At 40.1% G+C, this 121,896-nt stretch overlaps 1 protein-coding gene and 2 long non-coding RNA genes across 4 annotated transcripts; 1 reads left to right on the top strand and 2 right to left on the bottom strand.

Moving 5' to 3' along the window:
- Positions 1-8,969: 8,969 nt before the first annotated feature.
- On the bottom strand, positions 8,970-77,029 carry LOC118557226. Its single transcript, XR_004927721.1, has 2 exons — positions 76,781-77,029; positions 8,970-9,476 (listed from the first exon to the last, which is right to left on the bottom strand). It is a non-coding gene; the product is annotated as an uncharacterized LOC118557226 (long non-coding RNA).
- Positions 77,030-113,856: 36,827 nt separating this feature from the next.
- On the bottom strand, positions 113,857-116,729 carry znf503 (zinc finger protein 503). The gene is made up of 2 exons (XM_012851592.3): positions 116,009-116,729; positions 113,857-115,825 (listed from the first exon to the last, which is right to left on the bottom strand). The coding sequence occupies exons 1-2, from the start codon at positions 116,279-116,281 to the stop codon at positions 114,392-114,394; spliced, it is 1,707 nt and encodes a 568-aa protein (XP_012707046.2). The 5' UTR covers positions 116,282-116,729; the 3' UTR covers positions 113,857-114,391.
- A 3,314-nt stretch (positions 116,730-120,043) lies between these two features.
- On the top strand, positions 120,044-121,465 carry LOC118557143. Of its 2 annotated transcripts, none has more exons than XR_004927641.1 (3): positions 120,044-120,290; positions 121,103-121,319; positions 121,423-121,465. It is a non-coding gene; the product is annotated as an uncharacterized LOC118557143 (long non-coding RNA). The 2 variants fall into 2 exon arrangements; XR_004927640.1 differs by having other exon boundaries at positions 120,044-120,457.
- The last annotated feature ends 431 nt before the right edge of the window (positions 121,466-121,896 follow it).

Genomic DNA, 121,896 nt, shown 5'->3' with positions numbered 1-121,896 from the left:
TTTTTTTCCCATCGTGCAAGGCCATATAAACAGACACTATGAAACAACACCTTTAAATAATAACAGAATTAGGAAATGTAATGCTGCACTTATATTTAAATAAAATGAGCAAACGATCGGCCTTCACTTGTGTGCTAAAGGATATGTAGTAATGTGGTGCTTCGGCATTATTTACGAAAGGATGCATGTCGACCACTGCCATCAATGCAATGCACAAACGTGATGGGGGTGTAAGCAAGAAATGCACACATCAAGGCAATCTGAGTCACTTTTTCTGTTGATTTACCCCTGATCAAGTCTTTCTTGATGCGTTACCAGGTCTCCTGTTTGAAGACCGGGCGAAGCGATGAGATTCATCCCAATTCACAGATTTGGAGTTTTTGTGCCAGGTGTAAATGGGAGAATGTGCAGATCTCCTTGTGTTTCCATCCCAATGTCTGTCTGCTGTGAGTGAGGCTTTGATAGCTGCTGCACCGCGAGACAGACAGGCCTGTGCCAAGACGATGGCATCAAAAAGCCAACGATTGACAGCTACTGACAGCCATCTTCCTTCTAAACACTCTTCAGGTCCCCTGTGTTTCCTCCTTCCCTCTTTCCTCCCCCTCCTCTCTATCTGTTTTTTTCCCCCCCATTTCTGTCAGGGGAAATTGAGGAGAGTCAGACATAAAGAGAGGGATGTCGTAAACTGGCACCTGTCATCATGTTTTGTTTTGGTCAGGGCATAGCGAACATTCGTAAAGTTTTAAAAGAAATTTGGAAGGATTGAGTACTTTTACAGATCCAATTTAAATCTCCTGGTGGCTTGTCTTCCATGTTGATCTTTTTTAAATAGAATTTTGAGCAAAAGCCTTAAAGATTGATGGTGATTTTAAAAAAAGAGCAAAGCAGCAGAGAGCTTACAAACGGAGGCAATTAGTCGCAAATTAATATTTGACCTTAATTTGGCTAAATATGCTAAGACAAAGTATTCACAGGGGATACTCAGGCTTCTCAGTTTTATTCTCAAGACCTGTCACATCAATGTGTAACGCTGTCACCCAGACCGAAACGTCTGACATGAAACACAAAGAACCTGTGATCTTTGCCAGGCAAACATGCACACGCGTGCGCACGAAAGCCAGCACCCAAGCAGACGCTTGCATCCTTGCAGACACTCGGATAAACATATGTGCACCTGAATTTCTCAGGTCGCGGCTGTGTTTCATCAGACTGCGTTTCCTCGCTGTGTTCAACCTGTGGAGCCATTATCTCCTGACACACTTATTCCGCTCTAAATGATTTCTCTTCATCTTGTGCGAGACACCTAATCAAAATTGAAAGAAGGGAGCCTAATGCCATTCAGGGATCCCACTGCTTTCAACCGCATTTACTGTCATTATGAAAATGAATGGCGGCAGCTGAGAGCTCACATGTTCCTTCGCATCGTGACGGAGTGTCTCTTAATGTGTCTTGTGATCTCTGCTGCTGCCGCCTTTGACTGAAGGCCTTGGTCGGGGACTTGACTAATCACATTATACATCTGACTCATTACCTATGGCTTCCCCGCCGCCTCTGCCGCGGGTGTTGCACGTCGAGATCATTAGCGCGTACTGAAAAGAGCACGGAGTAAGGAAAAGTAAAAGTTTCACCTACAACTCAAAGCTGGTGTCTTCCTTGTGACAGAACATTAGCTCAGGGGAGTTTTAAAAGACAGGGTTTGTCAAGTTGGTCTGTGGACCGACAGAAAGGAGGGGGGAGGGCAGACTCTGGAAACATGGCAGATGTTTCCAAATGTTGCCTACTTTTTTATTGTATTTTAGTAAAAACCACGACGCAACAAACAGCTCAGAGTAGCCGGTGTTAGCGCAAGTGATTTTACTTGTTTTGAGCTGTTTATGATCATTATCTTCTGGATGCTTCCTCCTGCGTTAACTAAGAAAACACCACGGGCTTCAGTATAAGCTCCATGTGACACATAATTAGATTTTGGAGTAAAGGTGTTGATGTTCCTCTGCACAAACCTGTCTTTGGGCTGTCGCTGCTGAAGTCACTCCTGCATTGTGGAAATGTATTTACTGAAAGCACCCATCACCAGCGGTATTCTTCAGACTTGTTCTTCACATTGTGTGCCACGGTGAGGATCGGATGACATCTCCATCTCGTTCCTAATCCACAGCCCTCTGCTGGGTGCGTTTGTTTAAGTTTTATGCGTGTGTACAGAGGCTGTAATTACCTTTTTCTGACACGTGGCTGCAAAAAGAAACAGATTTTTTTTCCCCAAGAATTCATTGCCAAAAACGTAAAGTTCCCCAGGCTTAATTTGTCAATTATTAAATAATAATTATATTTTCTTTAAAGCCATTAGTTACGGAGGCTTAAACAATCATTTTATGTAAGGCTGATAACTTCTCTGTTCTTTGCACAAAGGCAGGGGGGGAAAAAATCATTAAAATCTCAATTATGTGTCCAAATTCTTTTTCCCCAATTTAGCTAACACGGAGTGGAGATGATTCATGGCAGATGAAGGCGGGATTTATAATTAGATTAAGGCTTAATGGGGTAGGATTTATTAATGATGAAGACACATACACACAGTCTTTTCCTCCACACTTGTTCCAACTTCAATTGGCACATTGCTCACTCATCTGTAGTCGGCTGCTGGGTCCACTCACCAAGTTGCAGTAACAAATTCTTACAAGGAATTATGCACAGACACGGACGGGCCAGCCTTTAAGTGATGGCCACAATATGCATTTGCCTTTAAAACTTATAGGGGGAGTTTAATTTATTGGGTATGTCACATGGCAGGAATGAGTAATTATTCCCCACACCCCTGTGGACCCGAGTGGTTAATGCATTCAGGGCCTTGCAGGGTTGGGGTGGGAGGCTGAGAGAGTGGGGGGACACCCTCACTGCCGCTCTGAACACTGACCATGTCGGATGGCTCATGATTCATGATTCAATAATGCACATCTAAAAATCATCCTCTAAGGTTTTTTTTTTTTTAAATTTAACTTTTTTTTTCTTTTAGCCTTCTTCCTGGTTCTTAATTTTTAGATCCCTTTACCAATACTGAGGTGAAGAGATCATGTTCTGTGTCACATCTTTGCAAAGATTTCTTATAGGATCAGGTTTCACATTCCAAGTGGAAAAGGTAGAAGTTGTGAAAGTAAATGTTTTTTATGGGAATAATAAAAGAAGAGGCTATTATATGTTGTTTTTTACTCTTTTTGAAGTCTGTGCCATAAAACATTACTTTTATTTCTTTAGATGCCCACCGCTTTGTTGGTTTCCTGCCTTGCAGGTCAGTGTGAAATTCCTTTTGTTAACGTCTGAGCAGCTACTGACAATAGCTTATCAAGTATAACATGACCAACTCTCTTTTTGATCTTAGCAATGTTTGGTGGACAGCTACTCATCAAAATTTTGTGACAGAATTGCTTTTTTGTTCCCCATTTATTGTTTGTAACAGGATAAAGATATTGCTTAGTGTCTTCTCTTTTTGTCTCTTTGCATTTGTCAATTGTTGATCTATTCACATTTAAATAACTATTGTCTTGTCACAAGTTGATTTAATTATACTGTGGCAATGTATTGACATTCTTTACTTTTTTCAATCACCTTAAAACGTTTTAGTAATAAAGTATGTATAAATATTTAAATTCTCTGATTACAATAGGCCTCAATGAATGGAACACAGTGTAGAACTGGGTGGTGGAAAAATTAGAAATCTTATTATTGTCCATACTTACACTTTTTTATGGTATTATTCATTTTCAAGTACTTTTAAGTCATTTTCTTCCTCACAAAAAGGCAAAATGAATGAATGTGCGAACCATTTGTGAAACTGACACTGGACAAAGAGAGCATTATTCAGAGAGGCAGCCAAAAAGCCCATTGTAACTGTGGAGGAGCTGCAGAGATCCACAACTCAGGTGGAGAAATCTGACAGCTGTTATTTGTGCACTCTGGTTTTGAACAGAATAGTTGGCAGAAGAAGGTTGTTTGTGAAAAACAACAAGAAGACGTGTCATTTGTTGCTCTACCACAAGCCACTCAATCGAAACAGCAAATGTGGAAAACCGTGTGATCTGGTCAGATGAGAATAAAACTGAACTATGTGTTGTGAACACACCACCCTTCACTTATGGAAGATGGATGGATGTGAATACGACATTCTCCATCCAATCTGGCTAAAGTCGAGTAATTTTGGAAACAATTGGTGGATATTTCAGTCTCTAGATTTGCAAAGTTGGTAGAAAATTACCCTAAAAGCCTTCCAGCTGTAACTGCAGAGAAGGTATTGTCTCAGGGGGAAAATTATCAAGTTCATGTTCACAGATCACAGATTTTTGGAAACTATTTTTCTTCCACCTCAAAATTATGTGCTACTATGTGTTGGTTCATGTAAATCCCTATAAAATACAAATAAGGTTATTTGTTGTCACATAACAAAATGTGTGAGGAATCCAGAAGTATGAATACTTTTGCAAGGTACAGTATGGACATCCATCGCCCTGATTGCTGCTGACTGGGTCTGAAAATCTGTCTTTTACATTTTCCTACCAGCTCATCACTGCCAGAGCTCAGAGTACTATTATTCTGATCCTCCATCTATCTCCACCCAGAGGTGGAAATTAAGCTATTAAAGTCTCACAGTTTCATTTTATGGAGGGGGATACTATCAAATGATCAGATCTGGTTTGTAATAGGTCTCCTCAATTCATGGCTCAACAAAGCTTCTTCCACAGTCGTTCTGGTTGTCAGCTTCACAAAACAGCACACTTAACGCAAGTAAAGACAACATCTAAGGTACACATCTGCTGCAAGGAAAGTTAGTATTTTAGCATTAAAGATGAAATTGTATGTTCTGTTATCAGACCAGTCTTTGATTGTATGAGGGTGCACTTTATTAGAGTGGGTATTGTTGTTTTTTATGATGTGCACATGTTTTGTTTAGTTATATTGTTTTCAGCACCAATGGCTGATATTGTATATCAAGTTTGCTTGTATGTTTACTGACTGTAACTTAGAGCTTTTTGTTTGCATGACTGATTGGGCAACCGTTTAACAATAACTTCAATGGTATATCCCAGAAAATAGGGATTGGACTAAGCTACTAACGAAAATGAAGTCATCAAACTCTGAGCCAAGGGTTAGAGAAAAGAGCTCACGGGTACATAGACTGTAGTCTATCTGTAGACAACCTGTACATGCAGTTTAAAACAAATATTGAAGTACCCCATATGGGAACATACACTTTTTTTTTTTTGGGGGGGGGGTGGGGTGTTGCCACGGGGCTGGGGGTTGCAGATATATATATATATATATATATATATATATATATATATATATATATATACTGGTAATTTATGTTTATATATCTTACTCCACCTATTTACATTATGTTGTATTGTACCAAATTTCGTGGATATAAAACATTGATAATAAATAATAAATAATTGATCCCAAAAAAATATCAAAGCGTTTTCATAACTTATAAATACATAGGTGTCGGTGCACCCACTGGTAGGTGCCATGTTATGTCGCTATTTCTGGTTTCAGAAGCCGGAAGGGGACAAACTGTCAGCCATTCGCGTTTTCCCTTTCTGTCATTGTGGAGGAGTATAAAATAAGCAAAGACAACCGTAGATCATTCTATTAGCCTTTTTCTGTTGAAATGGAAGACCACCCAAACTCTTTGCCCAGAGAGAGGAAAGAAAGAAAAAGTAATCACCGGGAAAAACAAGAGTCTATATTGGCACAGCTATTATTACCAGGTGGAGTGGCGGTAATTCTGAGGGAGTTAAGACTCAGCACTGATGCGGAGGTTGCAGATAGGTAAGTTAATTTAATATAACAGTGAAGTATATGTTTGGTGTTATGTTAGAAACAGGGCAGTGTGGTCCAGCAGCTACTCTGTCCTCCCAGCAGAAATGGGTCTTTTTGTCCGCCTTTCTCTCCCTGAGAGAGAGATGAAGGGTATGCATGTACAGTCCCCATATTATGCATCCTGGCCACACTGGATTTATAAAAAATGGGTATTCTATAAAAAATACAAGACTTATTGGTCTAATGGACAACATTCAAAATGAAAACTGTTTAACCTTTTCATTAGCTGCAGAAAAGGCTTTTGACAAGATTACTTGGAAATTTGTAATTGCTATCTTACATAAATTTGGATTTAGACATACTTTTTGTTATTTATCAGATTACTATGCAACAGCTCACCGAATGTTGTGTGAAAACAAATGATGACAAATGGATTTCTCTGAGCTGCAATCTTGAAAGATTGTTCACTCTCACAATCACTTTTCACCATAATCAACAAACCGCCAACAGCTGCAATTTCTTTTATATGTACATAAAGTAAAAACATATTCTTGGAATTCAAACAACTAATAGAATCCATACAATTTTGTGTATGTTGATGATGTGTTGCTCTTTCCTTAAAAGGCGAACTCCTCTTTTACAAAAACAGTAAACTGAATAGGCTTTCAACAATTTCAGACAATCATTTGGAACAAATCTAAGGCCCTTCCGATCTGCTCTAATATTCATTACTTTCCAACCATTTCTTTACAGATTGGAAACATCAGGTACCTGGGCATCAATATTTCTAACAGGCTGAAAGAGGAGACACAATCAGATTACATCCCATTTCTCAAAATAATAGAAGACAACCTCAACTGGTGGAGAACTCTCCCATTCTCACTCTTGGGAATAGTCTATAATTAAAACAATAGTCCTCCCTAAAATAAACATATTCTCTCTGATCCCCGACCTCCCCTAGACCTGATTCAAAAGCCTATACTCTATCACATCACAATCTTTATGGACATCTAAACTTACATTCATAAGTTTGAATGTTACAAAAGGCAAAATGTTTAGGAGGATTGGAATTCAAAACTTTTTATAAATATTACCTGGCACAGTGATTAAAATGTATTTTAAGATTAATTTGGAAAGAGTCATCAGACAGTCTACTGACAGAAATTGATAAATACGCTATGTAAGGAAATAATGTATCTCAGATATTCCATTCATCAGACCTTTAATTAAGCAACATAGCTGTCATTAATGCTACATCTCTGACAGCCTGGTGGGAATATATCAGAATGAAAAGGTCTTCAATTCTCCCAAGCAGATGAACACCCATTTGGAACAGCTCAGACATGTTGGAAAGTAAAAGAGCTTGTCATTTTTCAACATGGAACAGTAAAGAATTAAATCAATTAGAGGTCATATTTTATGGAAAATATTTCATACTCTATAATGTTTTAAAATAGTCATATGGCTTTGATAAAACTACATTATTTGAACTTTACCAACTAAAATCCTCTTTAAATGTAAAGACCCAGTGTGCACGATTTACACACTGGTCCATCATGTAGTGGTGCACTAAATGAATTACAAATGACCTCGTTATTAACGCCGAATGGCCACAAGTAAACTTGAGTGGCCTACGCTGTAGTCCACTTCCTGCTTTTGGAGTGGCCTCCGATCTGCTTGGCATTTACATATGCACTCAAAATGCTCCAGAGTTCACTTCAACCAAGGTGACACCCAGGTTTTGAGGAGGACCTAAGTTTGCTTTTTTTGGTCTGTATCAGTAAATGTGTTCAGGTTGGTCAATAAGTTTTTTTTCAACACTTTCCAATCTGAAATCAAAGCAGGCCAACATCTACTTTAACTCATCAGTCCGCTTCCTGTCTGAACCATTAACTTTGATGCTTATAATCTCTGTCTGTAGGTTTGAATGAGAAGAAGCAGATATTGATCAGAAAGTCCCGAAGCAGACCTGGTGACAGCATGATATATATATTTTAAACCTACCTTACATTGTGTGTTTTCATCACTGGTGTGAGACTTAATATGCTGCCTGTATTTTGGTAGTTCATTGGAGAGGTTTGCACTGTTAAAATCCCCCAAGAGCAATGATGAAAGTACCTGGGTCTTTTTTCTCCACATCTGTTATCAGCTCAGCAAGGTGTTTTACTATATATAAAACATCGCTGGTGAGGTGAGGACTACGTGTCTTCTGTAACACATTGATGTCATTCAACCAAATTTTGTTTAGGTAAAACCTAAACAAAATTTGGTTGGTTAGACGTCACCACCAAACAGAGGGATGCCGTCTCCTCAGACCCCATCCACCAAGCTAGGTTTCGGTGAAACTAAGGGTAGTAGATCTGTGGAGGTTCAGGTAGAGATAAGTAGCAATTTGTTTATTTTATCAACCATGAAATGGACATAACCCAGGTGCATTGAAGGCAAGGATGCCCAGTGTCTCTGTTACTGAGGCTTCATGAGAGAACCTGACCATTTACATTGTCTGTGTCTCCAGTAAATTCCATCGAGACCAACTAATCTACCAACCAAATTTTCAGTAAAGTTGGGGTCAAGAAGAGAAAAAATCTCTAGAGCGGACTGTCTATTTAAGAGCTACTTTCTATTGAAAGCAATCACAGAATGGTGGCAGAGCAGAAGGACACAAGTACAAGTGAAGTACTGATGCTTTCATTTGGGGTACCATCTTATAAAGTTTATCCCTTGGTATAATTTCCAGAGAGCTGGAGGTGTCATAGTCATATGTTCAAACAATTTTATGTAAACATAGACCCCGATGGATTGTCAAGGCATTGCTCTGTGCAGGAAGGAGGTGGGTTTTATGTCTCAGAGATTAACATGTTTTGGTGCAAAATGTGTTTATTATTGCTGCAGATGCCCTTTTTGGCTTCCAGTTGTTGGTTGAGTTACACACAGCAATCACAGATGCCATTCTGCCATTAAATGTTGCAAATGCCTTTTGCAAATTCACACAGGGATAGAGACATGTTCTGTGATCAGATTGAATAAAAATTGAAATGTATGACTATGACAACCATTGAAGCATTTTGATTAAAAAGGGGGAAACTTTAAACTCTATGAACTTTGTCATAGCATTTGTTAAGGAGACCCTGGTGCAGGCAACAATCATTAAAAACTGATAAGGTTTAAATGATTTATTGAAGTGATAATCAAAGTGAGTGCTTCCTTCAGGATGGCACTGGGGAGGAGAGGTAAGTTATTTTTTCACCAATAAATATAAGAATCTGTGTTAAGTTATATGAGTACAAATAGAGGTTTCCTTGTGGACAGAAAGGATGAGGATCCTTGGGCAGAGGTGATCATATCCACACACGTTAAGCTCGGCAGGCTGGATGCATGTGGGACTGATTCAGATGTCATTTTCCTAATTCCAGGAGGTACTGAGGAAGCGGCAGTGGAGTCGTGGTCCACTGGTACCACGACTCAACAAGGCTGGTAAAGCAGGTAAGGGGTGTTGGTTTCATGGTGGGACCTGGTCTGCAGACCCAGGAGGGAGTTACCAGAGGAGAAGTAAGCAGACTTTGCAGCACGATTCCAGAGGAAAACCCACAAGAGAGTTCAAGGGAGCGAGGAGTCCACAGACTGGAAACCTGAGAGCGTTCTTCAGACTGGAACTGCATTTCGTCCTGGAAGGTGAAAAAAGTGAAGGTAAGCAATGGATCATGAGATTACAGAGAAAGAGATTAATAAGCCTGATTTTCAATATGAGAGTGAGAACTAGCTGGTGTCTGTTTTAGGGAATCCATTCATCTTTACGCTCCTCCTAATTGGCCAAAATGAGCTTCAGCTGAGTGGACACACCTGAAAGTTGCATCCTGCTAGGAAGAGAAGCTCCCCCACACACACATCCCTTGACAAACTTTGAATTAAGGGGGCAGAAGTATTATGTTGTGGAGTAGGAGGAAGGGGTGTACCTCACAAAATCTATGGCATTTGAGGAAAGAACTATATGTGGAAAATGCTTAAGCAATATCTCAAAATATCAGCCAGGAAATGAAAGCTTGGGTGTAAATGATTATTCCAGTTAAGTTTGGTACAAAATGAAAACAAAAGGGGATCATAAAGCCCTGCTCTTAATCACACTGAAAATATGTGGAATAAAAAGGTGTGTGTGTGCAAGTTGGCCAACAAACCTGATTCAGTCACACCAGTTCTGCTAGCAGAGGTGGACCAATATTCTAGCCAGATATTGTGAAAAGCTTGTATAAGGATACACAAATGTTTGAAAAGGCCAGTCTTGATTTAATATCAGACAGTTGGAAAAATAGGATGTGTGATTTTATACAGCAGATGTAAATATCTAGTTTCTGCAGTATGTAACTTTTTCTTCTCTGTCCAATGGGGTTGTACACAACATTTTCTAAAGATGTTTTACCTTCATTGAAAATTGAAACAATGTCTTCATATGATTACAATTTTTCATGTCCAAGTGGGGTCATTTTTGGACAGTTTTAAACCATCCCGCACCTCTCCGCACCTCTCCAAGACAGTTCTGCTTGGAGAACCTTTTTAAGTTTTGCTTTAAAATTCAAGCTACTTTATAGGTAAGCGTTGACAGTGGTGGTGTTAAAGTGCTACACTGTTATGAACTGAATTTGGAAGCCTGGCTGTGAAAAACTGCATAAGATATTTTTCATTCTTTACTTATTTAGCAATTGAGCCTTCACCCGTGATATGGTGACAAAGTTCACCACATGTTGTCCTGGGGCATGTGCCTAGATACACTCAAAACAGCATTGAAAGAGTTCAAGTAGAGTGTAACTCTTATATCTGGGCTTCCCACTACCCATGAGTGCAACTCGCAGACAAAAAAAAGTCCTTGGTCTTTTACACGGCTCTGATAATATCCGTGCCTTTTGCATCTAAGAGAAATCTCCTATTATCTATTGATTCACTCTCGCCCTGTGTCTCGGTGACTTACGCCTCCCTCTAATTCCCATTACCGGGAACACTGTACCCTTATCAAAGGAAACAATAGGCCACTTGTCAGGGCTGCAAGAAAATATGAGGAAGCATCTGCCGCAACCATAGGAACTCATGACTCTGTTGTAAAAAAAAAAAATAGAAAAAAAGAAGAGAAGCTCCCTCCTTCTGTCTGCCCTGGTCGCCTTAGCGCTCCCCTTTTGTCAGTCCTCCTTGTGACCTCTAGGAAGGCATGGTGGTAGCAGAGGCAACTGCATTGCAAAGTTAATCTGATCATCAGGGGATAAGCCATTAATTGAATTTTGCTACCTCCACTGGGGGCAGCATTTTAGGGAAATGATGTGTGCTCGCAATGCATGGGGGGCTATTAGAAAAGACGAGTACTTAGATACAGGGAGTGGGCCACCAATGCTTTATTGTTTCGCACCCCCAAATAGTAGCCGAGGTCCTGAGCTGTAAAGCTGTCACAAAGATATGTCTCTGTCGATGATGGCATCTGACTTCTTTTTTTCCAGCTGCCCCTGTGCAGGGCTGTTATCTCTTTCCTCCCTGCTATGTCTCCCTGCTCTTTAAGACAAAGGGTAATAAAGCTATAAATTGTGTGGTCTGTGGAAGGTATGGACATTCTGTCTAGGAGACGCTGTAAGAACTGCCATAAAGCACCCTCAAAGTCATAGCTAAAGATTTACAGTTATTTAACATCCTCCTCTTCCCCTAAATCACAGTGATAAGAGAATTAAGTGATGGCTATAGGTTCTTTGTCCTTAGTCTATTGATTTTCTTCGCCCCTCAGAAGGATCCTGAACATTATAATTATTGAATCCTACAGTTTAATGCAGGTTTACAGAGTAGAGGAGGTGCCCCCAGTTCAATTCTAACACAGTTAAAACAAAAGGAACCCGTTTTTCAATTTTGTAATGGGTTTCCAATTATGCTTCATTTACCTTGTTTGGGTAGAAAATGGTTTATCCGAAGCCTCTGTGCTATAAACAGCTTCTTTGTGCAGTGACAAAACCTCGGTAACAGCTCTATTTATCTTGCATTCAGGCCTGCTTCTTCAGCAATTATTCAGCCATGTGGAGAGAAGGATTTTTTTGTAACCCAGGTTTTTCTTCAGGAACGAGGCTCACATTCTTGGTCATTTGCTCAATGCAGTGATTTGTGGCATCATAAAATAATCTTTGTTAGACGCAATTCAAGGTGGAATGACGTCACAGTTTATCCCTATCTCGTGAAAGCTTTAGCACATTGATAAAATTTGCCATGAAATCTTGTTTTTCTTTAAATGTGTCTTTTTAGAAAATGTAAATCTAATAAGCACTGTCAGAGATAATCTTTATGGATTGTCAATGCATATGTAGATATCAATCCACAGTATTCTAATAACAGTGCTGTTTTTTTTTTTATAACAGTGCTTTCAATTTGAATTAATTGTTTTTAAGTCTAACAATTGCTCTAATTTGCAGTGTTGAAGAAAGCCCAAAATGACAATTAGTCCATAACAAAGAAATCATGAGACCTCTGGCAAAGGATTATGTAATTTCTCTAATATACTTTAACAAATCCTTTTGGTATAATGAAGGTCAACAAATTATTATTTCTAAAGGTACACAAATATCATAAACACGGCAATATAAACCAACTGGACAACACTGTATGACAACAAGAACAAGCCTGTACTAACCTTTGATTGAAATTGCCCGAATCGTATATTTAAAAAGAAAGTGTAATTTAGCATCTTTTGGGTCAATTTATATCTATTATATGTATCATGTCAAATTTTTTTCCCAATGCATGCGTTAGTCAATCTGGCAATCTGTTGCCACTGTTACCTTGCAGCAAATCATGACATGTTCTCTCTAGGTACTCTTGTTGCATTCCACTTGCATTGGAAATCAAAAATAGGAGCTGGGAATGGGTTAAACCCAAATGGGGTTAATCCAAGAAAATACTGTTCAAGTTAACACAGTTGGAGTCAGGATTTAAAAATAAAAACAAAAAACAAAAGGTTAGGATTCCAATATGGTGACAGCCAGGGAAGATGTTGTTTTGTTTGTCGTACCTCTTAAAAACGTCCTTTAAATCTCTTCTTTCCACATGCAAACACTTTTAATTTGTTCGGTTCAGAGTTGCAGCCACTACATGTAACATTGATATTAGACGCACTCTTAAAACTGTGTTTTGTAAAATAAACATGTTTTCATCTTTTCTGTTTTTGATACGAGGAGCTGCCATATTGAATCCGACAATCGGCCTTAAAAAATGTATCTGACTAAAGCCCAACTTTTGCGACTGTTACGCCTGATTTTTCCGATCGGAAGCCAGGATTTCCGACTTCAGACCGCAAATGAAATGCAACGTTTCCCTTACTCCCATAGTCCAAAATTATGACTATTAACATGTTACTCTAAAGTCATAGTCCTGCAAATGGTTGTGGAAACAGTGCTGCATACTTCCAGTGGTGGGCATTGCACATGCTGAACAAATTGCAAATGCACACCTCATATTTTTTTTGAAGACGCTCTTGCACTGGACAGTGCTTTGCCATAGAAATACGGTTTTATTTTCTCAATCATTTATTGTACTTATGATTTAAAGCCTGTTACCAAACATAGATTTTGACCTTACTTAATATTTTACAACACGTTACAGGCTTTGTGGATCATGATTCATTTGTAAAGCGGACACCAAGCGTGGTTGATCTTGTCTTTGCTCTGACTGCAGCAGGCAGGTTTCAATACGAGGGAAGGCAGAGAGGGAAGTTCACAGCACGGTCTGGGTTGGACAGCGGACATTCATGCTCGGCGTCTTCAGCGCCGTCTGCCTCCTCTTCGAGCCAACACAGGGAAGCTGATCTGGGACTCCTACTCTCTGTCTGCCGGCTGGCTGTTTAAGCCACGGTGCGTGAATATCCAACATCCAACCAAATACTAACTTCACCGTGGTCTCACACCTGCCGCTTCCCAGCTGCGTCAAGACACTAACGGCACAACAATTGGTTGCTGTAATGTAAATTTGCCAATAACCAACTTTAATTTACATAAAAAGTTGATAGATTTGTTTCTTTTAGATTTGTCACTTTTATGAAGAAAAATAAGTCTCTAGAGGGCTTGAAAAGTGCAACAGTGCTCGCTATGTAGACACAAGATGGAGGGAGCTGTGTTTTTTTAAGACGGAGCTGCTTTTATACCCCACAGTGGCAGAGCTACCGATGTCACTCTCTCAGAATTGCGTCACATCAACCGAAAGCAATGTTAACTCAAAATTCAATGCAAGACCATCATTTAACCCTATAAGGGTGCCACACTGACAATGTTAGACACAAAAGCAGAATTACAACAAATATGCTCTATTTTTTTTTCAAAATAATGACCAGGAAATGTAGGTAGTACTATAAAACAACCATGCTAACAGTTTATTGGCAAAAAAAGTTGATTTGCGGTTGAGTTTCCCTTTGAACCTACCGTAGTAGTTGGACAGCCCTTAAGAAAAAAGTTCGGCCCCAACATTATGTCGACAACATGCAGGGAGACCCTCAAAGACAGAGCTGGGAGAACGAAATGACTTTCTCTGAGAGCGAGATAAATTGGCTCGGTTCTCCTGGAATATGTAGAGGCTTTTGGGCTGCTGGAGGAAATCAATATCTCTTTCACTCTGTTGTCGGTTGTGGCAGATGACCGTTCACACTGAGCCTGGTTCTGTTGGAGGTTTTTCCTTCCTGTTAAAGAGGAGTTTTCCTCTCCACTGTCACTTCATGGATGCTCAGTATGGATTGCTGCAAAGTCATTGACAATGCACACAACTGTCCACTATGGCTCTACGCTCTTTCAGGAGGAGTACATGCTGCTTGTCAGGACTTCATGCAATCTGCCAGGTTTCCTTACACAGCAAACCTTTTGAGTTTTTGATCTGTTTGAATGATTTGATTGAATTTGACTTTGTAAAGGGGCTTGAGATGACATGTGTTGTGAATTAGTGCTATATAAATAACACTGAATAGGACTGAATTAATCATATTGATATTTAGTTCAAGTTCACAGTTTTACCTGTGATATAGAGAGTATTTTGAGAAGTATTTGTGAAAAGTCTTTCATAAAGGTTTTTTTCCCCGTATGAAATTTATTTGACCAATTACTAAAAGCACTATCCAACTATTACTGTGTTCCATTTGTCCTCGGAAGTCTAACTTTTCCACCTCCAAGTTGGAAATTTCAACTAGAACAACGTCTGTGTTTACTTTCTTTTTTACCATGCCTAAGTGGACTGAGATTGCTTTGAATTATGCTCTGAATTTGTGTAGCATTATTTTTTTGTCAACAGTCACAAAATTAGTACATAAAGAGGAGTGATGTTGTAGCTTTTCCGTTGAGAACACGGTCAAACTTTCACACATATTAGTCCTCAGGAGCAAAATCTGATGCCCATGTTCCATTTCCTGCTTACCTTTTTATGCAAAAGAGCCCACACACAGAAACAAACATACAGTCTCACATCTACCCACACACACATACATACCCCCAGGCATAAAAAAGGGCCGCGGCCCTGCTTACAACTGCCTGACAGTTGGCTTCTTAACAAAGACGCTGGGAATGTAATTAAATCATTTACCTTTGATACCCAGCCAGCTCTGTAATTAATTAATTCCCCAAGGGTGTGCAGGAATTATGTTCGCCGAGAGACAAGAGAAGAAGAAAAAAGCTGCGTAGTTTGGGAGCAAAATCCAACACTGTCCCATCATTTTTTTCCCTCCTACCTGAGCACAGTTCTCGCCTCGGATACGACGTCTGAAGAATCTCTTCTGGTTGTAATAATGACTCTATGCTGATGTTGAGGCCTCATCAGGCAGCACGCCTGAGGCCACATCAGGCTCTAGGAGAGGGAACAGGCCATGCTCACACATCCCTCTCATTTGCACTGACCTTTGCAGTTGCTGTGATGTGGGAAGGTGATTGCTGTCAACATGATCAGTGTCATTGGGCACCAGAAATAGCCTCTGAGGGGATCAGTATTAGCTTCAGTCAAGCCTTGCATAATGGCCCCTTAGATAGGTATACAGTATGTTGATCTAAGAACCAAATATTCCATAAAGTATATACTTGTGAAATTAATAGAATAAACTTCTAGTATCCAAGTATCACCAGCCTTACTTTTATGGCATGGCATTATGAAAATAGAGACTTTTCGGAATAAGTCAGAACATTATAAGGATCACTTTTTTGCTGCCTCTTAGCTATTTGCCTCAGGTGTGTTTTTGCTGAAATAATTATCACATTTTTTTTGTAATGGATCTGAGTCAGACTTTTTTAGCTTTCTGTACGATGCTCTGAAGGCAGCCAGTAGCAAATTCTTCAGTGTCATCCCCTTGTCTTTCCAAGAACATCAAGCACTTGATTCAGTGAGCTTTTTGTTAGCTTTTTTTTTTTTTTTTTTTTTTTACACCTTCGTGTCACTTAGCTACTGCACTGCAAGTAAAGTAGAAGACATATTGGGTTCGGTTTCCTTTTTTATTATTGTGGTTGGGAAATTACTGCCAGAAAGCATTGTAAAGCCACTTGTGTAAATTACTGTCAATAAATTGCAATTAATCATTTGGATCTGCAAAAGGTTTAATTTACAATTCTGGGCTCAATGTTTGAAAATATATCGCGCTGAAAGCTGCAAGGAGGAATTGCTGTGCTCCGTGAGCCCATTCATCATTTTCTTCCGAAAACATTTTTAATTTGTACTGCTATTAGAGTTTGTATTCTGACAGAACCATATTCTGGTATCCAACTATCAGCTTTTCCCCCTTCTAGTTCATGGCACATAGTTCTGGCACTTTGTTTCTCACGTGCCAAAACATTTTACCATATTGTACCTGCAGATCTTTACAAAAAAAAAATAATAATAATAATCGTCCCCCCCCCACCACCCTGACTGTCTTCAAATAAAAAAATAAATAAAATAAAAATAAAATTAAAAAATTAAAAAAAACCATCCAGTGACAAAGGCAATTGGATGTTGCAGAAAATTGACAGGTCCGATGAAATTTACACCATACAAAAATATGTCCTTTAAAGAAACATGTAATTTTATCATTCATTAGTTTTTATTGCATTCCATTTATATAACACAGTTATAAGCATATACTAGTTTAATACAACATTATTCCACTAATTGTCATATTCTATAAGAAAAGCTATGTTTTATGAAAATGAAGAATAAAGAAAAATGAAATGGCCCTCTTACAGTATACTTCATTGAAAGCCCAGGAATTTATAGATCTACAGTTTTAATGATGCAAAGCACCTTGTAAATGTAACTATTTATTTTATTATATTGGAATAATGTATATTTGTGATGTGGCTTTTACTTTTGCAATTAAAGGTGCAGAGTGAATGTTTTGAATTTAAATAATATTTTTTTTCATTCCCATACATGCCCTTACAATTGCCCAAAAGATGAGTTATCTTCTATTACCGCAGTTGCTTCTATAGGCTGGATTGGTAAATTCATGAGAAAGTGATTTCGGCCGAATACTCAGTGCGTGCGTGTGATGCGCTGCACGCTCTTGTTCACCTGGCTACTTGGTTGAGTCTCTGCCATAGTCTATGCATTAGTGAGAGAACATGGGCCAACTTTCATATTTACAGCCTTCTTACCCGAAAAGTCATTACGCCTCCAAACAAAAGACCTGTGCAGTCACAGCAAGAGATGCTTTTCCTCTTCTCCCATTTAAATTTATGTCAGTAGGGCACTCTGGTTGCATACAAAGTTTTTTCTGAAAGATTATCACATCCTGCTGACGTATTAGTTTTTATTTTTATACTTTGTTTTTGCTCAGTTAGTTTGTAAACAAAGGCTGTGTCTCATTCCGCCTACTTCCGTCAGTGCACTGCTGATGTGCACTGACCACTTACTGCCGTAGTGCCCACTTTCGACCGTTAGTAATATTCCAAAAGGAACACTTATGTTTAAAACACTTACCGGAAATGACGGGATGACGTGACGAACGCCACACACGTGACCGCAAATTTTTCAGACCGCCAAAAAATATATGCAGGCGTTTTTTTTTTTTTTTTTATAAAAACAACAATCGTTTACATACACAGCATGTTGAAATTACATCGCCTCCGACGTCAAATACGCCCTCCAAAATATTGGCTGAACATGAAGTATGTTTGTGTATTTTACAAACACCTATCAAGTACAATGCCTCGTATTACCACCATTACTTACATTTATATGATTGCGGTGTCGCAGCTCCGGCTGTATCGGCTGAATTGTCCGCCATTATTTTCAAAATAGGAACATCTTCCCGACGTCCTTAGCCCCTCCCTTTCCGCTTTGTAGTCAATATGGCGTCCGTTTAGTGCGAGTAGTGTCCATCGTTACACACTGCATTTTGTGCCCGTTTTTAGGGGGTCATCCGGGTACTTTCAGTGCACTGAACGGGGGTTAAAACAAGGAAGAGGCTAACGGATATTAGCATCTCCCAGCAAAACAATGAAGAATAGTCCAATATCCAGTAAAAAAAGCGAAAAAAAATATGATTCTAAGGGGGAAAAGACTGGAATGACACTGGGAAAACAGTATGACTGTTGGTTTTCACAGAAACAGACGCTAAATCTGTTGATTGCTTAGATGTAACCGCAGAGTGAATACATGTTCTGATATGAGGCTCTTGAAGTTGATGTAGATTTGTTTATTTAATTAATAATGGTTGGTTTTTGATCACACTGAGCTGCCGCTTAATTGTAAGGCATTGCAGAGAGTCAGGCTCGATCCGGCATTACTTACGAGTGATTTATAAATTAAGCAAACCGGCATTATGATAGTTCTGCAATACTGTCGCTAGATGTCGCCATGTCTGTTTATTTTTGTTAGTCTTGCCCGGTGCCCGGGCTACATTTATCCACAAAAAGGACCATCAAAACATTAACAAGACGGAGGATATAACCTTATTTTATCATGATGAAACGGTTCTTGGTCTTTTTATAAGCATATTATGTGGCTATATACCTTTAAGCATTTTAAAAGTGTGGTAAGCATATATGTATTTAGTCCCTGAGTTAATACTTACTAGAAACATATTTTTCTGCATTTATAGCTACGAGTATTTTAAACTATCTCTACAAGCGTTTGCACACCTAGAGGCTTTTGTTTTTCAATTCTTCTTTGCAAAATAGCTAATTTAGATTGGATGTAGAGGGTAAAGTATCAATGTCAATTTTTAAGTCTTGCTACAGTTTCCAAATCTGATAATCTGATTTAGGGCCTGGATTTTGACTGGGCATTTCTAACACGTGTCGGGAGCCAGACAGAAGATGTGAAAGTTCAGCCTGGCACTGAGTTGAATTTAAAAAGGTCTGTCTTCAAATAAACCTGGTTAAAGGCAGGGAAATGCTGTAGCAGCAAGCAGGAACAACCTGGCAATGACGAGAGCTCGCTTTCCTCCCTACAGAGGTGTCAGGCCGAATAGCAGAAACTTGGTCAGAGTCCAGGGAACAGATGAGGGTCATGCATGGGTCAGAGATGGGAAGACAGATCCAAAGATTAGGCAAGGCTCAGAGGTCGTGGCACAGAAACAAGTTCGATGTCCAGAGATCAGAAGCTTGGCCAAAGTCCAACAAGGGAAATGGAAGGCAGGGAAATCCAGGAGATATGACCAAGGTTTTAACATGGTAATCAAAGGCATGGAAGACCTCAAAGACATCTACAGACAAAGCTTTCAACGATTACACCTGTTTCCTGAAATTATATTGCAGGAAACAGGTGTAATGCATGACACTGATGGCAGCAGAGCAGTGGTACAGGTCACAGGTGAGATATGAGGCCTAACCCTGGCCATAAGTACAAATCATGGCATGGTAATATTTTGATTTACAACTTTCCATTAAGGTTCTGGCTTTGTTTAAAGTCATTATCCTGGAAGGTGAACCGCTGCCCACAAGTCATCAGTGTTTTGCAGCCTCAAATAGGATTTCTAACTGATTGCCATGTACTTAGCTCCATTGTTTTCCCACCAACTGTGACCAACCTCCTGTCCCTGCAGAAGAAAAGAATCGCCACAGTATTATGCTGCCACTACAGCCAAAAGATGGTTTTCATAGTGATGTACAGTGTTATTTTCCTGCCACAGTGTTTTTGGTGTAGGACAAATAGGTGATTTCTAAAGCCAAATGGTCTCAGGAGATCATAGTTTAGAGTGTTAGAGTAAAGGTGACAAAAGACAAATGCACCCCACACTTTTTTGTAAAAAAAAATATATTCTATTTTCTTCAAATTCACAATAATTCTCTAGCTGTTTTTGTCTATTACTTTGAATCTAAATTCACTGAAGATTGTGGTAATGATGTGAAAAAATTTAAGGAACATTTACACTTTCTATGGCAGTGTACCTGCTTTCAAAGTTTGATGATTCTTTCTCAAAAAAAGATCGATTTACCATCAGGAAATGTTTTAATATTTTTTTATCCATTTCAAGCATATGCATTACATGTGGGTATTCATTTGCCCTAAAACAACATGATGATCTTGCTTTGTAACTGATGATCACTCCAATAACAGGAATAAGCTGAAATATTCAAGGATACTCAGTAATCTAGCAGAAAGATCAGGGATAGCTGTAGAGTATTCTAACTCTTAGATGGAGGCTGCCCACATAGAGGCTGGAAGTATGGGAGTTTGCTTTCACAATATCAGTATTTGAAATAGAAAATTATTGACACCATTGAGCCAAAATTGCTGCTAGATTTTTGGCTGCGAAATATCAAATTTAACATGAGACAATAAAGATGTTGTCAAGTGCATGGAGGGGAGTTTTTGTGTTAACCAGTGCAAGTTCCTAGGCAAACGAAGACATGCTTTGATTACCTGTGCAAAGTGGCACAAGTCCTTCTTTTCCCACTTTTTGAGCCTTATTTTGCTATATGACTGCATTTTGAAGGATTCAAGAATTCTGACATTTTGAAGTTCATAAATCTAAGCAAACGTTTGGACATACTCACAGTAAAACCTTCTTAAAATAGTGACTTTTTGTGCAGTTATTATTGAATATTTTCAATAGGCAAGACTTGTATTTATACTTTCTTTTGATTAATAAGTTCATATCTTTAGCCCTCCATGTACAGTTACATAAAAAATTCAGACATGGAAAACTGCCTAATTTTTTGTTCCAACTACAATATTCAATTAAATGCAATAACATTTTATTTATATAGCGCCAATTTATAAAGCATGCCATCTCAAGGCACTTAACAAAGTCAAATTCAATCAGATTATACAGGTTGGTCAAAAAATTCCTATATAAGGCAACCCAGTTGATTGCATCAAAGTCTTGACAAGCAGCATTCACTCCTGGAAAAGCGTAGAGCCACAGGGAGAGTTGTCTGCATTGTCCATGGCTTTGCAGCAATCCCTGCTACTGAGCAAGCATGAAGCGACAGCGCATAGAAAAACTCCACATTAACGGGAAGGAAAAACCTCCAGCAGAACCGGGCTCAGTATGAACGGTCATCTGCCTCGACTGACTGGGGCGAGGCAGATGACCACCAATATATTCACTTATTATTTGATTGCTTTGATTGCTTAGAGAAGACATTGAGAGTGTTGCGTTTGCAAAGACCAAGCTCCTGCATGTGCTCCAAATGGATAAAGAATTGCATCTAATTTAATTTTGGTATGCTTTTTATAACTGTAGATATGTATGGGCAGAATGTGAAGAAGGTAAATGATCAGGTTAGACAACAAAAATTATCTTAAGCCTTGAATGTCTCACAGAGCATTGTTCAATCCATTATCTGAAAATGGAAAGAGTATTTTAATACTGCAAAACCTACTAACCACGCTAAAAAAATTATAAAAAAAAAAAAAAGAACACCCAAATAGCCCATGGCAACTCTAGAGGAGCTGCAGAGATTGCCTGTTGAGTCACTCTGTGTCTCTATTTACTCCACCATTGGCCTAATTGGGACAGGCTCTAGACTGCTGCAAGCCTGAAAACAAACTGTATAGGAATTTATTAATTTTAACCCAATATGTCGGAAATGGCTAAACAATTCTTTGGACATGAGCCCAACACTTAAAGTATTGCATTTTGTCAATTCTTCTGGTGACATACAGTTAGTTTATAATAGTGATGACACAAATAAAAATCTACAATTTTCCCTTTTTTGCACTGTTTGCTGTTCTAACGATATTCACTTCTCTGTACCCCACCTCTCGCCCAGTGAACGCTGGAGATAGGCACCAGCAACCCTGCGACCCCATGAGGGATTAAGCGGTTTGGAAAATGGATGGATGGATGACTAACAAAAAAACAACGTCTTTCATCTTAGCCCATCGGTCATTCAGGGCAAAGCTCTGATATCCTGCAGCAAAGGGTAGACATGTCTCCATGTCATGTGGGGACATTGTTTAGTCCCCCTGAGATCTAAAATGCATTTAGCCAAAGCATATGCTTACTAATGGCTAGTGATATTTGTATGAATGTACCCAATGGTTAACAAGGGATAAATTTGGCTTGCATTAACCTCTGGGTATTTGGTTGATGTTAACACCCTCTCCTTGAACTTTGCCTCTTTTTCTGGCCAATCCTTACTCTGCTTCCTTCTGTTCTCAGTACTCTGCTCATTCTCTGACCTCCATCCCTCTAATTCCTTGTGCTCGGGGTCCAGTGGAAGTGATTTATCTTAGCGTGAAAAGACTTGTGATGACACCGAGACAGGAGGCCCTAAGCCCTTGGCATTGAATGCTTCAATGGCGTTTGCATGAAGTTCATGGCCCCGGAGCCAAGATAAATGTCAAATGCAACAAACGTCCTGTAAATAAGACAGAGCACTGCCAAAGCCACAGTCTGCTTATTGACTTCCCGAGCAGAAGGTAGTGTCTTTGTGTGCATGCACAAGCGCGTGTCAGTGTATAAACTCAACTTTATCCTCTCTCAGAATAAAGGCAACACATCTTGGATTTCATAGACGCAGGCTGTACACTGAAAGCAGTTATGAGCATCACTCTGAGGGGTTTGATATCACAGCTACGTAAAAAGAGAAAAAGTTGGAGGAGATCGACTGCTATAAATGTGTTGTTAAAGGAGAATTTATGTTATTTTTCTTTTGGAAAAGGACTGCATTGCTTCTGTGTTGTAAACATCAGGTTATGTCGCATTATACGTAAAAAATGTGTATTCATTGTCACCGCCTGCTTGTTACTTTAAACTTTAGGGTTTACTTTCAGAATTTATTTTAAATAACTATTTTCTTATTTTTGTGTATGTAGGTTAGAGTAATTAGTGCCCAATTTAGGTTCTGCTCAGTGCTGCCACCTGGACACTGGTTAAGTCAATGCATCTTAGATGAAGGAGGAGAAGGCAAACTAATCTGATCTAAATGTACAAAATATAGGAATATATACAGTTCTATATAAAAAAGGTTTTCCCAACCCATAGATTATTTCTCCTTACATGTTTCAGATTATGAAACAAATTGTATTGTCTGGCAAAGATAAAACAAGTAAGTACAAAAATCAGTTTTCAAATAATGATCTAATTAATTAATTCAAATTTTCAATTTGACTAAATTGTATTTATATAGTGCCTATTCACAACACGTCATCTCAAGACACTTTACAAAGTCAAATTCAATCAAATCATATAGACTGGTCAAAATGTTTCCTATCTAAGGAAACCCAGCAGATTGCACGGAGTCTTGACAAGCAGCATTCACTCCTCATGAAAGAGCGTAGACTAGAGCCACAGTGGACAGTCGTCTGCATTGTCCATGGCTTTGCAGCAATCCTTTATACTGAGCAGGCATAAAGTGACAGTGGAGAGGAAAACTCCCCATTAACAAGGAGGAAAACCTCCAGCAGAACCAGGCTCAGTGTGAATGGTTATCTGCTTCGACCAATTGGGGGATAGAGAAGACAGAGATGAGACACAACAAATACAGAAGCAAGCATTGATCCAGGAGTACTTTCTATGTTATATGGTAATACCGGATGATCTGCCTCCCCTGGGTGATATCACAGCTAACAGAATACCAGACCAGGTGTACCTACTATGAAGAGAAAAATGACAAAGAACAAAAAGTTACAAGTTGAAATAACAACAAATAATGCAATTTGGAGTACAGTAGGAGAACGCAGCAGGGTGAGACAAATAGACCCTGATGTCCTTCAGCAGCCTAAGCCTATAGCAGCATAATTACACAGAAAGCCCAGGGTAACCGAAGCCACTCTAAGTATAAGATCTATAATATATATATATAGTAAAGAGAATTGGCCCCTGGACTCAACCCTGTCGTACTCAACAAGTGACCCTAAAGTTTGAAAAAGCTTTATCATTAACATGAACTGGAATCTGTCAGACAGATAAGATTTAAACCAGCCTTTTCCCTTAATCTCTACAGTATGTTCAATTCTTTCTATGAGAACATTGTGATCAGCTGTATCGAATGCAGCATTGAGATCCAACAGGACAAGTACAGGCACAAGTCTGTTATCTGAGGCCATGAGAATATGATTAGTGACCTTAACCAGAACTGTTTAGGTGCTATGATGAGCTCTGAAGCCTGATTGATATATAGAAAGCTTTCCAAACCGTCTTATCACTGAGTGAAATATAATTGCCCCACTGTTTAATGAGGGATTAACTATGATTCACAACGTTTTGGGTTTATTTTAACTGGCCACACCAATGCCTGATTACTGGTAGACTGGAAACCGTAAATCACTTAAATAGAACCTGTCTGACAAGATGACATAGAAGACCTCAAACATAGAACACATCAAGCACTAATCTAAACCAATTTAAGAACAAATGAGAAACAAAATACTTGATATGACCTATTATTTCTAAGGCTTTTGGGCTCCAGCAAACCACAGTAAGACCCATTATTCACAAATGGAGAAAACATGGAACAGCCATGAACCTTCCAAGGAGTGGCCAGCCTATGAATCACTCCAAGAGTAAATCACTGATTTATTCAGTAGGTAGCATTGCCGGCTTCATTGGCCTCAGTAAAGGTCAAGGTTCATGACTTAACTGAAGCCCCTTTTACACTGGCTCTATTTGATTTCGTCCACTCTACTCAACCCAATTTGGTTCTATTTCAAAGGTGTTGTTTTCAACTCACCTAGAAATGACTGGAAGAGTGGCCTTTAACCCCTATCCCACGCCTTGTTTTTGACGTCTACTTTGTTTAAAAAAATTTTTCTCTTCTCTAACAGACTTTGTCAGTGTGAAAAGTTATAGGTAAACTCAGCCCAAACTAACAAGCTAGTTTGTGATGTTAGCTAATATCATGCTTTACATATTAAAATTTTAGGATGGTCAAAGAGAAGGCAATGGTCAGAGGCTATTCTTCAAGAATTAAGCAAAAGGAAAGTGATGTCTGTTTATTGGAGTGTCACGCGCTTGTCAACCTGCTCGAGTGGCCATGGAAGCGGGACCCAGAACGGCAGTCCAAAAAAACAAAACAATGTCTCATCTGTGGAAGCTTCTTCTTCTTTTATTGTTATTTTTTTGTAGCCAGCAGTGTAACCAACCATACCACGAACACCCAACAACAAATGACAAACAGCTTAAATTCAGATTCACCTAAATTGGGAGAAACCATTATTAGGGATATATTAAATGCAAGATAGAAAATAAAACACTATTTACATTAGACAAAGAACAAAAAACACAATCCATTTGCAAACTAATACAAACTGAAAATATCTTAAACCAATTCCAATCATTACTTGAAAATCTATAGCAACACAAAAAATCTACTCTGGCCAGTGTCACCCCTCTTAATCTGCCTCTTAGTTTGAGCCATACTGCAGTCTGCACACCTGAGTGTGACACACTAGGGCCCCCGTTCTTTGTACGTTGCTTAAAACAACCGAGATCAAATGACACATCCCAGATGATTTCATCCAGCTAATCATGATCTAGCTAATTGGGTTCTTGAAACACACCAGTTTTTTATGATTAGTATGGCTGGATTGAGTTATCTGAGATAACTGCACGTTCATGTGTCACTTTAAAAAGGGGAAATGTATCGATAGTAGAAACAATGATCAGCAGCGCTGCTATTGGCTGTTCAGCATGGCCAAAGAATGCCCACAGTTTTTCTCCCAAGCAGAACAAGAGCTTTTAATGGAAGGTTATGCCGAATTTGAGTCATTAATTAAAATGACAGGTAACACCTCAATGTCTGCTAAAGCCAGGATAGAGGGCTGGCAAAATGTAGCAGACAAATTAAATGCATAGGTGCTGTCCAAGTTAGATGTTTCTATCACTTTCTACAGTATGTATTTTTGCATTTTAATAATTTGATATTTACTTTGTTCTTTTATATCAGAGCCTCCACGGGACCCACTAGAACATGGGGACAAGTAAAAGTGAAATACAAGAATATTCTTCAAAATGGTAGCCTTTAATTATTATACTTTATTTTAAAAAGCCACTTGTTATGTCAAGAGATCCAATATCGGTGTCATTCCTTAGAAACTGGAAGTAAAGGATGCGTGCAAACTGGGAATTTTAACATAAAAAACATTATCTCTAAAAAATGAAGTTTTTCCTTTTCCAAGTCATACACAGTTTACACGGTCAAAAACTGTATTGCTCCGTGTCTAGATAATCCATCCATAGTTTTTTTTTTTTTTTAGTACAATATATGGCTCGACAAGGAAGTAAGCCTTTCAAAGTAAAACTAAACTTCACAATAAAATGGCCTGAACAAATCTTCTTACTGAATATGATAAATAAGTGATATGATAAATATCTCCTCTGCCTATAAAGCCAGGATCTAATCCTGTTTACATGAAATAAGCCTGCTCTCGAGCAGGTTTAAGCTTGCACACATGTTGCTATGACAACAAGTGCAGGATGTCTTTCGAAGAACCAAATGATCCAAGATCATGCCAAATCGTCAACAATCAAATCCAGCTAACTGAGTTAGCGACGTACGAAGAACGGGCCCCAGGACGAGGTCCCTCCACTGCAGGTGAAACCACGCCCAGAAAAACAAACAGGTTCAATCCAAACAAAACAACCCAAAGAGGAAAAACAGTTGGCATGCTGTTTACTGTTTACCACTACTTCATTTCTAAAAACAATATTCAACTTAACATGTAACGTTGGCTCATCATTACATGGAGCATTGTTATCTCGCTGTCTAGCTGGTGAATACAAGTAAACTCAGGGTGAGGACCATATAGTCGTCTTTGTTTGTTTTATATTCCTCCCTCACTGACAGCACATCTTCATATAGACAACAGATAGGTAAAATGCATAAGGCTAACAAGTGTGTCCCCTTTTGGCTACTGTAATAAAAAATGGCGATGCAACATGGCATCTTCCATTGGGTGCACAGCCACCCATGTATTGGGTGGCATCCATTTACAAACTACTTATTCCAAGTTATGAGAACGCTTTCATTTTTGATGCAATTGTTATTAGACTTTAGCAGAATGTGTATTTATGAAATCAATACTTGATTTTTGCTTATACAAAGCCAAACTAGTTACACACATCCGTTTAAGTAAGACTAGTCCCAGCTTTTACAGTGTTAGTGCTGCATCTACCTCTTTCTTGTTCTTCCCTTTCGAATCTCAACACTTGTTGGCCTTGGCCATGAAACTGTTTTTTTTTTCTTTTTCTTAAAGCCGCGTTCATGTTTTAAAATAAACTATAAAGGAAAACCTTTGTGCCTATTTTGTACCACAATATAATTTGAGGATATGACATTGGCTGCACAGTTTGCAGTATTATCTTATTAGATTTACTCTTCATACTGTAGGAATTTCCCTGATGTTTAAAAATGAGGAGGGGAGCAGGAACAGGGCTTCATGTTATTAGAATTATCTGGGGAAGCACAGTCCTGCATACATCATCCGCTGCCACAGTGTCATCCCTACTTGATAAACTGCACTTCCTGCCTGTGGAGGACACAGAAAGGTTACAGCCGAGATTAAAAAGAACAAAACAACCTCCCAACTGGAATATTGACACGTTCAACCTGTGGGAGAGTTTTTCCAAATCATTTGGGTTTATAATACACAGATGTAAGAGTGTGCAAAAGCCTTCAGGAGTTAGAAATTGTCTTAATAAGTGAGAGCAACAAAGCATGCTCACAAACTTGGGTTTGACCTAAACACGAATAAACATGCAAACATTTGGCTTCATCCACTCAGCTGATTAAACAGACACATACGTTATTGTTCCCTGTCACTTTTTAATATTAAGACGCTGGCTTACTCCTCCCTCTGTTGAATGGGCTCTCAAACATCTCGGTAACACCCTATGTTTGTTCTGCCCAGATATTGCGGCCTGCTGCATGTCCAACTCTAAACTGTGTTTGCTTACAAGGCCCAAGACACACTGAGGCAATGTACTAGCCTCTGACTGAAGGCTGATTAGACCAGTGATTGTAAAATGTATTTTGGCTTGTATACCAGGTTCTACCGGAGCCCCCCAGAGCTGTTGGTGTCAAGAGAGAGTATAGTTTAATTCTCAAGAGCCTCAATTTTGGAAATACTTTCTATGAAAATGGCAATGTCTTGATTTTTTATTTTAAGGGAAGACAGGGGTTGATAATTACCCTCCTTTATTGTCTTTCATATATAATTTTAAAGAAACTGCAGAGTTTCTTATTTATATATGTACAAGCCCCTCTCTGTGCCATGTCCACACTCTGTCTGACCTTCTCAGGAAATATCAGTGAGCTCTGCTACCTGTCACCCAACTCTCAGCATGATTTGTGACTGCAACATCTGACCAGAACAATTGCATTAACAAGTGCCCCGAAGCTCCCCGTCTGTCAGGCTTCACTGATACCATGTGAGATCTTTATCAAATTACAATTATGAGATGACAAATCCTCTTATTGTTTAACCTTGTGGACTGTGCTTGGACACGTGCCACTGTCACATGAACACTGAGTGAGCTATTTCTTAGGAATTAGTCTTTATCCTCCCAGCAGACACTTCGACATCTTGCCATGATCAGACGTTAGTTAGGTAAGTGTGATTTCCCCATACTAGCTTATAGTGAAGCTGACATTTTTAGTTGGTGCATAATGAGAAACGGAAACCTCCACTTTTTCAAACCTGCCTCAAAGTCAGGTGTCATAGTTCTGAGTTGTTTGAATTTCTTGCGTCTCCTCTGCAGTCATCATCAATGTTTCAGTAAACACCCTTAAAACTTAGTAATATTGGAAAGACCACATAACTTGTGCACATCATATTAGGCTGTACAAAAAGGGCGGTGAGTGAGTGTGAGAAAGAAAACGGGGGGGGGGGGGTATACAGAAAAGTTTTCATTTTCATCTCATGTAGAACATGCACTACCATGGACATTTTCTGCATTTTGTCACATTGCAACCACAAACATCGAACCATTCACTAGGAATTTATGTGATACAGTCCCACAAACTGGGGCATAACTGTGAAGTGGGGGAAAAAAGACCCATTGGTTGGGCCTTGCCTGGACCTGTATTCTGCACGTTTATTCAGTACTTCATTCGAGGTATGTCTTTTATTCTTCCTTAATTATAGAAAGCATCTGTGAATAGCAATATTGAAGTCTTGCCCATGATTAACACTTTAGATTTTGGTCTGGGCTTTGACTGGGCTATTTTAACAAACAAATGAGTTTTGATCTAAACTGTTCCTCTGTAGTTTAGGCCGTATGTTTATGGTTGTCCTGCTGGAAGTCAAACCTCCTCCCCAGTATAAACTCTTTTTTTTAACCTCTAACTGTTTTTCTCCCAGTATTGATCTGTCTTTAGCTCCATCCATCCATCATACCACTGACTCTGACCAACATCCCTGTCCCTGCTGATGAGAAGCAACTGTGCAGTACGATCTTACCCCCACCGTTTTTGACCATGGGTATGGATGAAGTGAAGCGTTAATATTCCACCGCTCATAGTGTTTTGCATGGAGAAGAAAAACATTCAAGACTTTATTCAAGAGTTTAGCTGTATGTGTGAAGTTAAATAAGGTCGTTCTGCACAAGCTCCAGTTGGAACAATCTGTTCCTGTAAAAAAAAAAAAAAAAAAAGATATTGCAGCGTCACTAATGAGTATGTTAAGTACAGAATAAACACTTATACAGTTAAATACTTATACAGATCACATAGCGCTGATTAATTTTTTTATCATGCTCCAGGACTTGTCAACTGGGACTTGATATCATTGATTGCCTAATCTCAAATTACTTTTGGGGGACTAAAATGTCCTGAGTAGGACATTGCTGATGAGTAAATTAGCCCAATCAGAATTGTTTGGGGAAGACTTTTTTTTCCCCTTTGTTTTTGACCTTGTGTATTCAAAAGGTTTGGTCAAACTACAACCTGAACACCTCATTTCCAAATAAGGTAATAAAGTACAGAAATTGTTCAATTTGTAATAAATAAATAAAACTGCACTCACTGAATATCTGTGAATAAAGTCAAAATAAGACATTTGCAGACATCAGTCCTTTTTAGAGTTCTATGCTACTTTTCAACACATAGATGAAAAGAGGAAGACATTTTTTGTTGTAAATAAAGAATTCTGATGCTACAGAGCTCTGATGGGATGTGTGATCTCGACCATTAAAATTATCTGTTTATATGCAGTAATCCTTTAAGTCTAACAGCTAAATGTTTCTATATTCCAGTCATTATTTCTAACAAACATCCTACTAAGTACACGTTGTTGATTAAGTCATACTTACGGCACAACTCAAAACCAAGAAAATATTTGATATCATCACTGGATGTATTCAAACACTTTTAATACCTAATGAGCAGCAAGGCTGACTGAAAGATCTTATACATTTGCTGAGATCAACCCTAGCACAGCCCTAAATGCCTGTTTGTTAGCAGCATTGTCAAGCACCTACGTTTGAAGAGAGATAAACAATTATACTGACCAAATCGCCTCAGTGCATTAGTGTTATTTATGACCCTTGTGTAAATATAAATTGAGGTGAAAAGGAAATGAAGCCCTCTCAAGGGTGTCATTCAAGTCAGGCTGGCAAGCGGTAATTCTCATACCCAGAAGACAATGCAAACAGTATATGATAATGCTTCCCGTCGATAAAATATGCCTGTCACTTGGCATGTGCGTGGGTTGAAGCAATCACATATGCAGCAAAGCGGCATATGCTCAAAGGGAATCAATAAAGTGCATAGGATTTGGGATTTATGATGACGTCCTATTGATCATTTTGGTGCTGACTGTTTAAAGCACTCAGACATGTCAATGGGTATTATAACTAAATCAGAAGCCAGACAGAATTAGTGGATAATACAGGATAAACTACAGCTTCTCGCTCTGACAGTTACTGTCCCACCTATTCAAGAGCTGATAAAAGGCAGGGGAACACCAACTGCGGGGGGATGCAACGTCTGTTGATTTTTAGTCAAATAATTTATTGTCGCAACAAGGCATTTTTAACGACTCTAAAGTTTGTTGATTTCAAACACATACAACAGGTAAAAGTAATTATCATATGGAACTGTACTGCATAATTTACATACAGCATGTTCTGAAACAAGATCATGTTAATATTAATCCCTACACAGATCTGAGAATGGAACAGAATCAGGGAGAGAAAGACAAAACCTGCCTCTTTTGACTTTTTAGGGGAATGGAGTCATTTAGTGGATTTCTCTCTGTGTGCCTATCATTCACACTGAGCTGCTTTCTCCACACTGCTGATATTCATACATATTCTATGCGCCAGCAGGCCATAAATCTTTGTCCCCGTTTCACCCTCTCGTCATTCATCAGTCACACAGAGAACAGGATGAAACACTGCCTGCTCGAAAATATATCATATTAGTACCTGGGATGTTTACCAAGATAATGTGAGACAACAGCAGAGGGTGAAATATAGCACCACTGCATTGTCTAAATTAAAACCACTCCCTCTCCCCTACAGACAACCCTCTTCCATGGGAGCTAAGTGTTATTGTGACAATGAGTCATGAAGACTGTGGTCTCAACCTTCTTTTACCTTGATGTACAACTTTTTAAAGTAAAAAAAATATATATCTTCAACAATACCTTTGAAAAATCTCTTGCAGTTTATATTTCTTTATATTACCAGTTGCTTACATGGAAAACTGGTCAGGAAAAAAAATCTTTGAATCAAACATTAAACTTTCAAACTAAAAAAGTTACCCTACCAGGCAAAATAAAGACAAAAAATCGGTGTGGAAAGGCTCTTGGATTACTAACAATTTAAAGATTTAAAAAAAAAAAAAAAAATGTAAGAAAATATATTATAGCTGCATATTGGATAAATGTTAGAAATATTTAAAAAAGTTGCTGATCAGACTTTCACATGCCAATACCAGTCCTTGGTTTTCTTCGTTTTTCTTTGAGTTCTAGCTCCAATTTCTTTCCCAAGGGCTTTAAAGGTTCTACATCATGCTTTTTCTAAGCCTTCCAAAGTCAACTATAGGTGTGTATATAATAAAATATTGTCTTAAGTACTACGAAGTATTCTTTTGTCATGAAATATTTTTTCACAATCTGCTTGCCTTGACTGCAACGTCAATGTCTAGGGTAATGTCTAAATGGGCGGCATCATGAAATGGATGCCGCCCATTTCATGACATTACCCTAGAACTACTGCAGCATGGTATCAAAAAAGAGCAGTTGCTGTCGATATGTAGATTAGGTGCTAAAATAGCCACTTTGTCTCAACTTTGAGCAGGTGTCATCACGCTCTGCCACACATCATCGCTCATTGGGAATGTTGTTTACAAGGCTGAGGCCGCATGGTCAAGACAGGTACTTCCTGCAGGGTAATGACCGCTCTACGTAGACCGTTCATGACCACTAATTTGGGCTACCACTCAGAAAGTAGAATTCACAAGAATTACTCAGATATTCATGAATCAAGCAAAACACCGCTGTGGGCATAAGTGTGATGAAGTAATATTATCATTGTGACATAGGTAAAAGCTCAAACTGTTGATTTTGCATGATATAAGGCCTTTTAATACATGCAAATTGTTATCTTTTAACTAATGTAAAGCTAACAAACACGGATCAAAAGTTAAGGTGCTGCAGCTCTCTTGATAAAGCTAGTAGCCTTGAATTACAGTTGCCCAATATTGGGACATATGCAATATAAGGAGCAATAGGTGAAATTTCATTAGTTTATATATAAAGAACTTAAGAATAGTGATATGAAGAACTAAATGTATCTTTTTAGATGGAATATGGTATGATCTCACACACGTTTCTCTGTGTTGTTCTTCAGTCTCTTGTTTACAATTCAATGTAATACTACAATTGTGGCATGTGGGTTAATTGTTGGAATTTGATCAGCAATGGACCATACATTAGTGTTATGTAAGGCAGGTATAGCCGGTAGCATTGTTTAATGCAGCCCTGCAGACTTGTGAGCTGCCCACTGTAATCTTTGCGAACATTCAGGGCATTATGTTTTTGACAAAAAATGTATAATTGAAGCAGATAACTGGTCTGGTGCTTAGTTGTTGGAGGTAGAGAGAGGCGTGACTTGTTGGTCTGCAGACAGTGCTCAACAGATCACCTAGTGGTGAAATTCCACTTATGGTTATTTTAAATGTGCAGTAATCCTTTAACTTTAACAGCTAATGGTTTCTATATTCCGTATGGTTCTTTTAAATATTAAATTATTTATGTTTTGTGATGACATTATTTGCAACCAAGCAATATTACGCCTACTTTACCCTTGTTTTGTATCAATATGTTTCCATTACTCTCTGTAAGTTTTACCATCTCTGGCACTAAAATATATACCTAGTGTGAACAAATTTGCACATGCTGATCTAGTGAGGAAAATGGCAATGTAACATGTATTGTGCAGCTCTATTTTGAACCCAACTGACAATAAATGGGTTCAAAGATAATTCCCATTTATGTAAACAAAAACATGTCCCTGATCTTTAGCAGATTTCTACTAGAGACTAAGCAAAAATGTTAATGAAAGAATATACTGTTTGGTGATGTTATTAATTAATTGGGGTGAAAAACTGGATTTTTTTACATTTAGACCTGTTGATAACTGGTCAGAGCTGATTGTGGAAAGATTGGTTGATTTTATTGTGTCTGGATGACTGTGGGTCTTTCAAAAATCTATACTTATCTGTCAAAGGTTCCTCAAACAGCTAACAGGATGAAAATAAAAACAAACACCATCGAATTACTAGCCAGCTAACCAGTAATCCACCAGTCACACTAATGGTATTCGTCAGTTTTTTGAAACTTAAGAGGTTATGTGTTCTTTGATTCCTTTGTGCCCCACTTAACTTATCAAGCCACTGGCAATTAACAAATATTTCAATATTACTATCGCACTGCTAAGGTTATTTTACTATTATAGCACTGTAAAAATCATAAAAAATACTTTTGGTGATTCTATCATGCCTGTTCTTGTTCTGTGGTTGCCTTTGTTTCCCTCGGGTGCCTTCATGATGCTGACCTGATGGGTTACACCTGTTTCCAATTACCTGTCTCCTATTTAAGCTGTCAGGTTCTCCCTTCTGCTAGTTTGTTTAAACTTCTCTCAGCAGACTAGCTCTTTCTAGTTGGACTAGTGCATTTCTGGATTTTGACCTTTGCCTTGTTTTTTGACTACCCTTCTGGATTGTGGACTATCAGTTTGTGGACCTGTTTTTAATACCTGAATAAAGATCAAGTCTATTCCTTGGATTCCTCTCTTTATAGGGGTATGCTATGAATAAACATGATTCAAGAGTAGTGATCGATGGGGATAAAGATGAGAAGGATTTTATTTTTATTTCAATGCCTTTTGCGAGCATTACGTTAGCAGAAGTTTCCCCACCATTTAGGTTGACAAATCTGTGAAAATTGCATTACTCTGTATCTCTCAGTCACATTAACAACACTTATACTATTGACTTTCCATTGGTGCATTCATAATGGCATGTATAATTCTTAAAATCATTAGCAGAAGAGACCTCAGGCTAAAATAATTTATATACTACTCAAAGGGGAGGAAATGATGGTGAATGAGCAACATACATCTTTGAACTATTTCTATGTAATTACTGCCCTTCATTTGTATAAACGTAGTGTTGTTTTTAGTAGTTTAGAACATATATAGTTGGGTGTAAGCTCAAGTTTATCTACATTAAAGCCTATTGCAGACAGTAAGCTACCAGCGCTGTAGAGTCCTTTCCCTTTTTATATTCCCTTTTTAGATTAGAAATGTAATTTGAGGAGATGGATGTATTCATTCCAGTTTGCTGTGATCAGGAGTACTGCTGTGCGGAAAACAGCATTGCCTCCCCATTATTGAATTTTTATGGCCAGGTAATTAATTGCAGATTCTCTGTTTTGTTCTATTTCTTTCCTCTCTGACATTTTAATTTCGACAAAAAGCCACGGTCTCCACACGGCCCTTCTCTGGAGATCCTAATGGCCTATAAAACAAGATGACTTATAGATATGGCGAGACTTTGCTTCACCCATGATTGTTTGAAACCTTGCTGATCACACAGAATTTAGTCCCCCTCTTGCTTCTACCCCACTGTCGTATTGTCTCTGTATTTCCTCCGCCAACCTGCTGAATTCATTTCTTGTCAATTAAACTGCAGCTACAGCGAGCCCATCTGAGGAACAGGAATCTATCAAGGTGTCATCGACCAGGAATTCATTATGGGATGCACCCTGGTAACTTTTCAAATGCAGGGTTCAGGCCATTATTCCTTAAAGACGATTGTCATTACTTGACCAGGCAGGCGAGTGTCCTTGGCATGCATTGCAAGCCTTACCTTTAAGAGCAATAGAGATGATCAATCACAGAGACAAATGACATCTGACATATCTCAAGGCAGACAGGTTTGAATTCTTATATCAAATCCAAATCCTTTACTAACACATAGAACATTAGTTACTCTGGGATCTGGCATACAGCCAGCATGCAGAAGAAAAACGGGCTTAGGCTGTTTTATTTATTTCAGTTTGCCTAAATGTCTTGAGGGATTGATGAACAAAACGCGTTCACTGGCCACTTTATGAGGTGTACCTGTTCAATTGCTTGTTAACCCAAATAAAGATTCAGCTAGTCATAATGGCAGCAATTTAGTGTATTTAGGGTGAACTTTCTTGAAATGGAAAAGATGACTTGATGAAGTTTAGGTCAAACATCAATAAGAGGCAGAGATATTTAGGTGACTACTCATTTTACATGGTTATTGGTGCAAGTATTTCAGAAACTGCTGATCTACTGGGATTTTTCTCACACAACCATGCTTTGGATTTACCAAGAATGATTCTGAAAAGAAATTGAGTGACGGGCCGTTGTATGGGGGTAAAGGCCTCTTGATGTCAGACAGGGGAGAATGGGCAGACTGATTCAAGATGATGGAATAAAAAACTGATTTGCTCGCACAACAAGTTACCCTTTGTAGCATATAGTCTATAGATACAGAATATAACACTGTGTACCTCTGATGTTACCTCAGAATATTAAACTTAGGCTATAGTTCACACAGGCTGACCAAAATGTACCAATGACAGATTAGAACAATGTTGCCTGGTCTGATCAGTGGCCATTTCAGCGGTGTCATTCAGATGGTAAAGGCAGAACTTTTAAAAACATGAAAACATGGGTCATCCTGCCTTGTATTGAAAATTCATGATAGTGGTAGTGCAATAGCATGGGGGATATTTTCTTGGCACTCTTAACCCCCTAAATCCAAATGAACATAATTTAAAATAGCCTATCTGTCACTAAACTTGTCCATCCCTTTATGACCACAGGGTACACTTCTTCTCACAGCCACCTCCAGCAGGATAATGCACCATACAAAAATATTTAAATCCTTTTAAACTAGCTTTTTGAAATAATAATGTTATAAAGTTAACTATATTCTAGTGGCATCCAGAGTTGTTGAATTGCAACCTGATAGAGCCCCTTTGGGATGTGATAAGCATGAATTTTGCTTAACTCAAGTGCAATCCAGTTTGTCTAGACGGCATCAATTCACAAAAAAAATTATTTCATGGCACTATTAAACAGTCATTTCAAACCAATTATACAGACAGATTCCAAAGCAAATATGTACACTGGTCCTAGTTAACAATCGAGTCACATTCTGTTTATTATTCAAATTGGTTAAAAACGTTTTTACCAGCAGAAACCCAACAGATTGCAGTGAGTCACTGACTTGCAGCATTCATTCCTTCTGGAAAAACATGTAGTGACAGTGGACTGTTGCTTGCATTGTGTCGTTGACTTTGCAACATTCCTTACCAAGCATGCATGTGGTGACAGTGGAGTGGAAAACTCCCCTTTAACAGAAGAAACCAGCAACACCACGCTCAGTGTGAACAACTCTCACAACCGACAGGGACTTTGAGAAGACAAGAACATACACACAAAAACAACATGTAACAACTGATCCAAGACTACGTTGTATGCAAGAACCAAATTAAAAAGGCAATGGTAGTGGTAGCTCTTTTAGTGTCTTAAATTAAGAAAGAAACACAGCTAAGCAGATGAGCTCCGAGTCAGTTTTCAAGTCTATAGGATGATAAAAAGCACATACAGTTAGTCAAAGTAAAACCTCAACCAATGGAAAGACAGGGCCAAGTAAAGCTATAGAAGAAGAGCATAAAGTTGGAAGGTGTCACAGCTAAACAGATTGCCAGCCCGATGTAGATTCCATTATGAGAAAAATAACAACAGAAAAAACAGAAAACGTAACATTAAAATCTGAAATAATAGTAAACATTGCACAATTGGAGAGTAGTAGGATAATGTAGCAAAGTAAGGAAGAGTGGTTATCTTGTCCTGTAGCCTAAGCCTATAGCAGAATAGCTCAAGATAACCAAGGCAACCATCAAAAAACCTGGTCTTGAAGTTGACAGGGCGTCTGCCTCATTTACTAAAACCGGAGCTTATCCCACAGAAGAGGATGCCATGTATTAGTTTAGGAAGGACCCAAAATGCAGAGCGGTGAAGTTAGCCGGATTTAAATAAGATAAACAGAACTTACAATGAAGAACAAGCAGAGCAATTGTGCACATGAAGCCAATGGAAGAAACCTACAGTAAATAGTGAAAACCAGGGAGCGTAAAGACAATGGTGTGTGTGGAGAAAGGTGAGGCATAACCAGGTAGAATAATAAGACTTACTGGAAAAAATCACATTAATTAGTGTAGCTGAGGAACAACTGATACTTAGACAGGAGATGAGGTGAGAAATGCAATGAACGGGAACTGAACAGAGAAAAACACAAGGAAAAAAAGTATCATATATATATAATAGAAATGTATAAAAAACATTAGATCTGTACCAAAACCTCACACATTTTTTTAATGTCACCTAATTGAATCTATACCATGAGGAATTAAGGCAGCACCCAAACCAAGAACCCTATATTAGCAAGGTGTACTGGGAAAAGTGGGTGGTGAGAATATAAACCGTGATTTATTTTATTTTTGTCTGTTTTTTTGCATAGAAAACATATCTAATACCTTGGGTTTTTAAATATTTACTAGTATTAGCTGGATCCAGCTTGCAAACACAAAGAAAATGGAGAAATGTTTCATGCTCCAATGCAAATTCAGCAACTTTTTGTTGAGACTATCACTTGTTACATTAGGCACTGAGCAGACCATAAAAACATTTAACAGCAGTCTCCTTACATCATAGTACGATGCAGAAAAAAGGTTTTTGTAGCTAAGACCAATCTTTCCGGTGTACCTTGCTGCTTTGTTTGTCCACGGGATATCTATCCAGCAGTGTTTATTTATCAGCCCTCCGTTGCCTCTTTCTTCTTTCCAGCGTCTCCTTGTCATGGTCCTTTTTTTCTGCTGTGTAAGCACAAGTCCCGCACAACATATCACTGCTGAAGCACACCCGCCTCCTAACCTTCAAGAGTTCTTTCCTCATACAGCCTCTACGGCTCTTTAATGGCTGATGCAGTTACCATATTTCAGTCCTAATTGGGTCGAAGCTGCACAGCCAATTTGGGCAGGTAGTTTGGAGGAGAGTTCCTCTGCGACATTGTTAGGCTCTGGCAGGTCTTCTTTGTTGCCAGGTGTGGGGTGTAATTGCCACTGAATGAAAAGAGGGCCTCGGTGTGTGGGACCATTGGGGTTTGTCAGGGGGAGTATGAGGGTGCTGCATCCACAACTGTGTTTTCTTCTGTTCCTGTTCAACAAGGCAATATACAGAAGGAGAGATTGGGTAGCATGTCCTATTTACATTCTTTAGCAATTTCGTGATTTTGTGGCCCTGACAAACAGTTTCTTCCATGAACTCATCAAAATGACACATTACTTTCCAAGCACCTTCTGTGTTTAGTTCTCTGCCTTTATCTTACTCTCTGCTGTGGACAAATGTGCCACCTTGTCCATGAACCATTTCTCAAAGATGAAAATGCGTCTCCCTCTCTGACCTTACGCACTGCAAAACTTCTGAACCAGGATCTATGGCAGCCATTTTCTCTCTAGCCAGTCATGAAGAAGCAAGAGATGTAAATGTCAGTCTGTGTCTTCTTAACACTCAATAAAGGGCCGAGATTGGGGCCCTCCGCTCTGCCAGTCGATTGGCCATCTAATGAGGAGAGGCCTTACCATACGTCTAGAAGATTCACTACTGTTTGTGTTTCACCAGAGGCCCCAGCACGGCAATAATTCCAAGCGGATAAATGTTTTCCCGATAACAAGCTGAAATAAGCTGTCGGGCTGAAGTTGATGTAGACAAGAAGAATCACACAATTAGCGATTGGTAGGGATTTATCCTGGTACAAGGGAAAAGGAGGCAGGGGGACCTTAGTTCTTTTCTCTGCCCTGCAAATATCAAGGTCTACCTCAACCCACTTCATTCTTTCTTGTGTATATTCTTGACCTCACTGTCATCAGTCTCCGGCTTTAACTTTGTGGCAGCACTTTGTGCTTTTACATCTAAATGTCTTTCTTCCCAGTAGCATTTAGCCTGTTTAACAAGTTACCAAGAGGGAAGGTGTTGTGGACGATGCCTTTTCAATGAAACAATGCTGTTTGATCTCTGTTTATCTAGAGGCTGCTTTCCAGCCTGCAAAAGGAAAAATCCATTTCGATTTCTTGAAAAGATAATAATACAGACGCTTTTAAATTAAAGACATCACTTACTTCTAGTCATGTTAATGGTCGGTCACTTTCTAACTGTACTGATCGTGCTAAAGTAGACAAAAGTTATTTTATGGCTGCTTATTTAGTAAATTCCCGCTTTTCTGAAAATGACAACTTATCCGACAATCCTAAAAAGCCTTAATAAGGAATGGTTCAACATCTGTTGTGATCTAACTTTGCCATAAAATATAAGTGGGTCGAATTTAGCCTTTGTAATTAACCTTTAAGTGAGATGGACTTGACCATGTATTTCCCATTTCTATTATTGACCTGTATAAATCAAATCCGAATAATGCAGTCATTCCTCTCATACAGGGCTTGCCGAGAGCTCCAGCATACACTTCCAGTTTGATGACATCATCTCCCGATGGGAGCGTGAATTATCTTGTTTTTGCCAGATCTCTCAGATGTATTTTCTCTGCTGGTCCCGCACAAATGCATCATTTAAACCATTAGCGGTACCTAGCTCTTTCATTAGAATGAACTATATCATCCCCTCCCCAGAGGCACCCGAGAGCCATTGGACTGTGAGAATACATTTTAGTGAGAGGGAATACTGAAGGCGGCAACACGCCTAGGTAAAGTATTACTTAATTTATACTGCTAATGTATAACATTGATTCTCTGTGGGGAAAAGAAAGGACAACATATTTTCAGAGCCCACATCATTAAGGTTTAATAATTTAGACCCAGTTAGCGTGATAATAAATATACTCGGGGAACTTAAGTGAGGCTTTTGGTGATGAATACAATTAGAAAACGTCGCACTTACATAGAAGAGTAATATGAATGGGGTGTAGAAATTAATTGGAGTAGGAGCAATGGTGTGGCCTGCGGTGTTCCATGGGAGGAATAAAAAACAGCCTATTTTTCCAAGTGCCCTTTCCAGAATACTAACCGTCCTTTGCCTGCTGAGTTTCCTTATCAATATCTCCATAACTAACAAATAACTGCTCTAAAAGACAAGGTTGGTGATTTGTTAGGAGGAGGAAAGGGCTGCTGCATCTTTTTATTTTTCAAAATATGGGTTTGCACTTTGAAATTAAGAGACTTGTGAAGCACTTCATTTTATTGCTGCTTTGATGTATGACTTTACATCACCTATAGTGGTTCTAGTAGATCATTAGATTAGGAATAATGGGATAACAGCCACTGCTACACATACAAGCCTGAAGATTTATTTGCTTCATGCAGTATGGATCAGCAGTACTGTGATAGGGCTGCTGTGAAACTATTCATTATGCTGCATTTCAACTCCCTATAATGAAGCCACAAAAAAAAACAAAAAAAAAAAACACAGATGACGGAGGTGAAATGGGGAGTTAATTTTTTTTTCTGATAACTGATCAGTAGCATCCTTTTTTAAGTTAAAGAAATTTAAATTGAGGTTAATATCTAGTTACTGCTATTTAAATTATACAAAGGTTGCTGTCCAAATGAAAAAACTAAAATGAAAAAAGCAATTACAAGCAATTTGCACTGCCTCTATGAAGTTTTATTTTCTAGTAAACCATTTTATACATTGCTTGATTCAAAATGCACCTCTGAAGTCACCGTCTCATAAGAGACATCATCATAGAGCTTAGGACATCAGCCAGGAAAGGTTTGACTGACACTCTTCTTTTTTAAGTGACAACTAAAAAGGATGCTGAATTTGTAGAATAGAATATTATAGAAATACCTTTATTGTGCCACACTGGGGGAGATTCAGGCATAACAGGCAAAAACACAGACAGGATACACCAGACTTGAACACTAGATTGAATAATATGATTAAAAAAGCTACTTTAAAGTTAGGCTTTAAAGCAGAAGAGAATTAATTTATCAGAAAGGGGGAACAAACATATATATTCATATCAATGCAGAGAATAGGACACTTGGCAAAGGGTGGACCTGTGTCAAGGGGGCTGCCCCTCTCTGGCAGCACGTTCAAAAAACACCTTGCCGCTTTTAATGCACCACACTCGCAATCCAATTTTTTTTCCCCTGTCTAGCAATGTGGCATTAAGAGTTGCTGTCTGTATGCCAAAAAGAGCCCAACAGATCTTACTTTCACAAGTGGAGCCTTACTGCTTTTGCCATAGTTCTCCGCTTGATTTATACATGCAAGAAGCTTTATTAGATTTTATGCTGGGACTATTCATGTTCAATGGACACTAAAACGGGAATGTAAAAGAGGAACAAAAGGAGAGAAACAGATGAGACAAAATGCTAAAAGGGAAAAACAGTGACAGAGGAAAGAAGAGGGAGAGAGGAAGATAACATCTTCTGAGTCTGCTTCTACACCTCCAAAGTGAGAAAATAAGAACAGCAAAACTAACCGGTGAAGTATTACAGGTGCAAACAACCATCGCCTTGATGCCATCACTGAAGAAAATACGGTATTATTCAATACAAAATGTATAAAGTGACAGCTAAAGATAATAATAGGAGTTTTATGTATAGAAGTGAATCTGTAAGTACATGAATGCAAGCACCTGTAGGTGTTTGTGAGAGTGTGCTTGTGTATGTAAGGTTTTTCCATAAGAAAAATGCTCAATAGTGGTTGTGAGAAGCCAAAGACACTGCCCCACCCAGACCCCTGAGGCAGACGCCAGGGGAACCAGAACCCCAGATGCTCGTAGGAACCCCATTGCAAAAGTGCCCAATAGGGGCCAATACAGGTAAAGCTGCCTCCTGTTGTGCCAGTTCAGACGTGACAGAAAGCGGTAACGGACTACGTTACCCATGATGCAATGTGGTCAAAATGGCCACCAACTCATGTGGTCAAAATGGCCACCAACTCCCATCACGCAACACGGCAAAATGGCCGCCGATCAAGGAAACGGCATCAATTCGGGACGTAACGGACTGCGTTACCCATGATGCAATGTGGTCAAAATGGCCACCAACTCCCATCACGCAACACGGCAAAATGGCCGCCGATCAAGATAAGGTTGCTATAGTGATGGCTATAAAAGCCGATCACACACGACGAGCTTCCTTCTTCCCTGGCTTTAGCCAACCCGAGAAGACACAGCTGTTTCCGTTGGGGTGATCCCACAACACGTGCTCGAATTCCTCGCTGGACCGAGAGTTTTTCGAAGCCAAACTATTCCCTGTGCAGACAGGAGGTCGACTAAAATAAGTACTTTTAAATTCCCTCTGATCAAAAGACTGAGAGACGCCATATCTCCCAGTGATCGAAGAGGACCCCCGCTTTGTCTGGCCAACAAAGCGACTGTTGAACCCGGAGGAAGAAACGAAGCAGCTTCTTCCCCGTCCCGCTGCAGCCTGTGGACAACTGCGCTCGTCGAAGCGCGTCCAGAAAGCCACACTCGGAGCGTTCCGGACCAGCCCCGAGGCAACTCAAAGTAACGGGGTTTTCCCCCTTTCATTTCTGTCTCACCAACAGGGTGTTTAGAAGTGCCTGGGCAGGCGTAGAACTTTGTAGGTGTTGGTTAATGCTTTTATTCCACGACGAAGTTGGAATTATTTTGCTGAACATTTTCTTTGTATGTGCATGTATTTTACAATTGATTTTGCTGTGTTGATTTGTGATTCATCAATAACCCCGCCGTGGGTTACCGCCTTATTTCTTTTCATCTTTTTCCCTGCTCCCCCCCCCTCTCTCTTTTCGCTTCTCCTTATCAGTTTAATCTCTTTGTCCGAGCTCAAGTCGCGGGCTTTGCTTTAAACTCCCAGTTAGCTGCCCCCTTTCGAAGCGAGGCATTACCCCATCAGCGTAAGCGTGGTTACGTCATTAGGACCTCCCCTCATACGTCATCGTAGCAGCCATCTTGGGAGGGTCACGTGTATCTGAACTGTAGGTAGCTTAGCTGAACTAGCTTTGTGTAAGACATCAAAGCGTCCAGTGAGATTCCCGAAGCTGTTCTGTCTATCAAGGCTGATACGTGAAATGCCGATGTCTCGAGGGCGGTGTTAAACAACTTTGAGTTAAGTTAAGATCTGCTAACCGCTCATTTTAATCCATTGTTTATTTTGTTTTGTTCTTTATTTCCACATATATATTTTGCATGTTTTAGTTTAGTAATGAGTAAGAATTCCAAAGTTGTTTGAATCAGAGAATTACTGTAACAGGGAATTGCTTTTGGTTCAATAAAACCAACGACTGCGGAATAGAAATTGTTTTGTGTTCAATCCAATTCACAGTTGCATGGGTATTCAGAAATCAGAGCTAACCTCCTTTGGAGTTAACATCTGATATTAATACAGAGACAATATCATTGGATGGTGATAAGGAATAAGGATTTAAACTCTAATTGCAGTTACATTGGGGTTCTCACAGCCTGCTGGATAAACCTGGTCGGTTAACAGTCCGACCTGATCATTTATTCCAGCATAAATTGAGTTCATAACAGCAAATTAACTAATGCATTAGTGGTATAAATACTTACAAGCTTATAGCTAACATCACCACCATTTGAACTATATTTGTTATAGCGGAAATTTGAGTTGAATGATTTATTATTTAAATTATAATACCAAATTATAATTAATAATAATAATAAGCATATTCAACCAGCTTATGGCATAGCATAAATTGGCGTCCCTGGGTGGGCTGGAGTCTACTTATTGGCGTTCCTTTAGACTAAATCGAATAACCAGCAACTTATGAATTTAATGAACACAATCCATATTCCAGCATTTTGACTGCTCACCTTGCCAAAAGGACTATTCAGTCATAAATGATTAAGGAGGTATCATTACTAAATATATACGTGTTTGTGGTGGTTTGAGGTTGTTAACCTGAGGTTTGAATATTGATTTCTGGACTGGAAGTCAGCTAGATTGAAATACACAGCAGCCAGCGTCTGCTACTTGTCAATCAGAGTCTGTGTCGTGTTCTGCTTTGAAAAGAGAGACCTTGCCTCCATCTGGTGGCCAGGATAGGTAGTTACAGTCACGGTTTTAAAGACAGCTTAGATCGCTCAGTGTCCCGGAGGGACAGTTTTGAAAGTCAGTTTCTTTAAACTTACCTTACGGTTACGCCTTTTGTCTTTTTTAATTTTATTTTATTCATATTTTTTTATTTTATTTTTTATTTTTTTTCCTCCTTTATCCCCTTCTGCTCACCATAAGTGGTCAAAATTGAGCTGTGATTTTGAAACTAAGGTTGCAATTTAGCGGTTTTTAACTGTCATTCTTTGCCACCTCTGAAGCTCCAAAACACTGCTATTTTCCACACATGTGTAGAGCACCTGTTCTGAAATAACTTACATCACAAACAAAGCCACAGCTTTATCACTTAATTACTGGCCGAAAGGTTAGTGGTCCATGTCACTCAAAGTTAATATTCTCAAAGTTAAACAAGCATATTAACCGTTCCTAAAACTAAGGAGTTGTAAGTCACAGGGTTGATTTTCCCTTGCGCAGCCTAGTTAAACGCACATATTTGAATCCACTTCCCGCGGTAAAGTGAGTCATAGTGCGTGTTTGCTGTTAACAGTTAAAGTGAAGCCACTTAACAGTTGTTGTTAGCAGTTTGTTGTTTAGCGCTGAGCTAAATTAAAGTGTATGCGTTGTTGCCTAGTGCTAAGCTAAAATACAGCGTTGTTATTTGTTGTCTGTCGTTTAGCGCTGAGCTAAACTACAGTGTTACTTGTTGTGTTGTTATCCATAGCTGACACAGAATGGATAGTGAAGATTCCTCAGTGTTTAGGTCTGAAGGAGCTGAAGGTCCAAACCATTCCATTGGAACGGAGGCCCAGGATGTCATTAGCTCACTGCTTAAAATGACACCGGACGAACAAACCCGTCTGAATCAGTTTAGCATAGAAGACTGTGAGAAGAGAATTCAGGAATTGGTGAAGGAGGTCCAGAGCAAACCTAAACATAGATTGGTAGCAGATGTTTTGGGTGAATTAACTGCGTTATACCACCGAAGGTTAACGCTAGAGACCAATCTGCGTAACAGAGAGGTTGAGAGGCGTGCTTTAGCTGAGGAAAGAATCAGGGAGCTAGAACAGAGAAGTGTTCAGGGCAGCTGTCATCCCACAGAGGAGCGAGAGGAGGATCGCATTAGCTTGCAGACAGAAGGATCTGAGTGTGAGAACTCCAAAGGAAAACATGGAGATCACACCTGGAGGACATTGGATGAACTGGGCCCTCAGACACCTTCTGAGCGAAGGGTAAGCGGAGGTCAGGACAGATATAGCAGTGTGATACAGAAAGAAATGCCTAAACAACTTACGGTGGCAATCAGGACTGATCCACATGATGTAAATCATGGGAAAACACCTGCTTCCCACCTGATCCCTGACACGGCTCGCTATGATCTTTTCCCCCCACCAGGGCGACGAGAGCACCGTTCCTGGGACACAGGGGAACCCCACTCCTCTGAACTGCGTCCACAGACAAGAGTTCATGACAGGGAGGGTCCCCCGGCATCCCACGAACGGCCGCCTCCGCCAGGTAGGTGGTCAGAACTGGAGCCTCCCTCCCATCTTGGTTACCACAGGCAGGAGTCGTCAGGAGAGGACTCAGATGGACCAGCTCCGATCCCTGAACAGGGACTGCGGATGCGTCAACTTGAGTCCCTGGCCCGAGACATAGAGCGTTTTGATCCTAGCAATACAGAATCCACCATTGATGACTATCTCAGAGAGGTAGAGCGCTGTCTGCTAGACTTATATAGCCCCTCAGCTCGAGAAAAGTTGAAGCTTATCTGGAAAACCACGTCCAGAAGTGTCCATGTTTTCATAGAAAGCCTCCCCCCAGCTACACGTGACCGTTATTCAGCTCTTTGTCAGGCTTTAAGAGAAGAATATTCTGTGTTTACAGACCCAGCTTCTGCAACTCTTGGAGCTTTTGCAATTCAGCAAAAGAGAACTGAAGCACCAAAAGCGTACTACCGTCGCTTGCGGGCTGCTTACTTTCAGGGACGAAATGCTCCCGGCTTGGAGGAAGACCACACTTTCAAATCTTTGTTCCTCCATAATCTTCATGAAAGCGTGCGTTATGAGGTTACCATGCATTGTAGAACCAAGAAACTTAGCATGCAGGAAATCAGGAAATATGCGCAGGTGGCATGGGAAACACGTGTCCGGCCCAACAAAGGAGCCGATAGTGATAAAAAGGTTCTGCAGATTCAAGCCGAACCAGAAAAGAGTTTAGGTCTGGAGGGACATGAGATGCCTCCCTTCAAACTTAAAACTAGATTTGGTCCTAAGAAGCAACATGGTTTTGAGCCGCAGCAGAAGAAAGCTTCCCAGGATAGGAGAGGTCAGCATGGCAGCATGGAAGGTGAGAGGTTTCAAAAATGGCACAGGCCGGACCCAGCTCGATACGGTAAGCAAGCTGACAGGCGGGAAAGGTCGAAAAGCACACATGACCACAAAGGCTGGAACCTGCGCATGGAGGAGTCAATGAGAAAGGAGATGGAGGAGACTTTTCGCAGGTCGCTCGCCGAAACAGTGCGTCAGATCGCGCCGCAGCCGTACCAGCCACCATCCAATCCTGTCGACCCTCCAGGTAAGCCAGGCCCAAAACCCCCGCCAGCATGACTAGGCGTGGAGCAGGCTTCCCCTTCTAACAGAGTTTATCTGATTAAGGGGGGGGACCAACCGAAAATTCACCAACAACCTTCTAAGATCCCATCAACAGGTGATCAGAAAGCCCCTTTTCTAAGGTTTTTAGGTGAGCTAAACCATCATGAAAATGCACACCGCTTATACTGCTCGACAGTTATCGGAGGATGTGTAACTGCAAATGCTCTTTTAGACACGGGTTCCGAGATCAGTCTAATGTGCTCAGATTTGTTTGATGAGGTGACCAGAGCTATGGTGTCTTTTGGGAAACCGTTCCAGGTGGAGACCTGTAACGTGGGCATCACCAGCTACACTCAGGATCAGTCATGCATCACCAAACGGGCGTGGTTAGACATCACTTTCCGTGACATGACCCTGGTGCACCCCATCTACATATGTACTTTGGACACAGAACCTTTTCTTGTGGGTCAGGACCTGTTGAACAGGTTAGCCCCACTCATTGACTGCTATCATGGTCATCTTTGGGCCCAAGTGGGGACTCCCAAGCCCCTCACTTCTGGAAGTGGACTGTCCGTCCCTATCAACCAGGTGACATGCTCCGAGGAGCCCAAAGAACTTTTAGCACCATTTCTGCCTTCCACAGAGCCGATTTCCAAATCCTCTGACACACCCCTGCTTGAGCTGAACAACCGCTCAGCTTACCTTTTAGTGGAGAATCCAACTCGCATGCCGATCCAAGTGGTGGCGAAGAAACCTCTTGGGGTGCTCATCGAAAGCTCTTTCCACGACTTTGAGCTGAGCATTCCCGTCATCGGAGACCTGCCCTTATCCTTGACCGGCAGACAGGACTCTCCAGACACCGTGTTTACTTTTCCTTCCAACATGATCCAAATCAGGCGACATGAAGCTCGGCCTGCTGGATCCATTTGTGGTGCTACGCTTGAAGCTGAAGGAAACCTGTTGGTGTATGCGACAGCAACCGACCCAACAGAACCAGCACCAAATCAACCAGGAGACCGGGACTCAACCACTGAGCCCTGCCCTGGTTTCGAAACAGAAATTATGCAACAGCTGGGAAAAGCTGATGCACTGACCACTGAAACAGAGGAAACGGCACTTAAGGAGCTGTTTTATGAGTTTCAGCCCATTCAGCCCAAAGATTCAAACGAACTTGGGATCACACTGACACACGTCCATGACTCACCAGTAGGAGAACACAGAAGCTGCAAAGCTAATCTGACAACTCTCCCACAGGTGACGTCCTGGCCTTCAACGGCCCAGGACACCCAGGAGTATGTACAAGGCTGCTTAACCTGCAGCCAGTTACAACCCACACGACCACTAGACCAAGCCCTGCTTCAGCGAAGGGGGGTTATATTTCCGTGGTCACATTTGCAGACTGACTGGATCGGTCCAGTCCCCGAATCGTCAAGAAATAACAAATACCTTTTGACAATAACAGGCAGTTTCACAGAATGGGTCGAATGTCTGCCGGCACCGAATGACACCGCTGTCACCACTGCAGTCCTGCTGCTAAATCACATTTTCAGCCGGTGGGGCCTTCCCCTGTCCATAGACTCGGACAGAGGAACGTCAAACATTCTGACCGTGCTTTCTGACATGTTGGGCGTGGAAGTTAAATTCCACATTCCCTACCGCCCACAGTCATCCGGACAGGTGGAGCAAATGAACGGCACCGTGGCCAGCATGTCAAAGGAACATACCAGCAGCCATGACAGGGACCGGGATACAAAGCTTCCCCTGGTCCTAATGCTAATCCGCTCTACCTCACCATGCTCCACAGGGGTGACACTTTTCCAGATGATGACAGGAAGACAAAGGACACTTCCCCTGAATCTCATCTACCAGCCCGAAGACGTCAGTGTGACAACCGTCTACACGGCACACCAGTGCATCACTGACTTAAAAGACCGTCTCCGAACGACTTTCGCGTGGCCTCGAAAGAACCTAGAAGCCAGCGTGCAAAGTCCAGAGTACACATGGGTTCATTCGAACCGAACTAAACCGTCCACTAAACTCTCCTCACAGGGAAGGGAGCCTAACTCCGCCCCCGCCGAAGAGAACAATGCATAGCATTAAATAGGACAAGTGCACGTTTAATTAGGACATTTTAAACATGCACTAACAAAGCAAATGTCCATACATAACTTCACGTCTATAATTTCACACTCAGCCATAACACCATGCATTGCTTTGGAAACGCTCACAGAAGTGGTAAAGAATGACATGATGTATACTCAGGTTGTTAGAGATTTAATGCAGGACCTCACTCGAGAGGTTAGTTCATCCATAAATAGCCTTGCTGAAGGACGGATTCCTCCGTACCTGGTCCCTAATTTGGATTTGTGTATCAAAACCAAAGACATCCACTGGGTATGCCCAAGCAACCCATTTATCAGAGACGTTACCAATTACCTGTGTGGTCTAATGAATCTCCTGAACAAAACTGTCAGGCTAGAATGACCCTTAAAGATGCAGGTGTGGAAACCAAAATTGAGCGGGCAGGTAACCGCTGGCTCGTTAGCACCCCAGAGGCAGAAGCCCTGTTATCCTACGAGCAGCATGACACAGTTACTAGACTAAAACTGCCCAACCAAACCATTTTCTGTTCCCCACCTCAAGGTGCTCCAGTCCACATTGGAAACATGGTTCTGCATCACCTTGACGTTGATAAATATGACTCAGAGATTGAAATAATAGATGTCTTTAAGGGATACAATTTCAGCATTGATGTCGGCATTGAAAGACAGCTTTTACTTGCAGGCACCCAGCTGATTAAATTCAGTCTCACTCCATCAGAGTTGAGCTCGGTCCCTCTGCTTCGCTTCCCCAGAGCTACAGAGTCGACCGACACTCACATTATGACCATTATTGTGGTTCTCCTTGTATTTGGATGGGCCATCACTACCGCGATGGCGTATGCAGCATACAAGCAGATCAAACAGTTGCAAACCAGGATTGACGCCCTCACCTTTGTCGCTCCCAGGTTCGTAGCACCAGCTCCTTGAAGGCCATAAGCTGATTAGACTACGAACCGCTGTCTCTTTCCTTTCCCTCTTTCCTTCTCTCCTTTCTTTGGTTCAAAGTTCAAACCTGATGACCAATGAATGTATTGACAATGGTGATTGTGAAGTTTGCATTTCTTTTTTTTTATTATTATTACTTTATTGTTGCCTTATTAGCCAATAGAAATGACTAGCTATAGCTTAGTCCTGCCCAGGCTAGGTCACTGACCCAGGCACAATGAATGCTTTGTTTTTCCTCCTCTTGGATGATGAACTGAACTGCATGAATCCCAATGGACTACTAGAAAGACTATTAGGTTGTTCCACTCATGCACAACGGATTTTCGTCACGCCAGAATGGACTTGGTTGTAGCTTTAAAGACTGTGACCAGCATCCCACTCTTCAAAGCTAAAGGGGGGTATGTTGTGCCAGTTCAGACGTGACAGAAAGCGGTAACGGACTACGTTACCCATGATGCAATGTGGTCAAAATGGCCACCAACTCATGTGGTCAAAATGGCCACCAACTCCCATCACGCAACACGGCAAAATGGCCGCCGATCAAGGAAACGGCATCAATTCGGGACGTAACGGACTGCGTTACCCATGATGCAATGTGGTCAAAATGGCCACCAACTCCCATCACGCAACACGGCAAAATGGCCGCCGATCAAGATAAGGTTGCTATAGTGATGGCTATAAAAGCCGATCACACACGACGAGCTTCCTTCTTCCCTGGCTTTAGCCAACCCGAGAAGACACAGCTGTTTCCGTTGGGGTGATCCCACAACACGTGCTCGAATTCCTCGCTGGACCGAGAGTTTTTCGAAGCCAAACTATTCCCTGTGCAGACAGGAGGTCGACTAAAATAAGTACTTTTAAATTCCCTCTGATCAAAAGACTGAGAGACGCCATATCTCCCAGTGATCGAAGAGGACCCCGCTTTGTCTGGCCAACAAAGCGACTGTTGAACCCGGAGGAAGAAACGAAGCAGCTTCTTCCCCGTCCCGCTGCAGCCTGTGGACAACTGCGCTCGTCGAAGCGCGTCCAGAAAGCCACACTCGGAGCGTTCCGGACCAGCCCCGAGGCAACTCAAAGTAACGGGGTTTTCCCCCTTTCATTTCTGTCTCACCAACAGGGTGTTTAGAAGTGCCTGGGCAGGCGTAGAACTTTGTAGGTGTTGGTTAATGCTTTTATTCCACGACGAAGTTGGAATTATTTTGCTGAACATTTTCTTTGTATGTGCATGTATTTTACAATTGATTTTGCTGTGTTGATTTGTGATTCATCAATAACCCCGCCGTGGGTTACCGCCTTATTTCTTTTCATCTTTTTCCCTGCTCCCCCCCCCTCTCTCTTTTCGCTTCTCCTTATCAGTTTAATCTCTTTGTCCGAGCTCAAGTCGCGGGCTTTGCTTTAAACTCCCAGTTAGCTGCCCCCTTTCGAAGCGAGGCATTACCCCATCAGCGTAAGCGTGGTTACGTCATTAGGACCTCCCCTCATACGTCATCGTAGCAGCCATCTTGGGAGGGTCACGTGTATCTGAACTGTAGGTAGCTTAGCTGAACTAGCTTTGTGTAAGACATCAAAGCGTCCAGTGAGATTCCCGAAGCTGTTCTGTCTATCAAGGCTGATACGTGAAATGCCGATGTCTCGAGGGCGGTGTTAAACAACTTTGAGTTAAGTTAAGATCTGCTAACCGCTCATTTTAATCCATTGTTTATTTTGTTTTGTTCTTTATTTCCACATATATATTTTGCATGTTTTAGTTTAGTAATGAGTAAGAATTCCAAAGTTGTTTGAATCAGAGAATTACTGTAACAGGGAATTGCTTTTGGTTCAATAAAACCAACGACTGCGGAATAGAAATTGTTTTGTGTTCAATCCAATTCACAGTTGCATGGGTATTCAGAAATCAGAGCTAACCTCCTTTGGAGTTAACATCTGATATTAATACAGAGACAATATCATTGGATGGTGATAAGGAATAAGGATTTAAACTCTAATTGCAGTTACATTGGGGTTCTCACAGCCTGCTGGATAAACCTGGTCGGTTAACAGTCCGACCTGATCATTTATTCCAGCATAAATTGAGTTCATAACAGCAAATTAACTAATGCATTAGTGGTATAAATACTTACAAGCTTATAGCTAACATCACCACCATTTGAACTATATTTGTTATAGCAGAAATTTGAGTTGAATGATTTATTATTTAAATTATAATACCAAATTATAATTAATAATAATAATAAGCATATTCAACCAGCTTATGGCATAGCACTCCCCTACCCCAGGGAAGAGCAGAGATGAGCCCCAGGAAAACACCCAACAGCCACAATGCCAAAGCCCCTGGGAACCATGGGAACGAGCCTGTCGGGTACGGCGGAAGCCAGCTACGCCGGAGCGGATCCAGCCATGGGCCCACAGACCCGAGGCCCAGGGGCGCCAGCCAGCAGAGGAGAGCAGGGCATGGGGGGATGGGCTCCATACTTAGTGGAGACCTGAGATGTCCTAGGACAGGGGGCATTTCAAAATTAACCAGACAAAAAGACAAACAGAAAACCACATATACGTCACACCTTATCACCGTATTATATAAAGAAAAGCCATTCCGATAATTGGGACATATTGAAAGGAGAAGACTGGGCAAAAATCTGGCTAATTATCCCGTCATGTGAACCTGGCATTAAGTAAAAGCATGCAATGTGCAAGTTGTATAATATTTTAAAAATATGAGTATTTTCAATGAAGAGAATGTATTTCACTGGTCAGTAGCTTTTTTTAAAAAAAGTTGCAAACTGATCATTTCTTATTGTTATATTTGTATAATTCACATTACAGAACAATATTTCTGACATAAATATGATATGGGCAGAAATAATACAACTGAAATATATGTATTGTTCATTCACTTTACATTCCTAAAAGTGTGAAATCAGAGTTCTGTCACAGGCAAAACTTGATCGAGCAGTAATCTACATTAATTAATTTTAAATAACATTGTGCCAGATGAAACGCAACCCCCAATACCTGTTGCTGGTGTATCGTCTGAGGAGTGGGTGGAGGGTGACGGGGAATAATGGTCTGTTTTCATGTGTGTGGTTTGCGAGACAATATCAAGAACTGTACACATTATTTTGTTGAGCCAATGAATATGTGTTTTACACTCTTTACATTGGTGATGATCACGAGTGAAAGATTTGATGAAATCAGAGCAATCTAATCAAAACAGAGGACACTTGCTAGCATTGGTGTAATGTCTCAGCTAACTGCAGAGAAACAGTGTCAGCAGGAGCGAGATGGGAGTTTATTGAAGAGCGTCACTATGTGTGTCAAGTCAGATATATCTTTAGAAACAAATGACAAAGCTATGCACGTCTCATTTGATCCGCTGTCAGAACATTGCTGTGGCTTTTTTAACCCGTTGGAGCACCATATTGAGGCTGTCCTGCAGGAACGCTTTCAGCAACATTTTATCTGTCATTCCCAGAAGAAGCAAAAGGCCAAATGTGTGGATCGTACTGGTGAGTCAGTTAAGAAGGACACCATCACTATACTAAACTGGACCCTGTTATACTGATTAAAATGTAGTGTGCACTTTAGAGGTATGGAGTTTCCAAGCATATACATGACACTGATGTTAAGGTAGTATTAGATGCGGAGTTGGTATTGACAAGTTCTTATTCCTAAAAGACTCAGATCAATATCAGAAAAAAAACCTTGACGGGGAAATCCCTTCTGTCAATACTCAATCAAAGATTTCACTCTTAGAAAACATATATTCCAAAAGCTAGGTTCTATACCCATTCAAAGATTAATGGTATGTCACTCTTGAAAAATGGAAATCAAAGGTATCAAAACGCTCCAAGGGATTGTGGCCAGAGAGCTTGCTATCAAGCCCAGTTTTCTCCTTATGAAGTCATTTCCTTTTTATGGACAAAGCAGCAGGTGAAAGCTCGGAGCAGATATGCGATACAGATTTGGGGGTAATCTCCCTCGCAGTACAGTGCATAAGTCGGCTCTGTTGATATCAGGAATCATGCTCCTATTGACAACAGCAAGTCCCTCTTTCTGAAAAGTGATAACTCTGCAGTTCAGACCCACTCAACATTTATAGATATCATTCCTGACTCGGTCTGGGCCCCTGGCTTGTAATGGCTTTTAGCGTCATGTAACACTTCTACGTGTGAGTGAATGCACAAATGTGTCTGAGGGCCCGCTGAGTGAGTTTATGCTCGCCGTTAATCATTGTCTTGGCCAGCTGGCTGTGGTCACTGGGCAGGTGGACCTGTCAGGTTGGCAGCTCCAATCATGCAGCACTGAAACTGGAGTCCTGAAAGATGACTGCACCCCTGGTATCTCTCAAGCCCCATGTCAACTGGTGCTTACCAAGTGCTATTTTGACTGATAGTTTAGATTACAGTCAGGAGTGTTGAACTTTCCCAAGAGTGGTAATTGAACACCAATACAATAAAACAAAATAATGAAAGAGAAGATAAGATGTTTTAAATTAATTTCTCACTGTTTCTCCAACAGGAACTTAGGCTGTTTTTATGAAAGCATTTCCATCTTGTATTTTGCAATACTAAGCCAAACGGTATGACAATTCAAAAGTGTGCTATGTTACTTGTATTGTCTGCATTTTTCAAACTATGATGCCTCCTATTATTTTTTATAAAACACACAGGTGTATTTCTTTTTTATCCACACATTTCTAATAAAAAAATTAAAAAAACTTGTTGATTGTAAATGTCAGTCTCTGAAAGCTTTTAGATGCTACAAAGCAGCATAACCTTGTGCAAACACCATGTATGTTTATCATCTCTCTACTAATTCAAAAAAATCTGTTTTGAAAGTAAAATGCTGCTTTTTATATATAATATATAATATGCACTCTGTTTTGGAAACTCTGGGAACTCTCATATTGGCTCAGGAACCAGGAAGTAAACATGGGCTACACTCTGAACTGAAGTAGTCCCAGAGAAAAACATGACAAAGACATTGTTGATGGAGAGGACAGGTTTTTTATAGGGAATGTTACTTCAATCCCAGGTGACAAATGAGAATGATTTAGGTTGATTTTACAATAAATATCTTACTTATAGCTCCTTTAAGACTGGTTTATAGTTAGCATCGACCGCTATGGTTGATGTTTGGGGACAAATATTATTTTTATATTGTTTAAACACATAGGTTCCTCTAAGGATTCCTTGAGGTGGATACATCAACACTTTCCCAGATTCAGCATTGATACTTTAGAATAGTCACAAGTTGTGTATAGTCCTAATTAAAATTACATTTAAATGGAAGACACAAATATGTCAATAAAAAAAATTGAAATGCATTATGCAAAATTTCATTTTGAGCCAACTTTCATTTGTCTCAATCAAGTTTGCAGCTAAATACCTGGTCAGAGCTGATAACATGTTTATTTTGTAATTATACTGTAACAGCAAGAACAGCAGACGGTACCCAAGTTTTCATTAGGATAGTAGAATGGTACAAAAACATGGATAGAGTGTTCAGGTTGCAAACGAGTATGCCATAAATAAGCAAGATGTTGATATAATTGGATAGCCTATAATTTCACTTAAACCTCAGTCTACGACCTTCTGTATAAACCTGTATTGATGTAAGCAATAATATGATTGATACCATCGTACCTTACTTATCTCACTGACTGTTAGTGGTGTCCTAAAGCCAGTAATGCATTATAAAGTAACCTGAGAAAACATGTAGTATTGTTTCTTTGCAAAAAATGTAATTCCGTCTCTACATCTAAATGCCAGGCCTAAACTTTGAGGTAAACTCAGCCATAGGTTCATCCCAGGTTTGAATCCAAATCCTCATACCCAGCAATTGCCAAATCAACTTGTTAGTCAGTCCTTATAATCATTGGTTTGGACAAGTGGACAATTGGTTCTCCAAAGGGCACTGTGTCTTCTGTTATTAGAATGACCCACTGTATGTGAAAACGGGTTAACAAATACAGTTTGTAACAAAAGTATTCATTATCTGACAAGGTGTTATTGTCACAAAAATATTGACAGAGGCACTCGGGCCTATTTTGAGCACACGTGACACTGATAGTCACTTGAGAATGAGGGTAAGGTGTGAAGAAGAAAAACGGCATTGTGTGAACATGTAAGTCATGCACCATACATGGTCTGACTCTGACTTACCCTCCATACAACACACATTCTACAACTCCAAATAGATAGAGGAGCTGTAAACATTCATCTGTCTATACCATAAGTCAATGACATAAGTGCTTTTTTTCCAAGTCAAGTCCCAAATATCTAATACAAATAACCAAATTTGTCTTTGACACTGTTACACCAGAATTTACCCATTGTGGGATAATAAAGGAGTTTATTATCTTATCTTTATGGGTGGCAGGCTTCCCTCACATCTGCCTGTGACACTGTATTGCTGTTGGCTATGAATTCAGTTATATACTGTTCTATCCTTGGGTCTATTTTAAGACATGTTCACACGTCAGCTTTTAGTCACTGATTTGTGATACAACAAGAAGTTCAGTTGCCTAGGCTATTTAAAGAAAACTATTAAGCCAGACCAAAACTCAGAGAGGAAACAACATTTATTTTAAAGTATAAAATCCTGTAATTTTTTTGAGCTCCTCTGTACATTCTGTGCTTACTTCCATTCATAGCAATTGCAAAACAACCACACCAATATCTTTCTAGGGTGTTTGCTTCTCATCAGGGGTAAGATCCTAAATCATTGTTTGGATTTGCAGTTAAACTCAAATGTAGTCATATCTTGACATATTTAGGGGATAAGTAATCTTTAAAAAAATCCCACCAACTCATTTCTTCTGACTGGCAGTAATATTAATGTTTTGGAGTGGCCCAGCCAATAGTCCTGACATAAATCTGATAGAGAATTTGATAAGGGATTGTTAGGATATCAACAAGGTCAAGTGGAACGAGCTGTTTATCCCAGAACTGCATGGCACACTTAGATGGCACTGACCCAAAAGATTGGCACATATCTATCAGATACCACCCTGGAGGTGACGCAGCTTCCCTGCTGATGTCACAGTTTGGATGTGTACCGCCCTTGTATGGGTGTGTCCCGAGATCCCTTTATAATGTTTGTGTAACGAGCACTCGAGGCCTCCTGCCGATCAGGGGCCCATCAGCGCTGGTGTGACTGTAACTATTTCTCTGTCTTTACCTAGATAAAATATAACTAAAAGCATACTTGTCTGTTTTATGCTTCCTACATTCAAGGTAATAAGTAAGTGGGGGTCGCCTGACTGGGTAAAACGAACTGGGTCCACCGAGGGTGTTTCACCTTAGACACGGCACGGTGAAACAGTAACAAATTGGTGTTTCCGCCCGGACCCAAAGGACGACATACCACCTTCCGTTTTTTCGGTCAGGACGTCATTCCGGAAGAAAAACACACAGCTTGCGGCCGCAACAAAAGGTAAGGAGATTTCATTCATCTCCTAGTGTCTTTTTCTTCCTGGAGGGCCGACTTTTTGTATTTCTAAAGGCAGAGAAAGGTTTGAGGATAATTGTTTGCAAACGTGTCGATAAGAATTTGGGATTTGCGTGCGGTCACAGAGGTGAGAGTCCGGGAATCCTTGGCCAGGGTTCCGAAAATACTGTGCACCTTGAGAATTTAGGGTTTAAAAGGTCCCCTTGTTAGGCACAGAGGAAAATACGTGTTCCTCTGTGCGTAGCATAAAAGCGGCCATTCTGACAGACACGCCTGTACGCGTGGCTTCTTAAACATCGTGTAGCCTAGAAATTGTGGGTTTAGAGCTCCCTTATTTTCCGCGAGGACGAACATAAAAATCTTCGTCTTTGCGGTAATATAAAAGCAGCCTTTTTCGAAAAACGAGCGCGTATGAGACTGAGAACACGCGTGGCTTCTAAAACATCGTGTAGCCTAGAAATTGTGGGTTTAGAGCTCCCTTATTTTCCGCGAGGACGAATATAAAAATCTTCGTTTTTGCGGTAATATAAAAGCAGCCTTTTTCGAAAAACGAGCGCGTATGAGATTGAGACCGGAGGTACCTACAGAGTTAACTAAAGATTGGCCAGAGAGTGTGAGTGTATGTGTGTGTGTGTGTGTGTGTGTGAGACACGTTATTGTCATTGAGCCGTGGAAGTGAAGTGAAGGGTAAGGGCCTTCTCATCCTGAGTACACTGGCTCATTGAAATTGCCGTGTAAAAACACAATAATAAGGCATATAGGAACATAATAAGTTTTGGTGTCTGAGAGATAAAAAATAAGCTCTCATTGGACCGGGGTCAGGACGCTGTCCCAGCAGGTTGGCCAAGACGTGTGAGAGCTGGAATGGCTGAGAATCAGGCAGAAAATGAGCTCCAGGGGGGTTCTTTAGGAACACTGCTGGAGACAGGAAAAAGGAGCATAATGGCAAACTTCCCACACAAAGATGCTGAAAACCATTTAAAACAATTTGAGGAGTGGTGTGAAAAAATGAGGAGAGACGGGGTTTTTGGTGATACAGAAGGGTCACCACCAGAGGCCCAAATGTGCACTTACTTTTTGCAAATGTTAAAAAATAGACTAGCCCAAGCACAAGTAGAAATGGTTGATGCAGGTGAGTTTGCTCGAGAAAAATACCAAAAAGAGGAAATCAAAATAGCAGGCTTGATAAAAATAACTGAACTGTATTTCAGCATTTGCTTCTCAGGCCTCGACAAACAACAAGAGAGTGAAAATCTGCAGGGGGTAAGGGAATCATCTTCTTTCAAAAAAGAAGGTAAGTACACAGCCCCTGTTACTCCAGAGATGTCTGCTTCTGGTGCAGCCGCTGTTATGCAAAACAATCTGTTTGGTGATAGTGGAGAGCTGTTATCGAAGGCCAGGAGTGTGGTGACTTCATCAGACCCTTCGGTGCATGTGCCTGGTATAGAATTATGTGGGGGACAGGTAAGCTGTGACGTAAGACCCAGATGTAGCCGGCATTCTAGCGAAACTGATCTTTCTTTACCTGCAACAAAACAAAGTGTGCAACTGCCATTGTTTCAGACTCACAGTGCTACAGGACAGGTGAATGCAGCTGTTTACAGCCCTCTTTCATGTGCTGACAACGTTCATCTGAGGCACATGTTCCCTGATCCCAGAAAAGGGGCGCACCTTTGGATCAAAGCATTCGTGGAGACTTTAAGCAGGTATGTATTGGCTATTGGTGATGTGAGGACTGGCTTATCAGCATACCTGGAACCACAAGAGGTACATGCGGTTGAAGTCTCTGCTGGAAATGACGTACTAGGAACAGCTGCTCCTTTGGCCCCAGTGGCACGGCAACTTTGGAGCACATTGAGGACATTTTTATCCAGTAAGTACGGATTCTGGCCTTTTTAAATGACACTACACGTTGGGCAGGGGAGACGGCTTCAGCATATGTGAACAGAATGTTGAAAGTTTGCGCGCAAGCTGTCTGTCTGATATTGTTGCCTTCGTCATGTCTTGTACAATATATTGTGTCTGTTGAAATGAGATTATTGAGTCAGAGTGAGTGGGGGAGAGACTGCTTGGATCCGCGGATATTGAGTGTGTCTGTGTGTGTGTGTGTGCAAATGGGTCTTTGTGTGTAAGTGAGGTTACAGATAAATGTATTTGTGTTTTGTTTTGTTTTGGGGGTTTTTGGCGCAGGGGGGTGTTCAAAGTGCAACCAGTTGGTCGGGGCAGTTGGATTAATAAGAAAAAGAAAAGCGAAAGTTTTTAATAAAATAAAAAAAAATAAAAAGGAAACGGAAACGGAACTAAAAGGGCGTTGCACCGGGGAAGCGTTTACGTGGGGACCGACTGGGACTTCCGGTGTGGATAAAATTGTTCGTAACTATTAAATGCAACGTATAACTTTCAAAAAGGGGTAAGCGTCCAGGTGTCTGCGAGACACAGAGTTGTATCCTTGCGGGGCTGAAGAGTAAAACCGTGTTTGGACGAAACATTCGGGGGTCGTAGCCAGCGCAAACTCTCCACTTTTAAACTAAGCGGGAACTTAACACGTTGAAAATACATCTTTCGGCGTTGCTATAGACGTTTAAAAACTATGAAAAACATAGAACTATTTAAGACAGTCAGAAAAAGCAGGCCTGCACGTGTTTGTCTGTCTGAATGTCATCTTTGTATGTAAATGTATGTATTTGTGTATCGTATGTAACTAAACGTTCGTCTGTGTGATGTTCATGGTTTCAGAATGTTCATTTGTTTTGGGAGAACTGCAGCTCCGTAATTCAAATGACGTTTTTAATCATGAACTACGTTAACTAAAAGCTGAAGAAAGGTAAAGAGAGATTTCAATAACAGTTTGTTTTCTTCCCACATTAAACATCCGGCCAAATTAAATTGTTACACTGAGAGATGTTAACGTGTCTTAAACAGAAAATATCCCAGGGCTGTAAGAAATACTTGGGACTGGGGATAAAAGTTTTTGTTGTTTGGAGCTTAAATATGCAGTACAGCAACCAGAGGCGTTAGGGCTGTATTCAGTTATGCTATTAGATTGTGCTTGGCTTGTGTTTGTCAATGAATTCATGACAGCTGAAATAATAACAGAGTAAAAGCTTTTATATTGTAATTTTAGAACATTAATAAAATGGCAAACAGCATATGGGGAGCATATGGGAGAATGTTTGGGAGAAAAGGATTTTACAGCTGCCTAAAAAGAAGAATTTAAGAGCACTAAGATATACATGATTTTTGATTTAAATAGATGAGACAAACTGCTTTAAACAGACTGTATGGGACTAAATATGGTTGCTTTTCTAAGGGTTCTGTATTAATTTATTTTATTTCTTTTTACTGGGGATTTGAATGCAGCTAATGAGAAATTTTGAGAAGTATCACAAGGCCACATTAAGCATGTCATCGGTTACAAAAGCATCTGATGTTATTAGTTATGCTGAGCTGAGGCAAGCCTCAGAGGGTCAGTTTAACCTGAAGCAGGACAAAAGATATGATAAACAAATCTGACCATGATGTAAACATCTGAATGTTATGGCAAGGCTGGGTCTGTGTGTTCTGGCCTAGGGGCACGAAAACTATGTCAGAGGGAAAAAATAAAATAAAGCCAGCTTGTGAAGGGATTCTACTTCTAATCTCTTTGTTTTTGGGTAGCCTTCTCAATATGCTTACGGGAAAACACTTATCATTAACAGAAAAACACTAGAAGCTCAAAAAACTAAAAGAGAAAATCATTGATTAAAGTTTCACCCTTGACCAATTTAGATTGAAAAGTTATATATGAATAAAAGTATTACTAACAGCAAATACACATGGTCAAAGGACCAGAAGGATATCAAAAAGTACGTCAAAAAACCTATGTCATATTGTAATAGACATAATTGTGCTCCTTGGAAGACAATTTTGTTTGTTTTTGTTTGTTAATTTCTTTTGTTTTTTGTTTTCTTTCTGTTGGAGGGGTTCTGAACGGAGTTCAGGGGAAAGGTGAGGAATAGATCTAATTTCCCAGGATCAGCAGAACAACATCACGTTAAAGTGACACTAAGGGGACCAGGGTTTTAACTACATGCTATTAACACTCTTGTTTTTCTCTGAGTTATTGCTTTCAGAATAAAGGAGACGCCACCTTTCTGCCAACGGGGGGCTCTGAGGAGACAGTGCGGTAAGGAGTTATAATCAGATTTGGACACTAAATTATACTTAGTTTTGACTGAGGAGATCTTCCGGCAGGAAAGGTGGTGTCTTAAAATTGTTTGTTGCTTTCTGCTATTAACAGCTCTATCTTTCTGCTTCTTTTTCTTTGCAAAGAAACCTGGTCAATATGATAGGGATGTGCTAACATACAGATTTAGTCTCATTTTAGACATTCTCAGATGCGAGAGAATACAGAAACAGTGCCGCAGTGCCATGGGGGCTGATCCTTGGGACAAGGAGAAAAAGGTGATGTACTTGACTCCTGCCTAATCCAGTTTTAATCAAAAAAAAAAAAAAAAAAAAAAAAAAAAAAAAAAAAAAAAAAAAAAAAAAAAAAAAAAATCAGTAATTTTTGCAGAAGCTGCATAGAGGTTTAATGGGGAATGTGATGCTACAAAGTTAAGAGAAATGTTTTTTATTAATGAACTTATACAAAGAGGTTGAACTGTCTGTAAAATATTTTGCTTGGATAAATTTTTAAGGGATCAAGATCTGGGGTAAAGGTGAAAAACTTCAAGAATAATTTTGTTTCAGAGGGAACGATGTGGTTGATTTTGTTTTGAGACAGTTTTCTTGTAATTTTTGTTTTGATTTTTTCTTTTCAACTTATTTACACTACACTACGGATGAAGATAGACAATTCTTGTATTGGAAAATTTGATTTTGGACAAAATCCATATTGGCAAAATGCTGGCAGAATTCCTTGTGGTTTCAGACACAACGATTGAAGAAAGAATATTCATGGACAGCGCTTGTCCTGGAACGATGTTGTGCTGTTGAACTGAGACATGAGGACTGAAAATGGACAACTAATTGCGGGGGCAAAGACAGAGGCATCGGATAACCTTCAGTGGACCGCAACACGAAACAAAGATGAGTTGGCAGACACCCCTTCTGCATTTCACATCAGATTTTCCTGCACATAATTAAAACACGAAACACACATTAGAAACATACACATTGGCGGATGCGCTTAGAAGAAAACTTTCAGATTCAAAGCAATCAGGATTATAATTAAACCCCTAGGATGTTAATTGTTTTAAGTCAGAGCTGTTATTAGCGAGCGATAAGAGGGTCAAACGCATTCGGACAAGTGGTACTGGTCTGGAAACAAAGCTGGTAAAGATTTTGGGCCGCTGATAAGAAGGATTTTCTTTTACTTTTCTAACAAAGTTTTTATTTAAACCATTTAAAACACATATAGATATGTTTTGGAATTTTATTAACCCCACAAGGGGTTTTGAATAAGATTCAAAGAGGCACCTTTAAGAGACAATAAGCTTCATAAAATACATCATGCATGAGAAGAAATAGGGGGGAACCGGTAAAAGACATCCATTTTGCACCAAAATATTAAGTTACGGGATGAGAGCATAGAGCAGCTTAAGTAATTATGCTAAACCTAAAAGGTTTGACAACTTATATTGGGGATTACAGTAAGGGAATTACATAGAGGGGCCGTCTAAACGTAAAAGGAAAGTGGATAAGAACAATGCATGCTATTACATCAATGGGTGATAATTATGATCATGGAAAAACTAGTGGGCGAAAAAGTTAAAGTAGGCATTACAGCAACAGTTAATAGCATAACCGACTGAACGAACGAGTGAGCAAGCTAATTTTTCAATATAAGCAGAATAAACTCTAAACCTTTTAACCTTGTTCAAGCGAAGGAGAAATTGTGAGCACAACATTTACTGGGTATCTTAAAGTAAGCAGAGGCACAACTAAGAAATTAATTACTAGGATGTAAAGCAACACAAAGGTTAAGGACTTGAATGGGTAAAACTGCAAGTTTAGAATAATGCCTTATTCTAGTAAATACCTTGGGTAAATTAGGATTAAAGCACCAGTGTAAATAGTTTGGAATTGTACGCAGTTACCTAAAAGGTGTGAGGAGACTTAAAAACTATCTGTTTGAACACAAAATAGCACAATAGTTGTTCTTTAACTAAATGTTAAAACATCCAGAAGAAAAAAAAAACACATAAACATAGTTTAGCCACCTATTAACCTAGTGGTCTTTTAGACCAGGATAATCTAACGATCGTCCTCTTGTACATGCAGAAAAGTAATGAGGTCAATTAGATTAGTTGGACGTTTGGTATCTGGTCAGGACAGCAGAAGCACTCCTGGACACAAGATGAGGATAACAGCTCCAACATGATATCAATGCATGAAGGTTGGCTCTGAGGAACATCAGAGCTGCAATGGCATCAGACAGTGACACTACTGCTGTGATAAAGAAAATCTTGAAAAGAACTATGCATGACTGCTTTGCTTCACAGGTGATGGAATTCAACTACAAGGTTTCACGAACATGACATGGAGAGGTTGGCGTTCAGGAAACGTACCTAGAACACACTTTTGGACTCTTTGGGGTAAATGGGCTCTAAAGGGGGACACTTAACAGGAGATGAACTGAAAGCCTGGGCTTACGACAAGGGGACATTTCACAGACAGGGGGTGTGGACACCCAGGAATTGCTGCTGTGGTTTGAAAATGTCAGAGATTTGTCGCAGGTGGTGGAGTGTTTCGATGACCCAGGCGCTTGGAACCAGGTTGAACAGAGGAGACGACGTCGTGTTCCCACAGGGATTACCTGTAACCTAACACTGACTGTGAACAATTTTATGTTTGGGTTTGCTGGGGTTGCCAAAAGGAGCATCGGAGATGACTTTCTCTATCCTGACCAGGTTCACACTTAAAATGCAAAGAACAAAATTATAGAGGCCAAAACAAATACGGACATAGAGAAGTGTTTATACAAAGAATTCCACTATTCGTCATTTTAAGGTGCAGATACTAAGGCTAAACAAAGAATTAGAAGAAGGGCAAAACTTAAAGCTGATCATTTACCAATGGGTGGTCAATATTTAAGAGGGTTTAAAGGAACTGCACAATTTCTTCAATAATTACGACAGACAGTGATTGAGGAAACACTAAACCAAGCAAATTCTAGAATGAGAATTTTTAATCTGCTGGGACAAGACGGTGTAAACATAAAATACGGATTTATAGATCACTGGGTGATATAAGATCACAAAGGTAATAATAATAAATGTATGATAATGTAAGAAAATCACTCGGAGTAATGTCTGCTTAAAGTTTTTCAAGGATAAACTAAACACATGAAAACAAGAACTAGATATTTGTTAAAGGGTTGATTTACTTGGGGATATAATTATGCTTGGATGTATTATCAATTAAACTAATGTTGAATGACTGAAAAAGGTTTAAAGACCTAGAGCAGTATGGAGCTACTTACATGGTCAGGGGGCGATGTGTTTAATAAGCAACAATGACTTACTGCTGACAGCATACTACAGTTTAAAGGTTTGTTTCAAACAAGATTCATACAGGGGGACATAAGATAAAACCAGGGTCGCTTACAAAAGCTGTCTGTTAAAACAAGCAGAAGTGATTAAAAAATCAAGAATTAATGGGGTTAGAATTGCTCTTCGCTTCAGGTGGAGGGCGCATTCAACTAAAAGTCTTTTTGTTTGATGCACGTCAAGCTGAAAGTGATTCACAGAACTGCTTCCTGTCTCCGCCCTGGGCTACACCCACTTCCTGAATAGCAACCAATCACAACTCCGTGTGGGCGAGGGGCATGCACACACTTCCTTTCTCTTAGCTGAGCTTTTCAAAATAAGACAAGAAGTACATAGGGCTGCTTCTTATTAATATCACAACATTATTCTGCAAATATATATAGTGGAGCTTTCTTTTACAAACTTAAGGGTTTTTCTGTTGGACTTTTTAGAAAAATGTGAAGTATTTTGGAGCTGGTTCAGTAAGAAGTTTCTGAAAGGTTTTAATACAATTCCTTGTGTGCTAGATAAATTGAGATGAACCGTGTCACAGTAGCCATGAAACATATGATGATAAATTTCTATTGCAGAGATCTTTTCAACTGTTGGACAATTGTAAGGTGAGACACACATGGGAAAGGATTATAGAGAAATGCTGCTGCAGATAATGTTGAACTTTCAGATTTTTCTTTTATATAAGAGTAATGCAAGATCTAATGATTACAGTAAAGGAGGTTAAGCTAAAAGCTTAATGATTGTGAACGGGAATATCTGGATGTGAAAGTGTTTGAAGAAGGTAAATGTAAAAAGGATTGGGAGTCTTGATAAGAACACTAATTACACCTTGTTTCTGTTATCCAACAGTAAACAAGGCTTGGTGTCTGCCAACCATCTCAACAGAGCATTTTCCTGGGGATAAAATGCTTATTGCCTGAAAAAGGACAGGACACTCATTACCATCCAACTAAATCGTTTTTGTCCATGCGGAGGAACCAAGAAGAGGACTGGGGATGAAGAAGCCAGTGAACTCTGATTCCTTATTCTTCAACGGGAGGAGTTGCCTGAAGAGACCCTAAGCGCGATTAGATTATTTTCTGCCTTGTGCCTGAATGGCCTGAAGGCTTCATTAACTTTGCGTTATTGACGTACAGACTCTTTTTATATCACAAACCTGATTTTTTACTTTCTCTTCTCCACTGACTTCCATCACCATGTTTGATTTTATGTGTTATGATGTTTATACTGTGATGTTGCATTATGTTGATCATTATGGCTTTATGACTAAGAATGAAAACTCTCTGTTACAGACACACACACCAAGACCTACAGTTCTTGCAATCTTTTTGCTTTGTTATATAGAGAACCAGGATCTGATGGCTATCACAGATCCATAAGTTACTCGGTAAGGCTAATTTCTAGATTCAATACAGGGTGTCTTCTCGCTCAGATTGGCCCAGAGTGGGAGTGCCCTTGACTGGGGCTCCATCACTTTTTTGCCATTTCTTAGAGATGGTTTTTTGTGATGAAGACTCAGCCTGCCCTATGATGCCCCCTACTGGTACTCTTGGATTTGTGAGGTGTGAAGGTGATGGATCGTTGTCCATAGGAATGGAGAGGGGAGAACCAAGTAGGAGGTTTCTTGGGGTGGGGGTAGAGTAGACGAATTTGGCCTTGATTAAGGTACATCTTTAGCTTATATAGTCTAAAGTAAACTTAAAATAATGTGCGCATAGGAACCTAAAACAGGCCTAGCTTGAATAGTTGAACCCTAAATTGTAGATAAAATGCTTGGACTGTGGGCTTGAGTAAAAAAGGCTGAATTATGAAGTAGTCATGCTGATTGATGCTAAGATGTTTCCATTGTGGTTTGTCCGGCCCTTTTCTTGGAACTGTTTTCGTTGTGATGTGCCTTTGGGGCACACCAACAGGGGGGGCTAACGGACAACTGGACTGTTTTTACAAAGTGCTTTTCAGTCACACCAGCAGAGATTGTGTGACCCCAGAGACTGAACCGCACTATCGACTGCCATGGAGATCACAGATGGATGGATTCTGGAAGCCGGAAGCTGACGTGATTGGATTGCTTGGACTGGACGGAATGACCGACTGTTCTGGGAGAGGGACAGACTGAGAGCTGTCGTTCCACTGGTTGATCATCTTTGGTGATGTGCCATAATGACACATCATCAGGGGGACTGTTAGGATATCAACAAGGTCAAGTGGAACGAGCTGTTTATCCCAGAACTGCATGGCACACTTAGATGGCACTGACCCAAAAGATTGGCACATATCTATCAGATACCACCCTGGAGGTGACGCAGCTTCCCTGCTGATGTCACAGTTTGGATGTGTACCGCCCTTGTATGGGTGTGTCCCGAGATCCCTTTATAATGTTTGTGTAACGAGCACTCGAGGCCTCCTGCCGATCAGGGGCCCATCAGCGCTGGTGTGACTGTAACTATTTCTCTGTCTTTACCTAGATAAAATATAACTAAAAGCATACTTGTCTGTTTTATGCTTCCTACATTCAAGGTAATAAGTAAGTGGGGGTCGCCTGACTGGGTAAAACGAACTGGGTCCACCGAGGGTGTTTCACCTTAGACACGGCACGGTGAAACAGTAACAGGATTCAAAAAGTTGAGGCAATTTAAAAAGCTGGTCAGCAATTCTAAGAAAGGTTTAGTTGCTGTCGTGTCAATAAAGACATTTTTCGATTAATTATTGAGAAGGGTATAAATAACTTTTCAAATGCCATTTATCAATTCTTTTTTATTTATTTATATTTAGTTTTGTATTGCTGAAAAATATTTTGAGAGATGCACGTCCTGTTTCCTATCGGATACAAACATATTAAATGAAAGTTAGTTTGAAATTAAATCTGGCAGGGGTTGTAATACTTTTAGGGGGATTAAGCATATTTTTGCTATTGGTTTTTCAACCAAAACACTCGGAATCTCACAGAAAAGTACAACGAAAGTAATACAACAGAACAAATGCTATACACATGCTGACCAACATTTTTCTTGAACTATGTGATGTCCTCGTCATGCTTTAGTCGGATGATGCCTTAAATCATAAGGCCATTACTCTGTGAAAACAAGGGTTTCTGGATCCCATTAGTTTCCATGACTGCAAAACTGATCTTTCAAGCGCTATCTTGTCCTACGGGGAAAAAAGAGAGGTCACTTTAAATGTAATTAGCGCTGATGACACGTATGGGGATTGTTTACCTAAATATGATTTAGAGATAAATGATCACAAATTTGTTGTCGTCCGCCATTCCAAGCGTAAATTCTCTTGGCATTGCTCCTAAAGCAGCCATGAGAACAGGAACAGGCTCCCTTGCTGGCATGTCAACATCTGCTCGGCTATTTAGCCAGCTAATAGATCAGCCTGGAAAGAGAGAGCAGAGGACGTGCAGGTGTTCCAGGCTGGAGCCAGAAGACATCAACCGAAAGCCCGGGCCAAATCCACCAGAGCGCACACTGAATGACTCACAGCCTCTCGCAGATAATAAAACAAGCATAAAGTTTACTTAAGGTACAGGTGGGGGTATTTGCACCATACTCCAGAGAGATCCAGTTCAGGGAGGAAGGTAATTGGGTGCATATGGGAGGAGGTAAATGAAAGAATTTTGAGCCTATCTCTGAGGAATAGCTAATGGGTACAGGACAGAGAAGGAAATTAAAAATTATTTGAAGCAGATGGACTGGCCTTTGAGTTTTTCAGGAAAATTTATTAGTCCTGTGAAGGAAATTTGTCTGTTTATTTTGCGCTGCCATGAAACGAACGGGCTGCTGAGTTGCGCTTGTGTTAGTTTATGACGGCCTGGCCATTACTCATAATTTAGAATGTGTTTGTTATCGATTCGTGATTGAGCATGATTTATTGGGGCTTGTCAGTTTTCATTCAAAACTCCACTACTTTCATTTCAGCAGCAGGCTGAAAGTTTATGAAAAACACAAACAAAACTGGAGGATATGCTGATACTGTTTCATTTGTCCCTCATTACATAACAGCCCTGCCTGGATTCAACTGTTTCCTCAGTGTAATTCATTTGTTCCTGCGTTGTCCTCATTGGTTGCAACAGTAAAATGAAATGTCCTACAATGCGGTATTAGTCACAAAGCGTTTGTAATGGAAATGTTGATGGGACAATGTCAGACTAGCTCCAAGTTTATACATTGGTTAAAGTTCAGCTTTGGTAAGGTAGAAACATAACATTAACAACTGATCAGGAACAGCAGTCAAGCATTATCCACCCATCTCAGGAGGATATGTTAGGAAGCTGTTTATTTTCTGCAGCAAGAATTATTCAATCTTCCCACTCACAATGCCTGTTAAGTCAGCATATGGCTAAAATTTGGAGCAAATCTTTTAAAATTAAAACTCTTACAATGAGGAGAGTCAGCTCAATCTGTTATGATTAAGATTGTAAATTCAACCATACTAATAAATTAGCTTTTAATTTCCCAGACATGAGACTGCCAAATCAGTGGGAATGTGTCACGAAAAAAAATAAAAAGCATTTTTCAAACAAAGTATATGACAGAAGTCAGTCTCTAGTGGGTCTGCTGTGTTCCAGCATCATAAACAGGGAGGTCCTGATCAGGACAAATGTTTTTGTCCCCAATACTGATCGGAATCTGCCAGTCCATCAGATTTCTAAATTATATTTTTCCATCAAATATTATTAACAATATATATATATATATATATATATATATATATATATATATATATATATATATATATATATATATATATATATATATATATATATACATAAGCTAAAATGCCAATGCTACGATAGTGGTTGCCAATAATATCAGCATTAACATTTAAGGGCATGTGTAAAACAAATCTTGGCTTAAAATGCTCTCAAAGCTGTTGTATTCTCTGACACAGATTACCTTTAACATCTTCATGCTATACTGGAAGTTTAACATAAGCAGATGCAGGAGAAAATCCGACAGATGGTGGGGGAAAAAGAACAACATAAAAGCGGCTTCACGACTGTGTTGCGCAGATGGCAAGAGTGGACGTGAGGCCCTCTCTGTGTCAGTGTCTCTAATAATTTCCAGATATCTAGTCCCAGGGGTGTTGCCAGACACAAAACCATACTGGGGCTTAAGATCAGAGTATTGCTATTGCTCTGGTTCAGATTTACACTTGCATTTATTTGTTTATTTCAGTATAATTTATTGACTAACTTATAAAGACAAGCATTTACTGAATAGCGATTGTCAATGCTGCAAACCAGAAGTTGCAAATGATGCAAACAATCTTACTGGTAACAGTTACTAAGATAAAGGATTTTCCAACTCCAAGTCTCAATCCAGTACCTGTATTTTGCGCAGATTTACACACAGCTGGGATCTCAAACCATACATATCCCTGTTAAAATGTCACAGAACCCAAACAAAACCAAAGCAGAGATGTTGATAAATAATTTCAAAAACATTTTCCCATATATAATATGATACATATCCTGTACAACCCAAAAAACAGATGTGATGAGATGAGAAATCTGTGATGGGGAAAAACTGATAAATAGATGTTGTATTAACCTCTGTTTTACCAGTGTGCACACCTTTAAACTAATCCTTTAGCACAGGAGCAGGAGATCACACAGCTCATGGGCCGCATGCAGCTGTTCTGCCTTTCTTGTGCAGCTCGCAGCAACTTGACTGATCTCAAGAGGTTCTCGTTTCATCTGCAGTTTCTGGAGCATTTTATTTTGTTAAATTGTTTGTTGAGAAAAAAAAAATACTTTCAACTGCGTTCGATTTCTTTTTTTGGCATGGGCTGTTTGCACATGCATGCCATACAGCTATATTTAATGCAGTTACTCCAACTGATCCACTAGAGGCAGCACAGTTAAACCTGAAAGTCATTTGGGCTTGTTGGTATAACACATGTATAACCCTGCCCCTCTCTTTCCAAGAAGAAGGGAAAACAATTTGCAGTCTCAGCTGCTCACCTACTGAGATCTACCTATTCATTTTACTGATAGTTTTATGAGACTGAGTCACCATTAAGGTCACATTAAGGATGGTTTGCATTTATGCATATAATTCTTTATAAACCTGTGTGGGAGGAAGTATTTAGATATACCACCAGAAGCAGGGCGATCCGGCTTGGCTTGAGGTCAAAAGGTGGCACTGCCCTGTGTTTTCCTGGGGACATGTTGCGGCTTCAGCTGTTTTTATTCTAAAGTAATTAGTTAAGGATTGAAACAAGCTGAAATAAAAATGTTAGAAACAACTTCAGTTTATGTTACAAGGCTTTTGAGTTATTAAAAACGTATGTACAGATTTTCTTGTGCAGCTTTTTACAGTGCTGCTGGATTTCATCCTGGCTCTTGATGCTGAACTGGTCGGCCACCTCTGCTTTAGCACCTTTTGACTTTTGTGGTCAGCATCCAGTGTTATGGAGTTCACACCTGCCATCAATTATTTTGAATCTGATTCACCTGAGATAAAGTTCCGCTGTCCTACTACACGCCATTGGTATTATTCATCTAAAACTAGAGTTTGCAGACAGGTTACAAATGATTAAAAAATGACCCAATTGTACCAAGGTTTCAGTCAGAAGAACAGTACCAAAACAAAAGAAAAATAAGATGAGAATGAAATTGATCAGGCAGGATTCCAAAAGTCCAAAAACAAATCTGACGGAGATACAAGAATTCCCAACAGGTTTTGCATGTGTCTTCTGTTTTCTCCATTTTTTCTTTTGTATAGTTGAAAGACAGAAACCCTGTAGGCCATCTCCCAAACCCTAATGGGAGAATGTGCAATTGTCTGGTTAAAGCAAACTTACATGAGATAGATACATGAGGTTCGTTTGGCACGAAAAACAACACAGAACATCAACATAAGAAAGTCAGTCCTACAACAGAATGAACCAAGGTTCTTTTTGGCCAAGGGGGGCAAATATTGCCAAGTCTGTGTGTCTAACGAATTGTACACACCCTGGACTTTAATTTTAACCCTAATCCATGTGGGAAAAGTTCAGAAATGATTTATTGTAGTCTCTAGTTTTAAACGTCCCAAAAGCCTGGATTTTAACAGAGGTGTACATACTTTTGAGAACTACTGGATACGACCAAACGGCTCACTTTGTGAACATTATGCAGCTCTCTGAGTGAGCTTGTTAAACGGCAGAAGCCAGTTTCTTCTCATGTATTTTACAAGCGCTCCATCTGAACCCAAAAGCTTTGCAGTGTTCTGCGCATCCGCACAGTAAACACACTTGAACTCACGGCTATATGTTATGACATTAGTTGCTCTTACCTACTCAAGCATGCTGAAAGCTACAGCTTACAGTCAAAGCCTCGGGTGAGGGTTGAGTGGTGGGGAAGAAAATCGAAACACCAGACGTATTATTGGTGGAATGAAACTCTAAAATATCTTTAATTTCCTTGCAGTCCAAAAATGCACATGCACATTGTGCGTGTGTGTGTGTGTGTGTGTGTGTGTGTGTGTGTGTGTGTGTGTGTGTGTGTGTGTGTGTGTGCGTGTGTGTGTCTAACAACAGAAACTGAATAACTCACCTCTTCATGTGTGCACCTCTGAGCAGCAGGCCAAGAAGGGAGTTGTGTTGCGAGAATGGTGAGAACAAAAACAATTCTCACCTTGAGATAAACAAGAGGCATCACCGAGGCCCGCTCTGTTCCTTCTGTGCTCAGTGAACAGTTCCGCCGAGACAAGCACGAATTCACCCAACAGCACAGTTCACTCGCTGTCAGTGCAAATAATGGTAATAATAATAATAATAATAATAAAAAAACGATTTAGTGAGTTCTGACAAAGAGGTGCAATATGGGCTCTGGTGTTGGCGGGCGCAGATGAGAAGGTCAATAAAACACGATCAAATGAAGATTAGAGGAAGAAGCAAATTACAAACACTTTTTCTTTTTAAGTAATATTTTCTTTGAACTCCCCAAAAAACATCCTGGCGTTACCTTCATTCGTTTTGATGGGGACCTGAAAGTCATAGAGCCTAAAAATAAACGTGCACCTAGGAGTAATTAATGTTTCACTCGAGGCCACCTTTTTTTTTCAGAGCTAAATTCATTTGGGAAAACATACGAGCGGATCCAGCCTTCCTATTTGACTTGTGCGATCGTCTTTTGTGCGATCGCCGGACAGTCTGTTTTATCTGGATCTAAAGCCAGCTGTACCTTTCAAGTCTCAGATCACCGCAGCCGACTGAAACAAACAAAACCCTTCCTGACAGCACAAAAGCCTTTCCGTGTTTGTCGGAGGTTAGTGACGCTCCGCGAGCTGACAAATGCCAGAGAAACAATTGCTTCATTAGCAAGAAGCAAAATAGTTTCGTGAAGACCTTGTTTATAGCTCAGAGAGGGTATTAATAGGCTCCATGCTGCTGAATGGGGGGAAGTAAATGAGGATGATCACTGAAAAGAAATCATTTGGTGGGTAGAGATTCCTCTTAGTACTTTATAAATCTTCTGCTCTGCCACTGTAAAGGGCAGCAATTGTTCTATGTCAGCTGACCCCCCCCCTCAACCCCCCCCCAACCCCAGTGGAATGTGAGACTTAAAGTCAGAGGTAGAACATGAATAAAAACGTCTTAAGAGACATGCTTATGCATGCTATTAAGGTATGTTGGAAAAGAAAATAGCAAAAAGCAAAGTGCACAACACAAAAGAGAATACAGATGCATGTGTGCTGTTTTTTTTTTTTTTTGTTGCGGGGGGGCTGAATGCCAAAGTGCACACAGCAAGCAGACAGCATTAAATCACAGAGTTCTAAATTACCATTTAGGATGAACTTCCAGATGGTTGTCTTTAGGCTTTTGATTAAAACATTGCAACACAATAAGAGCTCTCTGCTCAGCTGTAAGCAGATAAACACGCTGCTCTTTTTCTTTCACGCATCTTTCAAGCAGCTGCTCAAGGTGTGTCTGCTGCTTCCAGTTGTCGGTGCACATCATTTCACACAGTGTGTTTGAAACACGACGGTTGTCACCACAGGTGATAGCAAAAACATCTTTCACAGTCTGATCTTGATCAGGTTCATTCGATGTTGTAAAAAAGTGTTTCTCCCCTTAAGGGTTTCTTCATCTTTTTGCTTTTTTTCTGGTCACGCTTAAGTATTTCCGATCATGAAGAGAATTTTGTTTCATATTAACTTTTTTTATATACAAAACAAGTTATATTTCAATAGCTTACTTATATTACATTGCTTTTGCTTTCGTTTCTTTGTTTTAAACTTTAAACAAAAACAAAACAAAACACGACAAACATACAAGGCCTTGGGTGAGGATAGCGGAGTAGCCAGACTACCATCCAGTCACTCACATCACTTTTCAAATCACTACATCAGGCTATATGACAGCAGAGTTTACAAAAAGTCAGATGTAACAGGCTTGACATATTCTGTCCATTTAACCATATCTTGTAAAAACTGTCCTTTTGCATTGTGATATAAAAAGACATAAATCTCTTTCACTACTACGCTAATCCAGTCCTCAGTCATTGATGGTTCAGGCTTCAGCTATCTCCTTGTGAGGGCCTTTTTACTCGCAGCCAGTATATTACATAATAGTTTTTGATCATTATAGTTCAGTTTGACCACTGGCATGTAACAGAAAAATGTGCTTTTAAAGATTAAAGGAAGAACAAACGAGAATACATTCTGTAAATGCTCGTGGATTTGAGATCAATATTAATGGCTGGCTTGGCAGTCCCAAAAAATATGTAAATAGTTGACACAATTTCCCCCACATCTCCAACAAGTACCCCCAGATATTAAAACTAAGAGATGTTTGATATCTGAGAAAGATAGCCTGAGCAAATTTCAAAAAAATTAAAGGCTTTGTGTTAATTTTTTTAAAGGAAAAACTATCCCAACCTGGCCTTTGGTAAAAGAGTAATTGCCACATCCAGGCCTGTAGAATAAAGACATCCCTAAAATTGAACCTGCCTGACAACATGAAGTAGGCTAAAGGATCTGAAATAGCGACACATCTCCACACATCCATCTGGAATCGCTGCCATTGGGAGGGATTTCATTACCACATAAAATGGACCAGCCAATCAGGTTCACTGGGCAGGATCTTCGTAGATGTGACATATCAGAGAAACGACTGTTTGGATTTAAAACAATACCGTCTTGCAGCAAGGAAGCAAGCAGTGACAATTATGCTGCTATTTCATCAGTGTTGTCCAATCTACCGAATATTAATTCTTTAAAAGAACACCAGAGAATGGCTTTGAAGGCTTTTGTTAGTGGAAACAGTGTTTTTGCCCTACTCCCGACCGAGTTTGGCAAGAGCTTGTAGCACGTCAGTAAAGTGGTTTATCCAATCATATGCAAGGATTTTTGATACAGCCCCTTCCTTCTGAAATACATCTCCTATGGAACAATCCCAGATGGATGTGTGGACTTCTGCAGAACGAAATCCATCTGGTGAGAGTCAGGTTATCGCTTACGTCAGCTATGGTCATGTTCATGATTCAACAATAAGAAACAGATTGGAAACAATATGGCATCCACAGGAGAGTTCCCAAACAAACACCACTGGTGGCCAAAACAAATACTAAAGGCCTGTTTCTTATTTGCCAAAATAAACATCTTGTTGATCCCTAAAACTTACGAGAAAATGTTCTATAGACTGATGAGATAAAAGCAGAACATCTTGTTGAAAAGAATATTAGACTGACAATTAAATATGGTGGTGGTAGTGTGATGGTTTTGGGCTGCTTTTGTGCTCCAGGATCCGGACAACTCGCTCTCAAGAATTCCAAGTGAACTCTACCAGCAACCAAAGCTTGATTGTTTTTAATACAGCCACGGCAATAAATGGCAGGCCTGTGGGAGTTCCAACTGCAGCAGAGCAAGTCTATCCTGAGTGCATGTTTGAGGTTGTTTTCCTCATACCGCTGAAGGACTTTGGAACTGATCCAATACTTTCCTAATGGCACAGAGTGATAGATAATAATCCAAACATGTAAGCCGTCTGAATATTTTGACAGTAATCCACATCTGACAGCTGGTAAGAGACGTTGCTTTAAGTAAATTGCAGTGTTGTTCCAAATTCGCCAAATGTGATAACTGCCAAGCATGTATCACGTTCTCGGTGAAAACTTAAAAGGTTGATGCTCCAGTGTGTCAGTGTGGCGATGTAACACGGCAACTGCAAACAACTTCTCTGTCTTAGAAAGACAGTACCCAAGTTATGCTTGAGTATAAATTGAAACCCTGCCTTCGCATATTGGATTCCCAGCTGTCCTAACTTGAACCAGTAGGTAACACACTGAAATGAGCAGATGTAGGAAAATTCCAGGTTGCAGCAAGTTACAGTGTAACCGACTCATCGCACTCTGCCCCGATTCTCAAGCACGCACAGAGTTATCCAAACTTACCGCTAGCTTTGAATGAATGAAGAGCCTGCTAGAATTGAATTGACATGTCAGCAGGAGAGCAAGGCTTTGTCGCTGTCACGGGTGCCAGCATACTTAACCGCTACCATACTAGACATCAGCTTTCACCAGCGGATCTCCTCGGAGGGCTCCTTCTGGAAACACTTTTCATACCCAATCATCTTGTGGCCTCTCACTCTTCCCTCCCTAAAATGCCAGACAGCTCTCCTGATGGTGCCAGCGTTCTTGTTCATCCTCACCCTTCCTGGAAAAGCTGAGGGTAAAAGAGTAAAGGAAGCGCGGATGAGAACACAAGTGGATGCTGTTGCTCAACTGATTGCATATTGATGACTCAGGACGGTTTCAACTTCAAGCAGCTCCTGATTTATGGACTGTGAGGGAACTCTTCTAAGGGCATCACAGTCTTAAGTCCTCGTTTTTTTTTAACTGAGGAGATGGGGCAAGACAGGGGGGACAAAGAGGGAGAGCCAGGGCTCTGTAGCACCACCAGCCCACCCCACCCCCATACCACACTGCTTTGCTCTGGCAATTAGCTGTGTCCTCATTTAGTTTGCCCTGTCCCAAAGGGTAATGAAAGTCATACATCATCTTCAGGACTTGCTAATTATCCAGCTCAGTTGCAGGTAAGCTTTGTAACCATGAGAAGGTCCTGTCGCCAAGATATTTATTGCTCTTCCAATAAGGGGTAAAAAAAAAAAAAAAAAAAAAAAAAACTCCCTTGAACGGCTGCCTGTACCGAGCAACTTGCATCCTTGACATACCTTCTAGAAATGTGCTAGTCAAAGTGGATACGTCTTCATTCCACATAAATCATCTCCATTGGTGCAGCAACAAAATGATCAACAGAAGCGGCACACCAGCAATGGAAACTGGAGAGCACAAACATTTCAGGGGTCAGCTTGTCTGTGTTGATTTACACGTGGACGGCTAATGAGGGGCACACAAGTGAAATACTCTCTAGCATTACAGCTGGGCGAGTTTGTCAGCGTCCCCTGACTGTTTCAGCAGGGTTGGACTTACAACGCCTTGAAGAAGTATTCGCTTAATGTGAACTCTTCCCCCATTTTGTCAAACTTCAACCTCAAACTTGAATGCTTTTCGTTATGGTTTGAGGTAAACAAAAGTTTTATCCTTTTTTGTTACAAATTAACACTTAAAAATCTGAGTGCCGTGTATTTTTTTATGCAACTCACCTTTCTTTTTGAAAGACTCTTAGTTCCTCTTTTGGAAAGACAAGTATTAGTTGTGTACTTCCAACATGTGGCGTTTAAGAAAGATTAGCAAGAAGAAAGCCGGTGTTATGAAGTCCTGATTAAAGTTTTCCATTAACCGTTTAGGGGATACCGCAAATGTGTGGAAAAAGGTTCTCTGGTCAGATGAGATCAGAATGCAACTTTTCAACGTATTTACAAAATGCTGTTTGTGGCAAAAGACTGGCACCGCATATGAAATATGATGGTGGCAGCATCATGTTGAGGGGAAGCTATTCTTTGGCAGAGATATGAATACTGGCCAGAGTGCATGGGAAGATGGATGGAGCTAATTACAAGGCAATCGTGAAAAAAAACCCTAAAGAAACATGCAAAAGCCTTAGCCTAACTGAGACAGATGTTCATCTTTTGGCAAAACTACAACCATAAACAAATAGCCGGAGCTACAGCACAGTTGTTTAGAGAAATGCATTTTTAGGTGTTAGAATGGCCCGGTCAAAGTCAAGATCTAAATCCAGTTGAGAATGTGTTGCAAACCTGAGCTGTTTTGCAAAGAAGAATGGGCAAAACTTTCAGTCTGTGGAATTGCAAAGCTTGTAGAGACGTACCCCCCAAAAGACTTTCAGCTCTAAGTGCAGGAAAAGGTGGTTCCAAAAGACACTGACACAGATGGGCTATATGCAAATGCACACCACACAATATTTTATGCTTTTCCTTCCTTTTCAGAAGGATGCACTACTCAATTGTAGTTACAATGAATACATTGAGGTTTTCATTTGTAACCTGACGACAATTGGGAAAATAATTTTGGGTATGCTTATTTGACAAAGTGTTGTAAATATTCTTGTTCCCAGCTTTGGAATGCCCAACTCTTCAGTTTGTTAGACCATATGTGTTTACTTTGGAATAAAAACTTCTTTAGAACAATAAAGAAAAAAAAGTTTATATTGCATAAAGATTTAGTGATAAAAAAATACAAGGATTAATCAAATATTTAACAATATGTCTTGTTTGATTTTATTTTTACTTGTTTTGTTCATACAGAAGTTCCCCGACATACATTCAAAGTCTGTGTTGATCCATAATACACACATTTAGTCTGTAAACCTAGCCTCATTTATGTGCTATTGAGCTTAAAGATCCTAAACACAAATGTGTGAGAAAGGTTATAGGATGAATGAAAGGTGAGAAGAAGGCAGAGTATTTGTGATATACAAACCAAGAAGTGGTACCCTGACATATTTGGATCTTTTGGTCCACGTTGGATGTCGTCTCAGCAATTTGTCTTGTCACCTTGTGATCGTGGCCCTTATTCCTTTTTCCCCACACCTTTCCTTTGTCATCCCTGCCATCTTATCCGGCGTGAGCCTGGCAGCTAGTGCAGTCTGGGTATTGGAGTCTGGAGAGCACAAGGTGAGAGCTGGAAGGCAGAGAGGAGACTTATTGTCAAGGTTATGCCTGGGAAGATGATTGATGCCAGGCTGGGCTTTCCTGTCAGCCTGTCAGAAGGCAGGAATGTTTAATGTTCTCATTATTGGTTACGCTGTTGTGTATATTTCTCTGTCAGCGCCGCCGAGCCATCTGAACTGCCAAAGCACTTCAAAGGCCTGCAGGTCATTTATCTTCCCCTGACGCTCCCAATGCTCAGCATCAGCTGAGTGCCAGTGATTTGTTATGACTTGAGAGCTGGCTGACAGACAGGTCCTCTGTACAGAGGGGGAGAAAAAACGGGAATCCTTTTTGCCACACTGTGAAAACATCAATGCTCCCGTAATGGGCTACAACTGTCAGTGGAGGCCAGCACCTGACAGTTGTGTGGCCTCACTAATTTGCAGTCGTGGTGACTTGCACTCTTCTCAGTTTAGATTGGGTTGTGGTGTCCTATACAAACAGGCTGCCATCTGTTGTTTGCTGCTCCAGGGCAGGGCAGAGGAGAACACGGAAGGCCACGCTGATGCTAGATTCGGCGTCATTTGAATTAATCAAACGTGGTATGTAAGCTTCTTTTAAACTCGCGGCACAAGTCCGAGGAAATAAGTCCCTCTCGAAGTGCACGCATAAGCTCGAGAACCATCCCTGGAACATAGCTGGGTAAAATGAAGGCAGAGAAAAAGAGAGGAGATGAGGGAGGTCTTACAGAGGGGAATGAGTGGAGGCTAGAGGGGCGGAAAAAGGAAGAAACAAGGAAAGGGGAGGGACATGGGTGGAGAGGGAGAGAGGGAAGAGAGGAAAATCAGATCTTTGTTTCTTTTCCCAGGCCATGACATGATTAATCGTTTTCTTCTGATCTAATTTTGGAACATGAAAAACAGCACATTTGTCTTCAAGAAAAATGATGTGCTGCGCGCCACAGATGGAAATTTCAAGCCCCGAAAAAGATTAAAGTGAAATTCCACTCCTTAGACCTAATCATGAGTTGTAGATTATACTGTCGTCTTAACCAGATGGTGGGTTTGATTCTTCGGACCCTTCCTCATATTAATGAATGCTGGGCTGTTATATTTGACTTTGGTAAGTGAAATGTCTATCAGGCCTTAATGGACTGCCAGCCAAACTAACATGCAGCTCTGCCTCTTTCTGCATTTTTCATCCAAAAAAAAACCCATCCTCTATGCAGAACATTGTCCCTCCCGGTCCGATTCACACAGTGTTGTCGCCCACTGAGCTCCGAAAATATTTTCACACAGAGGGCAGAGAACAAGAACAAACTTGTATCTACAGCTAATTTCCTCCCATAGGTTAGGGCCATAACTCTGGACTTACGAGTGTCACCTGGGGCAAGCAGAGGCGCTGGCTCAATAGTAATGAGATTAGGCTTCCAGTCAATATGACTGAATACGCGGCAGTATGTTAACCAACCTAATTATGAGAGAGGTGATAAAAGCAGAGGGGTGGGTGGCCGAGCATTTCTCCTCAGCACACATGTGCTTGCCCTGTGGCATTGTCCTTTTCTTAAAGACCCACACACATTTATCCGCATGCACAAGCATGTCTGAATTCCATTAATACTGCTTCTCACAGACAAACTCAACTGTATCATTAGCTCGAGCTTCAACTGCAAATTAGGCTGTTGATGCTGTTGATGCTGCAGATTCCTGAAAACTACATAATTTACAAACAAAACAGAGCTGCACCCAGGTTTTGGCTGGTTTTCAACTGATCTGCCCTGTCAGGTGACTTGTTTGAAATTTTAAGAATTCTATCTTTTTCTGATCAGTAATGCCCCATATTATGCTCTACAATGTAACATTGACAACACTCTTCAGTGTGAATGCTGTTACTGAGGAAAGAAGACTCAGTCTTAGCTATGAAGCTATTTATAAGGAATTCGTTTTTCTACAGTTTTTCCTGTTTTTAAAAAGTTTAAAACATGGTTCAAACATGCTGTGTCATTAACTATCAGACATGTTCACGTAATCGCTTCGAGAAAAAGAACGATGGATTGAGATTTTTAGGTTTACCAGCATGGAATCACAGCCAAGGAGCTCGGATCTCTGACCTAACAAAAAGATGCTGAATGGACTCTGGGTTGCAGCCGTGAGACGACCAAACCTCACTTTCAGCTCCATATCCTGATACACGTGTGTATGTTCAGGGCATTATCAGACTGAAAAGTTTGAATCAAAGCTTGTTGAGCTGTTTAACATGGAGCTTAGCAGGCTGCTAGTGCTAGCCTAGCCAGCTGAGGCTAGCAAATAATGTAGGAGTAAAGGTGAGCCTGAATTTCCTCCATGCATAGGAGATTAATCTAGACGTTATATCGTAAATTGTCATCACTCCTTGGAGGTTATCTGTGATATTTCATTATAACTGAAGTCATTTTCAAAGTAATAATGGGCATGTGTGTTTCGCAAAGCTTGTTATGCTGTTTCACATGGAGCTTTTAGCAGGCTGCTAGCCTAGCGTGCTCAGGGTAGCAGACAAAGTGAAAGTAAAGGAGATCCTTTGTGAATATCCAGCAGACACCGGAGCTGAGGAGGAGCACTGTGAGGTGAAGCTGTGTTGTTCACGTACCTCTGAAATGATGAGTTTTCTCTTTAGGACGAAAACTTCAGAGATCCTGGACCGACCCAAAGCTGCTTTGTTCATGAACATTTCTGAATTATTTACTGGTAAAAAAACTAACTCCACTGATAAGATAGAAAGCAAGCTCAGCTTCTTAGTGGGCGGCGATGGCCGGTCATGTATGTCTTTTGTCCATTTATCATGCTCATATGGATCAATCCCACAGCTCCTAGATATTTTTTCAACATAACAAATCTTCGGAAAAGCATCTAGCTAGTCTCACTAAAGTATATCGCTTAACTTTTTAGTACGGTCCATTTTTGCATCTTTGCACTTTGCATCTCTATCTCTCACAGCATGGCATCTGAACCATCAACGTAAACAAAAGCCGTTGCCCTGGAAAATAGTGATGGCATCCCACAATGCATTACAAAAATTATGGAGGCCCATAGTGTATTCTGGGACATGCTGAGACTCATATAGCAACTCTTTTTATGAAACAAAATGACAAGCAACAAATGTGGGTCTTTTGTTGCGTTATTTGTGTGTTCAGACTTTGGTCTGAATGCAGTATTGTTTTTACCTTTCTTAATCAGCAGCTGGTATTACCATAGCTCATCCACCCCACGTCCCAATGAACTCACAGGTGGCCCTGACTTGTGCAACATTCTCTCCCTGCTGCAGTCAGATCAGGAGATGTTCAACTTTGCATCCAGACTGCAAATGAATAAAACATGTACAAAGCTGCTGCTGGCTCCTCTAGCCCTGGATTACAGTCATGGAGTAAATGTGTTTCTCTAACCCATAAGTTTAAAAACAAAAATCAAAAATCCAAGAAAAATGGGCTAACTTCACAAGAGTGTCTCTTTTGGGTAACTTTTGCTTGTCCCAGGTCCAGATAAAGAATGATGGTTGAAAAAGTGACATAAGAAATGACAATTACATGCAAGTGACCCATTTTGCAGATAAGGCAATGATGTTATTTAGTGATTTTCAGGTATTTGTTTTGGACAGCGAGTAGTGGCTTTCCTTACTGAGAAGTTGGTAAAAGGGTTCAGCAGATAACAGTAAGGTAAAAGTATTACAGCCAAGTTGCTGCTTTTTCTTATGAGCTTTCAGCCTCTGTCATGAAACATGCTGGGTTTGGAAATGTTGGAAAGTTCTTGTAAATCTCAGAGTGAATGTAAGGATCTAAATTAGAATATACACACTGAGACTTCTGCTTCTGTCCTGCTTCCTGCGTTAACCTCACTAATCTCTAATATGAGACGCCAAAGTCAGTTTAAAATGTAAAATATGTCATGATTTTGTCTCTGTTTCAAAGTAGTAAAATTCCAGCTACTGTCCTTAAAGACAGGATTTAGCTTGGCTGAAACTGGTATCAGTAGGACAAAGCTTAGACAACCCTGAGATGGGAAAAATTCAGCTCTGCGCTTAACTAAAGGGAGCACAGCTTTAGGAAACCTAATGCCAAAATAACTGACATCAGCTTTTTCAAATGTTGCTATCCATTGTTCTTTTGCTCCATCTGTTTACCTTCAGGGAACAGTCCAACCCCGTGAAAACACAGACACTTTAGACAGATCTGTGAGTTGTTTTGGCTCTTATAATCCAGTGTAACGCTGTCCTTTTTTCTGGCCCAGCCCCAGACGTCCTGTCTGCTCCTGGACAGCCGTAACTGTAAAACCTGCTTTCTGACAAACCCCCATGGCAGTCTGCCACTTCCTCCGTACGCTAATATGGGGAATGCAAATGTTTGAAGGAAAATCTATGGGCAAGTTGTATGCTGTGTGGGTGTGTGGCTGGGGAGGGGTGGGGTAGCAAGGGGAGGGAGCCAACACAAAACTTTATTCATGAATATGCCAGGCGCAGACTCAAAACAACAGCCCTCTAAAACTTGGACGCCACGGCGAACTGCGATCGTGAACAGAGCGGGACAGAGAGAGCACAATGCCAATATGTCACACGCTAAATAGTTTTAAATTAGAGCCTGTATATGCCTGTTGGAGACTACATTCATCATACTCAATGTTGGTCTGTTTCTTGCAACCCTGGCAGTAAGAGCTTCCACATGCCAGTGTCGGCACTGGGGAGAAACAGAATCGGGTTATCAGCAGAAGTTTACTTGTCTTTAATCAGCCTGTAGCTAATTACCAGCCTTCCACACAGCATGGCTATAAGTCATTAATCATACGGGGCGTCTGGGAGCTCTCAGCTTTGTCCCGGACCACTGCTGCAGACAGGAGCTCCCTATTCCATGATGGAGCTCTTTCCCCACTCCCCCTGTATCCCTTTAGAGCTGCTATGCCTCTAATGGCGGTGGCATCGTTTATTAGGGTTTAAATTACAGCCCTGACTGTAGAGTCCGAAACAAAGGCTGTCTGTTACCATCAGTGTTTCCCTTCTCTTCTCTTTGAATCCCATGAAAAAAAGATGACACAAGAAACATTTGACCAAAACTCCGAAATGCGTTGAAAGCTTTTCGATAGCTGCCTTCTGTTATCAAGTAAATCATCACAAAAAGACGAGGTTAAAAACCTGTTGGAAAACTCACTTGCCAGTCAAGTTGACTGACATTAGGGGTCAATTAGAAGTTGCAATGGAGAAAAGTACTCTGGTAATATTTCTTCGTGAAAGTGGAGGCGAGAAATAAAATTGTCATTTAGCCTGACCGGGTGATTTATCATCCTGTCTGTGCTGCAACACCATCACTCACCAGCAACTAACTGTGCCAAGGCTGCTATTAAAGCATAGCATGAAGGTCTCCACAAGAATCCATTCATGGTGTTCCTAATTCAAAATTTCAAATGAGGCAGAGCGGGGGAGAGAGAGAAATATTTCCAGCAGTTAAATCCAAACAGCCACCAACAGAAACCAAAAAAGAGGAGGAAAGCAGATCGCAGGATATGGACTCAGAGCTTGAGAGAGTCGGGCGAATGTCTAATTCCATCAGTTGGATACTTCGGACAGTTCCATTCATCATCTTTCATCACTCTTTGACGGGATATTTCCCGTGACCCAGGTCTGTTTCTGCAACGCCAATATTCCATGTTCTGATGAACACATGCAGGCATCATTCCAGTTAAAAGAAAAGCCTTTGAAAAGGATCTGGCAGCTGCAAAGTGAAGCTTTCAACTACTTTTCATGCTGCTGTATTGCAACCATCTTTGGTTGGCCGTTAAACATTGTGTGGTTTGGACACCAACCAGCTTCCAATCATGAGCGACAGAAAAACAGATTTACAAAAGCGTTCATATCACATCAGCTTTTTTCACATTTTAGCATGTTACAACCATAGATTTCAGTGCATTTTCTTTGGATTTATTCTGAGAATCCAACAAAAACTCATACATGGTTTTCAAGTCAAAATGTGTTGCATGCATTTGTTCTTAGCTCCCTTTGGCAACCCAGTACAACCAGTTACCTTAAAGGTGCATAGCCACGTTATTTGACTTTTTTTTTATTATTTATACCTCAGTAGCTCATTCTGGTTGCATACAAAGTTTTTATGAAAGATTATCACATCCTACTGGCATATTAGTTGTTATTTTGGTGTTTTATGGCTCAATTTGTTAGTAAATAAAGCCCTTTGTGTATATTTATAATAACAACGGAAGTACGACACTGCACATGCGCAGCAGGGGATGAACAAGGAAGCGGCTAATGGCTATTAGCATCTTCCAGTGAAACAATAAAGAATGTTCCAAAATCCAGTGGGAAAAAAAAACCGCAAAAACATATATGATTCCAAGAGGGAAAAGACTGTAATAGCACTGGGAATACAATATGAACGTTGGTGTTCACTGAAGCAGACGCTAAGCCCGCCAAGGCTCAGATGTGACCGCAGAGTTTATCGTTGTGAGTAAATGTTCTGATATGAGGCTCTTGAAGTTGCTGTAGATTGGTGTATTTAATTAATAACGGTTGGTCTTCCATCACGCTGAGCTGTTGCTTTACTGCGAGGCATTGCAGAGGGTCAGGCTTGTTCCAGCATGATTTACAAGTGATTTATTATTTAGGCAAACCGGCATTGTGATAGTTCTGCAATACTGCTGGCAAATGATGCCACGTCTGTTTATATCTGTTCATTGTGCCCAGTGCTGGATTCTATTTAGCCTCAAAAAGGACAAAACACTATCAAGATGGAGTCTTGGTCTATATAATTTAATTTTTATCATGATAAAACAGTTTTTGGTCTTTTTTATAAGCACATAACATGGCTATATACCTTTAAGAAGTCACCTCTGTGGTGAAAAAACGCATCATGAACACAGAGTGACACAGCAGAAAGGTCAAGGATAACATGGTTAACTTGGTTAGACTAGAAAACATTTTGCTAACATTTGCAGATCCATAATCAGAAAATGGAAAGGAGGATGGTATAATTATCATCTAACAAGACAGAGCCATCCACCAAAACTGACAACGGAAGGAGAGCAAAGAAGCCCATGGTAAGACTGGAGGAATGAAAGAGACTCACAGCTCAAGTTTCACAATCTGTAGATAGGACCAAAATACTCGGTTAATTCCATTGGATACTGGAATATTAAAAAAAAGAAAACCCCTGTTGAAAGAAGGCTAAAGGAAAAATCTATTTCGCAAAATTCAAGGCGATCCCGGAGGAAAACCTGCTTGAGGCAGCAACAGACTTCAGACTTGGGGAGAGGTCAACCTTCTGGCAGGACTTTAACATACAGATGGAGCTACAATAAAATGACTTGGATCAAAGTAAATTAATGTGGTAGAATGGACAAGTCAAATAACATAAACACAATTGAGAATCAATAGCAAGACTTGCAGATCCATTTTCACACACGCTCTCTATCTCTACAAAATGTTCATGTGTGTGAACATCTTTGCAAGGACCTGGAAGTCACCAAACTCTCATATTTGGTGACTGATAACCTTCTAAAGCCATACAGGGATCATGGAAACCGATGCCTATCTCCAGCAGTCAGTGATTGGGAAGTGGGGCACACCTTGAACTGATTAACAGTTGATCAAAGGACAACACAGTCTATCAAAAGCTGATAGACCAAAAGCTGGTCTATCAAAAGCAAAAGCTGGAAACCCTAGAAAGAACTCACAAATGGATGGAAGGAACAGCAAACTCTATGCAGAAAGGTTCCGGTTGGGATCTGAACCGAGCACCTTCTTGCTTCAATGACAGAGTGATAACAGTGGCTAAACCATGCAAAACATTTATATGTAATAATATTTGTTTTTGTTGTGTTATTTCTTATTTATTTTTGTTTGTTTTTTGCCTTTGGTGTTCGATGTGAAAACGTCAGAAAAATTAAAGATACCATTTTTTTTTTTTTACTCTTTCCTCTATTTGAAGGTTGTGAAGACAGACAGTACATCATGTAAGAGTAAAAGACTTGAGTCAAATGAAAGATTGCTTAAAGTCAGAACTGCCAAAGCTTTATGCCCATCATTTATCTTGTTACCAATAGATCAAATTCACTTCAAGGCAGAGTCATAAAAATGTATGAGAATGTAAATGGCTGAGTGACCCATTTGTCTTGTTTTAAAGTGGCAAATGTAACATGCTTCTCATCCTGAGTGATAAGCTCATGCTTCACTCCTTTTATGAAGGAGTCATTGTTAAGGGTGAAGCATCCTGCATTTCATTCAGGATCTCCTGATGTAGCACAGTAGCTGTAAGTCAGTCAAGGTATGATTGTAGACCAGACCGCACGTTTTTGGAGGAAGGTTAATCTCTACAAGCTCAATATTTATGAATAAAATTCCAGCTGTATGCTTCTTAATTTTCAAGACTATTTCTATGGTCAAATGTCCGATTATTATTTAAAGAGTTGCCGTTATATCACATAAATACCATAAATTACTTGTTTTCCTAGTGTTTTTTTTCTTTTTCTTTCAGACAGGAAAAAGTACATTTAAGTCGCTCGCATTTGGGACACCAGCAGAAAAAAAGCTGTAATTCAATAACCTCAAGAGCAAAAAATAAATAAATAATGCAATAATGCTATTAAAATTTCTGCAGGACACAGCGAGTGTTGACTAAATCAAAGAGCAGCTTTTTTTATCACACACAAATTGACACATGTATACACACACTCAGACTGTTGCATATACACAAAGAGGCATATACACATAGTTCAAGAAAGCAACATGCACACATTAGTCGACAAGGCAGTACACTGAGGTAGTTTATGCTTCTTGTCAGTTGGAGGGCGTGATGAAGTAATGATTAATATGGGGGATGTTTGGAAATGTAAATCTGTACTGCAGCACAAATAAACCAGGGGGGTTTCTGGGGATGATTAAATGGACATTTCACAGTTGATTGAGCATGCAAAAAGTCATCCATTTTGCCCTAACTCTGTAAACAGCAATGGCTTCCCCCTTTTCCTGTGAACTATATGACGGTCGTTTTGGTTTTATATGCACACACAGGCCATTGAAGACGAATGAGTGGCTCAATTTATATAACCACTGGGATCTCCTGATTAGGTAATTTATATGGGGGACAGGTTTATAACTGCTAACGCACCGTCATGTCCCGCAACAATTATTCCTGGAATCCGGCTGTAAAAGCAGGCAGTAAATTTTACATTTTTCTTTGGCTGTCACCTACGCCCATAACCGGAGGTCTGATTTCCAATCAATCATTCTTTTTATGAATGAAGAGCAATTACGCTGAGAGAGGGAGCTAGACTTTGCCAATTGATCCAAGTGAAAAAGGGTGAAATGTAGAGTTTCTTGCTAAGTAAGGTTGCCTTCATCAGGCTTGGAGGTTCTAAAACATATAGCAACAATTCTAATGCTAAAGTCAAACTTTCGCAAAACAAAAAGCCCCGAGCTTCTTAACCACGAAACATTCATTGCTAACGAACAAAACATCTTCACTGTGGTTGTCATGGTGAATGTTTACCTGCTTGGAAAATAGTTTTAAAGTTTATGTTCAACTTCAATGGGACAGTGTGTAACAAATTTGGCTTTTAATTAGCAAATATTAAGTATTGCTTTTATAAATACATATTCTAGCAAAATGTAGGAATTAGTTGTTTATTAATACATAGGTGGCGGTGCACCCTATTGTAGAAGCCATGTCTCATCGCTATTTCTGATTTCAGCAGCCAAAAGGGGAGAAATTTGGTAGCCTTACGTGTTTTCCCTATCTGTCATCTATATGAAGATGTTCTGTCGGTGGTGGAGGAGTATAAAACAAGCAAACATGACTGTAGATCATTCTATTTGCCGTTTTCTGTTGAAATGGAGGACCACTCATACTCTTTGCCCAGCAAGAGAGAAGATAATGTAACCAAGAAAAGAAAAAGAAGTAGTAACCGGGAGAAAATGAGAAGCTGTATCAGCATAAATATTATTACCAGGTGGAGTGGAGACAATTCATGAGGGAGTGGGGATTCAAAATGGATGTGGAGGTTATAGGCTTTCGGCTGGACAGGTAAGTTAATTCGTTATAACAGTGAAGTTTATTTTGGCATTATTTTAGAAACAGGGCAGTGTAGTCCAGCAACTACTCTGTCCTCCTGGCAGAGACGGCCAGTTTGTTCCTCTTTTTCTCCTTCTCCAACTCAGGGAGCATGTGTGTATGCAGAGGGGCAGAGTGATATTAACAAACACTGCAGTGAACGGATCGCTCCCAGCTCATGTGGGCTTTGTTGTTTTTTTGCGCAAGAAATGTTAAGTGTGACGTCAGTGTGTGTGAAGACAGGATATTGCATAAGTCTCAAACGTGAGACTTACACAGCATACAACTTGCTCACTGGACTTTCATTAAGTGAGACTTTGGATAATATTAATGTTTTCATGCTAGCAAACTTGACAGGTAAGAAACTAAGGTTATGTTCACACTGCAGGGAAATGAGACCCAAATCCAATCTTTTTGCCCATATGCAATCCATGTCTGTCTATATCAATGGCAGTGTGAACAGCTCAATTCCGATTCCGAATTTTGACACTTCCATATGTAATACTAATTCGGATACATATCGGATATTTTTCAAAGTGTCCGCAGTCTGAATGGTCATGTCGCATTTTATCCAACTTTGACATCACGCTCCTTGCTCTAACATCCACACACAGTAGTAGCAGTTGGTGCTCCATTAAAGGCCTTTCTTCTTACCTTACTTGCTATGATGTGGTCTTAATATTGTGGGCTACCATTGCGCAACAGCTTTCTAATAATAACAAGGAAAGACACCAGATGTATCGCAGGTTTTTTTATTGAGTTTTTTGTTCCATGAAACCTTATTGAACAGTTCTAGAAACAATTACATATACCATTTCTTCCGAAACAGTGCACTGTTGTGTGACGTCTCCTTCTGTTATCTGCTCATGCGAGTCGCTTTGTGGTCTTGAACCGTCTGGTGACGACCGCATTCAATAGTAGTATGAGCGGCCACCACCAAAAAAAATAATCTAATTTGAGCAAAAAATCGGAATTGAGCATCAAGACGTGTGTGAACTTAGCCTAAGTTGAGGCTTGAAGCAGGCATTGCCAATGAATAGGACATCTTAGCCGTGATTATGAGGAAAATATTGAATACAACATTGAAAGAGTAGATTTTAAAGCTTGTACCCAGTCATAACTATTTTACTGACAAGCTAATGCTAAAATCTAACTTGTTGAGCTTTTTTACTTGAGGCAGTCATTGCCAATTAACAGCACGTCTTAGCCAAAGGTTGTCGGCGAAAATGCCATCTTGGTAGAATAGATTTCAAAAGATTCCTACTATTTCAGTACCATTTAATGCGCTAATCATTAACTAGTTTTTTTTTTTTTTTTGTTTTGTTTTTTTTACCACTAAGGACAAAACAGATCTTGAAAGAATTGCCATGATGTAGCTACTGCCAAGAAGGCTCCAACAGAGATGTCTGTTGTGACAGAGTGGATCCTCTGCATCCATTAAAAAAAACTGTGCGCAATATTTGTAGCTGTATCCTTATTTATTTGGTTTTGATTGATCTGAGCTTGTAGGTTTTAAATGAGTGTAGATGATTATGTAGTGAAAAATGTTAAATAGATGATGTCATCCTGCTATTTATGAATTGATGAGATACAGATGTTTTGATTCTATTTAATTGATCAAATACAAATAGGAGAAATCTACTTGTTTTTAGAAAGACTGTTTAAATGAATTAATTTGAATAAAATTGTCTTAAATAGAGAAAATAAATCATTTTAAGTACATTTTATAATTTGATTTGAATTGTCTTTAACCTGTTAAATTTACATAATTTATCCTCACAACATAAATAAAGATTCAAATCTACCCAACTGAAACATGCTGCTCTATGCAACTTTCTGCTTTGCTATAAGATGGCGCCAGCTAAAAGAAGAAAAAAAAAACTCTGTACCTTACTTAAACATTTCTTTAACACAGTGGTCCAGCATTTATAGCAAATTGGTTTTGACACTTTTCTCAGCATATGTTGGTTTGTTCTGGACAGCATCTGGTGCGAATTGGATGTGTGCTATTAACAAGTCCTCCGGTTGGGGTCCCGCCCCAGCATGGCTGCTTGTAAATGGCACGCTCTTATGGAGACAAATCACCCGCTGGTCGGGTTTCAATGAAATGGTATACAGTCGGAGTACATAAATATAGCTGCAGGAAGCGCCACTAACTGTGCAATACTCAAACGATGGACTTTTTGTGGCCAAGAGCCAGGTTTTCATTCCACTGAGACACAAGTCACCACATAGGAGGGGGCTCACACAAGACAGTGTGTGTGGAAATTAAATCTGTGGCAGAAAGCACGTTCAGATACTTTTCAACAAGCACATTTGGCTGAACAGATGAGACGGATGAGCCATTAAATGGTGCACAGGAAACACAGAGGGCAGCTGTGTGCTGGCTTTGCCATGTGTAGAAAGGTTACAGCATTCGTCTATATTTTAATCTGCGTTTCAGTCAAAAGAATCAAGGAGAGTGAGAAGAAAAAACAAAGACTCATCAAGAAAAGACAGAAAAAGAAACAAACATTGGTTTATTAATGCCAAAATTTACATTTACATATAATATTTACAATTATATGAGTGAGAATGAGTATGTATAAAAATGTTATAGGAAGAACTGAGGAATAAACAACAAATAAAGTGTGCGTTTATGTATTATTGTTGAATTTATTAAAACATTATCGGTTTTTTTTGTCTAATTTTGCCGAAACTGTCAAGTCTGTGATTTCTTCTTAACATCATTCATGTTCATTTCCAACTCCAAAACGATTCCCTGACAGCCAGTGGAGCACTTTACCATGAGACCGTAGCACCCAGTCCACAGATGAAATTAGCAGTTACAGCACTGAAGTTTGCAAGATATGGGGGGGGGTGGGAGGGGGGGGGGGGCATTTTGCATCTAAAATGGCTGACTACCCCATCATCTTGATATTTGTTCACAGCTGTCACACTGATTCCCCTTTCTTTTCGCCAAGAACAAGGGGATATTGTTCATTCACTCCAGAGTGAAAGCACGCAGGCACTCAACCTGTCGAAGTCATGCTGGGCTTCGCTGAGCTCTGAACTGGAAAATGCCTGCCGCCTCCCTGCAGTTTTGGACTGTCAAAAGCAGTGGTTCTCAAACATTTTGTTGACACTGAGTTCTGGGGAGACTCACATTAGGGCATCATATAAATTTTCCTCACCTCTTTGACTCACACATTAGGACTTAAGGTTAGATGTATTTTTTTTTTTTAGATTTTTTGAGTCAACATAAAGAAGCAAAACATATTGTTTTCCTAGTGGAAGGAAATACTTACAGATTTACTAATTGTGAATCTTTTTTGTTTCATCCCCAGTTAGTCTAAAAGCTCAATAAAATTAAGTATAATTAACTATGTTAAGAAGGTAGTTGATAAAAAGTATGTAATTTAATCTCAGTTTGAATAAACTTGTTGTGTGAAATTTTTTTTAGACAACATTACTGAACTAAGAGCATCATGAAGATCAATGACAGCCTGGGTAAAAAGAACATAGATCAGAGAGCTATAGAAAGAATTGCCAACAGGACAATTTTTGTTGTGAGTTTCACAGATTTGGCCACAATAGAAGAGTGGTAAGAGGAATGCCACTAAAAGAGAATAACCATTATGAATCAGATTTACAGTTTGTTGCAACCCAAGCATGGGATGCAACAAACTAAAGGAAAAAAAGTGCTCTGGTCAAATAAAACCAAAAGTGAAGTTTTTGGCCTACGCAAAACACTCCGTGTGGCAGAAGTCTAGTAGTACATCACCCTCAATACATCATTCCCATACTGACACATGATGTTTTATTTTATTATTTATTAAATTAGGACAATGCACATTAATCAAAACTTCAGTGTAAACATGCCAGAATTAACATAATAGCTAAACTGCATCTGCTGTCCTAGGGCAGGCACCATTCAAATTGCACATTCATCACATTACACACAGTGGTCTACAAAGACCAGTTACAATAATAATAGAGACATTAAAATAGACAATAGTATGGGTTATACATGTGAACAGCTCTGGTTTATTTCTAGCCACAGTTTTGATGTTTTCTTGAATGTCAGATAGTTCTCACAGTTTCTTATATGAGCTGGTAATTTGTGCCACTGACAGACAACACCATTTGGCTAAATTTAGTCCTGCGCCGCTGTATGTTACAATTGCCGGTTAATGTTCTAGTACATACTCTATTGTGCATTTTCTTCTGAATCAAATCCTGCAGAGGTGGAGGAGCAAGCCTGTTAAAAACTTTAAAAACAACACAGACATCTAAAAACTTTTAATAGCTAATCTAAATCTAAAATATTATACTTACTAAGTTTATTACAATAATAAGAATGAAGAGGTTTCCTTTCTATTTTAAAATTTTCTTGAAGACAGTGTTGATAGGTTTTAAAGTGCCTTCTGTAGTATGGGACTAAGTTGTGTAACAAAAGTTTATGTGAATAAAAATCATTGTGTGCATATAAGCTTTTGCAGATTCGAGAGTCAGAAAAGGTCTTATATGATAGAAATTTAATAAGTTAAATATGTTAATATTTGAAATTGCCTTTACATGATGTTGGGTGAATGTTAAGTATGTATCATAGACCACACCACCATAATTAAACTGATCCACCACATCAACACATTGACCATTGACTAAAACAGATGGTTGTTGGCTGTCAGATGTTTGTCATGAGAAAAACATACAAACAGTTATTTTTTAATGTTAAGATGTAGACAAGAGTTTTGAAGCCAACTGGAAATTGGTACCATGGCTCCAGAGAGTATGGCAGCCGCTTCTTGTTTAGTTTTTCCATGAGCACAAAACACTGTATCATACAGTGTTTTGTGCTCATGGAAAAACTTCTACAGTGTTCTACATATACCTGTATTTTTATATCTGGACAGACATTTGGTAAATCATCTACATGGAGACTGAATAAAATCGGTCCTAGTATTGAGCCTTGTGGGACTCCAGCAGTGCATGTGAGATAGGTTTACTGTGCATTTCCTATTTGTACAGGTTGTTTTCTTTCTGTCAAATGTGATTTCATCAAGGAGTGGGCACTTTTAGCAAGTCATGATTTATGGTATCAAAAGCACGTTTTAAATCTAAAAAACAGCATCTACAAACCTGCCCTGATCTAAAAGGCTTTAAAGGCATACTATGCAACATTTTTCAGTAATTAATGTGTTCCATACCGTTTTGGATGATTAAATGAGTCATTTCAGGTCGAACAAAGGTTTTCTCGGCCGCCCTGGTGGTCTGTAGGGGAAATACCGCACTTGCAATTGCAGGAGCACTCGGCCCGCACTCACAGGCTCAGTAGTCTGTGCATCGCTAGAGACGGTCTTGCTTTACGGCGAGAACTGCTACACGCCCCCAGTGAAAGGCATGCTCGTTGCTAGCGCAGTGGCGATATTTGTGCAGTTATCATGGCGGAACCAGCGAGAAAACAGTGAAAGCCCATGTTGGAGCAGGCAAGAAAGAGGAAAAGGGCTCTGGACAGAGAGAGGAGTCGTACACGGGTGAACATCGGGCAAGCTTTTTCTGAATGGCAAGAGACAGAGCCATAGAGAGAAAGAGTTGCAACATTCCCATTGGACTCTGTTGTACGCTTTTTGCCGCCAATAACAGCTTAAAAAGTAGTAGGGTGTATGTTTATATATATATTTACCGTTAAATAACGCAATCGCTGCTGTCTGTCCCATAGAAGAACATGAAAGCCAGCGTATGTTTTGGAACTATAGCGGTTTACACGAACCACGTGACTGCACTGGCGGTGACATCAAAGAGAGTCGCAACTCTTTCTCTCAATGGCTCTGGCAAGAGCTAAAAGAAAAAGAAGGCTGCAAGGCTGACGCGGACCTCGCGTTTCTGCTGATGCGATTGTAGGTAACATTGGAATGGTTTCTCTCTCTGTGCATGTTCATACTTTCATTGTTAGTCATTGTTTGTACTGCCGTTTTTTCGACTTTTCGTTGCGTTCGCCTGTCTGCTAAGATCAAAACAACCGCGCCTGGATTGACGGAGAAACCAGGAGAACAGCTGAGCATCTTTACGACAGTGCACTTCTACTTTCGCCCTCTGGGGGGAGCCTCGCTGGAAAATCAACCCCGGTTGCATAGTATACCTTTAAACATTTTCGAAAAAGTAACAGATGGCTGTCTCTGTTGAGTGATATTTTCCAAATCCAAATTGCAGTGGGTGGAGAGGGGTATGTCTACTGTTTAAGTGTTCAGTTAATTGCATGACCACCTAACCTGACAAAAGCCAGCTGTATGTCGCTCCGCCTAGCTTCACTCACATACATCTGGGACCTCTCCATAGGAATTGCCTTTACAGAAGGCTGGGCCTTATCAAAACTTCTTGCATATGATTGGATAAGCCACTTGTCTGTCATCTTTATCGACGTGCTATTTCAACCACTCACACCGAAGCTAACCCGTGACGCTGATGATAGCGACGCAGGAAAAATAAATAAATAATAATAATAATGTGTTTGCGGCTCTAGTGGCATGCGTTTTATTGACAGTGAGCTGACAGTGAGCTGACAGGAAGAGGGGGGAAGAGAGGCGGCAAAGCGCCGCGGGTCAGAGTCGATTCCGGGCCGACCGCGTCGAGGACTAAAGGCCACCTAACATAGTTAGCGCTAACCGCTAACCGCTCCGGGGCGCGTCCGCGTCTGCACCTCCGCTGCAGACGCGGACACGCCCCAGAAAACAAAACGTGCCAAATCCGGTCGGGAGAAGGGCGAAAACATGGTTTCCACCAACAAAAGCCTTCAGAGGCGTTCTCTGATGTTCTTTTAATGAAACAATATTAGGTAGATTGGACAACACGGAGGAAATAGCAGCATCAATGTTAACGCTTGCTTCCTCGACGAGCCGCCATTGCTATCAAAACAGTCTCACGTCACGGTCACGTCTCCACTGCGTCCCATCTATGAAATGCCAGCCCTGCGTCCTGATTGGCCAGACCATAAATTTGGTTGGAGAAATCACTTTCTACCGGCGATGTCCCAGATGTATGTGATTGGAGCTAGGCGGAGCAACATACAGCTGGCTTTTGTCAGGTTAATGACCAGCCACTTTCCTGCTATTTTTGATACAAGTGGCAAAATACTTATCGGCCGATGGTTCTCTGGTTTTGACTTGTCATCAGCTTTGAAGACTGGGTTAATTCTTGCACTCTTCCATGTTGTTGGAAATTCACATTGATTTATTGACAAATTTATCAGGTGCGTAATTGGAACAGTAAGAGCCTTTTTATGAAGTTTTTGAAAAGTAGTTGTGAAACTAACTGCATCTCTGGCCTTTGAGCCTTTTAAAGATGAAATTATTTTCAAAACTTCTGGGACAGTTATAATCTGTATGCTAATATTGATTTGGAATTATCTAGAGGCTTGTATGAGACATCTGGGTATTTAAGATGTTTTGTCTGTTCCTCGACTGATTAAAAAAAAATCTGTTAAAGCTATGCACAATTTTGCCAAACTTGTCAGTTAGGGTACCATTTACCTGAAGCTGTAGATCTCTAGATATCACATTTTTGTTTCTAATAACTTATTAAGATTTTTCCATATCAGTTTCCCATTACCATTTGCCCCTTCTATTACCTTGGTAAAAACAAATCAGCTTTAGCCTTGCGGGTCTGTTTAACAACCTTATTTCCAAGTGATGTAAAAATTTGATGATCTCATGTGGTGCCAGTCCTTAAACATTTCTTTAATGCTCTGTCTCTTTCTTTTATTAATTTTTTAACATCATCAGTCAACCAAGGAAGTTTCTTCTTATGTTTTCTGGATTTACCCTGTTTTGAAAATTGTGTTGTAATTTAATTTGCATTTTTAATAAATTGTCAGAACTAGTTTTAATGTTATTGTTTCCCAACACATTAAACCAGTCTAGTTGCTGCAGTTCATTCTTCAGATTTTGCAGCTCCCATTCAGGTATATATTATAAGCTGATAGCTGTTGTTGGTGTAATGGATTGTTGCCTTTTAAAGTTTTCATGAACATAATAGAAAATTATGGTCAGAAAGACCAGACAGAAGAATAAATGTTCTAAATATTTTGTCAGGCTTATTGGTGAGTATCAGATCAATAATTGTTTTTGATGTCTCAGTGATTCATGTTGGTCCTTTAATAACATGTGTTAAGTTGTATTTATCTGCAAGCTATTTCAGTTTTTTCCTATCTGTCTTGTTGTACCAATTGATGTTAAAGTCACCCATAAGAATAATCTTCTTTTCAGTACTGCAATGTTTTAATATTATCTGAAGTTGATCATAAAATATTTCATTGGTGGAGGGAGGTCGATACTTACAAATCATTATGAATGACAAAGATGGGAATAGTGTTATATTCAGATCAATACATTCAACACTAACTTCAGCTGGCCACTTAAAGAGTTCACATTTAAAAGTGTCCTTAACATAGACTAATATTCCTCCACCTCATTTCCTTTCTCTTTATATTTTCTTTTCTGAAAATATGATATCCTGTAATATTGATTGCTGATGCCGGTAATGAATAAGTCAACCAACTTTCAGATATTCTTAGTAACTTATTTTTCGGACTATAAGGCAAACTTAATATCCTTAATTTTTCTCAACAATTGATGGTGTAATATATCACCTTATAATCCAGTGCACCTTATATATGATTACCTTATATATGATTACTGACCAATTTTATGTGGTACAGTGTGCTCAAAAATATGTTAAAATCTGTAAGTACTTTGGTAAGCAATGAAGCCGCTCCTCTCAATGGATATTCAGAGCATTACGGTACACTGTGTCACTACCTGATCTAACCCCCGAGCTGTCTACAAGACTGCCTGATTGTAATGTCGAAACTAGAATTGCATTCATGGCCCCCACATACTCAGGAGTATTTCACTCAGCGGAGGTCCGTTCGTACTCAAGGCGGACTCTGCGCGGACTCTGCGCGGACTCCGCACATTCAGGTACATGTCACACTATAAACTTCTCGGAGGCAAGAAGTCTTCACATCAAACTGTTTTATATGTGACACCTAGCTTGATACGCTGAGCTGCTCCAAGCAGGCGGTCGCAAGAACGTGCGTCATCACAGTGCCTCTCTGTTCTTACTGACAGATGTGAGGTGGGAGTCTGCTGGAAAAGAAACGGCTCTAGGTGCTCAGCTAGCTAATGACACATTTTACCATCTGTTCCGCTGCTTCGTCCCACTGGCAGAAAGTGTGGTAAATGTAGGAATTTGCCACAAGAAATGTAGCCAAGCGTACGCTCGACTATGAAGGGTAAAACGTCCGTGGAGAGTCAGTGTGGAGTCCATCAAGCTCATAGTAAGCGCACAGTACGCCCGAATATGTAGGAGCCTTTAGCTCTAGCAACAATAAACATAGTAAGTTAATTCAATATAAAAATTAAGTTTATTTTGACATTATGTTAGAAACCGGGCAGTGTAGTCCAACTACTCTGTCCTCCAAATAGAGATGGATAGCTCTCCCTTTCAGGAGAGAGCTGTGTACGTGAAGGGGCGGAGTGATATTACACACTTAGGAAGAATATTTAGTATGCCTTATAATCTGGTGCGCTTATATGTGGATAAAGACACAAATAGACATGTTAATTCACGGTGCGCCTTATAAGCTGGTATGCTTTAAGGTCCAAATAATACGGTATATCAATATTGGAGTCACATAAGACATTTTGCATTTGCTCTGTTTTGTTTTGTTAACAATACTACAAATGATAATATGACCCAGTAAAGGCCCTTTGGTTTTGGTCAGGATTCCTAAACAAATTTTCAAGAGTCTGAAAAAAGGGCCTTTTGTGTTGTTTCTTAATACCTGGGTTTAGGCCCTTTAATTTTCACTCAGAGGTAGAACTCTTAATTGCAGTTGTAGTGTTCAGTGAAACAGTGGATACATTGCATTGTGATTTATCGGCACTCTGAGTTACCTGAGAGATGGTTATCGCATCATGCAGAAGGGATTTTTTTCAAGGACAGGGCAGCTGGTGAGAGAGGTAGAGCTAAACACATCTTTATGTGTCAGAATGTCCCAGTCAAATTAAAGACCTAAATTCAATTAAGACCTAAATTCAATTGAGACCTAAATACCAATGTTCACAGATCCTCTATTTAGTCTGACTTAGCCAGGGTTATCAAGAAGTAAGTCTTTCGCTGCACAAACCTGGTAGAGAAATTTCCCAAAAGTTGTGCAGTTGTAATTTCACCAAGATATTTATTCATAGAACAACATGTATCCTTTTCATTTCACGTCATAACTTTTGCACTAATTTGTGTTATATGGTCTCTCAAGTAAAAGTCAACCCATTGCTGCCTATGGTTAAACATTGACAAAATGTTTAAAAAATAATGGCTTAGGGGTCATTGACACATCTAAAAGATATATCAATAATTTGCACCATCATCTAATATTTTATCGTTAATACATCAAGAGGAAGAACCCTTTTTATGTCCAAAAGCTCAAGGCAAACCCTCATCAGATCACTTCCCTCTTTAACAGTGTTTTATGTAATAGCAAACAATAAGTGTCATGTTCGATTTTAAAAGGATCCCTTCTCTTTCTCCAATTAAGAATTGATCTAAAGTAAAAACTTTTGCCCATCAAGTTTCTTTTGGTCATTTTCATTCACCTGCCAGATATATTAACCATTAACTGAGAATAATGGTCCTTATAGTTGCCAGCATCGAAGTTGGAAAAACACAGCAATGAATAATGCTCTCTGGCTTTGTTTGCACACCAATAGACAAGCCGTCCATAATGGATCAACAATACATCTCTTTAAACTTGTATTTACACAGGCAAGCACAAACATTTACCCAAAATACGGGGCCATTCATATTTTATAATAGGGCTGCCCTTTGTGGATGCTGTTCATAAATCACAAATCAAAATTTGCAGCAGATCTGTTCTTAATGAGATCATGCGTATTACCTGTGTTGCCCTGAACTGAGCTCTATTCACAAACGCGTACAGCACACAAACCCAACCAGCTGCTTATGGTTACATGACTTTTCCTGACAGCCTGTTTGGACTGAAGGACCAGGCAGCCTTATTAATCAGCTCTGACAGGTATCCCATCCATCCAAGCATATGGCTGTGCTTTTAACGCTTGTTGTATAGACCTTTAAAATGTCTCACAGGCAAACCAGAGAGCCATATCTCTGTAAATTATTTAGCCAGGAAAGGGACGTAAATCATTACGAGTGTCAGATACTGAACATGGCACATGCTGCAGTGAAAAATGCACACAGAGAGACTATTCACGCTTGGTGCTGAGTGTGGCATTTAAAACCCCATGTCGCCCACCACTCTCTCCACAGCCCTGTCAACTTCAGTCACAACTAACTCACCGAAGTTGATTATGAATGATCCATTTTCGAGAATTTGTACAAATATTATACAAAGGGCAGGGAGCTCACGTGAACTGGAAGTGGTGGCTTGTGATGCCTTTCATATATCTCTGCTTATCGTGTTTGTTATTTTAAAAGCAGGAACTTTTGCTGAAATCCTCTCCAGCGTATAGGAAATTGAAAGGCTCAGCTTGAAGCTCACGAAGAACAGAACATTTACGGAAAGGCATTGTTGCCATGCGGAGAAAATATTGGTTCAATTTGTTCGTGCAGATTTTTGTTTAAGTCTTATAAACATCTTTGAGTTAAGCCACAATTACTGCTTTACGCAGCCACTCAAATATTCCATTTGTAATTCTTGAGAAGTCTTAGTTATTCCTGAATGCCTGCGCTCGAAGATCTGGCTTGTTGACAGGCTTCAGTGTGACTGACACACTCATCAAAATGAGAATCCTTCTTGCCTGAGGGAACTGTGATACCTGTCAAATGGGGGATATCTTTTAATGTTCCTGTCTCAAATGCATGTCAGAGCAAATGCCAAGTCATAACATTAGTTATTACCTGGATGTTTGACGCCGGATTCCTCTTATTTACGCAAGGGTTCAAAAGATCCCCTCGCTTGTCTTTCCCACTTTGTTTGTGGTGAGAATCAACGTTGTGACAGTGTTTTTGGGTGTGTGTGTGCGTCTTGTGTGCTTCTTCTCTCATAAAATGTAAATCTTCGAAGGTGAATAATTACTTTTAGCCACGATCAGGCAGAAAAGGGACTGTTTCAGACGTCAACATCATACAGTTTCCTTGGTCTTGTGAACTGTTGATTTGATGAACACTTACACAGTTGATATCCATGGGGAATTCAGTATGTGTCTGTTTTAACCTGACATCTACGCAGGATAACATTAAATTCTACTTGGCCTTTCTAGTTTGGATGGCTACTTGCTATACTTAGATTAATCTGATGTGACCAACCTCAGCCAATGTCTTACTCCCATTGTTATACATAAAGTGTTGGTGTGTCTACCAAACTCAGGTGACACATGTATCACCTGAGTGACACACAGGCCATCTGGAGTGGTTGTGAACCCTACAAGTTAACTGTCTATTTAGAGGAATTCAAGTAACGTTCATACATCTTATTGGAGTTTTTTTGTTGTTTCAAACCCATCTGACTCCAAAGCCTGCTTCATATCTCCCAGCCCACTCCACTGTCTGTTCAACCAGGTAGCCTGTGTGACATCAATAACATCATCTGTACCTGCCCACTAGGGCCTGTTAGGACTCTCTGAGTATTATTGTGTTTACTGATCGCAACCTTAACACTCCCATTTAAAGGGTGGAGCCAAATACAGCCAGCAAAGAAGAGAATGGGTCAGAAAATGAGCAAAAGATGAAACAAAAGGATTATCAATTTCTTTTTTGAATTGAGAAAGCTTCCTGGAGAGGAAGCTAAACGTCTTCAACTACGGAAAACAAGTCAAGTTGCTTTGTTTTTAACTTTTTTTTTGGAAAGACCATGACCTGGATGACTGAGAATATTCACCACCAAAAGGATTATGCCCGCTTTTCAAGAAATACAAAATAAGAAAATGGACCCATTGCGATAATTTGTCTCTAAGGAACCACAAAAAGCAAGTTGATATTTTAGTGACAAATTATTTTATGCTTTTTTTCTGTACACATAACCTGTGTAAATATGTAGAATAAACATTTAATGCATTCATCTTCCATTGTTTTTTGTAAAACCTCACACTTAAAGTACATTTTTAAAAATGCATCTTTTGGACAAAGTACCAATATAATCTTCATTTGCACCACTGATGTAACTGAAGCTTAAAAAAAAGATCCATGCTTTTTATTGTAATGAATTACTTCCTGTTACCCTGGACCACAGATGTGACCTGGCACAGATTCCCATTTGCCTTATCAACCCTTCAAAATGGAAATAAAAAGAGAACATGCCACTCATACAAGGAAGATGTGTCTGTTAATTTTCATAAGTCAGGAAATTGCTAATAGCTATTAGCCTAAACTTGCCCATTTCTGCAGACAGAACAATAACTTCAAAAAAAGTTTAGAACAGCTGTAACTGTAACAACCCAGGCTGTTTGGGGAGCAAAGATGATCTTGCCACTATACATGCACAAAGAAAAGGATGGCAACACATATTAAAAAACAGGAAGAAAGGGTTTTTTGTTTGTTTGTTTGTTTTGTCATATAATCACATATGAAAATCTTTCAAATTTTGCTAAATGCTACTAACCTGGCCAGCGAGACTGATAATGTTTTGCACTCTCCATTCTGCGCATTACCAATCTGGGACTGCTCCCATCAAATCTGTTTGGGGAAAGCAGGGACATTCAGCTGAACTCTCCGAGCTGATTGGCCAAAGCGACACCTTGTGCCCGCCTATCATAGGGTGCTTGTAGCTGGTCATGGTATCAAATTAAAGTGCGTCCTACTATGCTGCCATTTTTGTGTAGGCCTCTCTTGGTTTCGTTGCAGCAGTATGTCGCGCCTTAAACTGCAATGTGATTGGCCCAAACTGTTTTTGTTTTGGTTACAAACAGTTGAAGCCGGAGGGTTCAAGATGGATTCTCGTGTGTTTATGAATGCACAAATACCACGAGAATTCAGCTTGCTGGAAAGGTGATAATGCTACTGGAAGTTCAACTAAAACCCTACATTTTGGTCAGTGGGATTCAGGTTTTGAGATGCAAAAAAAAAACTGTTGGACAATAAAGGCGAAATAAGGGAAATACAACATGTGCTTCGTTAAGTGCGATGCTGTGGGACTGATTCTCTTCCAAAGGTCCATGGAGCATTTCTAAAAGTGCATGGCATCATGGGCTCAATGAAATATCAGACATGTTTTGTTTTTGTTTTCCTCAAACGATGGGCTTGTTTAAATCTTCCATTGTGTGATTAGGTTTGTGGAATAAAAGCTTAATTTATTTCAAGGTATTTTACACATCTGTGCCATTAGGTTGCCGATACTTATCATGTAACTTTTATATAATGTTTTATGTACACTAATTTAGCTTCCTGATCACATTTTTTAAAGAAAAAATTTTTAATTACTACATCACATTTGTATTATTTTCTGTAAACTTTTAGCAGGACTATAAGCAAGACAAGGGGAGAAAACACAGATTAAATGTTACAAAGTTACCCTAAAATGTATTATAGTACTTCTTGAATACTTCTGTTCCATGTATTACTCGGCAGCATCATCTCCTACAACATTTGGATGAGCTGGATAAGTCACCATTATAAGCAATATGAGCAAACACAGGGGGAAAGTGCACTACAGTTCGGTTTAGGGCAGCCTGTACATTGGGCACTAGAGTTTGTTTGGTCCGCTGACATGGATAAATTGCTGGCGTAACATGGAAGCTGGTAATAGTTGAATAGTTTATATCAACATGATAAATATAGCGCTCATAAATCACACAGGGGTTATATATTGCTGTTTTCACACTTGGCTCCAACCAGGATGCTCTGGAGGATATCATGGTGAAGTATAACCTACACTTTCTTCTACTCTGTATACAATAAGTCCTGAGGCGTCGGTGTTGTTTTTTTAAACAGCATAATGGTCCTGTGGAGTTTAAACACTGCACAAAGAACTATTAATGCTCTCACGTGATTCTTTACAGGTTTACAAACAGCTGCTGAGGTGGGAAATTCAGCTCAGGGGTGGAACACAGACTAAAGATGACAATGTGTTCCTTATTTAGGGAAACTGCTATTCTATATATGTAAAAAAATATATATAATTGTAATGTCTGTCCTTATATTTTGAAATGATTCCTTGCAGTTGAACTAAATCAGACACCCTATTAGAAATGTTTTTATGTAGCTTTCAATGAATTCAAAGAAATAACATAATAGAAGAAACTCTACGTTTTCTGAAATAACCTTTCAAAATACGCTAAAATTAATGCAAATGAAAAATGTAGTCATAATATTTTGTTTGCCCATTTTCTGATTAAAATTCTCTGATTCATCTAATAAAATCAGCGCTTGTTTATGCAATATGAACTTGTCTCCTTGATGGAGAAAAACAAACCAACGTAATATCACACAAGCATACAAATAGGAAGGATGTAGCTAAACAGATGTTTCTTTTGTCCTGTTAACCTTTCCTTCCAAAAATTATTGATATAAAATCCTACTACTGTGGCAAGCAGGCATTTGCTTTGAGATGTTACAACAGTGTATTAGTGTTTAAATAAGTGATGAGAATTGTTTTCTATTCAGGTTTATGATGAAGCCACACATGATCTACATCGATTATACTTTTTTATGCACATATTAGTGCATTCAGTGCTCGAGATCACCACATACTTTTTATTTTGTCTTTGTTTTGGGGCAATGTTGTTCCAAGACAAATTCTTTAAAGACATTCTTTGATAAGTATCAGGACCGTTCAAAGTCACCCAGCAATGTTATAGATAATCTGCTATATAATTTACTAAAGACTCTTTACCTTATAAGCTTAATGCCATGTATATATATATATATATATATATATATATATATATATATATATATATATATATATATATATATATATATATACATACATACATATATATATATATATACATACATACATATATAAATACATACATATATTTATACACACACACACGTACATATTACATCCTTTGTTACAGTTTACACATTTGTACACATTGCTAATAGTCAGAAGTTGCAACCATGCTTTACTTAACAACAATGAGAACAACCTGCAAGCTTAATACCTGCAGGAATTACCTGGGGTTCCAAAAACTAAATGTGCAAGAAGCACATGAAGGAACAGTTTTACCATCTATTTTCATTGTGCTACTGGTGAACATGGCTTGCATGATGGCACAGTTGTTAGCAATGTTGCCTTTCAGCAAGAAGGCAAGGTCCCAGGCTGGAATCTTTCTCCTTTGAGTTTGCATACTTTCAAGTACGTCTAGCTTCTATCAGGGTTCCCTCGTCTTCCTGCCTCAGTCTAAAAATATTTATGAAGGTTAATTGGTCCCTCTAAATGGCCCCTAGAGTAGCCTGCAAGGATATGTAAGCATGGATGGATGGATATAGATTAACATGTTGATTGTACACTGCATATAAACAATTGTATCATTAAACAAATGAATTAGATTCCTGCTTTAAAGCCTCCACTGCAAATAACTTAATCTTTAAACCCAACCAGTGGCTATGTGAAAGAGAAAACACACGGCAGAGCTAAACTTGTTTTTATAATAGGAAAGTATAACTTTCATTGCCAGGACTTTGCATCACTACCTATCTGACCCTTTTTCTTTGTCTCCATGATAATCATGCCCGTCAACCAATTTGTTGATGCTGTTATCAAACAGAAGAAAATATGTTTCCAGTGTATGGCAACCTGTATGATGATCAATAATAAGCACTTTTTTTGTAAACGACTCCATTTTCAGCCATGGCTCGAGATTGTACCCACTACCTAATTGTAATGCATTCTGTTAAAGGAGCTATGAATCAAATATTTACTGTAAAATCAACCTAAATCATTCTCATTTGTCACCAGGGATGCAAGTAACATTCCCTATAAACAATCGATCCACTACATCATTCAAACATAGAGGTACGGTCCGAAACTACGTCGTTTCAGAGTGCAGTCCATGTTTACTTCTTGGTTCCTAGCTGATTGGTTCAGCCAATCATATGAGAGTTCCCAGGGTTCTCAAAACAGAGCACAGAATTTGGTATTATATCTTGGCTAAAGAGCAGCAGCCTGCTAACATGGAAGCCAGTAAAAGTAAAAGTAAAAATTCACAACAATGACACACCGTTTAAAAACGGCATATTAGATTGCTGTGATTGACAAGATGTACCGAGCGGTCTCAGTAATACTTATTGCTCCTTTAAACCATGTATACTGTCCATCCATTTTACACTACCACTCAGGATTGTGGGGTGTGTTCCCTTTTTCACATGACAAATAAAGAAACAGAGCTCACTTTGGACAGGTCATCAGACGGCACTATGCAAAGAATTTCACTTTTCCTTTATTTTCAATAAACGTCCTTGTACTCTTTGGAAGTTCAAATTATTATTTTTGTTTAAAAGGGGAGCTAGTTAAATCAAGGGTCTTAACATATGGGGTGAATGGGATTATTCATTGGTTATTCCGAGTCAATTGGCAAGGCAAGCGTTTTCTTTCTCTTCCTGGTTGATTAGAAAGATCGAGATTTCAGCCTCATGGCAGCTCTTATGTCACCCAGATACGAAATCAGTTGTTTAATTCCAACCAACATGTCCTTTGACTGGGTTATTGATTAGGAAGGCAAACTACAATAACAGCTTGTGTGCTATTCTTTGCCATTGTTTTTACTTTGTTTTATTTCAATATCTTTAGAATGTGCAGAAATGCTTTTTGCCACACACACACACACACACACACACATACACAAAAAAAACATCTCTAGGTTTGCCCTGCAGCCATAATATACTCATCTAGTTATTGAAATAAAGTTTGTACTTTAGCTTATGTTTCACCCAGTTCCAGTAACACAGAAAAAATAAGTTTGTTGCCAAGTGTGAATAGGCTCAGGAATTTGAATCTAAGAAGAGAAGGACATGATAGTTACACCAACACACAACTGCCATCATCTGCCAAAGGTGATGGACACCACTGCTATACAATGCAAATGATCTTCAGCAACGTGACCTGTTTCTCCCACTTCATTCACTTGACACAGCATACGCCCACTGTAGTTTGTGATTTCCTTTGAAATTACCCTGGGGAATGTGCTTGAACTTGTTGCAACCAGTCATTCATTTTTTTTTTCTGTGTAGGTGGATCAAGCAAACTAAATAAGATTTTCCACTAAAACTAATGTCGTAGAGTCAAATGCTCACTCCTTACTTCCTTCAAAGCCAGAAGGCTGACCACTGAAGCTTCCGCTAGCAACCTTCATTGTGCACAAATTAAGCTTTCTGTTGTTGTAAAATATTTAAAACGAGATGGCTGTTACAGTGTGCAATAACTTTGATTGGGCTTGTATTCTAAACCGAGTATGACCATTTATTTACTTCACTATTGTTGGTCCAATGCATGAATACCATCATAAACAATTTCCTACCCAGAAATGACCATCCTCACGTTTAGTTTCAAGTGATTTTGTCCATTGTTTTTGTGTTCTGGTTTGCATGTACGAATGCACACTGTTTGATAATGAAGTGATCTATTGCAGGAGACCAATCACTCGGATGGGAGCTCACTAATGGTTACAGCTCAATGTACTGCCACATGTGTATTTGTGTGGTTGGGGAGCATGTGAGTCACAGTAATTGGTGGCCCGCGCCCACTGAAATAGCATGCACTCACTGGCATACAGGACGATCAAGCTTTTCTCAGGAAAGGGAGAAAATAGTGGGAGACAGAAATTATTTGGTAGACTGAAACATCAACCAGTCAAAAGAACAAAACAAAACAAAAAAAAAACACTATAATAATAACAATGAAACACGGGCAGGGTAAATCTTTATCCTAATTAGGGGACTCTGGCTTTCACTGTCCACATACACGGAAAGTCATTTTTTGTAAAATGCATTATTCTGTCCGCATACTGTAGCTTTAACACTGGAATAACCCTGCGGTTGTGAGTTGTAACCCGCTAAAGACAAACTACCTAGACGCTGCTGATTTCAATTGGCGCCAAAGAGCCCTCTGGAGCCGAGCGTATCCCTGCGATTTCCTCTGCTTTCTGCGTTCGTCAGTGACAGGCAACAACCTCATCAGCTTGCACACTACTCCAACGTGCTCCATTAAGGTGCCTGGAATAAGGGTGCATTTCCATAAAATATTCTTTGTCAGAATCAGAAAATGGGCAAATTATCTGAACACTAAAACACCTCCAGTGCGCTGGAGATCCCGGAGCGGACAGAAATGACCTCAATTAGGCTGTCTAAGCGCAAGGAAGTGTGCCGCTGGTTAGCGATCTGAGTGGCACGGATGGAGCAGCAACACCACTTCTTGCACATCACCTGGATGAGCACTTTTACATTTGTAAATCAATGAGGAGGGTAACCATGTGCAGGAGAGCTGGGAGGGATCCCTGTCCTCCTTGGCACAGATTTTCGAGAACCAAATTACCTCCATTACGGCGCTCAGTTTGGGACCTCATTCAGATACCACTCAATCATGGATATGACCAAAGACAGTGCTGGCTTTCTTTTCAATCCACTGAAAAAACCACAGGTTTCATAGAGATTTGCCTGAAGCATTTGATCTGTTTATAGCAGGGAGGTTCTGCTCTGTTTCTTGCACCTTACTCTATGACTTCATTTTACAATTGCCAGGTAGGGCAAAAGTTGGGTAAAGGGCCCAAAAATTGTACTGGAGCAAGAGTAGCACTACTTTAACATCTTAATATAGATTAATTACTCACAGACTGATGCTTTATAGCCCTTATTTCTGGTAAAAAAAATAATAATACAGAAATGCATTAAAAAAGGCTTAATGGAAAGCATGTTTGAAACCTGCTTAAAGGTTGTTGTTTTCAAAAGGTACTTTTAATCTGACAAATGAGCCTCATTCTAATTTATTGAATATGACTGGATATTGTTGACCTGATGTTCACTCGACCTACAAATGACACATCAGGCTCAGCAGATTCTCTGTTGCATTTTTGGTTAAAACAAACTAGTTCTTCATTCAGTGAAGTTGCTCACGGTGGGTAGACCAGTCTTACAATTTACTCAAGTAAGGGCAGTGAGACTTCACAATAATATTACTCCAGTAAAAGTACAAAGCACGGTGCGGTAAAACAAACTCTAAAAAAATCATTTTTGTTACTAAAGTGAATGTAACTGAATAAATGTAACTAGTTACTATCCATCTCTGATTATAGGGCTTGGACCACCATAACTCAAATGGTGATATAATAACAATTGGAGGTTTACATTAAGATAAAACGCTTTTTTCCTTATGTTTAAATGATGAGGTGAGTTATGGATTCACATAGATTTACTAGAAACTTGTACAACAACAATGTTCGATATGGGACAACAAGGTCAGCCTTTTAGGAAGGTCATTCAGATCCCTGTCCTTTAGATAGCACTCAGAAATGTCCAGGTTTTAACCATCTGACCCAAACGTTTGCCCTTGCTGACCCTTTTTGCCCCATAATAGATGCCTTTAAGCTAGACTAAAATTTGCAACTGCCCACAAGGCCAAGCCAAATGTCTTCTGTGGAAAGAGGGCAAGGATTTAGCTTTTTTTTCCACAATGACAAGAAGTATGTTTGGTGGAGTCAAGATGATGCTTTCAAACCCAAGGACATTGCATCAATTGTTTACCACGGAGGTGTCAGTGCCACGCTCTGGGGCTGATTTGAAAAAAAAACCAAACAGGAATATTCTTAACTTTAAATTAGGACATCGGTGGCTGAAACCTAGACAAATTTCAATGTCTGAATAGGACAATGATCCCAAATGCACAATATAAGTGATTTTGGATGGATAAACAGACAGGCTAGGGAAAAGAGTTTGGAACGACCTTGACCTCCAGGGATTTGTGGACTAAGCTTAAAAACCAACCAATAAAAAACTACTAATTCTGCCAAGAAAATTGGTCAAATATCCAACCAGTACTAAGCCAGAAGCTTATGGTCAGCTCTATAAAGTGTGTATGTTTATTGTTGTGCTTCTGTAGGATTTTGAGCATACGTAGATTCGAGATAAGCCACAATAATTTTGAACTTGTACACTAAATTCTTCGGGGTTTTTTTAATCCTCAAAATTGTTTATTATATGATCTGTTATCCTTAGATATAATAGGATTTAAAGGCATCATGGAAGACCCTAAATTATTGGGATAACCATGCCTGTGGTCAGCATATGTACATTTGTGCTGCAACTGTACATTTGATATAATTATCACATTTTAACTTATGTCATGGGGTTCAACATTAAAGCTGTTTCTTCTTATTGACACAGCTGTTAACCAAGCCATAGATTTACCACTGCTGAAGACATGGTGTCTTTATACTGTACCATACACCCACTAATGACAGCTTTAGTGCCGGTAATTCAGCGGGGCTGAATACGGGCTTAGGTGTGAGTGAGTCACGTCGCCGGACCCCCTCTCGTTGCCAGATGTCCTGCCAGGTTTTCCTGCAGTGCCATTCTTTGTGGACATCCTACAAATCTGAAAAGGATTGCTTCTGGCCTCAAGAAAAAAAGCCCCAGTAAACGTAAAATAAATGTGCATTCCCATATGGTTTACATTTTTCAAATGTTTCGGCGCCTGCGTTTTATCAGGGCTGCGGTTTAGACAGCTGAACACGCGAGAGCTCAACTGTAAGACATGAGGAGTGAGCGATCGAGCTGAGTAAAAGGAATGGAAAAACTATCTATGTAATCTCAGGGAAACATGTGACCCGAAGTATTTTCCTGTTAGGGTTTCACTTATGACTAGAAACTAATTTGTTGGTACCCCTTGTAAAGATGTTTTAAAAGCCTGATATTCTGTTGCAGTAGTATGGTCTCACACTTTAACATGCAGAAAAGTCCTAAACCTGCATGATGGATGGCGAACAGACTTGAACAGACCGATTAAAAATCTCCTCGTATTTACAAAGGTTCGTGATGCCATGCACTCTGCCAGGGTTCCCAGCACCATTTTGGAGGATAAACAGGCCAACAGCATCACAGATCCCCCACCATGCTTAACAACGGACATGACTTGATTGTCATCCTTTGCCTCACACCAAACCCATCAAAAGTTTTATTAATCGAAAAGCTCCCTCTTAGTCTCATGTGACCAAAGCGCACAGTTACACTTAAATGTCCGAGCAGAGTTTGACAGACTCCAAACCTTACACTTGTGATGGCCAGACAAAAAAATATAAGCTTTTTTTTCTGACATTACTATCAAGCATTTAAGTATCACTTAATGCCAGTGATGTTGAATTGATGACCAAGAGATGTCACTGTTTGCTGCTATTCTCCAACAGTGAGTATTGGAGATTTATTTATTTTATTTTTATCTGGGTCCTCCTCTTGCCAAGTGGGTCATTGGCTGGTAGGAATGGACCCTCATACTTCAGAAAGACATGCGTTGTTAGTTAGCAGTTCCTAGAACCTCTGATCAATGTAAAAAAGCAAACTATGGTTAAAAAAAAGAAAAAAAAAGCTTCAGTAACATTATTTTTTTAAATCAATTAGTAAGGGTGCCAACCAAATATTTTGTTAGGAACAATCTTTTCGTGAAATTTATTTTCTTTCTGCAACAAATGAACACATGAAACTTGGCTTTTAAATAAAAGACTCAGTGTAAAGTGCCGCAACTGGAATACAAGATGATTTATTTTAAATATATGTAGGCCTACCCATGTTTTCCAGTAGTGCCAGCATATTTTTCAGCGTTTTTTGCACTCCTGGAGTGTAAAAAAAATGTTTAAACCTTGTCCTAAAACCTGGTTAAATTATGAGTTAAAATGACATAAACTCATGAGTTCAAATGGATTATTAATTTAACCTGCAAAGTTTCCGCTGGATTTGTAGTTTCAAATATAACACAAACATAAAGACACCTCCACCTGCAACTGGGTTTTGGATGTGTGTGTGTGTGTGTGTGTGTGTGTTTTTTTTTTTTCCTGTTCAGCTGCGCTTAGTGCACACCTAAGCACTTTCAGGCGTTGATGGACAAAGTGAATATGTACTTTAGCCCTCCTGCATACTCTAATCCCCCCATGTTGTCTCTCCTCTGTGTGTCAAATCTCCACCACTGAAGCGGAGAGCGAGAGGAAAGGGAGGAAAGGGGAGGTGGGAGGCTCGGTAATTCATGCACACATGTGCCTGCCTGTTCCTCCAGTGACAGGGGCCAGGGGGAGGGGCACATGATAAATTGCCTTCCACCGGGGACCTCCGAGCACAGCCACCATGATGTGGGTAAAAATGGAAATTGCTCCCCTTTCACCGTCATTACATCAGTTTAGGACGCGTGTGGGCCTTATACGCGCAGCGGTGAGGGGAGCTTTTTTTTTTTTTTTTTTTTTTAGCGTGACTAATGATAAAACGAGAGGCTAAGGAGACATTTTTGATGATCATGATGATAACTGGAACTGTAAGGCCAAAAAAGGACTTTGAAATAAAATCACTTGAATCTACGTCGGATAAACGCACAGATCGGGGGGTTTTTTTTATGAGCAAAGTTTTCCATAACCTCCATTTAAAATGACATCCAGCAATAGATTTACTGCCTTATTTGCAACAGTGTGTTCAGCTACATCAAAGTTGATCAGTGCAAACATGTAATCCACGCGGGTGGAGATCATTGCATTATGACCGTGGAGCTGACAGCGATTGCACATGCGCGAAAACCAAGCAAATTTTGCGCAACTTTGTTCGCCGTAATTGCACATTTTTGTGTGTGTCAGCGTTGGATTTACAAGCGGCCCGAAATGATCAAACACAAACTAATTAATTGCAACCAGTGAGAGACGAGAAACGTATCCCATTGTAAAAAAATAAAAAATAAAAAACTCTCACCAGTCAGAATTGCAAAGAAATAAATATAATATTGTGAAAAATCGATTAAGATAAAGTGAAATGAAATCGTATTAAAGTTTGCGTTTAAACATAGTGTGACCCTGTTAAAACCTATATTATTTAATTTCCATCTTAGAGCTAGGATTTCGATTTTTTTTTTTTTTTGGGGGGGGGGGGCACAAACTTGTCGAGTCTTCTCTAGACTGTTGAAGAAATTAATTGAAATTCGTGTTACAAAAGTCTGCTTTTTAAGTGTGTAGATACAGAGAGAGAGAGAGAAATAACCAACAGTTTGACCTATATTTAAAGTTTTGAATGGAAGAAATAAAGAAAAGCATTGTTTGTATGAGTGTAAATTTTGAAATTCAGCTTTCTTAAGGCCAACAATTTTACAGGCCAGTAAAACTAATGCTTGTAAGATTGGCGTTTTATCTTTTATGGTTTACCTTCGGAACCGAAGAAAGGCGCTCAAGAAAAAAAAAGAGGCACAATACGGAACAGAACTGCTTCTTATTTTTTTCCCCCCCAAGAATACATACAAAAAATACCAATTTCTCTTTCCATCACCTGAAAAATAACGGCAATTTAAATGTGGACATGTTTTGAAATCTTAAGAAACAGACATGCATGTAAATCAATATTTTTTTTTCTTCTCGATGAGACATTAAATAAGAACAAATACAATCATATAGCAATTTCAAATGAACAACGAAATGAAGATCCCTACATCCGTTAGATTTTCTAACATATGCGTGTTTTCATTTTTTTTTTTTATTATTTCTTTTTTTTTTTACCAATAGAGTTCAGCTTCAACGTAATGCACTTTTTGAGTTGCTCGGATATCTTTTTTTTTCTTCTCTTCTCCCATAACGCAGCTGTTACCGCCTGCTTATAAGCCCGACATATAAATAAATACAGTTCAAGTCCACGGATCCCGTCCACAATTTTAGCGCAGTTAATATAAAAGTCTTTATATTTGCATTCATATTATTATAAACTTCTCAAAGTCTTTTTTTTTTTTTTTCCTCACTGATATCCCAGCGCGGACGCTGTGGTGAGTCTCTGGCCGTACAGTGCATAGGGGGAGTAGTATGGCCCGGTGGCGGCGGGGACAGGAACGGGGGCGCCGGGGGTCGGCAGGGGACTTTTGGAGTACGGGTGGTAGCGGCTGCTGAGTCCTAACGCGTGGTGCGGGCTCCTTAGAGCCAAAGTCCCGGGACTCCCTGGGGCTCCTGACGGTGGCATGTGCATATGGCAGGCCATGGCCGCTGCTGCGGCGCTGGCCAGTGACGAAGAGCCCGGGTAGCCTGAAATCAGCTTCTCCGCCCCGGTAAAAGCAGTGTGTGTCCTCAGGTGGTTCAGCAGCTCCTCTGACGTGGAGAAGCGCTTGTCGCACGGTCCGTTCGCCGACACCCAGTTACAAACGTGCGGGAGAGGGTCGTTGGGGAGCATGAATCCGTAAGGGTACAGGGGGTGTCCGCTGAACGACGGCGCCGTGGAGTGGACGCCGTGGATGGGGTGCGTCGGGTACATTAAGGGGTAGCTGGACTTGAGGGCGCTGGCGGCGGCTGCGGCTGCGGAGTCGTGCGTGCAGGAAGCCCCGGCGGCGCTCGCTAGGTGACTGGCACAATGGTAACTGAGGCAGTAAGGGTCTCTGCACAGGCTGGCCGACATGATGGAAGGGGGAGACGCTCCGGCCAGGGGGCTGGAGCCGGCCTTACTGCAGCCCAGGGAGCTGGCGAGCTGCGCGTTAACCAGGCTGCCTCCGTGGGACAGGAAGTGCTGCGGGTAACCCGCGTAGGCCCCGGCCAAGCTACCCGGGTAGGTCATGCCAGCAGGGGGCAAGGGGAACACTGTCTGTCCCGGTTTATAAGGGGAAACCGGCGCCACGAGTCCCGACCCGAGAACTGACGCGGACGATACGGAAGTCACAGAGGAAGACTCCGAGGAAGAGGAGGAGGTCTTGGTGCCAGGGGTCGCCTCCTGGTGTTGGTTGACCTCCACGTTAATTCCACCGCAGCTCACGCTTATCCTGCTGTGGCTGGTGGTGCCGGTGCCATCTGCCGTGCCGTTCTTGTTACAGTCGGCCTCCTTCTTCTCGTCCCGCTCCCCGCATTTCCCGTCCGACGGCATGGGGGAGGCGGAGGTGCTGGAGTTGGGGCTGCCCGTCCGCGGCGTGAACGGCTGGCAGGTGGCGCTCGGCACTCGGAAACCGGACTTCTCCCCGGCCGAGACGCCCGACGACGAGTCCTTCTTGTCCGTGGGCTTGGAGTACGGCTTGAAGCTGGACTTGTCGTCCACGCCGATGTCGCTCAGCTTCAGGGGGCCGGATTTAGATTCCTTGTCGCTAGATCCGTTCGGCGTCACCGAGGAGAGCTTGGAGGAGGGCGGCGGGTCCGGCTTGCCGATCTGAGAGCAGGTCTGCGCCAGCAAAGCCAAGGGACTTTTCTTGGCATCGAGCTGCAAAATAAAGACAACGGAGGCGAAACATTAAATATGATCCTTTACATTTCTACGCAGGGCTTAAAATACTTATTTGATCCAACTGTTCGCAGGCTGACGCAAGGACGCAAAACAAGCTCCGATTCTAAGTGCGTTTATTTAAACAAATAAAATTATAATGACAATAAACGCTCTCCTTACCTCTATCGGACTAACTGGGGTAGAAGGCAAAGGCTGCAGGTACTCCGGGTGCAAAATGTGTCCCGATCGTGCCGTAAGCATTTTCAAAACCTTGATGGGAAGTCGGCTCGCTTGCCGTAGTGGGTCGGACGGAGGTGCGGAGTGAAGAAAAGGCTTGTTGATGGTGCTATTCCGAGAAATGCTGCCGCTGCCGCCGCTGATGCTGCTGCTGCTTTCCCACACGACACAAATTTCACTATTTTTCAAGGCAGACGCCGAGGGCGACGTGATCATGTCCCAACGGTCAGAAAATGAAACGGAGATGCATTCATCAGATTCATTAAGAAAGATCAGCAAAAAACAAAAACAAACAAAAAGAAGATGTAAGAGGAAAAGCAAATGAGTCTCTTTTTGTCGAGATAAACACGGGAGGGGGAAAAAAGGATCGTAAAACGCCTCGGTAAAGGTGTAAATCCTCGATCGGAGAGAAGGTTGCAAGGCGCGGCAGCTGGGAAGGGAAGAAGGAGACCAGTGAGAGGTTATCGCAGATCCGCGACTGCGTCCTGCACCCAAAGCGCTGCGCCCCGTGTGTGTGTGAGCGTCTGTCTGCAGGTCCTCGCTCTGTACTCCCGAAGCAGGAACTGGTAGGAATTTTCACTTCAAAAGCAGCTGAATTAGTCCGAGATTAAAGCCTTTGCCGCCTTCCAATCAAATGGGACCCTGAGGTGATTGGAGGGTCAAGGGGATGTGACGTTCTCCTCTTTGTAAGCGCCTCTATTTTGACAGCTCGGGGGGAGGAGATAGGGGGGGAAAAAATATTGTGGTTGCTGTGAACGCCTGGCTCATGTCTTGAAGACGAGGAGAGCCGGAAGCTCCAGCTCGGCTGTAGACCGAACTCAGTGGCGCCACTAAAGGGGGAGTCAGTGGGGAAAGTTGTCCGCAGTCCCCCACAAAAAATGTTTTTTTTTTTTTTTCCAGGCGTTTCTATTTGCAAGTTTGTTTGTTTTTTGGGTGGGGGGAACACGTTCAAGACATGGCATGTCAACGTGTTTTAACATGTATTTACTTTTAAGATAAGATAGGCTAAGATAAGATAGGCTTTATTATTCTCACATTGGAGAAATTCACAAATTGGAGAAATTCACAATTTATTATTATTATTATTAATTTTTGGACATTTTGGGTTTACCTTTGATTAAAGGTGCATGGCTCAAGTTTTGAAATCAGATATTTATATTCTTTCCCATACACGCCTTTATAATTTCCCAACGTCTAAAATTAGTTAACCTCTATTTACCACAGTTGCCTCTATAGGCTGGATTAGTCAGTTCATGAGAGAGGGATTCTGGCCGAATCCTCTGGCTGTGCGTGTGACCCGCTGCGCGCTCTCGTTCACCGGACTACTCTGTTCAGTCGCCGCTGTAATTGATGCATAAATGAGAGAACACGGGCTAACTTGAATATTTATAGCTATCTTAACTCAAAAGACATTACGCCTCTAAACAAAAGACCTGTGTAGTCGCAGCAGCAGATGGTTTTCCTCCTCTCCCATGCAGGTGTACAACACTGGTGTCATTTCAACTTGTCGCCAGAGGGGGCACACTTGTGCAAAATCCCTGGAACTTGCACATTGCTCCTTTAACTTCATTTTATTGTGTCTCTTTTTATCATTGTTTCCTGTTTTTATTGCCTTCAAACCCATTTATGCTATGTAAAGCATTTCATGTTGCCCTTGTGTGTGGACACATTAAATAAAGACTGGCTGATGGATATTTATCTATGCTTACGTTTTGTTTTCCAGACCTTAGTAGCAGGCCATGTTCTAAAACTCCAGAAATGCTGTCATGACTTTTAGTTTTGCTGTTCCCTATAAGTTTTTTAGCTACCCCTTTAAACAAAATTCTAGAGACACATGTGAACAAACTAGGTCTAAGAACAAAAATACATGTTATTGTATTTAATTTTACAAACAACACAGCTGTGAAAGCACAGCTTTAGGCATGTTGTTGTAGACTGGTGTACAGTACTGGTCCAACCCTGGAACTTGATTTGGAGACATTCCAACTCGCCGTCACTGAAATGCTGTCAGCTTTATGCAATTCATGTGAAAATATTTATGCAGGATTGTATCTAACATGAACACAGCTAAAATTTACAACTTGAAAATGACCCCAACTACTGACCAATTTTACAACCAATTGCTTCCGTTTTAAATCAGTTTTGGGTTATTTTAATACTGATAGAGCATAAAATAAAGTGTGCTTGTTTGAAATATTTATTTTAAATAGTTTTCCTCTTGTGGAAACTATAATGGCCTTCTGGGGCTCATACATTAACTCTGGGTGAGGAGAGTATGGAAACTATTTTGTACATTCTATATTTATCTTAAAAATATTATTTTATATGCTCATAACATTTAATGTTGATGTAGTTTTAAGTATGTTGTTCTTACTCCTGAAGTTTGATCTTTGTCCTAAAGGTGGAGTACAAAAACATTATTTTATTATTTCAAAATGTTTTACTTAGGTAAAAAAAAAAAAAAAACATATTTTTGGCATGGCTGCACCAATTTACATAAACTATAAAAATAACTGGAGTATGTAGTGATTAAAATCATTTTAATTCTAATTAAACATGTAGGTTTGTAAATGTTGTGTTCAATAAAAAGTTTCCATGTAGGAGTAAGATTTTAAGTTTGAGTGTATCTTGAGTTAACTTAGAGACCAAGCTAAAGTCCCGCTAGCTAGCAAGTTGAACCCTGTGACCCTGACATCTTAGCTATGGTTCTCAGAAGAAAAGTTTACAGGCTCCTTTACTCTTTCCGAAATGTTTGATGCCCTCAGTTACAAACCAATGGCTGTTTTCAGTTGTTTTATTTTACATTGGGGGTCAAACTACAACTGAAATAGCAGTTCTGTAATTTTTGTAGTATGCTGGGGAACGGTGTAATGAACAACCAATGATTTATCCACTTGTAGCTTCGGCATCTTTCAGCTGAGATTACAAAATCGCTCTGAGAAATAAAAATGTCGGATTTGCGAGACTGGTAAGCTAGAAGTCCGTGACATTGTTTTGCATTCATGCAGCAAATACTGTGACGTAATTGTTCACATAATGTAATACAAAACAGAGAAAATGGAATGGTTTGAAAAACGTGACTACGCTCACATTTTCTGCATTCCTAGAGGCTCCTAGACAAAGTACACAACAAAATGTATTTAAGGGCTAAACAAGTTGATTTTGTTCCCTTGAACTAATAAAACAATTACATTTATAAACCCAGTTTGAGTGGCGGTTTTGTTGCTCCTGGAAGCTCCCTGTATGCTTGGGGTCTCTTGCCACCTATTTAGTTATGCCTTGGGCCAGCTATGAAAGCTTTTTGTCTGACGATATCACGGGGATGTTCGTGCTAAGAAATATCTGTTGTGAAACAAAAAAAATTAAGAATTCATCCTTAGGAGATCACAATTTGCCAAATTTTACTCCCTAGGCTCCGATTGGTGACTAACAGGTTGAACACAAAAATATTTGAACCTTTCTAAATTAAGAACCCAAGCCTTTGTTAGTCAGTAGTTTAGTTTGATGAAAATCCAATAAAGGTTCAGGACATTTGCTAAGATTGAAAAGTACTGCCTCTATCAGGGAACCTGTAGAAATTTTTTTTCTCGTTTATGTATTGTCCTTAAAAAACTACCCCAAACAAACAAAAAACAGAACTCATCAAAATGTGAGTCCACAGGCCAGACAGACCTCAGAGAAAACCAGAAATCGGTTTTGGCCAGAAAAGCCTGATCGGTGCACTTCTTAAACTCGATACAACTGATGGGTTTTTATTTTTGCCATTTCATGATCAACTTTATCAGTTGAACAGTTTCTTGCTCCACCATGACAGCTGAACTCAATCTAATCCCCACCTTGTTAGATTTTATGGGGTTTTTGTCGGGAAGTCTTTCTAACACATGGGACTTTGTTCTCCCCCCCTCCTCCACCGGCAACCATAAAACCAACCTGCTTTTGGTATGAATTCCCCAAACAGACAAGCGTTGACAGGAATAGACCAATGCAGTGATGGAGGGATGCGAATGTCACATGTTTTCAGTATAATATACACCGCCCTTCTATTTCTATCTTCATCCCTCCGTCAAGTGTCAATTCTGCTCCGCCGCAATCAATCAGTTATTTGTCAGGCGCTGTCAATCCGTCGCTTGATTTATGTCAGCTATTGTGGCTGATTACATGCAAGTGTTGCTGCCGGGGGAGTGAAAAGAGAACAAACGGGGTGACGCCGTGCAAGAGACACCGAGTTTGTATTTTATTTAGTTTTTTTAAAAAATTATTAGTCGGAAAGTCGCATCGATTCATTTCATTTAAAAAATGCATCTGGTCAAGCGCGCATCCTGACTCCAGATCCATTTGAGGGTGGAACGAAAGCATGTGGACTTAACCTCAAAAGCTTATTAAATTGCGCCTGTAAGTTTCGGAGTTCTCAGTAAAACACCTCGGAGGTGGTATGTACACGATGAAACTTTAATAACTTGCAGACAGTCTCGCTCACATGTTGTGCAGAGAAGCAGTTCGTGCTTCAAGGTGCGAAAGTACTTTTTTCTATAATCGGCCGATTATGGTGTTAACAAGAGGCTCTTGCGCGGGGAAATAACACCGAAGCCATAAAAAAAATGTTGTAAAGTGAAGAAAACAAGGGGTAATAAAAAAGGAAATGCAACAACAACAAACAGAGGAACACAAAAGTATTTTGGCAATTATTATAACATTCAGGTTTAAGTTATTTCCCACGAATAAGCTTCAGCCAAAGTGAGGGAATAAACTTTTAACTTATAAAATATGCAACGTGTTACCGCCACCGTTTTCTGAGAATAAACGCCCTTGTCAGTTTTTTTTTTCGCCAAAACGCGTCTGCTATTGTGTTGTTGAAACCTGTCATCGGTTGAAAGAACACAGACGCGCAACGATATAAATTAATAATAACAATAATGATAAGACACTCAGACATTTTTATTTTGCTGCCAGCTCGATTTTATTTGCATACAATGGAAATGATTTATTTTCTTTAAAGGAGTTTTTTTTCCCCCCCTCTTGTTCTTCTTCTTTTTAAAGGGGGCGTATGGAGGGGAGGAAGAAAAGAAGAGAGATGGCCTGTCAGGCCGCTCAGAGAAAGGAGAGAGGACGGGAAGTTTAAAATGCCTTGAACTATTCACCGCTGAGATGGCTAATCAGTATTGAGGCTCCGGGGCATTTGGGCAGCTTTTCAATGTGGTTTTCCCTTTCATCTCAATCGGGGGATGGAGGCGCTCAATTAAAAGCCTATCAGTTTGTAAGTAAATCAACGCCTATCAAAGTTGTCACATCAAACAAAACGATTATTATTGCAACCCGCCTCTGCCATTAATCTCTTTCTGTGGTAATCTGCTTGACAGGTCGACTTGGAGAGCAAGAAAACCTGGAGTGGACAGTGTAAGGGGGGTAAAAATATAAATATTAAATAATAATAATAATAATAATAATAATAATAATAATAATAATAATAATAATAATAATAATAATAATAATAATAATAATACTAATAATAATAATAATATACAAGAAAATATGAGTTCGTAGAAAAATTACCTTACATAGAACTTATAAGAAACGCAGGTACGCACTGCACAAGGAGTATAATATTTAAGTTAAAGACTACGATTATACAAAAAAAAAAGAATATCATATATTTTGAAGTGGGATCAGTTTTGAATTAGAAAGTTTGTATAAAAGGCTTAATGCAAAACAGAAATTAGCTACTTCAAAAAAAATGTACTTCTGTTTTCTTCCTGTTGAATGGGGGTGGGGGGTGGGGGGTGAAAAGAGGGGGAGCGTTTCACAATATGCAAAGATACGTGATTGATAACGGG

This window comes from Fundulus heteroclitus, chromosome 22 (assembly GCF_011125445.2).
Source record: "Fundulus heteroclitus isolate FHET01 chromosome 22, MU-UCD_Fhet_4.1, whole genome shotgun sequence".
Taxonomy (NCBI): domain Eukaryota; kingdom Metazoa; phylum Chordata; class Actinopteri; order Cyprinodontiformes; family Fundulidae; genus Fundulus; species Fundulus heteroclitus.
Note: the sequence above shows the minus strand (reverse complement) of the source record. Positions and strands in the feature narration are given on the sequence as shown.

Bases quoted from the DNA above. Each gene is read 5' to 3' on its own strand.
- znf503 (XM_012851592.3), bottom strand. From the start codon at position 116,281: ATGATCACGTCGCCCTCGGCGTCTGCCTTGAAAAATAGTGAAATTTGT. The intron at 115,826-116,008 runs GTAAGGAGAGCG...TTTATTTTGCAG, and splicing joins CCCCAGTTAGTCCGATAGAG to CTCGATGCCAAGAAAAGTCC.